This window comes from Podarcis vaucheri, assembly GCF_965113315.1.
Source record: "Podarcis vaucheri genome assembly, chromosome: 6".
Taxonomy (NCBI): domain Eukaryota; kingdom Metazoa; phylum Chordata; class Lepidosauria; order Squamata; family Lacertidae; genus Podarcis; species Podarcis vaucheri.
Window position 1 is genome coordinate 68422719 of NC_138764.1, and position 144179 is coordinate 68566897.

Consider the following 144179-nt stretch of genomic DNA (forward strand, 5'->3'; position numbering starts at 1 on the left):
TATCAGTCCACAGTAAAAACTTTTAGTTGCTACCAACGTAAGCTGCATTTGAGCAGGTGATTACAAGTTAATGGTTCTAAAACCACTTATGATCTGGTGAGCTATACTCCTTGCTGAGTTGTTATCCTATACATCAGAAATAAGCCCCATTCAGTTCGATAGCCCTCACTTGTATGTGAGAGTAGGGTTGCCTCCTTTATTTCCTATGAAACATGATATCTTGACATTTTTATTTTGAGGAAAGGCTGCATTCTGCCCCCTCCAAAATAAAACCTTTTAAGTGACTCACCTTAAACTAGGTAGAAAATCAGCCAAAAAAATCTCTTATCCTTGAAAAAGTTAAAGACAATTTTGACAAAAAAGAGGCACTTCATTATTAGAAGACTTCCCTTCCAATTGCATTTCAGTGAGGACATTGTGCAGCACAACTGTATTTTATTTTATTTTCTTTTTAAAAAATCCTAGCCAAATTTTCTCCCAGTTTGTGTATCACTTTTCTACAGGGTCATCCACCAAAACTGATTTCCAATAGGTTAACCACAAACAAAAGGAAGTATCTCTTCCCTCTCAGCACATAATTAACTTACAGAATTCATTACCACAACACGGTCCTAGTCATTAGTTTAGTTGGCTTTTTAGAGAGATTAGACAAATTAATGGAGGATAAGTCTATCAATGGAGGATAAGTCTGGATGAATTTTGGGTCTGCTCCAACAAGGCATTTCTCAAGGTTCTTAAGTGGTGCTATCAGGTATGGCGTACAAAGGTATAACTGTTCGGTTTAAGCACTCTAGTGACACCTTAAACATCATCAGATTTATTATGGCATAAGATTTCATGGACTAGGATTGAGTTTTATCCACACATGTACACACTTACCAGTGGTGTCAAATGGCTATGAAATGCAAATACAGCAAATACACTTGGTTTCACTGTTTTACATTTTCCTCTATAGCTGTATGCGTACCCAGCATAGTATAGAGGCAATAATGTTGTACTGTGTCTGGGAGAGACCAGGTTCTAATCTCTACTCAGCCAGGAAGCCCACTGGTGACCTTGAGACTGTCACCATCTCTTACCTTTTTGCTACAACAGACTAACAGTTACCCCTCTGGAAGTTGTTCAGTGTGGTAGTGCAGAGACATTGCAATACAGTGGATGCTTGGGTTGCAAACGTGATCCGGGCAGGATGAACGTTTGCAACCCGCAGTGTTTGCAACCTGCAGCTGTGTGTCTGCGCACACACAGGTTGCGATTCAGCGCTTCTGCACATGCGCAAAGTGCGATTTAGCGCTTCTGTGCATGTGCGACTGCCGAAACCTGGAAGTAACTTCTGGGTTTTGGCAGTCCATAACCCGAAAAAACACAACCTGAAGTGTCTGTAACTCGAGGTATGACTGTACCACGAAATTGGGAAAGGTCTTCCTCCTCCTCTCCATTGGACATCCAAGACTCACCACTCGCAGGACAGTTAGGCTGTGCAGACATTCTGACAGTCTGTATGCTCACTAGTGCCGATGGTAGGGCTTTCAAGTCTATGAATCTGCTGCTTCCCTGGGCCAAGACAGTCACCATTCACGACATTTTCACAAGTGACAGTCAAAGCACCTTTTAGGCTTTCTTATGCAGTTTGTGCACACATTTGTGAAGCTTTGCAACCCATGCACAAGTTTTCAGAGTGTGCGAAGGTTCAGGGGTGGACTTTGGTCTTTCAAATTTCAGTGGCATCCTGTGTGAGCCCAAAATTCGGTGTCTTCCCTCCTCTTTCCTTCTGTCCTGCTCAGTTCACTATGTTTTAGTTGGCAATGCCCTGCAGCACCCCTGGCTTGGTGCCCAGTGTGGTGGAACCAGTCACGCTACCCTACATCAAGTTACATTCCCATTTCAACCTTCATGAGCTTTTGGTATCACCTCTGAACAGATGCCCTCTGCCTTAAGTGCAATATTGGTTTCCCATCCACCATGAATACCACTATATTTCTAAAACTAGGCCAAGTGTGGAAAATTCCTCAGCATGACTAGCTATGAGGCACTAAAGGAGATGTCTCCCTTGTGAAGAAAGGCAATGTGAATCAGATAGGACAGTGCTGATATCATTATCAAAGGTTTGGCAGTGATAAGCAAAGTGATTTTTAAGGCACTCCCTCGAATACCAATATGCTACTGTGGCTACTTGGTGCACGCCTATAACTGATACTACCGACTGCTTGGAGACTTGAATTTCCCCATCACAATTTTATTGAATTTAGTTCTTCAAGGAGTCTCCCTCCTGATGATAATATTATTTTATCATCATCACCACCACCTATTTATATAGCACATTTGGAATGTGCTAAGAACTTTCCTTCCTATATATTGGGGGGGGGGGGATAATGTTGAAGTTTGAGGCCAACATTCTATTCTGTGAAGCTGCTCAGGAGCCACAGGCCAGTGGTGGGGGAGGCCAGAGGCAGAAGTGGGTGGAGCAAGGGATATAAATTTTACCTTTTTTTCAGTACAGTCATACCTTGGGTTGTCAATGTGATCCATGCGGGAGGCACATTCACAACCCGCAGCATTTGCAGCCTGAAGCACCATGTCTATGCATGCGCGTGATGCAATTTGGCATTTCTGCGCATGCGCATGGCACCATTTTGCGCTTCTGCGCATGCGCGAGCACCGAAACCCAGAAGTAACCTATTCTGGTACTTCCTGGTCCAGTGCGGTCCGCAACCTGAAAATGCACAACTCGCAGCATTCGTAACCCGAGGTATGACTGTAGTTCCTTCACAACCACACCCTTCCCTATCCTCTGCCTAGGCAAGCAAGAAACATTATCAGAGTTCAAGGACATATTCCAGCCAGGCAAAAACAGTCCAAGCAGAGCTGGTAAGGAGTGTGGCTTGGGAGGTTGTGTGGTCTGTGGAGAATCCCAAGGGACAGGTGGAGAGGCCTGGAAGGAGGGCTGCACTTGGTCTGCAGGCCTGAGGGTCCCCAACTCTGCTATACATTACTGCAGTCATTCTAACAAAGGCTATATGTCAGGCCACCATCATTATCATTATCCCCATATGGAGTCTGACAGAATTAGTGGCTTGCCTACGGCTATCCAATGAGTTTGTAACTTAAGCAATATGGTACTCCAGTGCTGTAAACACTGGTGTATACTGGCTACATCGTGTCAAATGTTAGCTGGCCTTCAGGTGATAGCTAAAGCAGCAAATGTTAGTCAGTCGCCTGAAGTGGAACATGTATTTATGTTCTATTCAGAAATGTATAAGGGCAATATTTTCTTATATAGATGTTATTTGGTGGCGAAGTCCTCTTACCTGTGTGCAACTTGCTCTGTACTCTTCTAAGGGGAAGAGTGGGATGAGATAAGGTGCAGCAGCAGCAAGGAAGAAAGGAGATCTTCACCGGATAGAAAACAGTGTCTGTGAGGAAGAAGGAAGGCAGGGCAAATTATGTACACATGCATGCACACATATAGGCTGATGGAATGAGACATGGGCAGCACTAGAGTTCAACAGGGTCAGGCAAGTGCTGGGTCCTGCTTCTGGCTTCATCAGACACCCAGAGCAAATTGAAGGGCTCGATTTTCCCAGAGTCCTCTGGGGGAGGACAACGATGGAGGAACCCACCCAGATCACTCTGAGCTTCCCTTAAGGGAAATTAATGATTGACATCTTGCCCAAGGATTGGTCTATTGCCCAAGGAATTCCAAAGTCCTGGAGCCCAGTCCTGGGAAGAAGCCATTTTAAGGGGGTTTAAGCAATTGTCCTTGTGGAGTCAACACTTTGGGCTTTCCTTACATACTCATGTCACACTCCTGCTTTTAATCTAAAACCCTGGGACTCTATACAGTTGCATTCCAAAATCTGGGGTTTTTTGGAGGGGGCAGAGTTTTTTTCTCTACGTGTCAAATCACAGCCAAATCACACCCAAAGAAGACAATAAAAATAAAAAGGTTGCTTTGTTCCATTAAGCTTAAACTGGAGAGCCAGTGTGGTGTAGTGGTTAAGAGCTGTAGTCTCGTAATCTGGGGAACCGGGTTCGCGTCTCCACTCCTCCACATGCAGCTGCTGGGTGACCTTGGGCCAGTCACACTTCTTTGAAGTCTCTCAGCCCCACTCACCTCACAGAGTGTTTGTTGTGGGGGAGGAAGGGAAAGGAGAATGTTAGCCGCTTTGAGACTCCTTAAAGGGAGTGAAAGGCGGGATATCAAATCCAAACTCTTCTTCTTCTTCTTAATGTAAGGTGAGAGACAACAGGTTCAGACAGCAGACGTACATTTCGGAAATGCAGCAAGCCTTCTCCCCCTCCAAAGTGGGTCAGATGACCACTCTAGAGCCAGCCTGTGCCCTGTGGAGTGGCCTTTTCTAAATGAGATTAGGTTAATGTAATGTGCTTGTACAGGGGTTACTACTTTAGGCCCTGAAGAAGTTCAAGCTGGTGGGGCATTCAGCAGCTTGCTGAGTAAGCAGCATGTCTCTCTGACAGCGTGCTACATTCTCCACACTTGCAACCTGCTTATTGTTTCCAGGCAGAGTTATAGGGTGCATTCACACTTACTGTAGGTGGCAAGGCAGCAGGTCAGACTGAAATAATCCCATGCAATCTCTGCTGATGGAGCCGACCTGCATCCCTTCCAGCCAGACCAAAGGGAACGTGGCAGCATTGACAGAGAGACCCTGTGCAACAGGAAGGGTTTCTGAAGCCGCCAGTGACCTTGTGGGGCACTTAAGTGCCAGAGGAGAGCTGAGCACTTGTGAATGTCGGTCCTTGTAATGATCATAGTAATTTCAAGTGATTGGGAGTAGACGGTGCTGCCTCATTGCAAATGTCAAAAGTGATATTAATACGGCACTAAACAAAGGCCAGCTAACTTTGCAGGAACCTGATTCCAGATGCATCGCCAAGCCGAGGAAGCAAACAAAAAATGCCTCCCAGAACTCGAGAGATTTGACTGATGTAAATAAATCTCTCATCTCGGAAAGCACAAAGAACACAAATTATGACAAAAGGCGAGCCATATGTGCAGGAGCAGCTGAGGTTTTTAGCCAACCAAGCCCGAGGGAAAGCGCAATAGGCAGTTCTCTCTTTGATGGCCTCCTCCTAACAGCCCACAATTCTTGAATATGTTTGTAGCAGAGAGCAGGTGCCAACGGCTGCAGTTTTGACATTCAGGTCAACTCTTGCCGCTAACTACGTGGGAAGTGTCCTGCCCAGGTGATTCTGCGCTACTCAGATCCGTTCTGTTATTTTGGTGGATATGGAATAAGCCATGGCATAAACATGAATAAAGAAGCTGCTTTTATTTTTGCCACGACAATGAACACAGAGCCTCTAGTTTTCTTGACACAGTCTTGGGGAAGATGCGAGTTCTGCTGTAAAGGTGCATTAGACTCCCTCTAGTGGTAGGTTGCATGCCTGCAGCAATAAAAAGGAGCACTATCCATACACTGAATGGGATCTAAAGTGGTGTTAAGAGTCTCACTCTCCCAAGTAAGCCCCTGTCTCTTCTTCTAAGAGAAGGGAAAGCCTGGATCCATCAGCAACATCAGGGTTCAGCAAACCTTTTCAGCAGGGGGCCGGTCCACTGTCCCTCAGAACTTGTGGGGGGCTGGACTATATTTTTTGGGGGGAGAAATGAACGAATTCCTATGCCCCACAAATAACTCAGAGATGCATTTTAAATAAAAGGACACATTCTACTCGTGTAAAAACATGCTGATTCCCAGACCGTCCGCGGGCCGGATTTAGAAGGCAATTGGGCCGGATCCAGCCCCTGGGCCTTAGTTTGCCTACCCATGATCAACATCTTCATACTTGTCCCATTTTTTAAAGGAGCAGGTTTCTGTTTCTTCCTGTTAGGCTCAAAATTGCAGGGTGGTCAAATTGCCTGTTAGCCACTTGAAAGCTTACTACTGGTATGTGTGTGTGGCAGTTACCTGAAATATTTGAGCATCTGGTCATGTTGCTAGCAAACTACTCACCCCGCCACTTCTGAATAGACCCAAGACTGGTGGTAGTTTGGTGATTGTGGTAACATTGAGCTTTCCATATGTTAAGCTAAACTTTTAAGCAGCTATTGCATGGATCCCATTCATTAATTTCCAGCCTCATTTCCTGGCCATGAAAGGCTGCTTGGAAGAGAAGAGGGTGAAAAATGAAGTAAAACAGCCAGACTCTTTTTCTAATTTTGCTCCTCAGAAGAGCTTAAGTATATAGATGCAAATGCAGTCCTTTTGTTTGCAAATTGAATCTTTTATGCTATACAAAGCCCCCATGCTTATTTGAATGGTGCACAAATTTCCCATCCTTTCACTGTATTTGTTGTATAGATCATAAACATTACCCTAAATGTAAAAACTGTGCTATTAAGTCTAAATTGTGTTTAATATTTGTCTTGTTTGTCTCTGTTTGCTTTGCTGTTCTGTTGCCAATATGTTCAGGATGCAAATTGAAGTGACTTCAATGAAATAGGAGGAAGTGCATAAAACAGCAGAAGAAGTGTATAAATATCTGCTCTCTCTTGGTGCTAAAAATGTGGGGAAATAGCATGAAATAATTATGATTCCTTTGGAAAGCCATGCTTTTAAAAACAGACCAACGATTCTCTAACATGTAGATATGAAGTCTCCATTGCTATGTTTTTAGGGCCAAAGTCAAGGGCTATAGAAGTGTCACCAACAAAGACCATGCAAAAGAGATGCAAAAGAACTGAAGAAATCCTCTGACATATGTTCTGGCTCCGTGTTATGAGAGACAGTGCACATGTGTTCACCTGTCCCTTGTAGCTAAGAGTTCTGTAAAGACCTAGAGAGAAGCAGAAGCCACCAGGTGGTACTGCACATGTATGCAAATCCATTTATCTGATGTTGCTGTTAACCTTCTTCGTTTTAAGTGCTAATGAATTTTTTACATTGTTCTGAGGCATGTGTGTGGAAGGCAATTAACAAATAATAAATGCACACATGTGAACAATAAGGCATTGCACTTGCATGTAAATGTATGAACATGAACACTAAGGCATACAGCCTGCCATTCCAAACACACTGTAACACAATGAGGTGTTGTTTAGAATAGCCAAAGGGGCCTCAGGCAGTTTTATTCCCATCACCTATAAACCAAAACTGGGTTGAGGACCATTTATGAGGAGCATGTTTGAGGTGCAGCAAAACTAAGCAGGTCTGGAGGACCAAAACCCAGTGTCGAATTTACGTATAAGCTAAACAAGCTATAGCTTAGGGCCCCACTCTCTTGGGGGCCTCCCAAAAAATAAAGGAAAGTTTTTCAACAATTACTTTGATAAAATACATATATTGTTATGTGCAAATAGCTTTAGATACCTATTAGGTCCATAAATTGCCATATAGTATATATCCAAAACAAAAAACAGCGACAATTTGTTGTTGACCAAGGAAAGCTGGACATATAAAGGGTGCCATTACCTTCAGTAGCTGAGGGCCTCATCAAACCTAAATCTGGCCCTGCCGAAACCAGAACCCAAGAAAAAGAGCTCTGAGCCAAGCAGGATAAAGGTGTCTCCAAAATGCTCCCTGCAGCGAAAGAACATCTCCATCTTTTACTGACATGTACTCTATTCTAGACCTCCACTGAAAAACCTTCTATAGTTAAGTACGATCTATATCTATATACCACTAATGCATGTTTTTCTTCTGCAGTAAAATAGAGCATCTCCAATATTTCCCTTTTTGCATGATTGTCTGCATCCTACATCCTGTCTGTTATATATTGATTGCAAATGGTTCCTTCCACCTCTTCCTTGGGCTCACAGAAATGTGGTTGATCTAGCCTGGGCTTCCGAGAAGGCAGCTTGGCAGCCTATTTCACAGCCTGCTGGATGTTATGAGCTAGAATGCAGGCAGGAAGAAAACAGCTCAGGTGGGCTGCAATATTAAACCGGGATTGCTTGTATGCAAAGCAATGAATACTGCAGCTTGCCTAATCAGGTTTCAAGGCTATTTGGCACTCGTCTTCAATCTGAACATGAACATGCTTTTACCCCAAACAGAGAAGATTTATATAATTTGAGGTGACCATCACCCACCCCCAGAGAAAGCATTAGTACTCAAAACACTTTTCGGTACAAATTGGTACTCATTCGGTGCCAATATTTATTGCTTGTTGTTCATGCACGTACAGTTGGGAAATAAAGAGGGAGAGTGGTTAGGCTTCTGCAGTTCTGATACAAATGTGCATGCAGGTCTCTCTGTGTATAGCTCTGTCAAGTATGAGCAATTGTGCCGATCAGCTGTTTGGTGGGAAGGAGGTGTGGGAGGGTGTTATAGAGTGCTTTTTTATTTTAGCTGATATTGATTGGATTTTTGAAATCTCCAGGAGAGCTTTTGGTTTCTTCCAACATAGCTTTTGATGTTGTGTGAGCCACCTTGAGGGCTCAATAGTGGAAAGGCAGGATGCAAATGTTTAAAATAAATAAAACAAGACGCAAATGAGTGAGCGAGAAAAGCAAAATACTTTTGGCTCTCTTTCACACACTCCTCTGCCTGCTGTGTACTGGAAGGGGCGATTGTTAGCTTGCCTGAGGCGATTTCTCATCTCTGGAGAGAATAAGGTTAAACATTTGTTTATTGAGAGGCCTGATCCTGGGCTGCAATCCCCCTCCTCATCCCATCACCAGTGACAGAAAAAGAAGTATCTCTGTTGCAGATCCAGTAAAATACATATGCATGAGAAATTCAAAATCCCAGATCTGAACACTTTGCAGTGACATCTGGGGTCAAACAAGCCTAATGGCCCAGAGCTATTTTCTCTACACCCCATAGACAGCTTTTTAAAAAATGGCAGCAGCACAGACAAATTGCGTAATTCGCATGGTGTACTGTTGCCTGCTTTTTGGAGCAATTGAATGCAATCTCCAAATTGTGCCTGTAAGATCTAAACTTTGCACCTGTTGTCTTCCCTTATATTCCCAGTTCTCTTTCTCTCTCACACGTGGATACCGCTTTATCACCAAGTAGTTTGGAGGTTTGGAGTTACATCTGTATTGTGGTATACACAGAATCAGTAAAAGCATTTACTGAAAAGAACCAGGGTAGCACATCCTCAAACAGATCTCTCTTGTTTCAATGCTCAAATTTTGTCAAGCCGTCCAGTTGATTCAAACAAATAAAAAGCAGGTGAATCCAGCTCCATCATTCTGAAATGGAACCATTGTAATTATGTGTCCAAGGCTTTACTGGCTCCATAAAAAAATAAATGCCACTCACAAGAACAGTATGGAGCAAATAAGAGGGAAAATGCTGCAGGGTATGAGGATATAGTTACGCTATATACACCTTACACATTGGTTCTGCTTGTAAAAGCAAGTGTTAAAAAGGAACACTTGGGCATCTGGACATATAATTTCCCCTGTGATCTTTGTGATAGGAATTGCAAGGTTCGAAGGGACAGATGTCATATTTTTGACTAATACTGAGTAGTGGACAATGTGGTGGGGTAACAGTGTCCACCTGACCTCCTGACAACTGAGCTGCTGCTGTTCACTGAGAGGGAGAGGGGGAGTGTTGTGGAAGTGGGGAGGTTGGTGTGGTGCAAATGCACTAGCAGAAGTGCCAGTTTGACTCTGCTGGTGCATTTACACTGTGCCAAGTTCCCCCCATTCACTCCCTTGTCTCTTTGGTAAGCTGCAGTGACTTTGCTGTTGGGAGGTCAGGTGAACACCACCACAGCACCATCTGCTGCTGCTAATGCTCCTGCCACAGCTTAACTCTGGGCATAGAAGAGAAACTGTGGAGTGGAACCACAGCAGGTCCTTTCCTGAAGCTTTACCAACCATTTCATTTCCTCTAGTGTCCTTATGCCCAGGTGTTTATTGGACGTGTCCCAGAATATCATTTCTCACAAGATTTCTAGTCTGCTATGTATGACAATGGCCAAGAAAGCAAGGTTCTCCTAGGGCAGGGATGGGAATCCTGTGGCCCTCTGGAATCCAACTCCCATTGACTCCAAGTAGCCTCTGTAGGGCACCCCATTGGCTATCCCTGGTATAGAGGTTTATTTTCACACAAAGGGATACAGATTGGGAAGCCAAAATACGTAACTTATTGGGATAAAGCAAAGGAAAGCAAACATTCAAGTTCCACTTCACAAGTAGGAATAAACACACATTTTCTCTCTATAAAAATGTATATCCATATTTTGGGGTGGGCATCCTTTGTGAAGCAGCCTCAGGTGCAAATGCCAATACATTTTGCTCTGTCAAAAGCTTGCCTGTACATAGCTAGGATAGCACAAGGGGGCAGGGTGGGAGCGATAAACCATGTTATCACAGTGTGTGTGTGTGTTTGAAGAAGAGGAAATGGTACATCAGAAGGATCTGCAGGCCTGGAGAGGCAAATGGCTAAACAAGATGCATATTCCCTGTGTTCTTAAGTGGCATTGTTGATCAAAGAAAGAGTTCACAAGCACACAGGCCAGAATGGGAAAGAACCACCTCTCCTTCTCCTCTGACTCCCAACTCCATGGTCTGTACATGATAAAGCAATCTAGCCACAGGAGTGCAAGGTGAAGTGATCAAACTGCAGAATAAAGGAAACTCTATCTGGCAGGTGAGTTGCATTAAAAGTTCTGATGATAGCATGACATATTAGGGATATAACCAAAAAAATTATTTGTGCTCTAGACAATAATGTTCCCAGATTAATTCCATGACATAAAAAGGACATTTAAGATTGGAGAGAAGTCCTGCAAGCCATGGTGGCCATTCACAAGCTAATTAAATTATGGGAAACGTATGAGTCAATTCACCTGCTATATTCAATTACATCTTCCCCCCACTTTTTTCAGCTTATGAAAGAGTGATAAGATGATAGTGTCGTATGTGAACTGACAATCTTCAGAGATCTTCTAAGAAGCTTTCATGATCTCAAAAGTGGTGTGTGGAGATTAAACAATGAAGTCGTAGCAGCTGGACATTCTGATTTGCCAGCAGGACTGCAGCTAGGGGGTGGTGTGGGCTCCCACCAGAAGCGCAGGTGATCCCCCCCCTGCAAAATCAGCTGAAAATATGTCCATAAATATAAATATTGATTATCGCCTCATAAGATATCATTTTAAATAGAGGGTGAATTGAAGGGGTGGGTGGGATGTTGGAGGGGAGGTGGAAAGAACAGCTAATTTGTCCATGGCTAGGGGGTACAATCTGGACCGTTCTGCCGGGGTGCAAGATCACCTAGTTATGGCTCTGTTTGCCAGTGCACCCATTCCCCTGTTTGTCTTTAAGCTCATTTTGTGAGCTGAATCAGGAGAAAGGTTGTGTGATAATCCCTTATACATACACATCATGCCCATCTGTGTTTGTATCTGGTTTTTATTAAGCATGGGTGTCCCCTTAGTTCCAATACTTCTCCCTGTGTTACTATGCCTCTATGTACATGCATTTTTATGTGTAGGCAAATATACAACTGCATGAATTTGAGAATTTCTGACTGCTTGACCATGCTGATACATGTGTATATAAAATACACACAATGCCCGTTGTTAAGGCAGCTCAGCCAGATGTTGTACTGGCTGGGGTCCTTGGGTAGTGGGCGATGGCGGATGATTACTCTGGGTAGCCTGCCCAGGTGCCACTGATGAGGAACTTGCCTACATCACTCTCAATAATCAGGAGGTCTATTCCATTTAATGAAGTCCAAGATGAGCCTGTCCCTCTGGAGTGGCGACTTGTGGCTACACTTGGTGTAGAGGCTGACCAGAAGCCCAGCAGGGTCTCCATACTACACTGCAGTTTACCCACCAGTAGCTGCTTTTTCAGCTGCATCTTGGCCAACATGGTGGCAGAGGAGGTGGTGGCCACTGAGCAGAGCATAAATTACATCATTGTTGTCTCTCTTCATGAACTCTTATAAGCATCTCTTGTAGTGCACCTACTCCCATACCCACCAACATCCCGCTGAACAAAATCAGGATGCTCATTTTTGGTCCTGAGTCCTTGCTGAAGTAAGGTGACTTGTGTGAGAGTGAGAGACCCAAAAACTGAGTGTCTTTTGGTCTGGCACTCTGGCATCATCCAGGTGACTTGCCAGAGTGCTGGAGCAAAAAAAAGGGATATTCCAGGAACCACTCAGAAGTCGTGATGGTTTCTGTAATTCCAGGATGTCCCACTCAAATTGAGAATTTTGAGTGGTAAGTACTCCCTCTGATTATATTTGCTGTTCCAGAGCTCAGCCCCTGCCATTTTTTGGAACACTGCCTCACTATCTGGAGCTTGACAGTTGCTGAGATGCGACAGCCAGCAATGTGGGAACTTTGTGCATGATCTTAAACATCAACTTCATTGAACTGGTCATGTTGTTTGGATGCCTGATTATTGTCTCCCAAAGCAACTACTCTACTTCCAAAAAGCAACAACAAAAGAGGTTTAAAGACGCTCTCAAAGCAAATCTGAAAAAATGTAGTATAAGCACTGATAACTGGGAAACACTGGCCTGAGAGTGCTCCAACTGGAGAACAGCCTTTACCAAAGGTGTCATGGACTTTGAAGAAGCACAAATTCAGGGCAAAAAGGAGAAACAAGCTAAGAGGAAGGCATGTTTGGAAAACCCTCACTGTGATCAACTCCCTCCCAGAAACCTATGTCCCCACTGTGGAAGGATGGGTGGATTCAAAATTGGCCTCCACAGTCACTTACGGACTCACTGTTAAGACCATTTTCATGGAAGACAATCTTACTCAGCTACAAGTGATGGCCAAAGAAGGAGAAGGAGAAGGAGAAGGAGAAGGAGAAGGAGAAGGAGAAGGAGAAGAACATGTCAAAATCAAAGCTCACAACTATCTGGATCACCTCTCACTTTGAACATTTTTCTACTTCCTGGCAAATCACAACCTGCATGCACATCAATGCTGTGACAGAGTTCAGTGGTGTCACCATTATCACCACAATAGTTAGGCAATAAGGCAAATGTTTGTACTGTACTTCACAAGGGAAAACATAATATTTCCCTATCTTGATATATTTTCCAGTGAATCAAGTGACCCTTCTCTCTTACACAAAGCCATTTTGGATATTGTCCAAGAAACCAGCTGGGTGCCTGGTTAGGATTTCTTGAAGGCTTCGCTGGAAATCACAGGAAAAGAAAACAGCACCATCTATAGCTTCCTTGGTGTACCAGGCAGGCCTACAATGGAAAACTGTGCTCGCAGGCATTGTGCCACTTTGAAGCAACATTCAAGGGAGCTAATAATAATTTAACCTTAATCACTGCTATAGGAGAATCACAGGCAATTATATCAAAATTATTAGTTCTACTCAGTTATTACCTTCAATAGTGAATTGAAACATCAAACAGGAAAATCTGTGCATGCAAAACAGAGAAAAAAAATGAGGGGAGCCTTTACTTTATAATTCTTCTGCCCCTTCTTTTGCAAAAATGGCTTTAAGCTATTTCACATTCATTTTGCTCTTTCTAGATTAATCCTTGGAAGATGGAAGATGATCTTTCTTTGCCTCACCAGTTTGTTGTCATTCCCCTCTAAGATCCTGGCAAATGTGATATTTTCTTCTCTTCCCCCGCACCCTGCCATTTGAATGAAGGAAAAAATTAACAGGGATCCCACCCACCCCCATTTAAATATGTTTTCATTCAGTTCAGTGACAGAAGAACAGAATGCCTGAGACTCTTGAGTTACAGGATGTCTTGTTACTGTCAAAAACACAATTGCCAACAGTTTCTGCTCAGATACCAAAAATTGAAGGCTCAGATAATATGCTGTTTTGAACCTGCTTTCATAAGCTACTTGAGAATGGCTCCAAAGGACTAAGGCAGAATACACTGGAAAAGGATAGAATTATCCTAGAATTATCCTAGAATTCTGCAATATTCTAAATAGTGTTTTCTGAGACACTGAAAGAATAGGATGAATGTTATGCTAGATTTTTTTTGCAAATGTGAATTCTAATTTGCATTATTTGTTCTCCACAATTAAAAGTGAGGTAACGGTTTAGCAGATGGAACATTTTCATTTGGCATGTTCTCCTTGCTGTGCCAGTAACTCATACCAAGACATTTGTTTGTATCTTTTAATGCATGGGTTTCCATTGTGCAGAAAGGTACTAAAGATACATGTCAGAGATTGTTTTTATTAAAAAAAGTATGCTATAAAGAGAAAACTAAAACATTATACAAAAGAGAATATGCAGTCATATTACAGGACAAATGGTCAGATCTCCTATACATCATCATGCTAATGCAGATCTCTCTCTCTCTCTTTTTCAGGTTCTCTCTTTATCAGAGTTCAAAGATCAATGTCACCTGAGGGGAGCAAAAAGGATACCAGCTATGAATGTGAAATCACCTATGAAAAGATTTCTAGCCTGCCAAATCTTGAGTTCTGGGATGGATAAAACCAGGTGGGGTATTGCTTTTGTTTGTTACAACATTATGCATTTTTGTGTTTTTGTATTTTAAACTTCCCTGTGATCCTCAGATGAAGAGTGATATAGTAATAATAATAATATTGAGGAAGAGCATATCAACTCTGGGGTGTTGGACAGGGCAAGCTTTGGGCAAATTAAGGCAAGTGTCACACTTTGCTGCAGAGGGAATATCAATGGAGGCAGCCCCTTGGTTGCCCCACTGAAGCCCCCCTGACTACTCTCTTCTGTGGGAGGACAGGTCAATGTATGCCACCTGGCCTGGCCTGATGTCTTAGGTGCAATGCAGTGGAGGAGACCATCCCATCGCAAGTCCACTAATCTATATGTGGAATGAGGGAGAAGGTGCCAATATGTATTGAGCTGGCTTCGGTCTTAGATGCTAAGATTTGAGCTATAAGTGAAACAAATTATTTATTGCATTTTGTTACCATTTTGTCACAGAACAACAGCACCCTATACCCCCTTCCACGTTCACATATTCACCATATGTGCAGAAGGGGGAAGCAGGATTCTGCCTTTTATCCATGGCTATGAACTCCGTGGGGATGCGGGTAGCGCTGTGGGTTAAACCACAGAGCCTAGGACTTGCCGATCAGAAGGTTGGCGGTTCGAATCCCCGTGACGGGGTGAGCTCCCGTTGCTCGGTCCCTGTTCCTGCCAACCTAGTAGTTCAAAAGCACGTGAAAGTGCAAGTAGATAAATAGGTACCGCTCCGGTGGGAAGGTAAATGGCCTTTCCGTGCACTGCTCTGGTTCACCAGAAGCGGCTTAGTCATGCTGGCCACATGACCCGGAATCTGTACGCCGGCTCCCTCGGCCAATAAAGCGAGATGAATGCCGCAACCCCAGAATCAGCCACAACTGGACCTAATGGTCAGGGGTCCCTTTACCTTTATTTTTTTATGAACTCCATATGCTCATTCAAAGGAGCAAAAAGAACCTACACATGTACAAGTTGTATATGAGCAGGCAATTTCTATCAGATCATGCACATTGCCAAAGTAAGACACCAGATACAGAGCCTACATGTACCTTTGTGTTGTATGTTGGCTGTGTTCAGCTTTCCACCAAACCCATGGATGCCCGTGGGCAGGGGCAGTGGGCATAACCCCACTTCATCCATGCATTCATGATTGATTGTGGTCTGAACAAGATTTATGTATCATGCAGCTATTCTAATAAATTTGAATACTATCTTTCCCACTTTCCATACAGACCCAAAGACCAAAGACAGATCTTGTCCATTTCCAAAGTCATGTCTCATCCCCTCGGAGCTCCAGGCTGCCAAATCCCAATGGACTGGGGCTACTGATTCATCCATGCCTCTCTCTTGTCCCTTGCCAAGCTTCTCTTCTTGATGCTGGAGTTCGTAGCTACATTTCTCCTCCATCAGCCATTCCTAGTAACAAGCCTCCAAAAGCCAGTTGACAACCACTATTTGTTGATGCCTGAAGCACATTAAGCCTCATGATTGTCATCATGATCAGGATCATTATTGCTGCTTTAGTTCAGTAATACTCATTGACCATCATCATATTGTTAATGCCAGTAAGTCCAATCAGTGCAGCTTCCAGCTTGGCTAGGTACTGAACTTAACGCAGCAAGGAAGCTGCATGCCAGGTTTCACTGCAGTTACACAGACGTCCACTTCATTCCCAGCCTGGAAAATAGTCTAGTAATGTGACCATTATGTGTCACAGGCCCTCATAACTCTTTTCATTAATACCCTTCTGCATCCTTGCTAGTTACACTCCTGGGCCTTGCAAACAATCCTGAGAGGACAATGCCAACACTACAGTGCTCTATATTTCCCCATTGCCATTTGCTGTTCTTAAAGGCAGGTCAGGGCTTTGCATCTACTCTGTTTCCTTGTGGAAATCCCTGTTTGGGAAGGGAGGTAGTAATTTAAATGCATATGCTCACATAAATACATACACACTCACATAGCGTGAGTGAATACTTTATTGTGCTTTGACATGTTTTCTCTGCTAAGGTGCTGCTAGATGGGCAGTCTGCACTGCACATCATGCAAGTCACAGTGGCACAAAAGCTTCATAATACATTTTAGCTTTGACCTAGACTCTAGAGTTTCATTTCTCCATAGAATATTGAGAGTTTTACACCAGTAGCTCATTCAAAATATTTGTGTCTTTTCTAGGTCGACTGTGATTATTGTTATGGACTTAAGAAGAGCATGTTGGTTGATGTCAATGGCCTATCTAGTCCAGCATCCTGTTCTCACAGTGACCAACCAGATGTCTGTGGGACGCCTACAAGCAAGACATGGGCACAACAGCACTCTGTCCACTGTGATTCTCAGGAACTGGCATTCACAGGGATGTGGCTTCTGACAGTGGAAGTAGAACATCTGGGGCTGACATCAGGGATCAGTCTTGTTGGGAACCTGCAAAGTCTCTCTCTCTCTCCCCACTCTCTCCACCAAACAGGGACCCCACAGCCAAGCCCTGGAGCTTTCTGGCCATACTGCTTATTGATCAAGTCTTCCTGAGCACCCAAACTGTTGCAACAATAAGTAGGTGGAACAACAGCCTCCATTTCCCTTCTGCAATCCCTCTGTGTCATTGCATAAACTGAGCCTAGAGGGGAAGGGAAAGTGAATAGGCAGTAGTGACAGTGAAGAAGACCATGCCCCGTCTGAAGTCAGTGTTGTGATTACTGACTGTAGCAAGGATGTGCTATATGTGCTGGAATGTGGACCAATAATACCATGTGATAGCAAACAGGATTGAGTGAAACCACCAGCTGGGTTCCCTCCCTACATCATAGGAAATAAAATAATTTTCTGGTGAGTGAGATGAAATAGGAATTCTGGTACTACACCTCTTCATGGAGTGAGAAGTGGTGGAGAGAGCCATTTGCTGTTTCATAGTCAAAGTCTTGTAATCTTCCACGTTTATGGTGAGCAACAGTTCCTTCTAGGGGAGCTGTTTGGCAGGTGAATGAGTGAAGTCCCTCTGTGTGTTTCATATGTAGACACTTCTTAGGGCCTGTTAACAACTCTGTAGTTAACTAGAAGGCTGGCCTCTGTATTTTAATGTAAATATACACACATTATATTTGTACATTGCTTATCGTGGAAGTTAGGCTAAAACAAATATTGCGCAGGCTGCAAAACAACCACCCAGTTCTACTGGGCCAGGTAACAAACCCAGGAAAAAGCACACACCTTCATTATTAGCAAAAGACTTTCCTGTTTTGCCCCAGCAACCAGTCATTCCCTTTGAGATGTTGCTGCTGTGAAATTGCTAGATGCTTAAAAAATAAAATAAAATACCCCCAGAAGTCTATTCCAGGTAGCTGCAATACTGTTTTGCTTCTTCCTCTCTGCTAATTTGGGCATATTTATTCTTTTTTGTACCCATCTTTTCTATAAAATGCACACCCAACTATAAAATAAGAACTACTTAGAACAATAGATTCTTTCCAACATTAATCATACCTAGAGTAGACCAATTGAAATTAATGGGCATTACCAACAGGTTCATTTAAATTGGTCTTCTGTGAGTTGAATTTAATTGCACAGCCCAATGCAAACATCAAAACCATAAGTTATAAAATTGACAAAGCAAACTGTAAAACAATCTTTAATAAGCAAGTATTAAGCATTAAAATCCTTTTTGAAATGGTGAAATTTCAAAGATCAATCAACCTCACTAGGAAAGTCATTCCAAAACTTTGGTGCCATCACTTAAAAGGCCTTCCTCCTTGTACCCATTCACTGGCGCTCTGCCAAACCCTCTCAGTAGTGAGGCCATTTCAGACTTTGGGGCCATCACTGAAAAGGGCCTCCGCTTTTAACCTGGCAGTTGAATCTCTGACAAAGCAGGGATTCTGAAACTGATCTCAGGGCTTGAGTGGGTACATATAAAAGAAGGGTGATTTTTGAGATATGTCAGGTCTAGACAATGCACATATGCATAAATCTTAATTTTTCTGGCTTCTCTATGGAATCTTGTCTAAAATAAAGCAACTGAATGAAAGTTGTACAGCCGTACATGAATGGAGAACATAAAGGACTGTAATTTGCTGAACATTTGTCCAATGGACTGTATCTGATCAGAATGAGCCATTATGGGCTATTAAGTCAATTATTGATTAACTAACTGAGACGTTTCCACATAGTCCTTGAGGAGAAACAGACAAGCAGAGTTATTCTAGTTCTTTTAAGGCTTCATCATCTTCTAATAGTCAGATCAGGCATTCGGCTTTGAACTTGTACAGCTGTCAGAATATGTATGTGTGCGTGGGCTGGGGTGCTAGTGTCAGAGTTGCCAGATGTCCTTTATTTTAAAGCAACACCCCTTATTTCAGAAAGTGACAGCTTCATTGAGAATAATGGATGTCCCTCCTTTAAAAGCACTATAGCTCTTATAACCCTTATTGGAGCATATTAGGCAGGGACATCTGCGTTTTCTCAATGCATGCATACATACCAAAAAAAAAAAAAAGGAGGAAAAGGGGGGAAAGACCCTTGTCCATAATTCATACATGACAGCATATTGAATATGCTTTTTCCTATAAGGAAGCAGTGTTCAGGTTTTGTCATGGCTCACTTAGCTACTGTTCTTAGACGCCTATATGGGGAGATATTTTGAACACTTCATGAAAAAGATCTCTGTGCAACGCAGCATCTTCATGAGACCCAGCTCCTAAGTTCTAAATAGCTTTCCCAAGCTGGAATACTCCAGATATTTTGGACTGCAGCCCCATCATCCCCAGTTAGCATGCCAATGGGAGCTAAAGTCCCAAACATCTGGAGGGCACCAGGTTGGGGAAGGATGGCCAAAAGAGAGATTTTGAGGCAAACTCAAGAACAAGAGATAAATGGTTGCCTACTTTCTCCCCACAAAGCTGTGAAGATATATCAGCTAGTACATGCATAGGCAAACTTGGCCCTCCAGATGTTTTGGGACTACAACTCCCATCATCCCTGACCACTGGTCCTGTTAGCTAGGGATGATGGGAGTTGTAGTCCCAAAACATCTGGAGGGCTGAGTTTGCCTATGCCTGAGCTAGTAGCTCTCAGTCAGGAGTTTCAGACAGCATTATTCTGAAGGGGCAGGGATAAAAGCTCTTGTAGTGCATACAGTTCCATTGCTTGCAATGATCACGTTCCCTTTTTATGGTGTTGAAGCTGGTTAGAAGTTCTCAATCTTTTATTTGAAAGTTAAAAATGCAGCTCAGTCAGAAAACTTAAAATAGAACTAAAGCATATAGTATGTCCCTAAACCCCAAAGTTGTTGGCATCCGACTGTCTTCAGAGACAATGGAAGAGTATACCTTCGGGGGTAAAGTCAATCCACTGAAGAGTAACAATACCTGCTGTGGCTGTAGAGACCAATACAGGAGAGACACGTTTTACTGCATGTTGGGGAGGTGAAGGTATTCGGTTGTGTTGCTACAGGTGCACTCTAGAGTTTCTTCTCTCTGTGCTCCTCCAAGTGGTCATTCCTTCTGTGGTCACTGCTGTGGATACACAACTTGTCTGTCTGTCTCCAGGCATGGTGGTCTTCCACAAGGGATTCTCACACTGTGGGGTTAATGTTGCCAGCTTTCATGTCACTCTTGCAGACATCTTTGTAACACAGAGCTGGTCTGCTAACAGGCCTAGTGCCAAACCCCGAAGTAAGCTTTGGAATACCCCGTAATATAATACAGTGGTACCTCGGGTTAAGTACTTAATTTGTTCCGGAGGTCCGTACTTAACCTGAAACTTTTCTTAACCTGAAGCACCACTTTAGCTAATGGGGCCTCCTGCTGCCGCTGCACCGCCAGAGCACAATTTATGTTCTCATCCTGAAGCAAAGTTCTTAACCTGAAGCACTATTTCTGGGTTAGCGGAGTCTGTAACCTGAAGCGTATGTAACTTGAAGCGTATGTAACCTGAGGTACCACTGTATATCTTAATGACCAGGCAACTGTCTCCTTCATGAAACACAATAGTTTTTCATGTTTTCACAGTGCTCATGAAAGCATGATGCCCATAACAAATAAGGAATTTGGGGTGTGAACCCCACAGTAAGCTTTGGCCCACCTACATTCAAACATCAAAAAAGGTCCATCTAGCTCAGTATTGTCTACAGTGTGGTGTAGTGGTTAAGAGCGGTAGTCACGTAATCTGGGAAACCGGGTTCGTGTCTCCACTCCTCCACATGCAGCTGCTGGGTGACCTTGGGCCAGTCACACTTCTGTGAAGTCTCTCAGCCCCACTCACCTCACAGAGTGTTTGTTGTGGGGGAGGAAGGGAAAGGAGAATGTTAGCCGCTTTGAGACTCCTGAAGGGGAGTGAAAGGCGGGATATCAAATCCAAACTCTTCTTCTTCTTCTACACTGAGTGGCATCATTTATCTTGGTTTTCTGAACTTTGCTGCTGTTTAAACTTCTGGGGTGGCGGGTGTGTGTGTGTTTTCAAACTGGCTTTCAAACAGTCCCGTTCTGTGCTTTGAAGTCTCAACATTTCGGGCTTCAAAGCATTCTGCCACCTGACATCAGGTGATGGACAAGTAGGAGACCCTGCTCACCTGTCAAATTTGACCATTGGGGTAGGGAGATATGTCCTGCCAGCCAGAAGGCATTGCTCGCCCCTCTAGTAAAAGGTATTTCTTGGCAGACAGTGGGAAGGGAATGATGTTGACTAGAGAGAAAATGTGGGGGAAGAAGAAGAAGAAGAAGAAGAAGAAGAAGAAGAGGAGGAGGAGTAGTAGTTTGGATTTGATATCCCGCCTTTCACTCCCTTTTTAAGGAGTCTCAAAGCGGCTAACATTCTCCTTTCCCTTCCTCCCCCACAACAAACACTCTGTGAGGTGAGTGGGGCTGAGAGACTTCAAAGAAGTGTGACTGGCCCAAGGTCACCCAGCAGCTGCATGTGGAGGAGCGGAGACGCGAACCCGGTTCCCCAGATTACGAGACTACCGCTCTTAACCACTACACCACACTGGCATGCGGTGATTGAAAGGGGAAGGAATATTTACACACACACACACACACACACACAAGGATTGAGATAATAAGGAAATACAGAAAGATATAACAAGTTTGAAATGAAGTGTTGTGAGATCGGTGGAAGTCTTTGTTTTATCAACTTTGGTTATGTAACGATGAATATGGTGTTGGGAAAATGTCTGTTTTTCTTCTTTTTTCTTTGTCTTTTTTCTTGTTTCTTTTCTTTTCTTTTTTCTTTTTCTTTTCTTTCATTCTTAGTTTTGTGTTTTTTAATCTGTAAGATTTGGAATTCTTTCTTTCTTGTTTTGGCATATTGTTAGATTTTGTTGTTAATATTAAAAAATATTTAAAAAAAGAAAAGAAAAATTCAGTTCTCAAATATTAGGTATATCTCCTGTTGGCTTAGCATTCTACAGCCTATTGGGTGGATATTTAATAGCCATAAATACATGCTTTAAAAACCTGAAGGAGAATCTCTCTGTTTTTAACTTTTGCTGCACAAATTCTAATAAAGGGCACAATCCACCTGAGTTTTCTTTCTGATTTAAACGAACAGGAGCTGCATAAGGACACAGCAGAATATTAGGGAAATGTGCAGGTGGGTTGTGTCCAGAAGCTTAAGGGTATGGATTTCTGCTGGAAAAGCACATTATTTCAAATTATAATATAACCTGAAACCATCATTCCTATTAGGCACCTGCTTTCTAAAAGCTGCCCTTTGATTTGGTGTGCATATGTGGTAGCGGGCAGCTGAAGCAGAAAACATCAAAAACAGATACCACATTCCAGCTTATGCGATTGAATTATTATTTCTCACTTTACCCCTGCCACCAAGCTAACATTAAAAAAAGGAGAGAGACGTCCACTAAGACATCCCATATGCAAAAGGGTCTGCTGTGAGTAGAAAAGAAATGATCACTGAAAGAGATTTATTGTGCGAGGTGGTGATTATTGAAGAAAGGTCTGTTGGGTTTAATTGATGTATTGGGTTATTGTACGATAAAGGTACCTAGGGAGTTTGAGCATTGTGGCCAGATGTATTAAGGAGAGCTCACTGCCGATTCCTTTCTTTAGTTGAATACTCAGTGAGGGGCCCCTGGATATTGGGGGGATTAGTTCTGCAGCAAAGGATGGAAAACTCAGCCATTTGAAATATTTTATTTCACCAGGACACCAATTAAACATTGCTCTTTCTGGGAGTCTAGAGGAAAAACGTAATAGCAATGTAGTGCGGGGAAAATGGTCCCTATGGAGCTCTGGCCATACAGCTGGTCTTTTCGCTTTTTTCCCCTTGCAAAGCACCAAGAAAAATTACAATGAAATAAAAGGGCATTTTAAAAGCAGGCTTGGGGATCTGAGCATTTCTCTTTTTGGTCTTCCTTTCTGGTTCAAAATGCTCTTTCCAAAAGTAATGCTCATTGCCACTGCAGGTCTTGAGGTAGAAGTGGTGAATTTGCAGCTTCCATCCCTTTTGTTTCAAAAGACTCTGAATCAGCTCCTGAACAAAGATGGTGTTTATTTGGAGTCATACATTCTTAGAGTGGGGCCATACAAATAATTGTTCACATTAATATTCCACTCCAGCAGTGAAATAAGCACTTCAGAGACAGTACTCATGAAAGAGGACAGCAGCTACTTCTGCTAACAGGGTCAGCTCCAAGACTGGAGGTGAAGGAAGGGTTCAGCAGGAACCCACCAATAACCGTGTCTATAGCAGCACAATGGACTTGGGCTGTCCCTGACCTTTCTAGTTGCCTGGTGGAGAAGGTACAGAGAAACATGGAGTGTGATGATGCTATGAAAAGGAGAGAGTCTTGTGAGATTGTAAAGGTTAATAATTAAATGGTAGCAAAGATTTTCTTGAGTTGGGATTCACTACATTAAAGGCATGAAATGTTATCCACAGCTGGAAATCTATCCATCTATCTGTCCACAAGCCCACAGCCACACCACATGTGGAATACTTTAGGAATAGCCAACATGGTGCCCTACACATGCTGTGGACTACATCTCCCATCTGCCCTAGCCACCATGGTTAATGGTAAGGGATGGTTGGATTTGCAGTCCAAAAGATCTGGAGGGCAAGATATGGTTGCCCTGCTCTACTTGATCACCTAAGATGTTCAAAAGACTTTAAACTTGACAGCACTCTAAAAATCTGACTGAAACACCTTTCCTGAGCCAGTGTGGTGTAGTGGTTAAGAGCGGTATACTCGTAATCTGGTGAACTGGGTTCGTGTCTCCGCTCCTCCACATGCAGCTGCTGGGTGACCTTGGGCCAGTCACACTTCTCTGAAGTCTCTCAGCCTCACTCACCTCACAGAGTGTTTGTTGTGGGGGATGAAGGGAAAGGAGAATGTTAGCCGCTTTGAGACTCCTTCAGGTAGTGATAAAGCGGGATATCAAATCCAAACTCCACCTCCTTCTATTTATTCATGTTTATTTATTTGTACATTTATATATTGCCTTTCCATAAAAAACAGCCAAAGTAGCAAACAGACAAAATATCTACAATAAGATAACCAAGATCTATCCATCTGTCTGTCTCTTCCCAATGAGCTATATCACCTATACAAAAATTAGGTAAGTAAGAAAAGACTAAGGAGAAGTGAACAATAGCCTACAAACAAATCTTTTAAAATGTCACAAGCATCTTGTTTAGTTTTTGTTGCAAAAGACTAATACTTGATTAGTTATTTCTCTGGAAACTGATGCCATCATGTCTCATAGTGTCATACTGCAGAAGGAATGGAGGCAGAGGATATATGGGACTGCTGTTTGCCGTGTAATTTACAATCTCCTCTTCTGCCCTAAGACCTAACATACTTGTTTCTGAAAAGTCAAACATTTTGGCATTTGGTAACAAAAGCAAATCACAATAAATGTCTGGGTTTTCAAATGTTTCCAAGCAAAAAAACAGACACGACACAATTCTTTTAGCCAAACATTTTCATAAATAAATCAATTCTCTAAAGTTTAGAGAACACTTACAAATCATTTTGGTGATGCTATCTGGGGATAATCAACCGTCTTAAGGAAACTGACTGACCACCTTCTGCAGCTTTCTGTTTAGGTATATTCCTGTTCATTAGAAAACAGGATGTGCAATTGCAATCTCTGTCATAGAAACTACTGAAAACAAATGACTTCGTGCTTATCTGCACTGGTTATTTACCATGTCAGTTTAAGGCATCTGTGATGTTGATCTGAACTGAAAGAGTAAATCTAGATGTTACATGCAGATGCATGTAATATTGCCCCAGTGGCCCCTTTTAAACAGGAAAGACAACCACAACTGGAAGAGTGCTTGGTATCAGAAAAGAGGGGAGGAGGGGATAAAAGCAGGTTAGCTTTTCCCTAACTTCGTATCTACTTCAATGTTTCTGCCTTCCACAGGGTTTCAATGCATATTTGCCCAAATAGAACACAGGAGTCTGGAAGGGGAAGGGAAATCCTCTGGAGGTAATTTGGAGTGGGAAAATAATGGATGACGAAAGGGTTAGGTGTCCCCTACTTCTCCCAATTTCAATTGTTCCCCTGGAAGCAGATTTTCTTCTTCTTTACCCTACTCTGTCTGAAGATGCACAAAGCAGCTTAGAAGAAAGCATTATGGTACAAATATTGAGAGCTGCCTTATACTGAATCAGACCTTTGGTCTAATCTAGCTCCATACACTGACTGACAGGAGCTCTCTAAAACAGGGATTTCTCTACCAGCTCTACTTGGAGATGATAGGGATTTAATCTGGGACCTTAGGCAAGCTACAGCCCTTGTCCTCTATGGCCTTCCCTTGCTCATTCTTGGTGAGTCGGTGATGAAGGACACAGATCAGCCATTTGGCTGGTCTATCCCTAAATGTCTTGTGTCTTCAGTCTGGTGGGAGGTGGGTGAGCAAGAGAACTTCATATGTTTTACAGTCTTAGTTATGAGAAATAATAAAAAGGCGTCTATCATAAATGGACTAGGCAGGGTTTCTTCAAAGTGGGAAGCACTTGTGAGCATAACAGAAATCAAGCCTGCATCCATATATCCTGAAGGATAATCTAGATGTTCCAGGCTTAGTAAATGTGTGAAAATGTAAGATGTTTCTCTAATGGGGAGCAATTGAACTGGTACACTAAGTCATGCAATCAAAATCACAGGAGAAATTTAATCTGCAATGGAGATATGTTCTTAGGGTAAATGCACAGCAGATTTATCAGGAGCATAGTATATTTTGGAATGAAATTTTGGACCAGGATCTGGAGCTCCTGGAATGATAATATTTAAACAAATTCTAGGTTTACTTTTAGCACAAAGAGAAAAAACCCCCAGAGGAATGCAGCAGAAAGGAAACTAAAACATCAAAAGCAGCAAAACAATTTAAAGCAAAAGATCTAGAAGTAGGAAAGGATGATGAGAGAGAAAGACTGGGCAGGCAGCTTCCACAATTTAAATGAACAAAGCACAAGGTTCAAATTCAGAGACAGAGTTAAGGAAAACAGAGGAGGGGGTGTCAGGTTAAGCGTTGACTGAATTAAAACAGCTGCATTTGGCCAAGTCTCCTGGACAGAGTTCCAAACACGATCAGAGAACTTGTTTGGAATTCAAGCAAAAATCATTGGGTTGTATCCAATGATGGCTTTGTACTAGTGGAAAATGCTGCTTCTTGCATATTGTGATCCACCCATGTCAGGGAACTGCCATCGGCTCAGGGGCAAGAGGGTAAAAGCCGGATGGATTACAGAGAGCCCCCAAAGATCGTTGGATGCAGCACCTCCTCAGCAGAGGAGAGTAACCATGCCTCCAGTGGAGAGGAGTTCCAAGCTTGGAGGAGGCGAGGCGGTGCCAGGGCACCTTGCCTGAGCAAAGAGGGGAGGAGAGAGGTCCTCCGTTACCCACGCCCTCCTTGCACAGTAGAAGAAGAAGAAGAAGAGTTTGGATTTGATATCCCGCTTTATCACTCCCCTTCAGGAGTCTCAAAGCGGCTAACATTCTCCTTTCCCTTCCTCCCCCACAACAAACACTCTGTGAGGTGAGTGGAGCTGAGAGACTTCACAGAAGTGTGACTGGCCCAAGGTCACCCAGCAGCTGCATGTGGAGGAGCGGAGACGCGAACCCGGTTCCCCAGATTACGAGACTACCGTTCTTAACCACTACACCACACTGGCTCTCCATTAGGCTTCCATGCAGAGAGGGGAAGCGCAGACTGGGCGTCAAGAAACTACTCTGCTGGAGAAGGTTTAATGACCGCCCACTCTCAGATTCTGCCAGTGAATGAGCGAGCCACGGAACAGTGGCGCTCTGCATGGTGAAGGTTTTTTTTGGCACCAATAGCAAGGCTTTACAACAGACCAGGGAGGCATTTGCCTGATTGCTCTCGAGCAACCCTCTGACACCCTGACACCCCATTTGCACCATATCCTATATTCCTTCAGAGTCTCAGAAGCAGATATTGTGTGTGTGTGTGTGCGCGCGCGTGTGCATGCATGCGTGCAATACTAAGGGTTGGCAAAACTGGGTGACCTGCCGTGTATGAGCAGAATGATTTCCACTAGTGCAAAGCCACCACTGGCTAAAACCCATTAATTTTGTCTTTGCTCCAACAAAATTAGCTTGTCTGAGCTAAAACAAACCACATATACTTTCCCCCATAGAAAGAGAATTATTCTTACATTAAAAGCTTGTGCAATAATTGCATTAAATGTTGTGAGAAACTCACATGGCAGCAAAGGCAGTTACATTAATTAAAAGAAATATGTAGATCTTTTATCTTTGCTGGTTGAAATGTTTAGACTGAGTGTGAAATATTAGACAGTACTGAAAGTTTTTATTGCACCTCTTCCATTTACAGTCAGATGACTGGCAGCATTAAGAAGTTTCAAAAGGCCTCTGGCTGAGTATGTATTTTCCCACAGCCTCAGTTATGGCTGCTTAGGGCTATAGCTGAGATTTTTAGCTTCAGGCTTTCCAGGTCATAGCTCATCACTGCTGCCTTGCTCTTTCCATTCTGTAATGATCATGATCTTCATGGCAGTGGGGCAATTCTTGGTGCAAAGTGATGCTTGATATAATAAACACTAATCAAACCTGTCGGTAGGGATAGGTGAATCTGTCAGTTTCAGTTTCTCTCATTTTTCCAATTTGCAGTTCAGTTCTCCACCTATCCACATCAGGTTACAATTTATTTTATTTTATTTAAAGAAACCCTTGCAAAAATTCATTAGCCCCCAAATACATATTTTTGCAAGCAATTTTACCTAAAATAATGCATTTTGTATGCTTTTTCTTTACTAATATGTTGATTTTTGCCCACATTGCTTGGTTGGAGAACTGTAGTGGAAATTCAGAAAAGGAGGACAAGGAGACATGAATTAGGTAGAGTCACCTGTCAGTAATTTGGCGCCCAGTGTACAGATTGGTAAAAGAGCACACAGGTTTAAAAATAAAGGAAGAGAAAAGTGTGTTTACTGTGTTACAGTGATTGGCACTGTGCAACATTCCATGTGCCTCTCAAGCTGTGTGACCTGCAGGGCATTTGGCTAAGCAGCCTACCCACCTATTTCAATCATTTTTTTTAAAAAAAACAACTGGATCAAAGTTAGGCATTTACCCCCCCCCACCGCTGCCATGCACACATGATTAAATCCTATGAGTAAAATTTGTGGGTTTCTGCCAAGTTCCATTTCCAGACCATCTCAGTATTTAGATAAGGAATAAGGTTTTAGCAAGAATATTTTCCTTGGCAAATATTAGCTGGCTCTGGCACCCAATGAGCTAGCAACACTGGCCCTGATGAAGAGAGAGGACTGCTTTTAATTACAAATATTTGGAGATTTTCTGTTGTTGTTGCATGCCTTTTGATGTTATCTGGACCGGGAAGAACAAATTTGGACTGGCAACAGGGGAAACCAAAGAGTTGCCTGCCAATACTTTCAAATCTCTGAACAATTTTAGCGCAGGAAATTCTTGGGTTACCAGCTCCTCAAATTCCAAGGTGTATAAATAATGCTATGTTGTGGCTAAAATTGCTTCATAAGAAGAAAAGCAAGTGCAGTGTATTGGTGTAAGCTAACCTCCATTAATTCCCCTTAATTTAAGTTTCCCTTAATTTGTGGGAGTTGTAGCTTAGTGGGTTGAAGCTCAATCTCCAGTTCTTGGCCCACACACACACACACACACACACACACACACACACAGGAACAGCAACAGAAGAGATAAAAAACTAGGAAAATATTATATTATTGTTGATTTTATATATTATAAAATCAATAATATACAGGAATATATATACAGCAATAATATACAGTAACAAAAAATTAGAGTATTAGTATATTGTCATTCACCTAGAAATGCTTTAACTTTTTGTCTGAATTGCTGGGCTTTCTACAGTGTCCAAGACATAGCTGTCAACTTTTCCCTTTTCTTGCGAGGAATCCTATTCGGAATAAGAGGATTTCCCTTTAAAAAAGGGAAAAGTTGACAGCTATGGTCCAAGAAAAGTTCCTTTTCTAACTTGATTTTCCTGGTAGTCCACACAATATTAAAATGTTTATTTTGTGCCATTATTTTGCTAGCTCAAAATAATGGGAAGTCTGATACTATTAATTTCAGACTTCATCATTCTAAGATGTCAGATATATCATTTAAGGTATACTCAAGGCATTTTATAAATTCTTCTAGGTCTTTTTCTAAAGAGCTAGTTATATTACAGTGGTACCTCGGGTTACATACGCTTCAGGTTACCGACGCTTCAGGTTACAGACTCCTAACCCAGAAATAGTACCTCAGGTTAAGAACTTTGCTTCAGGATGAGAACAGAAATCGTGCAGCAGCGGCGCGGTGGCAGCGGGAGGCCCCATTAGCTAATGTGGTGCTTCAGGTTAAGAACAGTTAAGAACGGACCTCCAGAACGAATTAAGTTCTTAACCTGAGGTACCACTGTACTTCCCATCCAATCATCACATTGTATCCAACTCCAAAACCATCTAGCATCACTCGTCCAAACCCACCATGAATAACTGCTACACTGCCTAATGTACTACTATAATATGGTTTATGTTCTTGTAGGCTTGATCATTCTTGTAGGTTTGATTAGGAATACATCCACCTCTGCGCTGGACAAGGTACTTCAGGGTAAGTCAGTGGTGATCAAATCCTTGGCCTGATAAACAACTTGGATGCTTATTCATTCTATCATGTTCTAGAAGAGCAGGATGTATGAACTTCCCTTCTCCTGTTTCAAACTTTCTAGCAAGTTTTTTCAGTATTTCTGACTTCTTCATTCAATAGTGGCTTCTGAGCAGCTAAATATCTATTGATAGTATCTTCCAGTTTTGGAATACGCAAACTGCGCAGGCTGGGCTGGAAGTGGTTGGTAGGAATAGTGCTCCAGTGTATAAAAGGACGGTCCATTTCCTGTTCCAACTTGATGCCCTCTGGTTGCCCCATGGTCTTCCAATACGGCCGGCTTCTGGCCACGCTCAGCAGGGCCATGGCACCCCACTGAGGCTTCATTGCTCTGAGTGAGAGGGCAATGGAAGGGGCCAGGTTGGAGGAGGCAAGCAGGCACCAACAGATATTAACTGGCATGTGCTTCTCAGAATAATCTAAGCTGTTCCATTGCTGAAATCACTGCTTTAAGAGTGCCAGGCACTAGTTCAAAGCTTTCCTGAATTGGGGAAATGGGCTGTATGCCTTCAACAGGATCCCTGGTTCATTTCCCACCCCCAATTCACCTTCTCTGATCCTGGCTTGCACTGTGCCTTTGGTACACTCCATCACCACGCATGACTACCCAAGGATGCCACAACTGAACAGCTGAAATTTGAAGGACACAGCTCAATTATGGATTCCAATTTTGAGCATGGTCAAAACTCTGTCGAGTGCTCTACAGTTCCTTCACGGTGGGGCTGGACCCCCTCAAAAACCCCAGTGTACTCATCGTTGGGTGACATCCAACCAGGAAAAAGGGAAAACAAAGTAATTGTGACAACAGTTGCGCAACATTTCAGTTCAACAAGGGTAGTGACACAGCTCAACTGCACTGTAGATAAATGAAGTGTTTGGATGCTGTGGCAAAGTGGCTCTTGTGTTCTTTCTTGGTATACAGAAGAACACTCCGGTAATTGTTATATAAGAGAATCCATTTATCTTTGCACTGGCGAACTTCTGTCTATTTCTGGTCTTTGCAAGCAGAATGAAAGAAATCAGCATTATTATTCTTTGTTTCATCATGATTAATAATCAAGCATGGACCACTTCACTTTCCTTCTGGGGGAAAAAAGGCTAAGAAAAATGTCACAACTCATTAAAAGAAATCTGAATGTGCTTCAGAAACTGCAACCATTTGTTACCTAACAAAGGCACTAGCAAAGGAACTCTTTGATGTTAAGGGAGGACGATTTATCCTCATGGGCCAATGAGCATCCAAATATTTACAAGCTGTTCTTGGCCGACTGATTGCAGCAAAGGCCTGATGCTATTGTGCATGGTGGGGGGAGGGGAGCTGCAGAGCAGAGAGGTACTTCAAACCCAGAGCAGGGGTCTGTTCATTAGCACAGATTATTTCAGAGGCATCTCCCCCTCTCCCCCCTTTAGTCACTTGTTTTCTTTTATGATAATTTTGTGCCAGCTTAAAGTTGAAATCCTTGATCTGCAATATCTTTAGCTTTAATTTCTCTCTCTCTCTCTTAGCAGGGAAATGAATTCAAATCATTTGCATTTATTGCCAAGAATATACCACTTTGTCTGTAGCCCTTTAGTCTGACTGAATTGCTTTTCTGCTTCATGAGACACATAGCACGGGGGCAGAGCATGCCCCTTTGGCTGCCTGCTTTAGTGAGAAATAACACACTTTGCCTTGCAATATATATTTTTTAAGTAGTATTTATCATATTGATCACATACAAAGACAGATCACATAAGCAAAATTATATTACAGAATGCTATGATCTGATGCTCCGAATGGACCAGATCAATCACCTGGCAGGCAGCACAGGGGGGGAAAAGGATTTCTCTCTCTCAATGATTTCCAAAGTTGATTTTCTTTACAGACTCCTCATCAGCTGAAGCACCCTGGAGAGTAAGCTTGCACATTCAGAAATCTCTCTCCCCACCTGCACCATCTGATCTTATAGTAGATAGGGATCTGTGTGTAAAAACTAAAGCCCAGGACCATATTCCTTTACTCCTGATTAACTATATTTCAGATTTGTAAAAGAACAGTGGCCAGAATTTTCTCAAAGCATCAAAGTACTTGGCTGTAAAGATGCTGGTCTCTGAATAGTGTTCAATTCTACACAGTGACAGCACAGCAAATTGCTACTTGTGCCTGAGTTATCTGCTGCTTAGTACAGAGGTAGATGGGACGCGGGTGGCACTGTGGGTTAAACTACAGAGCCTAGGACTTGCCAATCAGAATGTTGGCGGTTCGAATCCCCGCAACGGGGTGAGCTCCCGTTGCTCGGTCCCTGCTCCTGCCCATCTAGCAGTTTGAAAGCACATCAAAGTGCAAGTAGATAAATAGGTACCGCTCTGGAGGGAAGGTAAATGGCGTTTCTGTGTGCTGCTCTGGTTCGCCAGAAGTGGCTTAGTCATGCTGGCCACATGACCCGGAAGCTGTACACTGGCTCCCTCGGCCAATAAAGCGAGATGAGTGCCGCAACCCCAGAGTCGTCCGCGACTGGACCTAATGGTCAGGGGTCCCTTTACCTTTACTAATACAGAGGTAGAGAACCTGCAGCCCTCCAGATGTTGTTGTACTCAAACATGTATTCAGGGATGATGGTAGTTGCAGTCCAGCAACAGTGATGATGGGAATTGTATTCCTGTGACACCTGGAGGGCTGTAGGTTCTCAAACTTGGGTCTCAGCCCAGTATACCTGAAGGAGCGTCTCCACCAACATCATTCAACCCAGGCACTGAGGTATAGCTCTGAGGACCTTCTGGCAGTTCCCTCACTGTGGGAAGTGAAGTTACAGGGAACCAGGCAGAGGGCTTTCTCAGTGGTGGCACGCTCCCTGTGGAATGCCCTCCCATCAGACGTCAAACAGATTAACAACTATATAACTTTCAGAAGACATCTGAAGGCAGCCCTGTAAAGGGAAGTTTTTAATGTTTGATGTCTCACTGTGTTTTTATATTCTGTTGGAACCTGCCCAGAGTGGCTGGGAAAACCCAGTCAGATGGGCAGGGTGTAAAAACAACAACAACTGGACAACTTACACCACATTTACAATTTGCCTCTGGCAGACAGATATGGCCACACAGGCTTTTAATGAGTACTCTGTTGCTTCATTACACCCACACACCCACACCCACAAACCATAAATGATTTACAGAGCAATCTACCCAGAAGTAAGTTCCAATGAGTTCAGTGGGACTTACTCCCAGGGAAGTGTAAATAAGATTGCAGCCTTAGTTTTGCCCTATTAAAAGCATCCCACGATAGTTTGTCTTTTTCCATTTTTAGATGTGAACATATTTAAATAAAGTAATGGAGAGTAAAGTCACAGGTATCTGATGCCTCCAAAACCATCCAGATATTTCAATCTCTATAAAGCTCTGAAAATAGTTTCCAAATTAGATCAAACTTCTTTGGATCATTTTCTCTTTTGTAAGCAACTTTTGCTTAATTGACCGAATCTAGTAGGTCTTTAAGTTATTGATCCACATAAGGAAAGCAGAAAGATTTTCTACCTTCGGCTACCAGAACAGCTGTCAATATTAACCATAGTTACTACTGAGCATTAGGAAAATAATCTAGAATAAGAAATGAGAAACATAAAATAGGATCATGTTAATATCTACATCAGGCATAGGCAGACTCGGCCCACCAGATGTTTTTGGCCTACAACTCCCATCATCCCTAGCTAACAGGACCAGTGGTCAGGGATGATGGGAGTTGTAGGCCAAAAACATCTGGAGGGCCGAGTTTGCCTATGCCTGATCTACATCTTCCCACAAGCAGTGGGCCATTCTATAATGTGTACTAAAATTGCTGGTGACCTCTCACAGTGCTAAAAATTATTTTGTGTTACTAATCCAATTTCAAAAATTAATTAGAACTTGCCATACTTACAAAATAATACTTTCTTGAATGAGTTGTGGATATAAATCTATTGAAGTAGATGTAATAGATTTAATTGCAACTTTTCTTTATGAATGTGTAATAGCCAAGACTCCTGGATCCATTCCACTGAACTGTAGCTGCTCTCAATATAGTCACTTAAGCTATCCAATATGTTTTTACATAATACAATTGCTGGTTTAACAATTTGCCCTGAGAAAACATATTTTGCCAAGGCACTATATAAAACCTTCCCATGTCTTTTGAACATATAGCTAAAAGCAGGTATTCTCTGTATTTCAGCTGCAGACAGTATCCCAGCTAAATTCCCGAGATGACAGAACCCTGTCTACAACCCAGTCTTCTGATAACCCTCCCCCCCTTTAAAAAAGGCAGATTTTGATAAAGTCATGTTGATCTTGTTATGTGCTGTCTGCTTTCCTGGGTTTGTGCAAGTTCCAGAGCTCTGAAGTTTTTTTGGAGGTGGGAGTACTGGAGACTTGTGGTACTTTTGTAATATTTGATTTATTTAAAAATAAATAGAAGGCAAGCAGCATGCTATTTCTAGTCGCTGTCGGTTTTGAATGTATACATGGTTATGCCAGTTTCATCCTGTTTCTGCATTAATTTTTGTTGTTTTCTTTTAAAAAATCTGTATGACATTTTATATTTAGATACACACATATATGTGTGTGTGTATAATCACAAAATATGTACTTCATTGTGCATTTTTTTCTCAATGTAGGAATTTCTAAATGTATTTTCTCCTAAAATATACATTTTAAATAAATTTTGGTGTGTTTTCAGAGCTGAGAACTGTATTGCAAAACTCAGAGAAGCACAAAATCCAAAGGAGAATTACATTCTGGTCTGTCCAGAAGGTGCAGATTAGGTTGGTTCGCTTAAAAATGTGGAAAGAACAACATCCTTCTCCATTCCAAAGACCTAACAAGCAGGCTATATGCTACTTCCCACCATATCCCCAAAGAGAAAGATGTTCACTCTTCAGGTGCTATGCCTTTAAGTTACAGCGCTCTCTTCCTTCTGTGTTTCTCTGTCAAAAAATGGTATTTCCTTCATATATGCAGTATTTCTATCACATGGCAGGACAGTCTCGAACAAATATATGCTCTCCCAAGCCCATATTCCCAGCATGTTCACATTCCTGTCTCAGTGGCATCTACACTGGTTTGGTCATGTCCACATAATGGATAATGGCCAAATCCTCAAGGACATGCTCTATGAGGAGCTGGCTTCTGGCACTAGGCCAATTGACAGCCGAACACTGTGTTACAAAGATGTCTGCAAATGTGACACGAAGGCTGGCAACATTAACTCTGCTGTGCTGTAATCCCTTGCAGAAAACCACAGTGCTTGGAGACAGATAGATTATGCATGCCTAGTGGAGATCAGAGGAGAAATGACTGCAGGGAGGAGTGCAGAGAGAAGAAATACCATGGTGCATCTGCAGCAGCACAAACGGATGTCTTCATCTGCCCCAGCTGCAACAAAACATGTCTCTCCTGTATTGGTTTCAACAGCCACAGCATGCGCTGTAACCTTCCAACAATTTAGACTTCACCCCCAAAGGCACATTCCTGCATTGTCTCCCAAGACAAATGGATGCCAATCAACAGAGTTTACATCATCCATCTCCAGTTAGCTTGAGGGATGTGTGTGTCATCTTCAAGTTCTGATAGCTGGAGATACCTCTGAAGCATTTTAATTGGGAGAGGCTATTTCTTAATCATTAGCTCCCATTAAAGTAACATCTACCAATTATTCTGGGCCGTTCTCAATTTTCCCCAATCACATGCCATGGTTCAGCATTACTTTCAGACAAACTGCAGATGTATGGGACATTACTACCCTGAACTGTCTGTGTATTATATGGGAATGTATGTCTTGCTTGCATGTCTTGTCACAACCTGTAGGGGGAATGTAGAGATAACTTGAAAGTCCTTGCAAGTGCCCTGAGACTCTAAACATCAAGACAAAGGCGTGCACCATTGCTGATATACAGAACTGCACATCTCTCATTTGAAGATGGGAGATTTAAAAGCATCAGATTTCCTGAAACCCAAAGGAGGGGTCTATAATTGACAGGGGGAATCTATACTACCAGTTGTCATTCTGGAAACTGTTAGATCAATAATTTCAACAAGTGTGACAACCAAAGTTTTGAAGATGGTGAGGAGGACTTCAAGGTACAAAGGGTTTACTTGCAGGTAAGGAACCCAGGTAAGTTAGGGTCTGTATAGACCAAGGATAGAGAATTGTGTTTGCCCAATTTTGGTTTGTTTTGCTCCAAAGGAAATATTTTGGGTTTCTCATTTTGGGGCATTTCATTTTTCATTCTTTCTAGCGTTTGCATGTCTTACATTCCATTTTATTTCCATCTCTGTAAACTAATTTATTGTTTCATAAAACAGTATGGTCTTAGCTTAACGTAAGCACTCTCACGCCTCAATGCCCTAACCTGCAGCTACCTAAGGAGGCTTAAGGAACAACCTGGCAAACAATCTCTTATCTGGTGGCAACAAGTACCTCAAATGGGGGACACAGCTGAGGGGACACAGCAGAGGGACACAGTGTGCTGTAGCCAGTCTCCCTTCCCCAGAAGGCACAGGACCCAGAGGGTGGCTGGGACCTGCCCATCACACAAGCCCATAGTGATAATCACAAAAATGATTCAGACAGCAACCTCATGAATCTTACTATCAACAGAGATATGTCTATAGCCTCAGCAGTTTATAGGATTTTTATCCTTTTAAAACCAAATAGAAATATGTGCCTCCTGCATAGAATCAAGCAATTGATTAGTTTTTTCAGATTCGCTCTTAATTTTAAGTAGCAAGATCCAAATTTATTTTTCAGTACTTTGTACCACTCAGATGAAAATCCATTTAGCCCTGGAGCTTTTCCTGATTTCAAATTGTCTATCAAAGTTTCAGATTCAGACCATTTCAAGGGTGATACTAGCAGAGCTATATGATCAATGAGAGAGAGAGAAACATTTGCTGCAATTCTTTTTAAATATATATATATTCAATATTATCAGGAGATGGATTAATGTATGCTTTCTACATACCAGATTTTGTTTTAATTGAACAATGTTCTCTTGAACCTTTTGGGAAAAGTGCCCTCTGTGTCTTTAATTGCTGGGATTTTTGTAGAACCCTATATATATGAAATGCTAGGAGTTTTCTGTCTCAATCTGTAGATTCCCAGTGCTGTCACTAAAAGCTCAGCATGAGATGAGTGTCTCTATGTCATATGATAAAGTCACTGTACCATGTTTCTATGACAGTATACTGCTTAGAATTTAATTAACGTGTCTTGTTTGGCCTCATAGTTTTTTTAAAAAAATTTATTCCCTATGAGAGGCATAAAAATAATACATGTTTTTAAATAACAACTATAGCAACTATCATCATCATCATCTTGAGAAACCTGGCAGTCACTACAACTTTTTTTTTAATGCCCCATTACAACTTAGATAAATGAACACGTAAGAGGAGTGTTTTCAGACATCACCTAGTAAAATGTTGAGAATTCATGACTTTAATTGGGTGTTTGCTCCATATTCAGGTATTCCTTGTGCAATCATAGTTCTCAATCATAGGGACAGTCTATGTGTGCCGAAAATTCTGCCCTTTAAATATGTTCTTCCTAATGCATGGTCAGCAGAGGGCCAGGGCAGGTGGGTGGTGGTGGTGGTGGGGTCAAAGGACTCTCCATTTAAGGATTGTCTTCTTTCTGTTCAGGGCAAAGTCTGAGAGTGGTCTGAGAGTGTAAGAATTCAGTTTAAACAAAGCAGGTGTTGGAAGTTGTCCTCATGACCTGTCCAGGGTCCTGAAAGACCTGTATTTGGCCACTCTTGTTTGCTGGGTACTTAATGTTGGGAATCTGTGAGTTTCCGGATGTTGTTGGATTACAACTCCCATAACCCCCAGACAGCACTGCCAACGGTGAAGAATAATGGGACTTGAAGTCCAACAACATCAGGAGGGCCACAGTTTCCCACTCCTGGATCAGAATCTCCCTATTTGTTCCCTGTTTTCTCTTTCAGACCCAGACTATTTACTAGATCTGTTTCCTTCCAACCCATCTGGAAGCTGGATAACAGCAGGGTTGGGGACCAAGGAAAAGAAGCCCTGAAATGGACTGAGTTGTGCAACATAGTATCAAGGAAAGAAGCTGTGTGTGTCTATGTGTCACAAACTGGGCTTAAATGTTGTCAGCTGCCCTTGAAATCCCATACAGTTGTACCTGTACATGGAAGGATTGGGGAGCTACTGGTTATGTACTTAATTTGTTCCGGAGTTCCGTTCTTAACCTGAAACTGTTCTTAACCTGAAGCACCACTTTAGCTAATGGGGCCTCCTGCTGCTGCCGTGCCACCGCTGCTTGATTTCTGTTCTCATCCTGAAGCAAAGTTCTTAACCCAAGGTACTATTTCTGGGTTAGCGGAGTCTGTAACCTGAAGCATATGTAACCTGAGGTACCACTGTACTTTGTTCTTATGATTTTTTTCTGAGTATCTGGTATTGTGTGTACTGTGTACTGAATGTCAGCTGCATAGGAAATGGAATATATGACATCCCAAGAAACTGTACCCTTGTCATGAATAATAACTTTCATAATGGGGAACTAGACAGTGTTGTGCTCAGTAAAGAGACCACCTTGAAGGAATCTGTTTAGCCCTGCCTTCATTTGCACCTTAATAAGACCAAAGCAAGAGCCTACTGCAGCAGGCCAGTCACCTATCTAGTCCAACACACTGTTCTCACAGTGGCCAACCAGATGCCTCTGGGAAGCCCACCAGCAGGGTCCAAGCTTAACAGTACTCTCCTATCTTGTGCCTTCTAGCAACCAGTATTCTTCTCCAGTTGTCTACTCTGTGTTAAATATTAGATAATATTAGAGTACATCCTGTGTAGTTGTACTCTGTAAGTACAACTTACTTTCTCAGATATCACAACGTGAATCCATAAAGTATATGATACTTGTTTAAGCCTTTGGCAAGCTGTCCCTTAGTCACACTTTGCACCCATTTAACTAATCCTTCATATGTTCATAAAAACCTTACCGCTGGTTCATTTAGTGCTGTTTACACTGAGTACAGTGGCTTTCTGGGGTTTCAGGTAGGAGTCTTCTCTAGTCCTATCTGGATCTACTTGGAATCAAACCTGGGGGTTTTCTGCATGCAGAGCAGCTGCTTTGCCACTGAGTTCCCCTCCTTTGTAAGAACTCTGCTGCCTATTCCCATAGCATATTTTACGGAAGGTTTGAGAACTGCAAATTCTCTCCATGGATTAAAGCATTCTTATAAATACAGTGGAGTTCATCTGTGCCCAGGCTGAAGCACTGTTCATATTCCATAGTATTTTTCTCCATCCCCAAAAATGAAGTTTAGGGGAACTCAACAACAACAACAACAACAACTCAACAGGAAAAAAATGGAGGAGGTGGCACTTGCAAAGCTGTGAAAGATTAAAATGGAAAAGAAGAGTTTGTGTAAAGTTTTTGTTTTTGCAACCCACACATAGTGAGAGCAAGACAGTTGGTTTCTCCCACACATGCTCTGTCATTGTGCTGCCAAAGGAACATGGTGACATATTGCTATCTGCTGCATTTCCACCTAGCAACAGTATCCAAGGTACAACTTAACACATCAGTGTAAGCACCACTAGTGACCAGGTCATAAAACATCCTGAGCATTTTTAAAGCAATTTCACTATGTATGATACAAGTGAGAGGCAGGGAGTGGAAAAAAGAAGAACAAAGGGATTAGAGAAAGTGATTATTTCCTTCTGGGCTATTCAGTTCCATTTGAATGGACACTTCAGTATGTTCTATGAAGGCGCTATGGAAAGCTTCCATGTAGTTCCATCCTATTTAATGGAATTGTTCTGTTCAAATGTTAAGGTTAAATATTCACTAAATGCTTGCAGAAATCTAGGCAAGAGTGTTTTCTGACATTTTTTATCCATTCTAAAAATATCACACAATTACCTGTCTTTATTAATAGATATCGTGCAGCCAAAAGTCGTGTGCTTTAAAAATTTTTAAAATACACAGATTAACAAAAATACATAAAATTTATTAATTTGATAAGTACTTATGTCTGAGAGGAGACATTACAACAGTATAATGGGGGATGAGAAGGAGGGGGTGCAACAGCTGAGTGAGAAGGAACAAGAGTGCAAAGTGAAAGAGAAATCCTCATAATAGAGTTATCTGTATCCTTCTGTCTGTATTCATGTAAACATGTGTATTTGTTATGACAATGTCAGTATATCAGTTAATAATAATAATAATAATAATAATAATAATAATAATAATTTAAGGTCACTTTCCTCAAGAGTTGGCTTACATTGTTTTGCACATTATCACAATGCTGCCTAGACACTGTAGTATTTGGCAAGATAGCACATTTCCTATACCAAATCTTCATACTATGAGTGATCTAGAAGGATTTCAGCACCTTTCTTCCTGCTCTTTGCACAAACAATTTCATGCAGCCAAGGAACCTTCCTAGTAGCAGAAATCAGCAATGAGTATGAGGCAGAATTGATCCATACTCCACCTTGCTGCCCTCAAAATCCCTGGTGAAATATAGTATGTGACACCCCCAAGCCAGCTGATTGCCCAGAAGACAAGGCATTATTCTGTAAATATATTTCCATATTAAAGTGTAATGTCAAGTTCAGCAAATATAAGACAGTTTCCATTAGAGCATCAACTTCAGCAATGAGCAACAGCGTTTGGATGAATGCTGATCATACAGGTATAAAATTGAAATATAGACTGATTTTTAATTATGAATGGAGTAAAACTTTCGGGGGAAGGGAGCGCCATTCACAGTACAATTGAGTGTGGTGAACTTTATTTTTTTTTTAAGGAACAATGAAATATTTCAGTTTTCCACAGGAACACTATCCTGCAAAGTTGTTTTGAACTTTCTACCCCTTCCTAATTCTATAACTGCATAAATGTTCAGTTCTTCTAGGATCTAGTCAGTAATCAGGAGAAACAGAAATTCATTGAGAGATGGGGGAAAGTGATTTTTTGGAATATGCTTCTTAGCCTAAAGGGCATGTCCCAAAACACCAAATGGCTGAGCTCATCAAGAGGGCAATGAACAGATTAAAACTGCCCTTCCACAACTAACTAGCTGCAGTTTTGTCATTGTTGCCAGCTGCTGTTGTGTAGTCAAGTGGAAATAACCCAGGGAACTTCCCACATGGTGTCTAGCCAAAGAGAAAAATGAGTCAGTCGGCTAGAGAAAAACCAGTTGAACCAAAGGGAGGATGGAGAAATTTTTGGAGAGAACTGTATCAGCAGCGCTCAAGTCTTCTGAAGTACCCCAGGATCCTGAAACACATAGCTCCTCTGTGATGAAATAATTCCCCAGATAAATTCTGTACACTAAAGTCAGATCCAGACAGCCGATTTTCTGAACATTCATCCTGATTTATTTGCAGGAAGGCTAGATGACATTGCATCAAGCATTGTCACATGCTTTCCACTGCATTTTCCCATCACTTCTCTGGTCATAAAAGTCTGTGCAAGAGTTCTAAAACAGCCTTAATTGTGCTACCTGAATTTGCTAGTATATGATTGAATCCCACCCCAAAATAGCAACAGTCTGGAAGGGCCATTAATGCCTGTCCTTTCTCCACCAATTCCTCTCTTTCCCTGGATGCTGTGAATATATTGCAAATTCAACTGTCTTCCACAGCACTGTGATTGTTTTTCTGGTCCCAGTAGGTCAGGTACATTTACAAATGAGGTTTTCAGCTACAGTAGGTTGAGAAGCTCTGGCTTCTGCATTCATGATACTTATCATGTTAATGTGAAAGATGTCATTGCCAATCATCATCCTCAAGAAAAATGAACCATCTAAACTTGGAAAGCAGATTAAGATTGAATGCCTACACTTGTGTAAACTAAACAATATTTAGCCATTGGACTATGTGCTCATCTGCCCCAATCTGGACCATTCCCATTTTCCCACCTTTGATGTAAATTGTCTAAATGTGATGAACACCAATAAATCCCTTGAAATGACTGCTGTCATTGTTAGTCCAGGAGTGATGCATATATGTCACTGTTTTAGAGTAAGAATCATGCACATGGGATGCATGTGCAATCTTCAGATGTTACAACTTGAAACAAGAGTGCAAGATGTCACACAACTGTGTCCATCACATGCTAAGTTTGTACAATCTGTTCTGAATAGACCAACAGGAAAGAAGATGCTTTAAATTAGTCTTCAGCAACCTGCTGCCCTCCTGATGTTTTGAGGTAAACTCCCATCAGCCACAGCAAGCATGGCCAATAGCTGAGGGGAATTGTAGTTCAGCAAGATCTAGAGGGTAATATGTGGACATAGGTTGCCCTAAGCATTTGAAACACAGGAATTTTCAATGCACTTATTTAAACAAAAACCTCCAGTGTGGCTGCTGGATTTTCCAAATCAATTCTGTGGCAGTAAGCAAATTCTCTGGAAGTTCTAGGAACAGCACTATACCACAGATTTGAGTCACAGCCAATCTGGAGGTTAATTTCATGCTACATATCATATTATTATTATTACTACTACTGCTACTACTACTACTACAAATATTTATGTACTGTCATTCATCATCATAATCTCTGGGTGGTGTACCAATGGTATCAAGACAACACATTAAGATCCAGAATTACAATTCATTAAAATACAAAATTACAGGAACAACAATCCACTGCAGAAAACAAATCAATAAAAATGATCAGCACTAAAAGCCTTGTATTAAAAGTCAGCAAAGTCAGCTTGATTGAACAAATGAATCTTTAAAAGATGCCAAAGACTGCACTGCCCTACCTGGGGTGAGAGTGAGGAGGGGGGAAGTTTCCAAAGCCTGGGCATCATAGGAGAAATATGACCCATTGTGTTTCAATGGAAGGATGAGAAGATGGGGTTACAAACCCATGAGTATCTAAAGCTATCAGCGCAACACTGTAATTCCAAGAATCAAATGTTGCCCTCCATAAGGATAGTGTTTAAGCACTTCGTTCAAAGCACCATTTAAGTGACAAAATGCAATATATATCTTGTTATGTATTGAAGTTCTCACCCTGGCCACCAGGAGTATCGTGTATATAGTTTTCACTCAGGTCCACGTCAGTTACTTTAGGTGGGAAACCCTGGGTTGTTGTTGCTACAATGTTGACAGCTGGCTGCCTATAAAAGCAGGCCGGCTGAGCTGTTTGCAGTTCAGTTCTGTTCAAGCTTACAAATAAAGAGCTGCTTTGGAGAAATCGCTGCGTTGTCTGCTATGTCTACCCACTATTTAACATATCTATCCCATGGTGAGGACCAGACAGTGCCTGAAGTTTATATTCTTTTATCTGAGACTGGAGTGAGCCCCATGATTTGAGTTGGCTTGGGGCTGTCATGGCAGTTGTTGCCGGATGAGGAAGCAGAGGAAGAAGATGTTGAGGATGCTCTCTGTGGGAAGCAGCCCAAAATGAAGGATGCCCCCCAACTCTCTCACCTTTAGAGGTTGGGGAAAGCAGAAGCAGTTTCACTGGTTCTCTGTCCTGCCCCATCCATGGAATGGATAAATTCCCTGGCAATGGGTTAGGGTGTTGACCAGCCAAGAGGGGAGGCTGGACAGCTGGAGGGGCTGACCTCCATCCCATCACCGTGGAATGGACAGTCAGAGGGGCAGAGCTGTATCCCATCACCAACAACTTTATGCCACCTCCTCAGTCAAACCTCCATTAAGGAAGAGTGTGTCTCCAAGTGCAAATGTCTCAGAGAGAGAGGGGGTCTCACTCATGAACACACCACTTCTCATCTTTAAAAGCTGGCAGGAGGGGCATGGCAATTTCTTGAAATATCTTCACAACTTTTGTCTGGCCTTGGACCCATGATGTCTCGTTTCAGACTCATTGTGTCTGAGGTGATCTGTATCTATACCATAACCTATACTGTTGTGAGCCTTGAATAAAGCTTTCTTTCTTACTCACCTCTGTGGTAGCATTTGGGATGGGATCCCTGACAGAGACCTGAGTGCATCCTTTATGGGTAGAAGTAACTTGCTTCTCTTTTGTGAAAGCTAATTGAGGAAAAATATCAATTTACACTAAATGCTACATTAAAAAAATGAATAAGGAATGCAGCTAGTAATTTTGCTAACACAGTTAAACAGCTGTTTGTAAAACTATTTCAAGTGGCTCAGTTTGTAAACATGTGCATTTTCCACTATGAAGAAATATTCATGTGACACTCCCAAGGCTGATGGATCCATTTCCTTAATGAAATGCACACTGTTGATCTTACAAAGTCTAATTGCTTAAAGAATGAGTGTCAGATTTCTTTATTCTACTTGTGGCGCTGAAAGCATTCCAAGTTGCATGACAAGCAAAGAGGTTAATGGGGCTGTTATTAAAAAGATGTTTGTAGCCAAGTTACATTAACAAACGGAGGCAAGAGCTGGCGCTTCTTTCTTGGGAAAGTGTCTAGAAAAACTGAGAAGGGGTTGCTGTTTGGGGGCAGTCTATATTTGTGGGGCAGGCCTGTTTATTTAAGCATCAGTCTTGATTTGTTTGAGCAACGCTCATACGGAGGTTATACAATATCCACTGTTTTTTGAGTATTCACCCTGATTTGTTTGCACAGAAGTTATACAACTTCTTATTGATTTAGTTTTATGGTACACTTTCTACTATGTTGCCCCACCACTTCCCTTATGGCAAAACGTCCATTTTCTTTACAAATAGGTTTGTTGTGCCAGAGCACTTTAATCCAGTTATAGTTTGGAAAGGACCTGTGCTCCTCTATTCCTTAGACTGCAATACAATCTAGATAAAAGGATATTGGCAGCAAAACTAGGGCCTCCCCAAAAGATCTCAGAGCCCTTTTACTTTATAGTAAGTGAGACTGAGGGACACTGACTGGCTGGCAGTTAAAGAAAAGGAAACCTTAAGGTCTATAGAGGTGGGTGATTGTAAACAAGAAGAGACGTCTGGGTTTGGAAATGGCAGTTAATTCTCTGCTTTCAATTTCTGCAAATTGATTATCAAGGGAATTTGTGCCTCACCCTTCCTTTTTATTGCTCATGTTTCAAGGTTTGGCAAGTTACTTGTCTTAAATGAATGCAAACTGCTTGCAGAGGACTGAGAAAGCAACCGGATGATTATTTTCGTAGAGAGAGGGGGACAACAGCCAATCTCATTAGTGGAACAAGCTCAGTAGCTAGCTTTCAGCCCAATGCTAACTTTGTTTACTCATTGATTTCAAGGAGGCTTACTTCCAAGTCATTATGCTTAGGACTTTATGTAGCCTTGAAGGCTGATCCTATGCAGGGATTTGTGTGTTGTTACATATTAAAAATGCAAACAACAGCAGACCAAATTAAGCTGCAGACTCAGGGAGGTCTCCTTTCCCAATGTTCAGAGACAGAACCAGTATCACAGAAAAGATCTACACCTTACCTTTAAAGCATACCTAGAAATTAACATGGGTGAAATCTCTCTTTACTTTCCATTGTGAATGAGAGGGAGTTCCCATTTTCCCCAAACTTCAGAAGCTGCACACCTTTGTCCTAAAACTTTTTGAAAGCTTCATGTTCTGTGGCAAAGGTCTGCATGTGATGATGTAAAAACACTTGGGGAGGGTTCAAAGTTGGGCTGGTGAGGGATGCAGCAGGTTAGACGGTGTGTGTTGCTTGGGGACAGTCACAAAGGCCAGAAAGAGAGTTCTGAAGGACCACATATAGCCCCTGGACCAGAGGGTCCCCACCCCTAGTGTCGAAGCTGAACTAGATGGACCAATGGCCTAACTTTGTATAAGGCAGCTTCCTATGTTCCAAGTGTTTATATGTAGTTGTACACAAATCTAAGGCAAGAAACAGATATATGGAAATAGAACAAGTGGAGCAGGAAAGAGGAGACAGATCCATGTATCATGCAGCTGAATGTTCTCTTAGCAAGTGAGGAGGAGGTTTCACAAATGATGATGGGGGTTGGCAAGAGCAAATGTCTCAGACATGGATTTAGTGAGAAACAAAAACCAAAAGGGCAGGACCGGGCAGGATCACAGAAAGACTTGAATGTAAAGACAAGATTTTTTTCTGGATGTGAAAGGTCAAGGATAGCCTGTGGAGATAACTGAGGAAAGGTTTGGTAGCTTCTACAAAGCAGAAAATGTGAGTAATCCTAGCAGGAGAACTTTGAGCAAAGGTAAAGACAGCCAAAGCATAATAAAGAAGGTTAAATTGTAATATATCAATGTTAGGAATTTGATGGCACTGAAGAACCATTAATAGGCATGATATTTCACTCCTGAAATAAATCCCACATATTCATTGCTATGGATAACAGATAGGAAGTCTGCAAAGATTTTCATCATACCTGGGGAGAAGAGCATGGAATCAGGTTTACAACTGAACTGCTCAAGCCTTGTTTAACATCAGGAGTCAGGTGTGGAGACACAAAGAAGGGCCTTTTCCATGGTAGGGCCCTGAATCTGGAATGATCGCCCCTTAGAGGTGCATCTGGCAGCAAAGAACCTGACAGCATTCCACCTGCATGTTCAGCTAGTGGAAGGGGGAAGTTGGTGCCAATGGAGGCATGCAAGTGTCAGCAGGAGGGCTCAGCCAGCAGTGCTGAATGGAGGTGTTGCCCAATCCAGCCCCCTCCCCTGACAGCCTGGCATAAGGGTGATTTGGATTGCTGTTATTTACAGCCTATACCAGATGTGTGGATATTGGCCCATTATCATTGTATGGGTGAATGTGCATGTACATGCATATGTATAAGTGACTGTAGAAACGATCATGTTCATATCCAAAGCACACATGTATAGGAGAATATGAATAAATATAGGATGAAGTTGTCTTGCAAACCATAAAGTTGCAAAGTAGTGCCATTTATCTTTTTGTCTGATCATTAGCAGAAAAGCAATTCCTTCGAAACAGAGGAAATTGACATTCGCTCTTTGAAGTGAATGAAATGTCTCTCTGCCCACTTTTAGAGCCCCCAAAACATGACAGGAACAAGCTTGAAGATGGAGAAAACATGCAGGTAAGATACAGGTGACAGTTGTGCAAACCATGGGCACACCACGGAAAAGCAGATGGGGAAGGGAAATGCTGGCTCCTGAAGTAGCTTGCATCGACATGCTTCGTTCCTTGCAGAGACTCTGCAATAAAAATGCTAACATGTACACTGACTAGTGAAGTACCATTCACTCATTCTGAAAGTGTATCCATTGGATGACTTTGCCCATGACCTCTGCAATTCAGTGGAAGGTGTTGAAGGGTGCTGCATAAGTAAAAATGTTGATATGGGAACAACTGAGCCTGCTCCAGATGCTAATACTTGATTAATACTGAGACTTAATCAATCAAGTACATTTGCACAAATTTGCATATGCTAATAGTTTTTTTTAAGGAAGAGGGCATACAACCTGAATTATCTGAAAGTGGTACTGAGATCCCACAGGAGAGATGCGATGGAACGTGAACCAAGTGAGCCAATTGAATTCCATAAGCAGGGATATAGGGATCTGTGCTGACCTTTTGTACATTGCTGTTACTTGACCTCAGTGAATCAGTGTATATTGTACATTGCACAAGTGCATATCTATAACATCTTATCATCTGTGGAGTGGAGGGGATGTGGAAACGGATGGTACAAGTGTCCCTCAGTTCAGACATACTGGATACTGGTCAAAGATATAATGAAGAATTTGATTGAGATGCACCCAATCACTGAACTTTTTTCTATATCTGATCTGCAGATAAAAATCCTTCACAAGAGTTTCTTATTTATGATGCTGACATAGAGTTTGTATGAAAATAGCCAAACACTGGAAATGGCACTTGCTAGATTCCCATAATACGTATGGCAAATTTGGTTCCCCTTTTTAGCTTATGCAACTGATAGAATGGGTTACATAGTTCTGGAGGGTTTTTTTCCCCACCATGACGTTAGCACTACAAAATCTTAGAAATGAATAGGTGCATGCAACATGAACACAATGACTTGTACTTGAGTTTTCTGTTAAATATGCTTTTTGTTATGAAAAAAATGCAATACAATTTATGGTGGGTGGGTTTTTTTTAAAGGAGAGCAAGCACAGGCTTGTTTTAGATGATGTATGTCTCAGCAGACATAATCTTAGAAAACACAGTCCCTCCTGAGCGATATAAATTAATTATGGACAGCTCTTTAATCAAAATCATAATGTTTTTAATCAATTAATTGAACCAATTTATCAACTAAAAGGTCCAGCCCTCACTAATATGTATGTGCCATGCAATAATGTTTCATTTTGCAAAAATCACATATCATTCTTAAAATGTACAGTGAGGGAATACAAAAAGTGTATACACATCCCCAATGAAACTGTTTTTAGCCCAAACCGGTGGTTTATGAAACCTGGACGCAATTAGTGCAATCCTATATGTACTTGTCTATTCAACTCCATTGAGTTCAAATAGACTGCCAGGTATGTGTATAGGGTTGTATCGTAAGACTATAAAGTTAAGCACACATACTAAGAGGTAAGCCCCACTGAGCTTAATCTGACTTACTTTTGAGTAAACAAGCTTAGGTTTGCCCTGCATCTCTCTATTGTGTGAAATACCATATATTCTGATAACATATATTACTTGTTACTGAGGGGCAGATGCACTGCAAATGTTGAATTTGCATACATGAATTCATAACTGAAAATGTGTTCAGTTTATAAAATTGACTAACAGATTTCAAATTTATGCCACAGTTTAATGCCACTGTAACCTGAAATAAGATTTGCAGAAGTGATCCTCTGGAGCTAGACAGTGAAAATTCATAGTACAAGTAGTCTTGTTTGGAAAATCCAGTCTTATATCTGCTGCATACTGAAAGCTTTTGAAAGTGTGCCTTTTATTAAGGTGTCTTGATGCTGACCTCTGTTCTTTGATATAATTTGGTTTTACAGATCCAAGTGGAGAAAATACGAATTTGATGGAGAGTTCTTTCCTGACTTTCAGTGTTGAACTTTTTTCCTGTTTCCTTTTTAAGCATCCCTCACCTCCAGAGACTTTGTGTGGGAAATGTCAAACCTTTGAAAAGTGTAAAAATTATTAGAAGGACCTCAGTATGGTGTGTATCATCAGGGAGAGATCATGTTGCAAGTTGAAAACTGCTCATTTCTCTAGTCTTTTCATGTCAAAGATGTGAGAATCTGGTCAGAATGCTCATAAAACATATGATATCCCACACACAAGGCATGCTACAGCATCAAATAAGAGATTTAGCAGGTGAGGCCCACACAAGAAATGCATATTGCAAAGTTGTTATTCTTTCATATTTTCCACTGGGCTAATAGGATCCAAAATGCTCAGTCTGTAGCACTTCCTAATAAGCATTCGTTAAATGACATTCAGATGCTGTTAAGGGCTTAAGAAAATCTGAAAAATGTCCCATTACTGGATGAAAAAAAATTATTTAGAACAATGCATAGCGGTTCCCTCATTGCGAGAAGCAAAGCTACAGGGAACCAGGCAGAGGGCCTTCTCGGTAGTGGCGCCCGCCCTGTGGAACGCCCTCCCATCAGATGTCAAAGCGATAAATAACTACCTGACATTTAAAAGACATCTTAAGGCAGCCCTGTTCAGGGAAGTTTTTAATCTGTGATATTTTACTGTATTTTTGGAAGCCGCCCAGAGTGGCTGGGGAAACCCAGCCAGATGGGCGGGGTACAAATAAATTATTATTATTATTATTATTATTATTATTATTATTATTATTATTATGCATAGGTCATTAAAAGAAATGGTTCCATAGCAGCAATTATACATGGAAGCAGAGTCCAGGTTGTTCCCACCATGATATACTTTACTTAAAATGAGCTGCAGTGTGTAGGGTCCGAATCTGATTAGAGAAGTGGTGTTTGGGGCTTTGGCATCTGAAGGGGTTAACCCTCCTGTGACAACTTCCTAATCTACATCCCTTTCACTCCTGCTGCTATTAGTCCTGCAGAGAGAGAAAATAGGAGTCTTTATTTAAAAACCACTTTTGTGGAGGAATATACTTACAATGGAATTGTCCCTAGGAAACTCAACAAACCTGTTGCACCTGGAACTGGGTGTGGAGAGTGCAGCTGAATGGGACACAGCTGTGGGCAGCCTGAGGAAGTACCATCGGCCTTGGGCCTGCTCATAAAAAGTACAGTAAGTCTAGAGTAAGAGACTAGGGAGATGTCCACTAATCCCACGAACTCTTCTCAGGGTGAGTCTTTTGTGGATGAGCTGAGAGTTTGTTTGAACCCTGGGTGAGAATCCAGAGGCTGGGAGGGAAGGTATGTCAGAAGGAAAATGAATTGAAAATTATATATTTGTGTGTGTGTAACTTTGTATTAATGTAGCATTTTTATATGTAGCTGTGCATTTTTGTAATATTTTGTTTAAGTTGAATGTTGTTGCTTCAGTTTTTTTGTACCACAAATGGAAAGCCATCAAAGCGTTGATAGATTAGATAATTTCTATACTGCTTAATATATTAAATACATATATCAAAGCTTTGATCACTTTCCATTTGTGATGCATTCTTGTGGGATGCTGGCCTAGTGGAGCATCATGTGACAGTCACATGGTCACAGATTTAAATGTCCCTCACATTACTCAGCCGTAAGATAAGCTGATGCATAGGAGCAGAAGGGCCAAGTGCCGTCCGATATTGGGAGGGGGGTTGCTCATTACATACATGTGGGGTCACACATGTGTGACATCACATGCTTGGGGAGGAGGCCATGAGGTCCTCCATTGATGTGGGGAGGCCCAGAGGGGCCTGCTGCTGTCACAGTGAGGTTCGGCCTCTCAAGGTTGTGGGTGCTCAGCCCCATCTCCACATACTTGGGGGTCAGCTGAAGTGACCTCAGCTCCACAGGGTTGGCGCCTATGCATAGAAGCATTTTGTGAATGTTTAAGGCCAGATGTAAACAATCCTGAGCCAGGGAATCTTCTTCTGCTTGCTGGCTTTGATTCTGAAGTGGGTACAGGTATCTTTGTTCAGCATGAGGGCCACATTCCTTTTGTGGGGAACTAGTGATGGCTTGGGTCAAAGAGAAAAGTGGATGGAGAAATTGATGTAACTCCTACCACTCTAGAGTGGGCTACATTCCAGCCTTGCCAAAATAAGAGGCTTCAATTTAAAAATATGCATTTGGTTTACCTCTGTAGCAGCCCAGGTATTCCTACCCTGAATGTGTTTCTGAGGATTTGTTTAGCTTCTCATTTGGATAAGTTGGACATGGTAGCACTGATGAGAAAACACTGATGAATGGGTTGTAGGCTCACAGGACGTGGGGAATCAACTTGATATGCATTCTAGGAAAGGTTTGAAAGTGGCACTGAACAATCAGTTGAACTGTTGCAGAGAAATTTCTGAGATTAAGTTAAATGCAAAGCTCCTTTACTCTTCCTGATAATATCTTGGGCATTGCTGCACCAGTGACAACAGCACCGGCAAATGCCATTGTGCTAACGCCGATTCTTTTTGATTTCTGACACACGAGCTGATGAGTGGCTGCTTCTTTCAAGCACTGTGCAGATCATGTCAGAGTTTCATTGTGCTGCGGTGTTGAGGGTGGACAGGACCCTGCCGCCTCCTCTAGCTGTTCAGTGTCATCTCTGTACATGCAAGTCCTGGCCTCTGTACAAAAACTGGCAGCTCATTAATGAGCATCAAAGTGCAGCAAGCCCCCGAGGTTCCCTGGGGAACTTTTTTTATTATGGACATTTTCACACAATTCCACCCTGCCCCTCCCCCCCAGCAAAGTTGTAAGGATCCTAACAGACACTTTCCTGAAGGTAGCATTGCAGTTGAGGGCATATTACATTAGTTTTTTAGATAAGCAAACTGTGATATTTCGGTGCTGTGGAAAGTGTGATCGCCCCATTAGCCTGCCCATTGTGACTGCTGTAGAAGGTGATTGCTTGCATTTTAAAAGATTGTTTCCCCATCTTTCCTTAAATAAACTCAAACAAGTGTTTGAGGTACATTAGGATGAAAGCTAGTAATTGTCCCAAGGTGAGATTCATGACTGAGTGGGATTTGAACCTGGATCTCCCTGGTCTTTCTCCCAACTTTCTAACCCATACACAACACAGGAGAGTGCCTGTGACTTCAGCAACTTGTAGTGGCTAGTGGCTAGGAACACATGCACGATTTTGTAAGTTTTAAATGTGAGCTAATCTCATGTAAATTTTTAAAAGGCTCCTTGTTAGAGTCCCCATAGTGGAAGCTAAGTAAACACAAGTAGTATTCAAAATCTGGCTAAGTTTTCTTTTGATAACAGGATTGATTTCACATATTTGTGTATATCCAATTCTAGAGTCAATTTTTGCAGCTGGGGTGTTGGTCACCATAGTCTCTATTTCAGCCTGATGCCAACACAGGCTATGAAGATATCTGTTTTGCAGGATCTGCATGGGCAAAGCCTGATATGATTGTTCTGCAAATATGTTTGCATTTAGGGCAGGGAAATCTCCAGACGGATGTTTACAAGTGGGAAACAAAAGGTTGATTGGAAGTGGCCTTTAAGGTAGATATTATTATTTCTGTGCAACAAAAAAGGAGCAACTATAGAGGAACTAGTGCTAAATCAGGTCTGCTTCAGGAGTCTTTAGATGGCCATTCTAGTGCTGGTTGAGGATGGTGTACACAGTGCAGAGAAAAGTGGATTTAAAAAAAATAAGACTGCAATCCTAGTCTCACTTTCTTGGGAGTAAGCTTGTGAGTAAACATGCATTCTATCATGCTGTACATGCAGTGGTGCATTCTAGCTCTGAGACATTTTTCAGAATAAGACTGCCAGGATGCCAAGATGCCAGGGTAACTGATGGAACATATTAGCAGAGAGGAAGTCACATTCTGTGACCACCAGCTGACTAAGGGCTTATCCACACTTCCTCTTGTCATGCTCTTTTCTCCTAGGGAAAACCACTGTTTAGCAAGCAATCAGAGCATATGGCAATTTTGGTTTTCAACAGATTGCCATTTGTTCTGATTTAGAGCGAAAGAGCAGGTTTTCCCTGGGAAAGAAGGGCTTGGGAAGTGTGGGTAGCGCCGCAGAGTGGAAAACCATGTGGACCCATGCTTTCTATGCAGCGTTGGAAACTCCCATTGTGCTAGGCACGTTTTGCGACAGAGAATTTCATTAATGTGAGCAGTTTCTGAGCTCTGGGCGCAGTACTGCACCTAAGATTTCAGATTAAAACTGTCACTGCTTCCTCACTTCCAGGCACTCTCTGAAGACTGGGGAAGGGACCTTCAGAAGAATATTAGGGGTGGGTGGGGAAGGGGAAGTATGACTTTGTTTTTTGCAGTCTTCAGATGAGGACTAGACCATGCAGAAAATGAACATAAGATTTTAGCTGCAGTTCATGTTCGGCTTTGTATTCTTGTTATAAAAAAGCGCGCCTAGACACTCTGTTGCGGCACCCATAACCTAGGTTTAAGGTGCCATTTAGCTCCTAGCTTTCATATCTCAGTTTCTAACACTGTTTCTAGGCACAGGACAAGCAGAAATGTGGATGAGCCCTAAATTGGGTGTTATGACACGCTCTGCTGCTCTCCGAGTGTATGCATTTATATATTCTGTAGGTAGGGATTGGTGAATCTGTCATTTTTTATTTCTTTCATTTCCCCATTTTTCCACATTTCCACACCAGTTTGCTTAAAAAACAACAACATCCTTGTAAAAATTAAACATTGGTGTTAGTGGGAATTTCTGCCAATGTACATATATCTGTATGCTGTTTTGCCTAAAACATACTTTTTTGCAAACCCATTTCCCCATATATGATACATTTTTGTTGGTTAAATTCACTATTGTTTGCAGTTTATGTACAATTTATCACAGTGTATGCATTTTTGTAAACATTACTTGGGTATAGAACCGCATTGCAAAATTTCAGAACAGTGTGAATTTCAAATTATAGCTGTGTTTCAGTTTGCATGTTGTCTAAGGTGTGGTTCTTTTGATATACCACAGCTGTTCATTCTTTTCCTTCAACAGCACATATCTATTCAGTTACTATTCAAGCTGTATCAGATTGTTTAGATTTATGCTTGCATTTTGGCATTTGTTAAATAAAAATAAAAACCAAACTCTACAGAAATTCTAGGAGAAGGAAGAGCTTCCTAATGGGAATTGCACAAAGTTGAATGCCAATATAACTAAGGCCAAAAGCGAAATAAAATGAAATATGCCACAAGCACTGGCCTAGACACCCTCTCAAAGTACTTTCATGAGAGGGGAAGACACAGATTGTAAAGCACTTTTAACATTACAGCAGCTACATAGATGATAAATGAAATGAAAGAGAAAAGAAATTAGAATTAGATGTTTAAAAACAACATGCTCCAGAGGCTATTTGGCTCAGACATGAGGATAACTGTCAAATTCTTAATGCTGGGACAGATGCTAGTTGCTCTGGCCCATTGGAATGGCTTATATAAACAGGCATGCTATTCTTGGCTTGCCTATTTGGCTATCCGCCACACCCAGACTGAGCTCCTGGGCATGAAGTCTGGTTAAAGTCACAGATTTAGGGACCAGCTTGATTGAGAGGAGCAGGCAGGAGGGGAGTTTTGGGCCTGCCATCCCAGCAGTCCATCTGCACTCTTCTTTCTGCGCAGATTGAAGCTCATTGCTGTGTTTGACTTTCATGGCAACTGAGTTCTCTTTTGAAATCTCCTGAAATTTGGGTTGGAACCTTAAACAGAACCCCCCCCCTGACTTTTGCATGGCTTGACAAGTGTCAATGACATGTTTGGAAAGAGCAAGGCATGCCATATTGATATCTGCAGCTCCACAATCTTGGTAGGTCTTGAAGATGGCATATAAAGGAGTCTGCTCCTCATGCTGTTTTACAGAATGGCAGTCATTTGCTCATTGACTTCTGCAGTGCTATTTTTCCAGCGCCTGCCTGAATGGTGCTGGAACTGAATTCCTGTGAGTTACCACTAAAAAAAAGTCTTGGACTTCTGAGTATAAACTTAATACCTAACCATCTCATTCACCTCCTCACTCTGACTATATCCCAGAGGACAATGGCTGTGGAGGGTGGCGTGGGGGGTAGGATATAGATCACCCATGTGGGGCAATTAGTAAGAGACTTGACTGGATCCCTGGATCCAAAGCGTGGAAGAGAGAGTCCCCAGCAGAGTATTAAAATAACAGAATCATGCAGCATGGTGAAGCGTGGGAATGAAAGGCTATTACACTTGTTCTATAGGCTATAAATAACTTGTTCTAGCCACTTACAGTGCTGCCCTCCTCTACCCCTCTGTTTAGTAAGTTTAAATGCTTTACAGTGGTACCTCGGGTTACATACGCTTCAGGTTACACACTCCGCTAACCCAGAAATAGTGCTTCAGGTTAAGAACTTTGCTTCAGGATAAGAACAGAAATCGTGCTATGGCGGCACGGCGGCAGCAGGAGGCCCCATTAGCTAAAGTAGTGCTTCAGGTTAAGAACAGTTTCAGGTTAAGAACGGACCTCCGGAACGAATTAAGTACTTAACCCGAGGTACCACTGTACTTACAAACTCTGCAGTTCTGTGGCCTCAATCTCTCCATGCATTAACTGGTCCATAAGCTTGCTTGTTATATTTGACTGAAGTTTCCCACAAAGGCATCGTGCCTTATCCTGTCATGGTACCTTTAAATATCTGCAGAAAATCTATATATGCCACCAGGTTTATGTAAGCAATTAAGAAAATATCTTTACATAATAGTCAGTATCTGATTTAGTGTTTGCTCCAGATGGAGAAAGGGGTGATCTGGAGATGGAAGTGGGGGTGGGTGTTATGTCGTTGTCACGGTCAGATCACTTCCTGGCAGAAGTTTGGATTTATAGTTCTAATCCTCCCCTGCAGGATCTGTGGTGGGCAGATTAAGATGGTCTGCCCCTGAAGATATCTGTGTATCTGAAGAAGTGTGCATGCATACAAGAGTATCTGTGTATCTGAAGAAGTGTGCATGCACACGAAAGCTCATACCAAGAACTAACTTAGTTGGTCTTTAAGGTGCTACTGGAAGGAATTTTTTTATTTTGACTATGGCAGACCAACACGGCTACCTATCTGTAACTGCCCCTGGAGAGTAATGGAATCCTGAATGCCATGAGGGGGTTTCCAGTAGATAGAACTGGTGAACCTGTTGAAGTGCTTATCACACTTGTTGTTGAGGTGGTTGTCCCTGAGCATCATCTCTGGTATCGTGAAACCTGTTCTGCACCTTGTTACACCGGTGCACTAAGCACAATGAAACAGGCCAGACAGCGAGAGCACAAGTGGCAAAACACAGGCTGTGAAGCCAACTGGGCATGAGTAAAACAACATAACCATGCCTCCTGTGTGGTGGTGTGCTGAAAAAATTTAAGCACTGATGTAGAAATATTATATAACTACCACAGGGTGCTTCTATGCATTTTTATATATTTCTAATAAAAATAGGATTTCAAAAGGAAACCAGTTGACTATATGCCTGGAAAATCCTGTAATTATTGCTCCAAGGTAAATGAATATAGATAAAATCCTGAATATTTACATAAACTGCATCTTATGTTTTGATATTATGAATCTGGCAATTCTGGTCCATCTGATGACCAGCAAGGAATTTCTACTGATGTCAAACTACCAATGGGATATCCTAAAAATCTCATTTTAAGTGTTTTATTAAACAATATTATTCATTTTTAATGTAAAAAAATGTAAGTACCATCACAAAAAAATACATTTAATTTTCTTGCACTCCGAGTCTTCTCTGTTTGATTTCAATATATTTTCCCTTTAGACTGCTCATTTTGGTGCTTCAAAAGTTATCTGAAAATTACCTAATTTGCATATTTTTTTATTTTGCTCATTGAGCTTTGATCTGCTGACTTGACCTCAGTGGGCTCTTGGAGAGAAGAAGCTCTCAATGCAATTTGAAGGGAAGGAACTTATTTATTTATCACAGAAGAATCCTGGGCAGCAAACAACAAGAGATAAAACAATAAAAATATATTTAAAATGTTTTTAAAATATTTCCAGTACTGATGCAGACTGGGAAAGATCTCAGCTTAAACTGCTTGCTGTAGGTTCTGAAAGTATATATTCAAAGGGGAGGAACTTCAAAAGGGTAGGTTTCCACAACACCAAAAGCCTGATTCCTACATTGTGTAGAACAAACCTCCTGATAAGATGGTATCTGCAGGAGGTGCTCCCCTAAAAAGCACCGAGACTGATTGCATATATAAGAGGTGACATAATGTTCCAAGTGAGATGATCATTTGATTTTATAAGCATATAAGGGGTGAGACAATCATTCAGCTATAGCTTAAATGATAGCATTTCCTAATGGGAACATCTCACAAACTCCAAAGGAGCCCAGAAGGAGAAAATGTCAATACTAAAATACAATTAGAACTTCTAAAAACCCAGTAAAAGCAACCACCAAAAAACTGGTAAATCAAACTTCAGCACCAGTTATGGAACAGTGTTCTCCACTGTACCTAAGGAGACCAGCTAGCTGAGGTGGCTCAGGGCAGGTCACATGGCACACACAGTTCTGTCCTCCAACACTGTTGCCATTCCTTTCACAGCATTAGCTGCCTGAGGCAGTTGCTGACCTTTGCCTAATGGTAGGGCTGCCCTGTCAGTGAGCAGGTGCAGAGATAAACTTCTGTATTCAGCCAAGTTCCTTCCTTTAGCCCTTGCTAATTCTGCCTATGGGATGCGGGTGGCGCTGTGGTCTAAACCACTGAGCCTAGGGCTTGCTGATTGGAAGGTTGGCGGTTCGAATCCCCGCGACAGGGTGAGCTCCCATTGTTTGGTCCCTGCTCCTGCCCACCCAGCAGTTCGAAAGCACCTCAAGTGCAAGTAGATAAATGGGTACCACTCTGGCAGGAAGGTAAACGGCGTTTCTGTGCGCTGCTCTGGTTTTCCAGAAGCAGCTTAGTCATGCTGGCCACATGACCTGGAAGCTGTCTGCGGACAAACACTGGCTCCCTCGGCCAGTAAAGCAAGATGAGCGCCGCAACCCCAGAGTTGTCCACAGCTGGACTTAATGGTCAGGGGTCCCTTTACCTTTAATTCTGCCTATGCCCAACATTAAAAGCATCCCATTTTTACATCCCACAAGCTTCTGTGCTTCAGAATCCTTCTCACGGATGATGCGGGGTGGAAAAGATTTCTGGTGCTATATTTTTTCACAAAACATATTCTGCTTATAAAAGTCCATTGTTTCTTCAATTTATTAGTAACATAAATGAATGGTTATAACATTAGTTAAATCTGGCAGTTTCAAAGTTGTATTGTTTTCCAAACACCTATCCATGGGAGGTTATAATATAATCACCTCTCTCAAAAACATACAGACTCCATTTATTTGTAAAGAGGAGAGGAGTAAATTAAAAGAAAAAGTAGACATAAAACAAACCAAAAATGAAGTTAAAATTTATCCAGACTGGCTGCAAGTTATATCAAAACTGAAGCTCAATCATGTTTTATTCAAACTGATATATTTGTAGGTAAAAAACAAAATCAATATTCCTGTGATTGCACAAATTAAACAAGATTAAGTGAGATTTATTGATTCCCCCCCCCCAAATATTTCAGTTCAACTACTTTCGACAATTGGGAGAAATGTGAGATGTTTATGCAGTATGTTCAGATAAAATGGTGTACTTTTAATAATGTGCTTATTTTATATAAGGGAATTAAACATGCTTTCTCAGATCCCTGTTGCTCGTTGTTGTTAAGGTTTGCAAATTTTTTTTGGCTCATGAGTACAAACCTCAGACTACGGGCAGCCAACAGTGCTGCCCTACCCTCAGGGCAGGTTGCTTTCGAAACTTTGGTGCAAGGTTCCATTCTGCCCCTGCTGCCCTTTCCCTCCTGTCTTTCTTTGGCCTTGAAGAGGAAGGAACCTTTAGCCCAGCTGACCAGAAATCCCACCTTCTCCCCACCTTCTCCTCTGGTCCTCCTAGATGCTTCTCCCACCCCACAGCATGCTCTGTGTTTTGTATACATTGCAGAATGGTGCAACTGCTCTATCATCGGGGGGTAGGAGCTGGTGCACAGCACAACATATTGGGTGAGCAGCTACCAGACCACACAGTGTTAGGGTTTGGCAATGGGGCAGTACTGGCTGGCACCTGCCTTTGTTGAGAATGTTGCAGCACAGATCAGTGAAACTTGCTAGATATTAATGATCTTGACTGGATATGCCCTATTCCAAGGTCACAGCCAACAAGTGTGTAAGAAAAACGTTCTGGGGAAGGCATTAGTTTTATATGCACAGATGCAAATATATGACTAGAATCTCCATTTGATCAAACCAAATTTATGAGTAAAGAGGCCGATCATGGTCATCTTGACAAACTATAATTATGGAAGCCATTTGCCTTCCCCGTTAATCTCAAGCAGACATTCAGTGGTGTATCATGCATCACTATTTTTGTAACTCACATTTCTAGCCGATAACAAGATACTTTATCATAAAGTGGTGAAAGAGGAAGTGAGCGAGAGAATACATTTTTCACTCATGTAATGAGTTAGATTAATCTATTATCTTTTCAGTTCAGGGACTTCAGCTGAAACCTACTCCAGTTCAGCTTGATCAGGAAAGTTTTCAACCTGGCCATTACTGCAGAAATTAATCTAAGTCCTTGACAACATGGTTAATTATTAATTTTATTTAATGGTCCACAAAGCCAAAGAGGATGTATGGAGGTAAGGGACATTGAATCTCTGTATTGCAAATGAATATGACTCATCTAAAGAAAAACAACAACAGTACTGCTAATGGAGATGTTATAGTCTTCTCTGCTGCTAATCCGTGTTCAAAATGCTGTTCAGTTTGTCTTCCTGTTCCCTACCCAGATAATGAATTGTCATTTGCCCCCAGTAATATTTGCCACATATTTTGCAGTCAGAATTTGCAAATGTGCATTGTAATGTGAAGGCTTTTAGTCTGGACATAGTGCTAGCTTCTGGAGATTCAGGTTGCAATCCTAAATAGCGGAGGGAGAATTGAGGATTATTGAACCACCATATCCAGTGCCCTGGCAGGCTTCTTCCAGAAGAATAGAAGGGTGCATCAAAGGTAACCAACATGGTGCTCTTCAGGTATTGCTGGACTGCTACTACCATCAGCACTAGACAGCTTGGACTTTGGTCAGGGATGATGGGAACACCAGCTCCAAAACCAAAACTGCTGCAGTCTCAGCATGACTTGGGAAATGCTGGGGGACTCGGAAGGCTATTGATTCTTCAGGTCCATGCCTTCTTCCAATTCTCTTCTGCATTTCCTCTGCTACTTTTTCTTCCTGACATGTTACCAATGTGCCAAAAAGGGAAGGAGCAATCATATATTCCTGTGGCCCCCCGAACCACAGCTGCTGCTGCTTCAGCCAATTAAGAGTCTCTCTCTCTCCCCCCTCCATCTCTCTGAGAAGAATTCAAGGCCTTGCAGTGTTGGCTCCAGATTTTGGAGGACCCTTCAGCAAAACACCCTCTGTGAGTTCCCTGCTCCCTGCCTCACCATCTACTTGCTATCCAGGCAGACAGCCGATGAGTAAGCTATTGCTGCTGTTCCTCATCACCATACATCTTAAGGAGGTTAGTGAGCGAACCACTGCTGCCCAGCTAATGAATAGACCTTGAGGCAGAGGCCACACCCACACTGTACATCAAAAGAACTATCATTCTGCTCTAAACAATCATGGTTTCCCCAGAGAAGTGTAATTTGCTGAGACTTGTTAGGAGACTCCTATTCCCCTCACAGAGCTCCCAATTCCCATTGTTTCTTGGGAAGCGGGATTCTGATAATTGCAGCTCTATGAGGGGAATGGGGTGTATGACTCCTAACAACTCTCGGCACCAAACAACAAACTACAGTTCCCAAGATGCTTTAAATGTTTCATAATGCTTTAAATGCAAATGTGGAAGTTGCCAGAGACACCATCCTCTTTAACCCTATGAATGCTACATGATGGTACAATTCTCTGGCCCAACAGGACACAGTGACAGTTGTTGTTGTTTTAATTGAAATTCTGATCAATAATTCATCCTAAAATGCTTTCCCTTCATGGTGTACACACTTTTACTGATCTTTTCGAGAACACTGTGGTATGTATATTTAATTGGTTAAGTGTGGAAGAGCTTCCCTCTTTCAAGGTGAAAAAGCTTAAAAGCACAGAGGTCAAAGCGCTGGAAACACGGTGAGAACTCAGTCCCACACGCCAAAATAAAAGAAGCAAATGTCATGGCGAAATGCGTGGTGAAATCAATTTAGCCTGTCTAAAATAACAACTGTGTTTTGAAAGAGGAAAAGGTTAAATAGATAAAGCAGGACTGGTATAAGCTTTTGTAAATGGCAGCTTTTTTTTTTGGTAGGAGTTCACGGCCATTCTCCTGGTGTGCTAGTCTCTACCGTCATCCTTGTTTCAAACATGACCTTCTGGGTTGGGAGTCTTCTTTCTGCAGAAAGCATTCTAGGTAGCAAAGCAAAAAAGCATAAAATCGATGCTTTCACTGCTGGCACTTGTTACAGGGGAGGTTATGTATGTGGGTGTGTTTATCAGGACAAATAGCTGAATCATACAGAGTTGCCAAATAGGTTAACATGGACTGTATTACTCACTCAGGGATGTGAAAGATCAAATGGCTGCACTGTGATTACTTAAATGTGATGTCAGTATAAGTGGGATGTGCCAGCTAACTGGGCAAACAACTTCTCAGACTTTGTCAGTATGGGCTACTTGTGACTGTTTACCTATGTAAGGCTAGGGCAGCAATCCTAACCCAAATTACCTTGAGTAGGCCCACTGAATACAGGGAGACTTAGTCCTGAGTAGGCATGGTTAGGCTTGCACTGTAAAAAAGGAAGCAACATAGTTTGGCAAAATTGGGGTGTTCTATTCTTGATTTCAGTGTGATGTGAGTTAATATACAGAGGTGGGATCTGGTGACACTTACCTGTTAAGTGTATGAGCTATCAGCTGGAATTTCCCATTTTACATCACTGTTGCCATTCTCTGGCAAGACAATTTTTCAAACTCAACCTCCACATCACCAATATATTGGACTACCTTAGAAGGGTGTTGCAAGGTGAACTGAGAATAAAGTGTTTGAGATGTTTTTAGCACTGAAAGTGCCATATAGCTGTTTATTATATTGTATACCCATGCCAACTATGAACCCTGACTCTAGTAGCCCCATATTAGAGGTCCAGTTAAAAAGTACTGAAGCTCTATATTGTAAACTCCAGGGCCAGACAATGTAGTTGCTGGACTCCAGCTTCTATCCCCCATTCCCAGTGTAGCTAATGGTGAAGGATGATGGGAGTTGATCCCAACAACCCTGGCATGTAATAGACAGAGGAGGAGCCTGAGAGGCCTTTTAATTGGAGACTTTTTCCCAGTAGGTATCTATATTGGACTGAAATGATTAAAAAAAACAAAAACTGCTGGTTTTATATATGCAATTATATTTGTGTGTGTGTGATTTTATTGTGAAATCATTTCAAGGTACTGCACAGGAAGCAATTCATTAAATGAATAAATAATAATTATAATAACAACACATTGGAGAGACCAAAATATTAAAAGATCATAAGCAAGTCACTCTGGAGTGTTGCATAGTTTAACAGGCCTGAGTAAAACAACAACTCCATATAAAATTTAAAATGATTTGAATTTCACACGTACGCTAAACATATTTAGTCTGGTTGGCAAAGAACTGTAATCTTTTTCGAGTGTTTGATTCAATTTAGAGTGGGAAGAAAATAATCTTCTAATGTTTTTTTCTATTCCTTTATTGGATGAATATTTTTTTAAAAGCCTCTTCAGTGAGATGTTTCATGGTGAGACATACCCTGAGCTTTCACTTTCCCCAGGAATTCACTGTATCTGTTGTACAGTTGAACATTCACACACCAGGTTAATCTAATTTTACTGAGGATGAGCAGCAGAAATCTGGGACTGGAATAAGAAATGATACTGAGAAAAATAGCTTCAGCTGAGAATTTGAACCTTTCCTTGGCACATCTTAATATAGAAAGGAAGCCATAGGCAACATAAGTTACTTGAGGTAAGGTGAGGCAGGTCTCTTGGGGTAGGTGTGGCCATCACCAGGGTATCACACAGATCTGACACATTGATGAGAATCCATGAAGAATCTCTCCCACATAAATCCAGCATTGAAAACAACAGGAGCAGAGCAGTGCAAGAACTCAGTAGTGTTCTCATATTAGTGTCCTTACCCTGCTCAGTTCAGTGAAGCTGTTGTCAGAGGAATCTCCAGTTTGTGCTATTTGGATTTTCTGCCTCAGTCACCATAATGCCTTGTCTGGCATGACACATGTCTACTAGTAGATCTAAGTGGAGCAGTCTGTTTCAATAATATTGTTAGATGCTTAACAAATCTCTGCACAGTTGGAAGTCTAGGGGTTCCACATTAGGCTTTCTTTGGATGGGAAAAGGCTGGAAACCTCTGTCATCTTTGTGCTTTTTGCTTTACTAACAAACAGCAGACACCCTTTCAAAGCAGTGGCTCTACTGTTTTTATTTACCGGTATTTACTATATTTTATCCCACTTTTCAGACAATTAATGCCTCCCAAAGCAGCTCACAAACTAATATTTCCGCTCTTCAGCTGAGAGGTTTGCAAAACCACATGGCAAAGTAGCCCTAGCTAATATCTTTAGATGGGGAAATTATCAAGACTCAATTAGACCTGTTGACAGTAATGCTTCAGCGCTATTTCCCGTCAGGCTTCCCTCAAACTGACAGTCACCCTCTTCGATTCAGAAGTTATTACTCATTACAAGCATCACCGTCAAATGGGTCAGTATGATAATGGGCTAAAATGAATGGAAGGGAATTAGACTCCTTGGCTCTCACTGCTTGTTGATCTTGTATTCAGTTTCTTGGAAGAGAAACCAGTTTTGGTTTTTTTTTATGTGTGTGTGTGTGTGTGTGTGTGTCTGTTTGCTTTGGTGCTTATTTTGTTCTGTAAGCAATTACAAAGGCAGCTGCAGCCTGTAAAACATTTCAAAAACCAGCTGCCTTTTAAAAACTTCCTTGTCTAGGGACACTATGCTCCTTCCCAGCTCACAATATAGTGAAGCCACATGGAACAACAGGGTTCATTTATCTGAGACTAGAATCTGATACTCAACTTTTCTTCACTTGAGAAGTCTCAAAGGGAGAAGGAATTGGTGGTCGTGATGTTATGTTTATTTTTTTGCTAACAGAATTAGAATATTGTGCATGCATGTACTAAAAAGTAAAGATGCTGATCTGCACAATTGTTTCCAGACAGCGCGGCATCTATCTTTAGACCGACACTTTCCCTTATGCACAGGGTAACAGTTTTCTTCTGGAAAATAGCTTGTGGTGTCACACTTGCATTCCTAGTAACATGCTGGTATGTGCAGGTTGGTAACATTTGTTGCAGCCTTACAAATGTTATGTGTTTACAGTATTTGTAAAACAGATCTAAGCCCTTCAAATTTTGAAGTAAGATTCATGGGGAAGTAAGTTGAAACTCAGTGGTAGAGAACATGCAAAAGTCCCAGATTCAATCTCAGGGTAAGGGTAGGAAATGTTCCTGATTGAAACTCTGGGAGCCTCTGCCAGTCAGTGTCACCAACACTGAACTAGATAGACAAAGGGTCTGATTCAGTATAAGGCAGCTTCCTGTGTACAATGTCTGGATCACACCAGATCTCATGGAAGCCAAATCTCTCCATAGCAAATGCAATGGGCTTATGCCTGAGCAATTCTGATCTTGAGCAACACTCTCATATTTTGTTTCCAGCAAATTGGCACTTACAGCTGAGTGCCATTGAACATATGCAGAATTCCTTTTCAAGGTGAAATAAGTCTTTTAAAAAGAATATTAGTTATATTGAACATACCACCCCATGAATTTTCTGTCAGTGTAAGGATTTCTGTTTGTGCAATGGAATGATCTTCCCTCTCCCCAATATGTTCTGTGGATTCTCCCAAGCCTCTAGAACATATCCAAGGAGGGTGCAGGGTACACATGGAATCTCCCACATAATCTGAGGAGGGTGTAGGATATGCATGGAAGGAGGAAAAGGTGAAAGTCTCATTGTACAAGTAAAAATCCTTGTGTTGACAAGGCTAATAGGTTGAATGGTTAAAGTGTCCATGAGCATGTGCAAAATACTTTTTTAAAAAAAGAACTCCATCTCTGCTGTCCAAAGATTGGGAAATTATTTTATGTATCTAGGTAGAACCTGAAGACTTTTTGGGGTGTGTGTGTGTTTCATGTGAGTTTTCTCAGTTGTGATAACTCCCCCTTTATAGCCATTTCCTTTCTACCTCCATGCTATTTCCTTGCACCACAAACTGATCTCTTAAGATTCCTTGCCATCTCTTATGGAAGCAGACCAGTCTGCAAAAGTCCCTAACAGTATGTCATAGAATTAATAGTGAAGGAAGTAATTCAAAAGTCTTTGGAGCATTTCTCCCTTACAGTATTCTGTGATACTTGATCCTCACTCATCAACAGAGTTGAACATAATCCCAAACCATGTAGTATAAGTGTGTGCAAAATCTCAATGCACTAATAATTCATAGATCTCAAGCCAAAAGCATTTTGAAAAATATAGAGAGAGGATTTGCAAATGCCTGTCAATTCTGCTGAGGTTTTTCTCTGGGATAATCCAGTTTCAGGATCATGTAGGTTGGGTGAGGAGGGACCATCTTAACTGGCTGCCGGAAAAACCCAAAGCCAATTTTGAGGGGTGCACAGGAGGAAGAAAAGGGCAGAAAGCCCCATTGTGCAAACAGAAGACATTGCACAGGGTTTCTGTTTATAGCCAGGGTAAACAGCATCTTCAGCATATAATGAAGGCTATACAATGAAGGTGCCAGAGGCCCCTTTGTGGGGAGGGAATTCCACAGCTTAGGGGCTACCACAGAGAATGCCATCTCCCCGGCCAATTCTGAGGATGCTGGAACTATCAAGAAGACCTCCTTTGCTGATCAACACCTGAAAGGATCTGTAGAAAAGGAGGTGGTATTCCAGATACTTAGATGCTGTGCATTTATATTTCAAACATTTCTTTGTATTTTAAATATTAACCTAAACAACAAAATATTCTCATGCTGATTTTAGGAACTGATGGTACTAGCTCCCAGGGCTGGACTTTTCCTCTTCTGCTTTCCCTCAGGACACACATGTCTTAAATAGCCCCAGGAAAGGTCATGGTTGGACTGTTCTCTGTTGATGGTCCTTTCAGGAGCTGGTGGTTATGTGCTCCTTGACCTGAGCTGAGGTGTGGATTTTGTCCAATGCCCTTTTTACTGGAATATATACAGATGTGTGTGTGTATATAAAGTATTCAAAAAAATGAATGAATATATATATATCCCCCTCTTCCCCTCATTCTCTCTTGCTTTGTCTATATGCCACATTCAGTTGTTTTATTGCATTGTGGCTTCCTGAACATTCATTTATTGCTAAAGGCTCTGCACAGACAAGTTGAGTTCTTGCTCCCACCTGTTTCTAGGCAAGTTAGACATGAAGGTACATTGTGCAACCCAACAATATTCTTTCTAAATATCAAGTGAATTGTGCTAACATAGCATAGCCTGTTTTCTTACCAAGACCTTTCTATTTTATGACTATTGAAGAAAATTCAATAAGCAGATTATTATAACAACAAAAGAAGCTGTGTAGGAAGAAACCTTGGGTTTTGTTACAGATGTCTGTAGATGCATAAATTGAATGCCAGATTAAATTACTAATGCAGAAGAGAAGCACGAAGTAGTGGCTGGTGTAGCAGAACTGCTTTATTGTTCTTTAGAAATGTTCCAATGTGATGAGAGAGATGAAAAAAAAATCAAGTGCATTTCTTCCCCATTTCAGTTCAAAGAGGACAGCAGGGAAGTATTTTTTCTGGTAAATTCTGAAATCCTGAACATTTTCTAATTTCATAAATACAACCAACCAAAACATTCACAACCTAGGAAAACCATTTTCTAGCCAGTCCCTGGAGGAAATAATGCACCTGTGTTTTGTTGTTTATTAATTTATTTTCTTTATTTCCTGCCTTTCTGCCAATAGGCAGAACAGAGGGCTCCTCCAGACAACCATTTTATTGAGCATTCATCTGAATTTTTTGCATAAATCTTATATGGAGGTCAGGTTGTAGCTGGTCTTTGTGGGCATCAGTTCTGATGTGTTTGCATACCCAGGCACATGATGCCCACAGCCTGGTGAGGGGCCAACCACAGAAATAAGATACAGGGCATTGGTACTGGGTTGAAAGAGGCCACAACAAGTATGTTTTGGCCAAGGCATTTGATATGTGTCTGGTATAAAGCAGCTTGTCTGTTGGTTGATAAATAGGATGAGGTTCACCCTAACTCTCTCTCTGTGTGTGTGTGTGTGGGGGGGGTCATCCCCTGACATGACCAGGCGGTATGATCATGCCAGGGCCACAATTGGGAAAGGTGCTCATTGCCCTCTTGTCATGTGGACTCCCGGACAAAGATACCCCTTCCTGACCCCTCTTTAATGATCATCTAAGGACCCAACTCAATGCCTTATCTGCCCAAAGTTGTGATATTTGCTATGAGGTAGACAAAAACCAGTAGGCCAGCCAATTTGTTTGCAAGAAATATTCCTCCCTAGTGCCGAATACACTGACCAAATAATACCATTGTAAGGTCCTCACACTGCCCTGCCTAATCACCTTTGGGCAGAAAACATATAAACTGGGTGGGTAGTATATCCTATGAAAAGATATGGTTCCGGGTTAGGGTTAGAGTCAGAGGAAGGAAGGAAGGAAAAGAAATATGGATCCCTTAGCATCATGTATTGGTTCCTCTCTTTTGATGCACTGGGAAAATATAAGTGGAATTAGGAGGTTAGAAGTATAAGAGAAATTGTTTAGATTTAATTAGCGTAAGGTGCATTATTTTGTTATATGTACAATTTTGTGTATAAAATATAGCTGTTGTTCAGTTATATGTCTTGCTTGGAGTGATATGATATTTTTAAGATTGGCATGGTATATAGTCTTTATTGGGATTTATATTTTGCTGTTGCACATTTATTGCTAATTTAGGTATGATATCAAATGTGGGATAATATATGTGCATATTAACAATTCACTTGTTATGTATAACAAAGAACCGTCCCATTTTATTTACTTTATCTCATTGAATATGTGTTATACTTTTATTTTCTATTTGCATTAATATAATTAAAATGTAGTGTTGCAGTGTTATCTGCAATGGCAAATAGTAAATATATACTCTTAACATGGAGAGGTTTTTCTGAATTATTTAGCACATTTATTTTTCATCCTAGCATTACTGTACTCTATTTTCTATAAAAGACTCACTCACTTGTCTTAAATATATTGCTTGGTTTTTTTTGTTTTAATATTGCACAGGCACATCCATTCACACTGAGAGCCAGTGTGGTGTAGTGGTTAAGACTCGTAATCTGGTGAACCGGGTTTAATTCCCCGCTCCTCCACATGCAGCTGCTGGGTGACCTTGGGCTAGTCACACTTCTCTGAAGTCTCTCAGCCCCACTCACCTCACAGAGTGTTTGTTGTGGGGGAGGAAGGGAAAGGAGATTGTTAGCCACTTTGAGACTCCTTAGGGCAGTGATAAAGCAGGATATAAAATTGAAACTCTTCTTTACTCAGATATATATTTGTATCAGGCTATTTTTTTAAAGCATCATACCTAATTGAAACTTCTCATGGTTTGGCTAACAATTGAATACAGTGCCTGAGTATTTCTTATCACTGTTCCTTATTCAAACCACTAAATGACCAGCTTATTATTATTATTATTATTATTATTATTATTATTATTATTATTAAATTAATTCCGCCCATCTGACTGGGTTGCCCCAACCACTCTGTGCAGCTTCCAATGATTATAAAAGAACACTAAAACATCAAACATTAAAAACTTCCCTCTGCAGGGCTGCCTTCAGATGTCTTCTAAAAGTCAGATAGTTTAGTGCAAGGTTGCTGGGAATTCTCCATTCTGCAAAATACCAATGGGCCCCATCTGTACTATACATTTAAAGCAATATTATATCACTCTAAACGGCCATAGCTTTCCCCCAAAGAATCCTGGGAACTGTAGTTTAAGGCTGCTGAGAGTTGTCAGGAGACCCCTATTCCCCTCATAGAGCTTCAATTCATAGCATTCCCAGGAAAGATGGATGGATTGATAAACTTCTTTGGGTACATTCTGGAAGAAATGTCTACACCAGTGACCTCCATGCTGACCTCCTTGATGCCTTCACCCTCTTCCTCACAGGAGGCAACAGTGCCCTGTCTGCTGTGAAAATAGCATTGCAGCTTCCACCCACCCCACAACCTACTTATGAGATGCTGTGTGTTTTGTAAATAAGGTATAAAAAAATAAAAAAATAAAAATCCTAGTAACAACTGGCCCTTTTGCAGTTTTGGCAGCTAAAACTACACAGCTATGGATCCCTCCTTCCCTCGAGTTTTGCTAATCACATTATATGGAAGTAGTATAATGCCACATACATGAGATTATGTTCTTCTACTTAGTGTTCATTAAAACAGAATTCATGAGCATTGCTTTTTCACTTAGTGCTTATCATGTGGGTTAGAACCTGCATTTTCCTTAATCACACACTAAAAAGCTGGAAATCTTATCCGTTCTTCAATCACTCTTTCAGCTACTCTGTGATTATAAGAGAAAAATGGACACAGCAGTTCTATGGATCTTTTGGATAGGGTTTGGATAGGGCAGACAAACTACCTTTGCCCCCACTTTTTGCTTTAGGATCTTAACCAAAGGGATGCGGAATCCATTTTAAGTGGACCTCAGGCTACATTTATTTGTTCCCAGCAGCTGGGAGCTTGTGAGTCTTTTTCATTTCATCATACTCAGTTGGAGATCACTTTAACTGCTTTGAGGCATTTGAGATAAGCATAATATAAATTTTAAACCTTACATGCTTTGAACCTTTAAGATAAAGTTAATGTTAATGTAAGTACAGTAAAAGCAGTACAATCCTATACTCAACTTTGAAGCAAGCCACATTGAATTCAATGGAGCTTATTTCCAGATACAGTGGTACCTCAGGTTATAGACGCTTCAGGTTACAGACTCTGCTAACCCAGAAATAATACCTGGGGTTAAGAACTTTGCTTCAGGATGAGAAAAGAAATCGTGCAGCAGCGGCGTGGCGGCAGCAGGAGGCCCCATTAGCTAAAGTGGTGCTTCAGGTTAAGAACAGTTTCAGGTTAAGAACAGACCTCCAGAACGAATTAAGTTCTTAACCCAAGGTACCACTGTACTGTATATGCACGTAAGATTGCAGTCTAAATAAATGAAGATATTACTGTGCAAGACAGAGATAGAAAACAAGTTTCTTTTTATAGCAAGTATGTTACAGCAGCAAATGCATTTAGTAACTTTGATTAAGTGTTCAGTTTTAATTATTTACAGTAATGCTTGGTAGAATGTTGGTAAATGTCCTGCTGTATTTTATATAAAAGCGATGATATCTGAGCTACAGCTGGATACACTTTCATTCTAGTGAATTGTGGAAAGAGACATTACTTTGTTGTATTTCTGGGTACTGAAAAAAGTGTGAACATGTGATATTTTTACCGCACACCAAGGAAGAGTCTCACCTCTGCTGAACTTGTATAATTTACACTCAGCTTAACTGTTTCATACTCATAGCATCCAGTAATGGATGCATCTGCAAATGTGCCCAGATCTTTAATAAGGAAGTCTTATTTACATTATGTTCTATATCTCATCCATCTTCCAAGCCGATCAAAGTGGCACACATGTTGTCCCCTACTATCCACAAAATTACCCTGAGAAGAAGGTTGGGCCAAGAGTCTGATGATTTCATGGTGAGTAATGTTTTTAAAGAAATGTTTCAAGGTACCACCCCCTCCATATTTTCTTGCTGTCCCATGATAGCCTAAACAAAAAGTGCATGTCTTCCAGCTGCCATACAATGCATCTGTTGTGGCTGCCGCATGAAAGCTGCTTTAAATTGTTTGACATGACAACTGTCACCATGTGGCAGTCCTTTGCATTTGGGCAATCTATCTCTGTGGTGCCCACCACACAAATAGGACTGTTTTCTTCATGCTGCTACAAATGGGAAACGGCAAGTAGGAAGAGTGTCATGGTGGGAGAGTCGCCTGAGTGGTGCTGTGAACCACTGCATGATAACTTGAGGGAGATCCACATATTCAATATACTTGGCCATAGTCAAGTGCTCTTGTCCTAAGACATGTTTCAAGATGATGTGTTATCTTTAGCTTTCACCTCCATGCTTCAGTACCTACTTGAGCACTGTCTGAAAAGTCAGATGAGCAAAGGACTTCATGAACACCAGCAGGTGCATATCTATATAATATCAGCAGTGTATTATTGAGAGAGGAAGAGAGAAAAGGAAGGAGGGACTGAATCAGGCAGAAGGCAAGGGTGCTTCTTTTGCTGGATGACTGAGCACTAGTTGAAATCAAACTGAGCTGACAAACCCAGCTTTTTTCTTTTGAGAAGAATCCAACCCTGTGAACCTCATCCAACGCAACACATTCAGGCAGTGAGACCCTTCTTCTGTTCTCGCTCCCCCCTTTCCAAACTATCTCCATTTAATTTGCAAGCTGATTTCATGATGGAGCAGAAATGCCAATCAATTGTACAGCCATCAGCAGGAGAGCATCACCAATCTGCATTAGCCAGCTGGGCTGCTTTCCAGAGCATCATCTACAACACATGAATTATTACCGAAACATTACTGCTGTCAGCACATTCCTCTCCATACAACTTCCTATTATTATTTTTTTTGGCGGACAACCCTGAAATTTTAAACAGCTCAATCTTGCTAAACTAATGCAACTGCCATGTGCCTTCAGGATGAACTTTCCATAAAACCAACAATAATCCTACTTGAGGAGTATAAAGCAACATACACAATCTTGTGATTTCCCTCCCTTTGTTTTTTACTTTTGGTCTTTGTGTGATTCCAGCTTCCATAATTTGTCATTGCAGCCCTTTATTTGCCTTTTTCTTTTAAGAGGATTCTTTACTTTCCAGCAACAGCAGTGTATAAATTAGACTCATATATAACATAGCTGATAAAAAAGTGTGCTGGTTGCTTTCATGTAAAACCAGCTCCTGCTTTAGTTCATTCAAAGCACTGCAAACATCTTAGATGAAAAGATAATGTAGACAAAGGATTTGTTTAAACACTATTTCAGATTTCTTCAATATATTGCAAAATGCTACCTTGATAGTTTCAGCCTCCAAAGCAAGACAGTATGGACTAAGTAAAGGAGCCTTAGAACTCAAGGAGACACACACTTGCATAGCTCAGTCACATATACATGTTACTTTAGGCTTAAAGCTCCAAGTCCATGTATGTTTTCTTGGGAATAAGTATCATGGGATCCAGTGAGATTTTCTAAGTAAACATGCACTGGTGCTTTTGACCATTTTAGAGCTGTTTGAAATCTCTTCCTTCATCTATAATGAGGGAAGTTTGAGGAAAGGCAAAATAGATAAGTGATAGGGGGAGGGAATTTAAATTGGATTCTTTTTTAAAAAAAAAAATCAACCCGCTTAAAAATATACATAATAATTGTGGTAAACTTAAATAACCTGGTTTTAAATGAAACCTGGATTTAATACAAACATAATCTTGCAAAAGTGAATCTGTGATCACCTATTTAATACATTATATTAAAAGCTGTTTTTCTAGGAAAGGAAAGCAGCATGGGAAAAACACCTGCCTTTTGAGGTCAAACATTGTGAATACAGTATATAGACACTGGAGTTGTATTCATCCCTACTCTCTGTGGTAGGCGGATATCATTTGTCATTTTGATCATAATGGTAGACAAATATGTGGCAAGTCATCGGGGCACTAGGATGCAGCTCCTGTCTTCAGGAGATGGCATTCTGTCTTTCACCAGGATCATCTGGTGGTCATTCCTGTATGATCTCATTCAATGGTGGCAGATGAAGTGGGCTTCTGCTGCTGCTGCTCTGCTCCCCAGCTGTAGTGGCGAGCCATTGGTAGTGGTATGGGGTGCAGCAAGGGCAGGGGTGACGTACCCTCTTAGCCAGATGGGCAGCACAGCCAGGAAACCACATTATTATTATTATTAATACCCCACCTATCTGGTTGAGTTTCCCCAACCACTCTGGGCAGCTTCCAACAAAATATTAAAAATACAATAAAACATCAAAATTAAGAACTTCCCTAAACAGGTCTGCCTTCAGATGTCTTCTAAAAGTCATCTTTTAGATTTATTTCCTTGACATCTGATGAAAGGGCATTCCACAGGTCAGGCGCCACTCACGAGACGGCCCTCTGCCCTTATGCTGCAACTGGTCTCACTTTATTTTGTGCCTTCCAGCTATTTGGGTTCGGCAAATTATCTGGTTCCAAATTATATTTACCATCCAAACATTTTAGTCTCAAGATGGCCACTGTAACCATCCTTCCTCCTAGAACTACCCATGCTTTTTTTTGAAAACTGTGGGAAGTTGGAACTGATTGTTCAGATAAAGAATACTATGCATCTTGGTTCCCCTTTCCCTAAATTCATTATGTTTTGTGAATGCACTAAGGAGAGAGGTATTTTTCTATAGTCTGTTTTACAAGACTGAAACATATTTCTCAGGTTCTTTGACAAATGCTAGTGAATATTTAAGAACATGATCTATAGGAGCAGCTGCTTAAATGCCAGGTTGCAACGTGTGTGTTGCACCCCGTGGAGGAGTGCTCCTGGCCCCCAAGAGGCTTTTGGATCAAATTCTTGACATTTCAGCAATTGGCTGGCTTGAAAAAGTTTTCTTTGTAAGAGGGAAATGGTATTAGCAACACATGCTCTATTGTTTTATGATGCTGTGCCAAAAGGATTTTCAGTTACCCATTCAGTTACAAATCACATTTGCACAGAATAAAAAAGAATCTGCTACTGAAAGTTGTATGTGTTCTTACAGAGAGATCAGTGACAAATGAAAAAGGTGGTGGTGGGGGGGACGACCAAGTGAAATGATAGCAGAATCAATACATTTAGAAACTGGACATGGCTGGTTTGAAAATATGTTGCATTATGAAGTGAAATGCATCTATCTAAGCAGCAAAATGAGATATGCAACACACAGCTGACCAGAATGAAGCCTCTCTCCCATGTGGCTCAGAGCCTAAGGGGAAATGTTGCCATTGATGCCACTGGGAGCTTTCCTCCAAAGGTTCCTAGGTGTGCCAGGGTAGTGTTGGGGACATTCAAATTGTTTTGGGAACCAGCAAATGGCAAGACTGACCCCAACACACTCCCTTATATTTATGTGCTTTCTCCTTGCTGTGTGTCTCACACAATGTTCTTGACTGCATAAAACCAGGGGTGGATCTGCATACAGGGGAAAAACCCCCGTAAGTCTGAAATCAAATTGTTATAACAAAAGAAAAACAAACACTAAGGAAAATCGCTTAGAATTTCTTTTGCTCTCTGGTGCCACCTGGTGTTGCATGTTTATAACCCATTCAAAACACTGTTTCTTGACTAATGTAGCTGAATCCCAGGTCTTGACTGGAGCTGCAGCCATTCAATGCAGTGGAAAATGAGCATGTATGTAAGTTGAAAGGTATATTGGGAAATGTAGTCTCTTTTGATAGCTGACACATTTTTCCTCCATGAAGATTTATCTGTTATGTACTATGGAACTCTGTGACTCCATGGATTGATAATATCACAGTTTCAGAATGGGTGAACCAAAAATAAAACTAGAGCTTGCTGACATTCTTGTTGAATAATAGTCAAACACAAGGAGAAGAATGTTATGTTATATTATCTGTCATAAACTGTTCGCAGATGGTATCCTTCCTATAATTAAATGTTACAAAGGAATGAGTAGTTGAATTGGCATGTTTTGAGATGTATAAGGAGCTCTCTGCATTGACGTTTAATGTATTGTAAGAATTGGTACACTGGGTAAGACCACCGGTCCCTCTGGTGAAGAGGTGTAGTACTTGTGGCTCTCCAGATGTTGGGATTCCTCAATCCAAGACAGCCTATTCAATGGTCAGGGCTGATGGGAGTTGTAGTCCAACAACATCTGGAGGGCCACAGATTCATCATTCCACATCTAGTGCAACATTGTCTTGTAATTGTGGCTAGGTAGACACTTCTCAGCTGCAGGCCATGACAATGACAACCATACCCTGTTGATTGTTCCCGTCACATGGCAATCAAAGGCAAGTTTCCAGAGGATTTGTAAAGTAGAGGTTGCTTTTTTGATCTAACAACTAGAGTTTTTAACCCAATTACTTTTTAAAAATCCACCGCATAACAAAGCAATGAATTCCGTAAGGTATTTTGTTCCATGTGAGAATTTTGTTGGTTGGTTAGGCCTGAAACCACTATCAATAAGTTCAATTGGTTCTAGTGTTGCGAGGGAGTGGGGAAAATAATTTCTTTCTAGTCAAGCAGTGGGGAAACTCTGGCCCACTGGCTTCTGTATTTGTCCTGTGACGCCATTTTGGAGAAGCCCATACCCAACTGCCCTACACCTAATGTCATATATGATTTCAAGTGTGGAGCAAGTAAAGGCCACAAGGGCCTGATCAGTTGCATAGGACTGACAATCAGCACATTGACTTTGCCCACACAGTTTGATTTCAAACCATGAAGGCAAAAATACATCATCTGACATTGTGGCACCAAATGTGGCCTTCAGGGGGCAATAAACATTTAGCCATTTTATCCACGTTTCCATTCAGATGAACAATGTCTCATTTGAGTCTGTTTCTCAGCTCTTGTGAAGTTATACCCTCTTCTAAACTTTCTGCCTCTTGACCTAAGCCAGACACTTTGTTCTATTTGACACCATTTTGATGGAGCTGTCCAACACTGAAGAAGACATATCCTACTTGGAGCGTAGATCTTAACTTAAGCAGATAAAGTTAGATCTCACAGCCATATGTGTTTTCAGTTTTGTAAGCTTAAGGCAATGTGGGATAGTAGCTAGATGGCTGGGGATGGCTGTGGGAACCCCAGGTTGCTGCTCACGCCCAAACTAAATGTGGCAGCAGTTTTGTCTTTTTAAATGTGGGTCTGCCTCAAGCAACAAATGGGAAAATATAATTTTAAGAGCCATCCCTTCACCTTGTCAGTAATTTCATTTCCTTACCTGTGTCACTTCTTCCCTTGGTGTCACTTTTCTTTGAGTCTAATTTTAATATCCACACAATGAACCTCTTTTGCTCCTAAAATTGGATCCTGACCTGCCATTGACTCATATGCTTTGGTCTGCACCTATTAAGCTTGCAGAATAGCTTAGGGCAAATCAGTCTTTCAGCTTAACCCACCTCACAGGGTTGTTGTGTAAGCCAAACATGGTGCCTGTTTGAGAAGAGTTGAGTACAAAAGGAACAAATAAATAAATAAATAAATAAATTTATCTGGGAATACTACCTATTGAACCCCATGATACAATAGTGATACAATAGTGAATATGTGGAGGATTAGGGTATGGCAGGGACCTAAGTATCCGAGAGACATCTGGGGGGGAAAACTCTTGCTGCCATATACTGTGACTGCTCTCTTGTGTACAACCATCCCTGGGACTCAATATTTTATTAATGCAATGGAAAGAAATGCCTGCAGCTAAAAAACAAACAGGGAGGTTTTGCTGAGTTTGGAAGACATAATAAAGGTCATACTTCTAAATTACATGAAACCAATAAAGACTGCACTTAGAGCTAAGAAGACAATTATGCTGATTACACATCTTCCAGCCATTAAATACAGATTTGTTTAGCTTTCATAAAATTATAGTGGAGAATTGTCTATTTAATTTATTGCTAGAATATGATAAATGTATACCTTTTTAATGAGGATTTAATTGTACACCTAAATGACCAGTGTAGTTTTATTATTTATTAAACAGAAATTATTCTTTAAAGCTTTCCAAACTTTGTATCATAGGAATACTTCCATTAATATAAAATATTTAATTTCCTTCCTACTAAGGCCTTGATAAATGTTCTTTCAATTAATTTGAAATTAAAAATATATGAAGCAGAGAAGACATATTTTTTCCTAAAGGTACAAAGTTCTTTACTGTTTTAGTGGATACACATTAGCCTTACTGCTCTTACTTGAAGCATTGGAGCAACATAAAAACATTTTTTGGCACATTTCACAACAGGTTTTTAAAATATATATTATATTATATTATTATATTATATTATATTATATTATATTATATTATATTATATTATATTATATTATATTATATTATATTATAATTAAAATTAATATAATTAATATAATATAATATAATATAATATAATATAATAGCAAATGTGATATATATTGGTTAGAGTGTTGAACTTCGCTGTGAAAAATCCAGCACCTTTATAGTTTTCTCATCTTATATAAGCCTTGGGCAAGTTAGCATTTCTCAACCCAACCAGCCTTACTGGGCTGCAGAGATATTTGATTGGCTACTTTGGGTGATGGGATGCTGGACTGTATCTGATCCAGCAGAGCTGCTCTTATAGGCATGGGTGTCTGCAGGATTTCTTCCAGCAGGGGTGGGAAAGTAAAAAGACTGAGAACGGGCTAGTTTCTCACCAAAAAAAGCTAAGAACAGTGGCTGTACACTTTTCCTATCTCATGTTCTACAAATGCGAGGAACCTTCTCCCTCTCTTAAAAAATCTGGGAAAGCCGGAAATTATGGTTCATCCTGGGGATGGAGGCAATGGGCCCCTTGTTTCCCTCTGGAGACTTAGCTAAGGCTGAGTTATCTGACTTGTATTCTGCCATTATAAGAAGAAACCTGGGAGGTAGATGGCATTTGTTGTCAGCTGGGCACTTGTAATGTGGAACAGATGGGGGAGTGAAATATGCTTAGCCTGGAGAAAAGAAGACTTAGAGTGAAATGATAGCTGTCTTCAAATTTCTAAAGGGCTGTCACATGGAAGATTGGGCAAGCTTGTTTTCTGCTGCTCCAGAGGGTAGAACCCAAACCAATGAGTTAAAAGAAAGGAGATTCCAATTAAACATAGGAACAACTTTCTGGTGGTAAGAGTTGGCCTATGGAATGCATTACCACAAAAAGTGATCATCTCTCCTTCATTGGAAGTTTTTAAACAGAGGTTGGATGACCATCTGTCAGGGATTACTTAGCTGTGATTCCTGCATTGCAGGGGTTTGGATTAGATGACCCTAGGAGTCCCTTTCAACTCTACACTTCTAGGATTCTATAACTTCACTATCATAGATTCCATGTGTCTATTCCAGCGAACAGACATTTCTGAGACTTAGGTTCACCCATCTGCCATCTAACTCCAAGGCAGTGATGGAGCTGGAACTAGACTCTATCAAAAGTACATGCAAAGATCAGGATGAACAAGCAGGGATGAGACTGAAGCCTATTATCAAGATGCTGACATGAACTGTAATAGCATCTCTAGCATGCCTGGTTGGAGAAAATAACTTGTAGATGACTTTTGGGTGGCTGGACTGCAGTCTGCTGTACTAAGATGAGAGCCACATTCATTACCTGACCCACCACTGGCATGCAGTCCCTGCAAAGCCTGTTTGTCTGTTCCATCTATACCTATCTGCTCATAAAAGTATTTATTTAACACCAGCTCATGAAATATCAGGTTGGGGTGCAGCAATATGAATACATTAGAAGCAGCATAAAATATTGTCCATGGAGGAAAGTGGCCCTGAAAAAGTGTTCCCTACCCCTGATAAAAAGTACCTTATCACACAGAGCATAGTTGAACTATGGAACTTGGTTCCACAGAAGGCAGAAGTGGCCATCAAATTGAATGACTTTAAAAGAGCATTAGACAAATTCATAGTGATTAAAGCTATCAACAGCTTACTAGTCATGGTGGCTATGCTCTGCCTCCACTAGTTGCTGGAAACTGCAGGAGGAGAAAATACTCTTGTGCAGGGCTCTTGTTTGTGGGTTTCCCACAGACATCTGGTTGGCCACTGTGAGATGTTGGACTAGATGGGCCATTGGCCTGATCTAGCTGTTCTGATATGTACTGGGAACACCAGAGCACATTCATCCTCTTCCCACTCTTTCTATGATCAGCATGAAGATGGGCTCTAAGCTAGCCTACTTTTCTTCTAGCTTCTCCATGCATGTTCTGATATGAGGTGGCAACCCAAGTGAATCACAGTTGAATTTCAGAGTTGAGTCCACAGATCCCTAATCCAATGAGGAAAAACTGAAGTTGGTGGGTGTGAAGATGATGTTTAAGAGGTTATATCTGAAGGGTTTCCACAAATATGATGGAGCAAATTTGTTTCCTGTTGCTCCAGAGGGTTGAGCCTGAATGACATGAAAAACCAGTTAGACTAAGCATCAGGATGGTCTTCCTGATGGCATGAGCTGCTCAGTAGTGGTTCCTTCACATGGTGGTGACCCCACCTTAATTAAAGGTTTTTAAGAAGAAGTTGGATAGAAACACAGAAAACCATCTTAAACTTAGTCAGACCATTGGTCCATCTAGCTCAGTGTCATCTTCTACACTGACAGGCAGGGTCTCTCCAGAATTTCAGACAGGATTCTCTCTCAGTCCTACCTGGAGATCTTAGAGATTGAACCTGGGACCTTCCACATGCAAAGTAGATGCTCTACCACTGAACTAAGACAAGTAGTTGATTTCCTGTATTGGCACAGTTGGACTAAATGGGCTCCTCCAACTCTTTGATTCTGTAACTCTATTATTTGTGGGGTGGGGGTGACTCTGCAAAAGAACATCATTTTTGTCTTTGGTTCCCACCCCTGAGCTCAGTAGGATACCCAGAGGCACAGTTTTCACTACTGTCCAATTTAGAGATGACAAGAAGCCCACACTGTCAATGTCTTCTTGATCACACTGCAAAATATCACATCATTTTAGCTATTCTTGGAGTCAGCAATAGCTATTACAGTATATGAACCATCAGACTTAGAACATGCTTGTACTTAATGTTTCCAGAATGTCATTATCAATTTGAGACAACAAATTGGAAGTACTGCTGTGTTGAAAATTTCTCCCACATTATTTTGACCATTCTCAATCAATAAGTGAAAAAAGAAATTGCATTTGAAATTATCAAAGGGAAAAGAAAATGCTGATGAAATTCTCATGGGTGGGGTGCACTTATCTTACTTTTGAGATGGTTGAGGGAGTTTCTCCTTCCTTCCATTCTCCAAATCATCTCATCCATGATCTGCAATCTGCAGACCCTTCTGGTGCCCATATACCACTCAGGGCAGTTAAAAACCATTTAAATTCACAATGAAATAATAATATAGCTCTAGAACAATTCATCATTTGAAGCTGAATTGTGGGAGGCTCAGGACAGGCAAAAGCAATTACTCCTTCACATAGTGCATAGTTAACTTGTGGAATTCCTGCCACAAGATGTGATGATAGCCACTAGGTCAGATGGCTTTTTAAACAGAATTAGAAACATTAATGAACAATATTGCTATCAATGGCTAATAGTGATGACTTTATGTTAGCTGTAGGATCAGTGTCAGGATGCTTGTGAATACCAGTTGCTCTGGATAAAAGAACAGGAGGGAGCTATGCCCTCATAACAACATAATAAGACCAGGCTGGATTAGAGCAAAATCATGTTCTCACAGTATCCAACCTGATAACTAAAGGAAGACCTTAGTCACCTTCATATCCTGTTTATGGGCTTGCTATGGGCATGCGGTTGGCCACTGTAGGACTAGATAGGACTGGAAAACCTAAGAACATATAAAGGGCAAAAGGCATATATTTAATATAGTCTTCTTATTTTAATAGTAACAACCCTGTTTCGGCTGTTTGGATGTGTGCTAAAATGCTTGCAAAACTGCTAATGGCAGCATGCTGAAATATTGACTATCCTAGACCAAATAACTACTGTAGTAGTTTCAGCTTTCTTCCCTTTACTATAAAGAGGTATTACCAACACATGCAGTAGCTATACTCAGGCTGATGAGAAACTGATTTTTTGTTGGGCCAACTGTGTGGGCAGCTGAGAATCCCACCCCCACCCCAATAAAGGGATTTGTTTAGAGTTTGTTGGAAGAAGCTTTCTCTCCCCCCTTCCCCCACAATCCCTACTGCCCAGCTGGCATAACTTTGATGGTTGAGCGGGTTTTTGTTTGATAATGAAAGGGACCAACTGGTAAGTGAAGTCCAAGTCGTCAGAAGCTGGCTTTGTCTACAGCCATTAGCAGTTTCACAGAAGCTTTACAGAGAGAAATTTCCGTGACTCCCAGTGCTCAGAATGGAAGAGGCAATGGCATTCCTGGGATGGCTTTGCTGCTAGACAGCCGGACCAGGTGGAGCCACAGCCCTGCCTGCCAATCAAATCATTGAGCAGCTTCACACATCACATTGTCCCACTCTCACTGCCAGATGGACTCCTCTGTTCTTGTAGCACCACCTTCTGACCTTCACACCCACCCAGCTCTCCAGTCTCTGAAATTAGTGCAAACTGCAAGAAATCTCTATGTGGGACAAGAAGCTACAGTTAGAACTGGATATGGAACAACTGATTGGTTCCAAATTGGGAAAGGAGTACGGCAAGGCTGTATATTGTCTCCCTGCTTATTTAACTTATATGCAGAATTCATCATGCGAAAGGCTGGGCTGGATGAATCCCAAGCCGGAATTAAGATTGCCGGAAGAAATATCAACAACCTCAGATATGCAGATGACACAACCTTGATGGCAGAAAGTGAAGAGGAATTAAAGAACCTTTTAATGAGGGTGAAAGAGGAGAGTGCAAAATATGGTCTGAAGCTCAACATCAAAAAAACGAAGATCATGGCCACTGGGCCCATCACCTCCTGGCAAATAGATGGGGAAGAAATGGAGGCAGTGAGAGATTTTACTTTCTTGGGCTCCATGATCAGTGCAGATGGTGACAGCAGTCACGAAATTAAAAGACGCCTGCTCCTTGGGAGAAAGGCGATGGCAAACCTAGACAACATCTTAAAAAGCAGAGACATCACCTTGCCAACAAAGGTCCGTATAGTAAAAGCCATGGTTTTCCCAGTAGTGATGTATGGAAGTGAGAGCTGGACCATAAAGAAGGCTGATCGCCGAAGAATTGATGCTTTTGAATTATGGTGCTGGAGGAGACTCTTGAGAGTCCCATGGACTGCAAGAAGATCAAACCTCTCCATTCTGAAGGAAATCAGCCCTGAGTGCTCACTGGAAGGACAGATCGTGAAGCTGAGGCTCCAATACTTTGGCCACCTCATGAGAAGAGAGGACTCCCTGGAAAAGACCCTGATGTTGGGAAAGATGGAGGGCACAAGGAGAAGGGGACGACAGAGAATGAGATGGTTGGATGGTGTTCTTGAAGCTACTAGCATGAGTTTGATCAAACTGCGGGAGGCAGTGGAGGACAGAAGTGCCTGGCGTGCTCTGGTCCATGGGGTCACGAAGAGTCGGACACGACTAAACGACTAAACAACAACAAGCAAGCCATTACAAGTAGATGTCAAATGTAAGCATTTTTCCTCTATAGAAGAGTAAGGCAAGTGTTGTTTGATATTACCATCAAACCGTACACATGTCGTTGGACCGATAAATCCTGCCATGAACTGCTCCTTGGGTATGAAATCTGGGGAGATGAAATAATGTTTTGTAGTATTGGGGTTGGGGTGGGGATTGCCATTATCTCCTATGCAGTCTTGCCACTTCATTACCTTTCCCCTAGGATTTATGTCCACCTGTCAGGGATGCTGTGGTTGCAACTTGAAATGCAGACCCTGCACTGGGCAGGGCAGTTGGATTATGTGACCTGCAAGGTCCCTCCAGCTCTATGGTTCTATGATTCTAAATAATGTAGAAATCTGTGTGCCAGTGTCCTCGTTATCCTCAACACAATAGTTCCCCCCCCCCACATTGCATGGCAGTTTCTGCTAAAACCAGTTTTGCTGGTTTCTGTTATTCTCCAGGCTGAACCTGGGAAGATCCAATCCATCTTCCCAAAAGGGAGCTGAAGAGTGGCATAACTCAACAATGGTGTGTATGGCTGTTGGTGACACCTATTGGTTAGTGTCCATGTCAACATTTGGAACCAAGGAATGAACACACACAAACCAGGTCTACATCAGTTTTACAACTGCTTGTAAAAAAATCATTTTTTAAAAGAGGAATTAATGCATGCAATATGTATACATAAATGTATTTTTAAAAAACTTTACACAGGCATACCACAACCCATAACTACATTCTACACTACATGCCTATCTTGGAGGTGAAGGGAAAAACACATTTGTACCCAGGCTCAGCATCTCATTCTGCCCATTTATCTCCTCCTTCTTTGTGCACCTACTTCTTTTCAATACATGAACAGGATACTAACTGTACAGTACTGTGCCTATCTGGATGTTGTCTTCTCTTTTAACACTGATTTTCTGCTATGCTACTGAACATCTCATCCAATAGCCATTATTTTACTGTCAGGCAAACAACTTGGATGATCCATCTTTCTTCTCAGACAATATTATATCCCCCTCCCCAACAAGTGACTCTGAATTATAATATCCCTTATTTATCACCATGCTTTTTAAAGCAATGATGTTAAGGCTCTTATCCTTTATCTTTCTTTTCTTTTGGTGTGTTATGAATGTCACATTTTATTTATCAAGATCGGCCTGTGATTCCTCTGTAGACACTGCAAAGAATGGCTTTATGATTTCCAATCTGCCAAGACAGAATCTCTGTAGAACACTACTCTCCGTACTTATTCAAGAGACAGAACATACCAACTTTCTGTTTTGTTTTGTACTTTAAAAAACCAGGCAAAATAAGCTGCTGAAAGTGGACTGATTCCACACCTCCACTAGCGAAATTACCACAGGGCCTATCCACTATACTTACAAAATATATAACCATTGAATTTTCTTTAAAGAATACACAATATGATGATGAGGATGTTTCTTACCCACCACAAGGTCCCAGAACAGTTTAAGTACACTTAGGCAACAATGATTGAAGGTCACAACTTTTGGATCTAGCAGTTCCCTGCAGTTTGCCACTAAATGTGATCCATGATGCTTTTAAATACGCTTTGCAACCCAATTCTAAGTTTAAGGTTACTTTAGTAGCTTTAAATATTTAACTAAATTCAAAAGAGAATTTTTAGATATGGTAAGACAGGCAATCTCGTAGGCCCCTTTGCCCAGAATGCCTTCCTCTGGAATACCTTCAGCCTCTCCTCTCCTGGAGTTCAGGATGTGGCCAGCACTCAGCAGCAAAGCAACGAACAAGGGATGGGAGGTGAGAAAACCAGAGGCTATGACAGTGGCAGAGAGTGGAAGGCTCAAGGGAGTCATATACCATCCAGATAGCTGACACTTGGATAACTGCTTGGGCTGGTGTTGCAATTTCCTCATTTTGTCTCACAACAGAGTCACCCCTGGCTCCTCCCCTATGCAGACAGGAATACCAGAAGATGGTCATTGTAGATTTTTAATGGGATATTTAATGAAACCTTTCACAAGCAGCATAGGAGGTAATGTTTCCATGCTAGAGACCCCTATCCTAGATTATATACCATAAAGAACAAGGGTGAAAGCTTCTGAATGTGTGAATTGAGTTTAGAGGAGAGCAACTTGTGCAAGACAGTTTGTAATGGTATCTGCTTTGGTTTTGCCATGCATTATTTTAAGCCACATAAGCAAAAAGATTGGATAGATCTTCATAAGATGGTATTTTCCTTTCTTGACATTTAAAGGGCTCAATTAGCCACTTGAGGCTGCAATACACAGTTCATTTAGTCCTAATGAGACATTAGGTGGCTTTTGAGGAACCAGTGATATAGTTTACCACTCTCCATGGTTATTATTTCAGGACCAAAGTCAATGTAGCAATACAGCCATATTTATTGCTCATGTACCTTCTGTGTTGACATATAAAGCAAGGAGAGGGCTTTATTTTAACATGAAAATTGGCCCACAGGCAAAGGGAGAGACCACTCCTACTTTTGCTTCATTGCCCCAGGCACCCGGGGCTGTATCCAAAGTATTACTACGTAATCCTCATATCAGTGGAAGGATTTCTGCTTGCATAATAGGACTCCTTAAACCTGGGATTCCCTCAGTGCACTGGAGCAGATTTGGGGAGGATGCTGGGAAGGCACAGTGGGGTGGAGAAGAGGGAGGAAGTCTCATTGCATAAGTGGAAATCCTTGGGAAACAGAACAGGTTAGCTTCCTATCACCTATTGTTCTTAACCCAGCTGAGAAACCAAAGGAAGCCGAGCTCGGCAGCAAAATACTTGAAGCAACAGAACATGGAACAATAATTCTGGGAAGGCTCACTTGTGAAGCCTTTTTCATCCCCCCCCATCTTGCTTTATACATGGAGGAAGCCCCACAATACATGTGGATGGATCTTTCCTGTCCAGTTTGACCCTCAAGTTCCCAGCAAATTCAAGCAAATGATTCCACCAAATGTATTCATTTTAGAGATTGGAGTTTAGTGGGGGGTTGTTGCAAGAATGGCATGCACAGATCAAACGTTTCTCAATTGAAAGCCTCCCTTTGTATGAGCTTTGTCCAAGGCATCATGTTTCATTGTTACAGCTATGTAGTGCCGGGCAAGAATGGGTGGACAGCGGACAATAATAGTGTTTGTATGATATAAAACTAATTTGAAAAACAGCCCATTAACATTAATACAAATTTGGTATTCTAATCTATTTCTGAATCCATTACAGATGATTCTGTAGTCATAGATATCGGAAACAGAATATATGCAATAGGATTACCATTGATACTGAACATATAATGCTGTTTCTAAAAATGGGAATTATTTAATTCAAAAAATTTGTCTCCAATTAGGGTCAAAGGAGAGGCTAGTCATGTAGTAGTGGGCTAGAAGGAAGAAGAGGAGGAGAGACAGTGGGTGAGGTAGGGCTGGCAGACAAGCTACTTAATACTTTTCCTACTGGACAAGGTCCACTCAACATCACACCACCTTGCCACACCTTTTCTTCATACATAGGAAAAGATTAATAATCCATATTTTCATCTCTTGCCCATGGATAGGAAATTAGCTGAGGTATGATTTTGAGCGGATGAGTTTTAAGTGGCTGGCAAGGAAAGGGTAGAGGAATACAGGCAACTTTCTTATATCAAGTCTAACATGGCCAGTTTGTATTCATGAGAGAAAAGGGCCTTTTCAGTGGTGGCCCCCTGGCTATGAAATGTTCTTTTTCGGGAGGCCTGTATGGTGCCCACATTGCTGTCTTTGCAACATCAGGTTAAGATTTTTATGTTTTACCAGGCCTTTTAAGTCCCTGTGGTATCCATTGATGAATTTAATATTTATGTATTTGGTAGTTGTTTTAGTTTTACATTTGGTTTTTGGGTTTTCTGATGACATTCTCTTAGGTTTATTGTGGTTTTATTGTTTTTGTTCTCCTTTTATTTGTACAATGCCTAGAGAATTGATTTTATGAGGCATCTCATAAATATACTAAATGAATAAGTAAAATAAAATAAAATAATTCAAAGCATGTGCTCTACCGCTGAGCTATAGTCATTTCCTGAAGTGGATTATGCAGCACATTTTCTCCCTTTCTGGAGATCCCCTATCCAGTCCTCTGCTTAAGGTTTCAGCCTCCCAGAGCCAGTGGGGATGGGCAAAGAGCCACAGAACCACATGTAGTGTGTAATTCTGTTGCAGCTTAATCAAATAGATGAATTTTAATTTGGGGACAAAAAGAAGCCAGTGAAAATATAGTGTGATTCTCTTGGGTTACGTATCCCTTCAACATTTCACAGATAAAAGTGGGCACATTTGTGCCATTATTACATCCCTCCTCTCACACCCAGGACTGCTGTACTTGTGCCCTCTTTATTCTTATACAGAAGGCTCTTCTCTGCTTGCTATACACTGTATCCCTTTATTCCATAATAGTTTGTTATATACAGTCAGTACCCTGGTCAATGGGCAGCTAGTGCAGAATGCAGCAGCACGATTGTTGTCTGGCATGGGCCATAGATTGCATATAACACTTCTGCTGAAAGACCTAAACTGACTGCCAGTATGCTACTCAGCCAAATTTGAGGGGCAATAACTAAATAATTGCACAACTAGAACAACTCCCCCCCCCCTTTCTTAATTATTTGATTTACTGAATTTTCATTTTTTTTTACACATATTTCTATATACATTACATTGAACTCCCCTTGTGACATCCCATCCATTCTTCCATGATGTTCTGTAGAACAACTTTCCCTTGCGCAACAGAACCACCCCCTTCTCCTCTGCTCAATGTGTGCACTACACCACCCCAAAAGCTGTTCCAGATTTGCTCAGGCCTCTTCATTTATTTGTTTGTTCAGCTTAAAACATTTTTAACTGCAAGGTGGGGTTTTAGGCAGCAGCTATATTTTTATCTTGTATTTTCTATGTTGTACTATTGGCATGCTGCATTTTGTATTTCAAACAGGACACTAATAATCAGATACACTGAGAATCCTGTTGAAGGGTAGGATCTAAATATTCAAAACATATTAAAATAAATCTTATTTTGGAGACAGGATGGGAATAAATTTTCTTACTCAGCACTCATTGGGGGACTATGCATTGCTGAGGTAAATGGAACCCATGTTCTTCCAAACTGAACAAACACAACATTTGTTTGACTCGCTGGCATGAACAAGGAACACCCAGAATGAAGTCTTGCATGGTGAACTGGAAAGATCAATAGAGCATCAGTTTTGTCTTTTGCACAGGAATAACTTTCACCCTCTTTGTCCTTCATCGTCATTCTAATAAGCATACAAGATATTTTGAAAAGCATCTAATTGCAAGCTAGATCAATTGCCTTTTGCTGTATTGCACAGCGTGGTGATTAGAGAAACCCCTGCCGTGTGTGTAAGTGTTCACTAAGTCTTGGAAAGGTTGCTTCCACCCACCTTCCCCCTGGTTAGACAGACAGAAAAAAATGCTTGGAAACAGAATCCATCTGGCTAAGTTTAAGAGCCCACCCCCTGCCTAAGTTTAAGAGCCCCCTTACTCAGAGAAGAAGTGAAATTAGGATTTCTTTCCTGGGGTCATGTGCATGTGCAAGTAGGGATACCATGCTGGTTCTGTTTACATTTAGAAACATCCTAAGTCATGCAAATGCCCATCAAAGCTCCTTCTGAGACTCCATTAAACATTTGGGCTGTCAGCCAGAACATGGCTGCATCAAAAGACGGCATGAATGATTACAGACACGTTTAGGGAGCATTAACAGAATCATTTTGTCTGCCGTAGTGTTTGGGTGCATTTGAAATACAAAGGAGGAATAAAATGAAGAATTTTCTGCCTGTAAGTCATGGTGATGTATTAACGGCAGAGCGAGCTCTTTTACATTCACCAGAGCCCATTTGGCACAAAGTGGTAGTCTATGTCCAGTTCTGGCAATGGAGACAAACTCATTTATCACTGTATATCTCATATGTTCTTCTGTATAATATATCTTTTAAAAACAGCATGGGAGGATAGGCTCCAATCAAGAGATGGGCTCCAACCACAAGCCTCTGGGCAGTATATTCTTCACTGAATGACCCATTCAGGATACTTTAAATCAGTCTATGAACTCATCATCATGACAGCCTAACCAGAATTACATAGGTAGCAAAGACAGGTGGAATCTAAAGTGTTTCAGTGCAGATACTGAGTAATGGTGGTAGCTTATTTGCGCTGTCCAGTGAAAGCGACTTTTGCCCCATGGTGCCCCCAACCTTTCAGGGGCTTGGTTGAAAAAAGTGCAGGATCTGCCACTGCAGCAGAGAACGGAAAAGCTTCTGCATGCAAAATACATGGCGTTTTGGAACCTAGTCAATGATTCTTTCCATCATAACGTTTGAATGATCACAATTCAAATAACAGGGGCCCTGTCATATCCTCTCTACAGAGGTATAGATTGAAAGGCTGTAGCCTACTTGCAGAAGCTGAAATTACAAAGCTGAAATTTAAAACTTTAACTGGTGTCTTAGCATCCCTCCTCTTTATTTAAACAGTAACCCACAACCTTCTATTTACAGACAGATTCTTACACCATATGGGAGCTTAATAAAATATGCCAACATTTCTTGGCTGCTGGAGGACCCATAATTATTCTTGACTTTCTGTAATTTCTTTTCTAGTTTTGCCTGAATAAAGCATTCCCTCTGTCAAAGTCTATCCCACAGCCTTGTATTTGTTGCGAGGAGCATATGCACCTTAGACCCTTCTAATCCTGGACACATTTTATGGGCCAAAAAATTGCTAGAGTTGCTGTTGCCTTTCAATCCTATTCAGTTGGTGCCCCTTCTGTATCTTTACACTGCGCAGAGGAGAAAATGAGACCACACTTGCTGGTCTTGCCCGCCAACATCCACACATTTTATGGACTATTATAAAAAGAAGTGTGACGTGCACTTATATGCACATAGGTTCTTTACATATGTTTTCTGAAACAGAGATATCACAGTGCTAGTGTCCAGCAGGGAATGTGATATCAGAAGCAGGGCCAGTTGGCATGGTCTTACTCCCTCCTCCCACTATACAAGTGGTTAACAGGTGTAGCACAACACTGGGATAGTTAGTGAGCTCGTGAATGGGGAGGGATGGGGATTGTCTCTGTTCTTCCAGGGTCTTGATGCCTGCACAGCCATCTGATTGTCTGTATGGAGCTTGCACATTAATGCATGAAGTTAGGACCAGGAGCAGATGCTTCAGTTCTAAATTCCTTCCCACTCTCCATGCACTCACCTACTGCCAATGATTTTTTTTATTAGCTGAAGAGATTTCTAAGAACGATCGCCAACATTAATTTATTAGATGGAAACATTAATCCTTGTGCATGTAGCCACTCAGGATAGAGGGACAAAGGAACATTTGTGTTTGAGAACACATGCATGCTTATCGCTCACATGATTGCACTCACACAGACACACTATTCTATCATAACAAGAAACCAAACTGGATGTCATCAACAGATGGTCAAATGCTTTGAAATGTATAGCATCAGTCTCGGTCATCCTAGCATCTTTTTTCCTGGCAGAAACTCTGTGCCTTCACAGCAGGCAGAAATTTTACAGATGCAGCATTCTCTATCACTGTATCACAGTGCCAGAGAATATTGTACGTACTGTCTTTTTGCTTCCACCTACTGTATTCTTGAAATGTAAAAGGTGCAGTGCCCCGTTTGAGGGGCGGGGAAGGTGGTATTTTGTATAACATATCAAATTGCTGGTATAGCCTCCATAACTGTAACAGTATGGCAACTTGGTTTTATTTTGTCCTCTGTTCACACACGACTCAGCCTGGCATCCATCTCAGAAAACAGCTTGAGCCCTGAAGTATGCTCTGTCTTAAACTTTTCAGAATAAACAAATCTGCCCTTTGGCTACTAGGTGGCAACAACATGAATATATCTTATAGTTTCCCACCACCAGCTTCAACCCAAACAAGAAAATACAGATTTTCCAGAAAACAATTGCACTTGGTGAGTATTCAGAGAAAGAGAATCCCTCAATTACCTGCAACAGGACCTTCCTATGTAATCTCATTATGCAGGCTTGACACGAAGATGAAATCATCATTATGAAGATTTTCTTGGCCTAATTATAACAGAAGACAGCAAAAGAGTCAAGGAGATGGGCTCCAACATATGCAGAGCCAAAGCTTTTACCATTACATTTGTTGCATGTTCTCCAAGAAGCTCAAGGTGATATGAACACCTCTCTCCCATTTCTGCCTCACAACAGTCCTGTGAAGTAAGTTATGCTGAGAAATAGTGACTGGCTTAAGGTTACTCAGTATACTTCATGGATGAATGAGGATTTGAACCCTGGTTTCCCTGGTCCTTCTCCAGCACTCTAACCAGTACAGCACACTGGCTCTCAAAAGTTGCACTTGGTGTCAGAAACACAGATTCATATGAACATAGGAAGCTGCCTTATACTGAGTCAGACTACTGGTCAATATAGCTCAGTATGTCTGCACTGACTGCCAGGGGATTTCCAGAGTTCCAAGCAGGAAATTTTTCCCAGCCCGGCTTGTAGATGCCAAGGATTGAACCTGGGACCTTCTGAATGCAAAGCAGATGCGCTACCACTGACCTGGTTTCATATTATAAAACCAGCATCTTGAACTGATCTTAGCAGAAAGCAATCCTGGTGCAGAAGTTAACTAGAAACATCTAAATCTTCAACAGTATATTACACCTTTGCAATCTTCTGGCAAGTGCTCAAAATAAATGCAGTTTGAGGAGGTATTTTTCCTTGTTAGGGATTCCCCAAAGGAACAACTGGCATTTTGTTTTGTTTTTCCTGGGGGTAAGACACACAAAAGATTTTTCAGAATTTGCCACAAAGCTTCTGTAATTAGTTGTCTTGATGGCCTTCCAGGTCCATGGCTAACCACAAAAGAAGGCTGAGAGGGATCCTAATAAGGGCTCTGAAAAATCCTGCTCTTTGCGGGCTGAAGATATCCCTTTTCTGCTGTAATGAAAAAGGCCTCTTGTCCAGCGCTCTCCAACAATCTGCCTTTAATGGGGTTACGATTGCAGAGGAAAAGCATTTTATATGGAACCAGGTTTACATTATCCTTGCTATTGGAGATCTAGCTTGCAAGGCTGTTCAAATCCTTTAATCCATAAATAGGATTGGAGCCAGAGCTGGGCTGCCTTCCAAAACTGTAATCTCCAGTATATGAATTATTACAAAAAGATTAGGGTGTTTCTCAAGTAATAACATTTCAAATAAATCAGCTTTCATGGAGAAACAGCAAACTAATATTAGAAATAACAATATAAAGACATATAAAGCTACTTGCTAGTGTATCTCACGTAACTGCGCAAGATTCCTTTTTTCATCCATAGTTTTCTCTATTGCGCCTCTTGCCACCTCCTATTTTCTTGAGGCAAATAAAAATGAATGTTTCCCTTTCCTTTTTCCCCTATTCATAAACAACAGAATTGATGGTTGTTGCTTTTTTAAAACAAGCACCACCATGGACCGAAGGGGGTGTTCTTTGAGAAGCTATGCTGATCTGCGTTCATCTACAGTTTACTCACCCCAGAGTAGACAGGCATCTCCAGCAAGAGCAATCCTAACAGTGTACTGCTGCTGGCACTCAAGGGTGTGCCAGACCCACCACATTGGCAGCCCAGACGTTCATGATGGATGGGGGGGGGCAGGCAGATTGAGCCCAATGCAGGCCAGCCTCAGGTGTGAGAGCAGTCTGGGATCCAAGGAATCCTGGGCTTTCTGCAAGCAGGGGTACCACTAGTGGGCCTTCTGTCCACATGTATATTCAGCAGATGTCAGCAGGCTGGCTTAGTGGCCTTGGTGTGTTTCTTTATGGCAGCCCATAAAAATAGCTCAAAAATGGCAATTTGCGATTTTGCCAAAAAAGCGCTACAACGTTGGCTGCCTGAGGTGACCACCTTACTTGGCCTAACAGTCTGGCTAGTCCTGTCAGGTTCTTATTCACGTTTCTTAGTTATTTGTGGGAACTGTGCCATACCTGAGAGGTACAGTGTGGGTAGCAAAATTCTCCCTACTACAACAGGAAGTAAATTAAATGCCATAGAACACACATTAAATCACCTTGAGCTTGTTGGAGGAAAGGTGGAATAAAATAATAACAAACTCAGTCCCTTGTTCAGATGTGTATGGCCACTGATGCCTCTTCCAATTTTCTGTGGAGTAACTCAGATGAGCCTGTTGTGAGTCAAACTATATAAGGAAGAAGATGTGGCTTTATAAAGTACTGCACAACCCAAGTGCTTAGAAGTAATACTCATATTTCTGCTGCAGGAAGCAATTCCTCTCAACCCGAAGAGACATCTAATTCAGGAATGGCTGTTAACTTTTGACTGTTGCTTAGAGCAGGAATAAAGGTTCGTGTTGTGATACTCTTTTGACTAGAATGCAAGCAAATGCTGGCACACAATGGCTGTTTTCATGTTATTTGTACCTTATGTAATCTTTTGCCGTGTACTTTAATAAACTCAAGAATAATGTTTACCTCAGAAAGTAAAGCCTATGGGTCCGAGACCTCAAGCGGCCCACATTTAGTGTTCTTTTGTGCATTAGTGTTTGAAAAATAAACAAAGGCCTAAGTGGCACAATCCAATTCCTTATTTATCTTGTGGTGTTTAGTGGGCAGCTGTGGAGATCTATATTGAATTTTTGTGGAGAAGTATGCTGACCTCTTCCTTTAAACATGTGTTTGTTTAAAACAACACAGTTTTAAAGCAGGAAGGTTTTGGTTTTTTTGCATAATTCAAGCTTGAATAAATAACAGTAAAAGTTAAAATGGAGCCTGTGTTATTCCTGCAACTACTTCATTTCCCTATCATATTCCAGTCAGTTTTCTCCCTGTGCCCCCCCCAACTGAATAACCAGGCCTGGCATCATCAATGGCATGTTTGGCAGCTGCCTTCAACCCAGCACTGCTGCTGTAGCTGCGTTGCACCTCACCTTTCCTGGTGTTCTGATGAGGGCTGAGAAGCAAACCTTGTGCTGTGCAAAAAATAAAATAAAAAAATCCACATTTCCCCCGCAAACCATTCCCTATCAATTAATAAGAGAATAATCCGAATTCAAAAATTATTAAAGAGGAGAGAAAAATTAAGAGAAATTATCACATGTCAGGTGCAGGGCTTTGTGTTGGTCTTAGCTTACCTTTCAAGTTGGTTGATGGCTTTTTTGTGACTGTTCTTTCATTTCACAAATAATCTTCTTCACAGTCTTCACAGATGTCCCTCTCTCTGGCACCCAGTACAGCCTCCCTCCCGGTCATGCTTGCTCCTCAGCCACACCCCTGACTGGTCCTGAATGCTTTCACAAGGCTGTAATGTGTCCTGGAATACTAATAATGCTTCTTGCTTGCCTGGATGGAGGACAAAGAGGTGTGGGGCGTGTGTAGAAACTTACCTACTATACAAGGGCAAAATCGCAGTTGCTCTGCTAATTTTTGCCTCTGACCCAAAACAGCACAAGCATGTAACCCCCACACCCCATCCCGAGGGTTGCTCTAAAGAGAATGCAACCCTCAGGCTTGTCTGCCCCTCCCCCACTCTTGTGCCTGAAAACTTTAATAAATACCTGTGATTTTTCTAAGTGTACTGCTAGTGCTACAAGTCACCACCACCACCCTTCTGGTATCCACACACACACCTCATATACATTTCCAAAAATGGAAAAACTTCATTCTCACAAAATTGTTTTCTCACAGAATTGACCCCCCCCCCCCGACATAGAATAGACGTTTAAACTCCCATATGCCCTGTACTTCCTCTCTCTCTCTTTCTGTTTTCTAGCCAGGAGAAATGCAAACAGGTTCTAATCACATGAAATACATCTCTCCTTCCTGACCTATAATTACAATTGCTGCTTGCTAAGGTGGAGAACAACATCCTAGTTAAAGGCTCTGTCAGCATGTCCATTACGCAGCTGGGGTTATTTTGCCTTGGAATCTATGTCTCAGCCATTTCAAATCAAGCTGAAACTTCAAGTTGCCCAGCTGTCAGCCCACAGAGGAATAATTGTGATAGCTACAGAATTTAATAAAACAAGCGGATGCTTACAACTACTCTTTTGAAAATAGAATACATGGATGTCCCCCTCCCTCAAATTATATGTTATATTTTAACAATTATGTGCTTTTAAATTTTAATTACCCTGCCATACACATAGTAACTTAACAATACTGTGGGAGATATCCAATATTAGTCATACTTAAAGGGTCTTCAAAGGATCTGCTCTGAGTTGACTTCGCTTGCTACCACCCAGTAACTTCACAGTAAATTCTTCTAATTAAAGCTAGCCCCTAACATGAGGCAGCCACAACATTGTTTGGAACAGTAGGTATCGTACTAAACTTTGAGGGCATATACACTGGTCAGCTAGACATAGGGTGGTGGTGGTGGTGATGCACACAGAACTGAGCCTGTTGTCTCTACCTCTGACAAAGTCCAAAACATTTTGCTGCCTGAGGTGTTCCCCACTCCATGTTGGGGAAAATGTTAACAATCTCTTACATATTTTTGTGCAGAACACTGAGTTAGATTATATCCCAGACACAGGACTGCAGCCTAAATGGTTTAGTAATTTGTAGCCATTTCATGACACCCAGTATTAGCTGTGTCAGACAGGTGCATCATTCTGTCTAATGGTAGGGCCAGCTCTTCAAGCCCTGATCTCTTAAGCGTGTATTGCTGTTCTGTTTATGGTCTACTTGTATACAAGCTGTATGTAAGCTGTAAATGCACTGGCACCGTACATGTGTTCTCTACCCTGAAAAAATAATGCAGGAAACAGAACTTAGGGGGGAAACCTAAGTGTACAGCTTGTTCACACAAAGTTTCCACACAGGGCAATGGATCACTCTCAGGTTCCTGTTCACTCCTCCATTTGTTGAATATCCTCACATTCAGCCAAAAATAGATGATTCTGTGGTGAGCCAGTGTTCTCCTTACATTTTGATAAACAGCAGGTGCATGGCGGGGGTGGCAGGATTCAAAGCAGGACAATTAAAAAGACAATTTAATCATCGCGTTTGATATTTACGTTAATTACAGCAACAAATTAGCTAACTTATTGTACAACATTGGAAGTAACTTTTTAAGAATTATAATGAGTTTTTATTATATCTTTTAGCAATATTTGGCAAGTGTTTCTATACATGTGAATGATTCACTAGACAAGTCCCCCACTTTGGCGTTTATCCTGGAACATTAAGTTCAGCCTACATATTTATTTATTTATTATGTCATTTTGAAAAGTCAGGTGTGATGAATGAGGTAGCAGGCCACCTAGTCAGCACTGTGGCTTTGTGGGAAATTCAAGAATATTTCACTGTAGTCAAATAATAGGTGTTCAATAAACCAGTCGATTGACAACATTTGACCATTCAATTGACCTGTGTGCCAACCTTAACCCCAATTAAAGCCCGCCAGCAAATTTCTCCCAACTACCATGGAACTAATTCGCTTTCTCATTCCTAAGCAATTGGCCTTCTAGTATCCTTTGGATAGTGTGGGAGCTCTGCCTCCCCCACTGCCTGAGCTTATTACAGCCCATTGCTGCATAACAGTGGCTGAAGAAGGCTTCATTTTAAAAGATGAAAACTCAGGGAAGAATGAGAGTGTCTGCATGTCCTGAATGTAAAGAGATGTAAGCTAAGAAGTGATGCAAGCTTTAAAGGTCTAGTGAACTTGGGAGGCAAGCGTTTGGGATTCACTATATGACCTTGTGCAAGTATTGCTGCTGGACTGTCAGCCTAGTGAAATGTTTTGTTTTTAACTTTAGAGTAAGGATTCTGAGCCATGGAGTGGGCAGTAGTCTTCAGTTACCACTGCTGAGTACTGTCCAAGGGAGAGGGATAACATGCCCTTAGTGGAGAGAGGCATATGCTGGCAACCCAACTGGCAGCAAGTTGTCAGCACTGTGTCTGCAGATGGCTATTAAATGCCTAGCAATGCTCTTCATATCCTCATGATGTCACCACCCTGCGCCCACATAGGCACTGCATTCACTAGCTCCTGTGCAATGCAAACAGAGTCTTTCTGTCTTGGTTACTGCCTCATTCACTTTTACAGCAGAGGCATTGTGGGAGGTGGCTTCGCCTTGGTTGCTTTTCAGTGGGGGAAGCTTCATATTCCATGTCCCTGACTCTGGGCTTATATTTAAAAATGGTTGTCTATGTTGCCACTTACCATTTCTGGATGGTGCTCCAGTAATTACCATTCCGGGATAGGTTGGCAACTGTGATCCATACTCTGGTAACATGTGCCCACTACTCCCCTCCCCCTAAAAAAATAGGTGCTGGTACTCACCATGAAGTTGTTACAGTAAGTGCCACACTTTTTAACAACAACAACAACAACAAAAGAGGTGCCATTACTGTGTACCCTTGAGTACCCCCTGAAAAAACATCAAAACACTGCATGTACCATTGCAATAATAATAATAATAATAATAATAATAATAATAATAATAATATGCTCTTCGTGAGACTGATTTTAAAGTAGGTCTGGAAGCTGCAGTTTGTGCAGATTGCTATGACTCAGTTGCTTACTGGGGCTTCCAATAATAATAATAATAACAACAACAACAACAACAACAACAATAATTTATTATTTGTACCCCGCCCATCTGGCTGGGTTTCTCCAGCCACTCTGGGCAGCTTCCACAGAGACCAAAAATACACTAAAATGTCACACATTAAAAACTTCCCTGAACAGGGCTGCCTTAAGAATGTCTTCTGAATGTCAGGTAGTTGTTTATCGCTTTGACATCTGATGGGAGGGCGTTCCACAGGGCGGGCACCACTACCGAGAAGGCCTTCTGCCTGGTTCCCTGTAGCTTTGCTTCTCGCAATGAGGGAACCGCCAAAAGGCCCTCGGCGCTGGACCTCAGCATCGGGGCAGAACAATGGGGTGGAGACGCTCCTTCAGGTATACTGGGCCGAGGCCGTTTAGGGCTTTAAAGGTCAACACCAACACTTTGAATTGTGCTCGGAAACGTACTGGGAGCCAATGTAGGTCTTTCAAGACCAGTGTTATGTGGTCTCGGCGGCCGCCCCAGTCACCAGCCTAGCTGCCGCATTCTGGATTAGTTGTAGTTTCCGGGTCACCTTCCAAGGTAGTCCCACGTAGAGCGCATTGCAGTAGTCCAAGCGGGAGATAACTAGAGCATGCACCACTCTGGCGAGGCAGTCCGCAGGCAGATAGGGTCTCAGATAGAGCTGGTAAACAGCTGCCCTGGATACAGAATTGACCTGCACCTCCATGGACAGCTGTGAGTCCAAAATGACTCCCAGGCTGCGCACCTGGTCCTTCAGGGGCACAGTTACCCCATTCAGGACCAGGGAGTCCTCCACACCAGCCCGCCCCCTGTCCCCCAAAAACAGTACTTCTGTCTTGTCAGGATTCAACCTCAATCCATTAGCCGCCATCCATCCTCCAACCCCCTCCAGGCACTCACACAGGACCTTCACCACCTTCACTGGTTCTGATTTGAAAGAGAGGTAGAGCTGGGTATCATCTGCAACACACATAACACCTATGCTAAAAAAAACTGCACTGGCTGCCAATGTACTACCAAGCCAATCTTAAGGTTATTTTGTTTGTTTATAAAGCCATAAAGAAAAGGGGACCAAGATATGTAAGATAATGCCTTTTTCCCGTACAACTCTGCCAGGGCACTAAGATATGCAGAGGAGCCTCTGTTAACCACAATACACAGCCTACAGAGGTTTGCCTTATGATGGTATGGAAAAGAGTCTTCACTGTGGTGGCACCTATATGATGGAATGACCTCACTGGAGATGAAGCAAGTTCTAACTAGGGGGTACTTATCTATTTGTCCAGACTGTAAATGCTAGTTTTTAGCACCTTGAATTAGTATTTTATTAGTTTGTTTTATTGGATATGTTGTATTCCTTCCTTGCTTCAGGAGGAAGGGCAGGAAAAAATAGAACTGGAAATGTAAAAAGGTATAGTACATTGGTGTTGGATGTAAATTGTCTTGGTTGTCTGGAGTGAAATCGTTTTAGAAATTAAAGTCTTATTTTAAAAATATACCACCACTTCATACGATATAACATGGCAGTGTACATAAAACACCATAAAAACAAGAGCCTTCTCACTTTGTAGTGCCTACCTAGACCCATTGTGCTTTACCAATTGCCATTATTTCAGGGGCAACTATGGCTTATTCTTTGTTCAAGTGTAGCAGCTGAACACTGCAGGTGGCATTTCATCCATTGTCTACTGTACATAAAGTCAAAAGCAGCTGCTCTTGTGTGGAGCTATCAGTCAAAACAGGACAGGGCCTGCATGTTAACAGCATTCTAATGGAAGCCTTTCTTCAGTTCAAGTATAAAGCACATGTCTTCTCCTCAGCCCTTGCTCACATGACATGGTGTCCTTGTCAGTGAGTAATGGGAAAAGAACCATTAAAACACCCATCCACCCCTATCCCTGAACAGTTGGGAGTCTATCACACTCAGTGTAGTTAGGAGCCTTCTCATTTGTTATTCTGCTTTTAAGAGAGGACAGTATGCTATACAGGGGTGCCTCGCAAGATGAAATTAATTCATTCCACGAGTTTTTTCGTCTAGCGAATTTTTCTTTTTTAAAAAAATAGTTTTTATTGCATTTTTTCAGACATAGACAAACGAAAGAAGAGAAAAAGAAGAAAAAAACAAAAAGAAGATAAAAAGAATCATGACCTTTCAACAGCTTATTTCAACTTTCTATCGAACTTCCCCGCATCTCCCGCACAATGCATTCTTAACAATAAATTTATCAGCAAATTATAACCTTGTTTCATGTGATTCTTTTGTACTTTCAATTGCAGTTTAAGTTTAAATCCCTTATTGTCCATTTACTCTGAAAACAAAGCATATTATCATTTTTAACATTTAAACTTTGATTCTTTCAATAATGTTATCCAATTTCATAGATATTGCACTCTCATTGCTGGGGCTAACATTTCAAATTTTGCGTCATTTTATAGTTCATATAACTTATAAAGTTTTTTCAAATAGTTCTTAAATTTTTTCCAGTCCTCCTCCATTGCTTCCTCTCCCAGATCTCGGATCGTCTAGCGAATTTTTCATCTTGCGAAGCACGAAATCCCATAGGAATGCATTGAAATTCAATTAATGCGTTCCTATGGTCAAAAAAAGTCCAAACAAAGCCAAATTTGGTACAACAAGAGTTTATTAAGTGCTTTAAAGTCACACATACTGTAAAGAGCATTTCAAAAACTGAAGGAACAATAAATTCAAAAATTGAAGGAACAATAAAAATCATAAAAATTCAGGAAAAAACCACACAAGCTTCCAGACTTGCAAACCCCTCCTCAACTGTTCCCCCAGGCACCCACCACACAGAAATTCAAATCCAGATTTTTTTTAAAAAAAAACCAGCAGAGTGGCCCAATGGTCACAGAAAATCATAAAAATGCAGGAAAAAACACACACAAGCTTCCAGATTCTTGCAAACCCCTCCCCAACTGTTCCCCCAGCCACCCACGACACAGAAATTCAAATCCAGATTTTTTTTTAAAAAAACAGCAGAGTGGCCTAATGGTCACAGAAAATCATAAAAATGCAGAAAAAACACACGCAAGCTTCCAGATTCTTGCAAACCCCTCCCCAACACCAAGTCCTTGAATTCCAAACACCCCAACCCAAAATCCAAAAACCCCCAAAAAAGTTTTAAAAGTTTAACTTACCAAATGGCTGCAAAAGAAGTTTTGGAAAAGCTTCAAAAATCACCAAAGTCTTCAAAAACCTCAAAAAGGCTACCACACTGCGTGCTATGAGTTGCTCCTCGAAGTCAAGTCACAACTGCACCTCTTCAAGCAATGCACCCTGTAGTACTGTAACGGTTTTAAGAAAAAGGAAACAAACTTGCAAGACGTTTTCGTCTTGCGAAGCAAGCCCATAGGGAAATTCGTCTTGCGAAGCAGCTCAAAAAATGCAAAACCCTTTCGTCTAGCGAGTTTTTCGTTTTGTGAGGCATTCGTCTTGCGGGGCACCACTGTAGTGGCTTTTTCAAAATGAGCAAGGGACATTGGCAACTCTTCTTCAGTATTATTGTTCTTCTTCCCTAAGCTTGTATTGACTTCATGGTCATTATGCATCACATATACATTATCTTATCAAAGGTTCTTTATGACTGGTAGTACCATGTGTCAAGGACTAGTAACAAGTGGACTTGTTGTGCTGCTACACCCCTTCTCCAGTTGGAAGTAAATACACCTGGATCAGAGGTGGAGTTGGGTGATGATGGGTGGGACCAGTGGTGCCTATGCTTCTTCAACCAGCATATAATGAAGCCAACAGGCTGGGAGGACAAAAGTGGCAGCAGCATTTGTTCTGGTTAAAGGCTTCATATTGTCCTTTGCTTCAGCGTCATAGGTAATAATGCAGTTTGACAGTGTAGGAGACAACTGGATAGTAGGGGGAAACTTCGACTCTCTCTCTCTTGTGTGTGTATGTCCCCTATATCTATATCAACTGCTTGTGTGTGTTGTTGACCAATATTGGATCACAGGGGATGGGAAAGGAAAGTTTAAACCTTTTCCCTTGACATGGTCCTGACACAAATCAGGCCTCTGAAGCGGATATTGTTTTTTTATTGGGTGGGAAGCCTTCATTGTCACAATGGATTGTGTCATTGATTCCCAGCAAGGGAAACCAATCCAGAAGAGATCTGGTAGTTCTGGCTTATTTGAACTGGAACCACGAGATTCATTCTCCCCCCCCCCAATGAATTGGGTCTGAGAAGGGCATCCTGGACAGAAGTATCTATACTGAGTTCTCATCGCCACTCTGCTCTTCCAAAGGACTATAGTGACATCTATTAATCCCCTAGGGGGGTTACAATATTTTGATGTTTTCTATGTGGTTTACTTTTTAGAATATCTGCTGTGCAGGATTGTTTTGCTGTCTGTATGATTTCAGAAGCAGCATGAGTGCATTATGTTATTTTCCCCCCATAGGTTTCCCAGACATTTGCATCAATTTGCTACAGCCTAACTGTGATAATCCATAATGTGCTGCAGATAATGTGCTTTTGTTGGATATTCCTTTAACCTTGTTGAAAAGTGAAATCTGTACCTCTGAGTAAAAATGTTACCAGGTTCTGAATCAAAACAGTTTGATCCATCTCTAAAACCTTCAGCTGCAGTACAAGGATGGAAGTGGTGGGGGCAATTGACCGTCATTGCACTTGGTTTACACTGTCAATGCAAATAACAATTTCCTGCTGAATTTTACTGACATTTTAAACATCTATTATTACATGCTGTTCTACCTAAATTAAATAAAAGCCACCTTGCCAGATTCCCTTTTTAAAACTCTGCTTTGTTTCTATCCTATTTAAAATTCTCACCAAGTCAGAGGGGAATTTTATGCAAATTGTTACACTCTGGGTAGTGCTCAGAGCAAATAATAATAATAACAACATCTGACAAAGTTTATTGTACTAAGTAGAAGGTTGAGAAATCACTTAACCTACTGTACTTGGAAGATTGGGCAACCCTGCTGAAAGGAAGAAAATAGCACCACTCAATGATAACTTGCAACTATTCATTGGGATGTCGGCATACTTTTCAAAAACAACCAAAAATATTCCCACATCTACTGCAGTTCAGTTTTAATAAGTAAATGCTTTCCATAATGTAACCATCTCATTACATTCAATATAAAAACTATGCTTTATAAACTGGAAGAAATTAACTCAGCAGGCTGCATTTTACAATTTAGACTTTTTGTCCAGTAACCTAGACTATCATTTTAAGTTAAAGGTGGATATAAAGCAATAAGTTCCAGCTTTAAATATTGTGCGCCAGAATTTTGGGTAGGTTGTAATTAGGCAAGACTTTTAAAAAGCTTATTGCTGAATTCTAGAAACCTGAGCGCTTACACAGTCCCTTAAAAAAACCAAAACAAATCAGAGCTTGTGACTTTGTGAAGAAATACCATTGAAAGAAAGAGATGTGAAGCTTTGAGGACCTCAACCAAATCCTGTATTTCATTTGGCAGGGCCCAGCTTGAGCCAAGGCTCTTTCACATACACAACTGACCTGATTTAGTTCTATTTACAGTATGCTGGTGCTGAACAATAATGATGCCTACATCACGGTAGAATCCTTACAAATTTCTTTGAGTTTTTGAGAGACAAGAATACTAGTATTTCATTTTATAACTGAAAAACAAATTTAGAATCAGTAAACTTTCTTGGTTAATTGTGTCTGTGTCTGCTTCTAGACAATTATGTGTAATGTGATTCTATATTTTACTCAGTCATAAATCCTACAGAATGGAATAAAATGTACACAACTGTGCCAAGGATTGTAGCCATGCAGTTTGATTCTATCCTCATTTGCTTTACCTTTATTTAGGGGATGGGCTAATATGTCAATTTTGATTTCTCTGAGTTTCTATTTTTTCCAGTCATAAATTCAGTTCTCCATATTTCTGCAGCAGTTTGCATTTTTTATCTATCTCTATCTCTATCTCTGTCTCTGTCTCTGTCTCTGTCTCTATCTCTATCTCTATCTCTATCTCTATCTCTATCATCTCTATCTCTATCTCTATCTCTATCTCTATCTCTATCCTCTCCTCATGAAAATTCATTCTCCCGCCCATAATCTCCTGGCATACACATTTTCTATGCAGTTTTGCTTAAAACACATATCTTTGCAAAGCAGTTTCCCATAATACAATATATTTTCTATATTGTTTTCACTAATATATGCTTTTACGGTTTCATCTATAATTTTTTTGTAAACATTACTGAGTTGCAGAACTGCATTTCAAAATTCAGAAATGTACAAGTTGAAAAGGAAGGCTACGTTTCTCTGTCTTCTTTCATAAAGTGTGAATTGGGTGTTTGCCTTTAAATGTGAACGGAATTTAATTTATCTCCCCCCCTGCCCCCCCTGCCCACAAGTATGTCCCATTGAATTCAGGTATTCAGTATGGATTGCAGCCAGAGTCTTTTAAAAACATTTTGTTGGTGCAAGTCCCACAATTTTCCTTAGATTCCCTCCTTCCAATGCCCAATGCTTTCCTCCTGAAATATTAATAAGCTCAACCTTGAACTTGTTTAGTACAACTCATTCTATATATCTGAATTGCTTTCATGCCCCTTCTCCATTCAGTTTTTGAAGACTGGACTTGCTAAATTCTATCAGTCACTCTTGATAAATGTCAAAATGCTATTACTGATTTCACATGAATACTTTTCTCCATACTTCAAATTGATTCCAGCTTTGGCTCCATCTTTCCTAAATATTTCCATCCAAGCTTGGCCACTGGCAAATAGAGATAAACAACCATTTTTTTATTGACAAGACTTCTGTTATGGAATCCCACAAAACATTTCCTGTTTTCCCCCAAATACCATTGTGGTGTTGATGTGTGTTACCCCAAAAGCATGTCTAACCTTCCTTTTTTCTTGAATTAATGCCGTAACAGGATATAAGATGCAACACAGAAAGATAAACAGTGGCTTCTAGTTCATTTCAGAACACAATTTAAAGTTCAGATTTTTACATATAAAGCCCAGGGATTAAGATTAGGCTCAGGTTTGGATTCCTTGTGAAATGGGATGAATACTGACTAGCAACAAGGCCTTTTCAGTTGTGGCACCTTAGCTTTGAAATGCCTTCTTTAGAGAAGCTGCACTGTCTTGTTTCTGTTTTCTTTTCAGTGCCAAGTAGAAACTTATTTGTACTTGACCAGGCCTTGTAGTGTTCAGCTATGCTAATGTACAGAAAGTCTGTGGCTCGATCCATCCTGCAAAATACTGAGAGTCTGGAGGCAATCATTGTAGAGCACAGTACTCATATAAACAAAGTCATTTATAAAATATTTATGTATTGCTATTCATAGAAACAGAATCAGAGGAGTTTACAACAGTTAAGACTATAAAGCCATACAACAAAAATCGTATACAGTATATATATATATATTAAAAGCAGAGATCAGCTAACTATTGTGGAATTAAAAAGCGTTCAGCAGCAGCAATAAAAAATAGAAACACAGCGCAACTTCAGATAAAAGCAAGTCAAAATAAGCACCTTAGATAAATAAATGATTTTTAATAAATACAAGGGTTACAGGGTTTTGATGATCTCTCTGTCTCTTAGTGAACTCTGCCACCCACACTGCCTGCAATTCTGCTGGTAGGGGATCAGATCTGGGCCAGCTCAGTAGCATCGTGTATCTCAGATTAGTATATCTGAGGCCTGGCAAAGCCTCAAAAAAGACATACCTTAGCAATGAATCCACTAAACTCCTTCTTCTTTGTCATGCACTTGGGTTCCTTATAAACTATCCTTACTCAAAGGTTTCACAGGTGGAGTTTAGGGCAAAGTTACTTTCGAATCTATTTCACTGTAGCATAAGAGTGCTTAGCACAAAATATGTTGAGCTGCAAAATATTGTCCATTACAGCAACATCTGTTGTTTGTGCCATATTCACAGCCAAACTTCTGAATTCCTCTGTCGGAAAGAGCTGCTCTGTTAAACTAACATCTGTGAATGTTGCATTGACGGCAAGTTTAGTATGATTTTTCACACTTTTTTCAGAGTGCAGGTGATCTTGCTGTGATGTGTACTTAGGTACTTATGCAAAAATTGGATGCAGCAGCAACTGTTTCATTTTCTAAACAGAGTTAATTCGTGTTGGAAATTTGCTTCTTTGTGCATGTTTCAGGAGAACTAAAACATCAGCTCAAATTGTCCCTGAAAAAGTAACCATTGCATCCCTTTGGAGATTCTACTGGTTTCCAGCTAGTTAACCAGTATTATCAAACTAGCTGAAGAGAAGTGATAGTAATATATGATGGTTGTGAGCTCAGCAGTTTGTTGTTTTTGTGGTTAGCGATTTAATTCTAATGGTAGGTGGAGATGAATGCCAAAAGGAGGGAGCAGTCGTTTATTGGGGAAGAGAGCCTGGAAGAAAACAGCATAAAAAGGTAAAGGGACCCCTGACCATTAGGTCCAGTTGTGACTGACTCTGGGGTTGCGGTGCTCATCTCACTTTATTGGCCGAGGGTACCGGTGTACAGCTTCCGGGTCATGTGGCCAGCATGACTAAGCCACTTCTGGTGAACCAGAGCAGCACACGGACACGCCCTTTACCTTCCCGCCAGAGCAGTACCTATTTATCTACTTGCACTTTGATGTGCTTTCGAATTGCTAGGTTGGCAGGAGCAGGGATCGAGCAATGGGAGCTTACCCCGTCACGGGGATTCGAACTGCCGACCTTCTGATAGGCAAGCCCTAGGCTCTGTGGTTTAACCCACAGCGCCACCCGCGTCCCTAAAACAGCATAGCAGTGTTTATAAAAACCAAGAGTATCCCAGTCTTGTCTAAAGATACCAATGTCTGTTCTCCAAAAGCAATATGGATTCACATAAATGTATTAAAGTGGGGACTACCCTTAAAAAAGTCTAGAATAACATATTGGTTTTCATCAGCTCTTCCTGGAAAGAGGGGTGGGGGGAGATAACACACAGAGAGAGGGAGAGAGAGAATAAAGCTGCTACAGCTACATTGACATTTGTTGGTTATTTTTACACCAGGCTTAATGGAGCTAGTGTGGACATTTTTATGGATGAAACCATAAAATCGTGTATACATTGAGGTTAGAATCATACGAACGCATTGCAAAATATACTTATAAGGAATACATACATAACAGAGTTTACTTCATCTGTTCATATAAATGAGAAGTCACACAACCTTGTGGTTAGATGAAATGCAGGATTAAATGTGGAATGTCTCCCATTAACATCAGTGCTCGAGTTCCATATTTACTTGAAAGGATTCTGGAAAAGGAGCATGGCTAACCAGTAACGTGCTCCCCCCCTCCCTGCGGTCATAAAATCCCATTCATTTCATTGCTAATTCTTCCAACACTTTCCTTTTTCCTTTCACTGTATTTCCTCACTGCCCACAGGCAGTGAGAATGTCCAGGAGAGAGAGAAAAGGTCTTTTACTATATATGGCAACAAAACAAAGGCCAGAATCTTTTTTTAAAAAACCAAAACAAACAGGGGAAGAGGATTTTGATCTCTTCCTCTCTCCAGATGTAGGAAGAAAGAAACAAAGCCAGATTCAGCTGCTGCTGTTTTATCCCCCTCTACTGGTGATCAGAAGCACCAAGCCTTAAGTTTCAAGCTGCCTAGGCACTTATGTGTATGGTCTCTGTCCCGCTGCTTCAGCTATTGTATATCTGCATCCCAATAGGAGAAATACCATCTTTAATGTCCCTAAATTTTGTTTAAAAGGTACTCAAGGCACAGAGGGGCTAAGCAATTGCATCAGGTTTTACATAATGCCTATGCAAAGCAACACCAGGGTCCCAGGAGACCAATTTTTCACTGGGATTTAGATGAATATAAACATCCAGCAAGGTCAGTCAGCTGTCATAGGCTCATGTATGTTTGATGGTCCACCAAGCTAAGACCCAGACCCAGAAGAGTCTGTAATTTGCCTTTCCTCTTGCTCTCTCCAGGCACAGGGGAGATTGACAGAGAAGGTGGATTGAAGACCCCAGCGGATCTCATCAAAGCACCCTACTTTAGTCACTTCCATTCCTGTGGGCACACTCTGTGTTCAAGAGACCAGAGGGGATGTTGGCTGATGTTTGAAAGGAATTTCCAAAGGGCATCTAGTCAGAGCCTTTACTGATGTAGGAAATCCCCTTCTACAGCATTCCTGTGGAATCTTTTCCTCCCTGGGTGGATATTGAACCCAAAGGGTTGCATGCATTCTTTGCAGGAGTCCTACTCAGGGATCTATGTGAGTGCCATGAAATATGTCAGGGGATACCAACATTGCATAGGGTGGTCAGATGGAAAAGGCGATAAGACCTTTTAAAGGCTTTGCAGAAGAAGGTGTAGCTTGCATGACACCTGCTGAAATTCCCTCTTCATCACCACAATTCCAGGTGCTGTGGTCTTGCCATCATTTGCATCTTGTCACTCTGCTTCTAAAGAAATAGGAGCATTCTCGAGTTTGCAGCCTGGCAATCCAGCCACAAATCCACTCTGTATGAAGTTCTCTTATAGTAATGAGGCCATCTGTAGACAGGCTTGACACTGACTGCTTTGTTTGGCAGAGGCTGTCTAGAATTTCAGGTGGAGATTTTCTCAGCTGCTTTCCAAGAGCCTTCATATGGAGGTGTTGGGGACTGAACCTCTAAGCTGTGAATCCCCAGCCCCAAGATATTAGACAAGGGCTTAGAAAAGGGACTTCAGCAGGGCCAGTTTCTCTTCCCGTTGCAGCATTGTGATAGGATGAAGCTGGCAATCTTGCTCTGGAAAATGACCATCTTTAGGAATAAAAGAGTCAGCAATCTTGCAGCCTTATAGCCAAAGTAGTAAAATAAAACACAGCCAAATGCTTTGCTTGACAGGGAACCAGACATGGGATAATAGAAATGACAATGAAAATAAAACAGCACAATTAGCGGAATATTATCCAAACAGGAGGTAATCTTGGTGGATTCCTTTGTTAGATGCAGGCAATTCCCAGGAGCTGTTTAAAGAACCGGATGTTCGAGAGTCCTTGCCTTGTAGCTGTGCTATAATAATTCAGATGCATCTGTGTGTGCAAAGAAAAACTCACACATCCAGACATCAAAGCAGCCTAAGGAGTGCTGCTATAAAAAGCATGCCAGTGGCAAATGAAACATAAATGCCCATTTCGTGCCTAAAATGCCTGCAAGCATCTAATACCATTTTATGACCATTTTCGATGGAACAGCTCTTGATGGTTATAGCAGAGAAGTTTATTCAGAAGTACTTCACTGGAGTGTCCTTTTTGTTAACAGTATAGCACCCATGAACAACTATTAGAATCATCAGGGGCATTTTATCTACTAATGCCATTGTATATCACGTACCCACAGGAAAATAAAACTAGCTCAGTTCATAGCACTTGGCAGCACATATATCTCAGCCAACATTAGATGTCTTAGGACTGGCCATAAATTAGAACCTGAAGGCTAAATGAAGTGCACTTCCTTTCAGATTTCCACATGGAACTTCAAGTCCTGCTTTGGCCATTGCTCTCCCATATGTTCTGTCCACTGCATGATAACTGTAGAATAATCTGAGACCCTATTTACATAAGGAAGCTTCATTTGACTGACTCAGACGATTGGTCCACCAAGTCCAGAACTGTATTCCAAGATATGGTAGTGGTGTAGTGGATAGAGTGTTAAACTAGGACCTAGAAAACCAGGGTTCAAATCCCCACTGAGCTTACTAGGTGACTTTAGGGCAGTCACACTTTATGTATAAAATGCTTCATGGAATAGTTGTGAAAATAAAGTGGGGGTGGTGGTGAAAGGAAAAACAATGTGCAACATCACTTTAAGCTACTTGAAGGAAAGGTGGAATATAAATGCAATCAATCAATCAATCAATCAATCCATCATCGATAAAACTCCAAGCCTGTCTACCTGATATTCTTTAGTTAGAGATTCGAAGACTGAACCTTGCAGGAAAAAAATGTGCAAATGCACTTTACCACTGTGCAAATACGGAGACCTTTCTCTGAAGGGAATGGAGAGGAAAGAAAGAGAATCTATTGATTCCCCTTCTGCTCCCTGATGGCAGCAGAGTCTATTTGATTTGAGAAAGGAAATAAGCCACCATCCCCAAGAAACATTTTAATCTGACAAGCACCTGCCTGAAAATAATCCTGAACTGCTAATGCTTATAAATGCCAGTGACACTTCATATCAGTCTGCTTCCATGCAACTTTAGAACAGGGGTGTCAGGTGTGCTTGGGTTGTCCTGAGTGTTCTTGGGTACCTGAGAGCACTTGCCCTTCCAGTTGCCTACACGAAACCCCATTTGTTCATGCATCTATGCACTTTTGCCAATATGAGTGTGCAGAGGTCTGAAAGTTGAAAGGGAGGAGGTAACAATCTTAGTCACCACATACTTCTTCCTGCTAGGAACAATGTATTATGTTGCTGTTTAGTCGTTTACTTGTGTCCGACTCTTTGTGACCCCATGGATCATAGCATGCCAGGCACTCCTGTCTTCCACTGCCTCTCGCAGTTTGGTCAAACTCACGTTGGTAGCTTCAAGAACATTGTCCAACCATCTTGTCCTCTGTCGTCCCCTTCTCCTTGTGCCCTCAATCTTTCCCAGCATCAAGGTGTTTTCCAGGGAGTCTTCTCTTCTCATGAGGTTGCCAAAGTATTGGAGCCTCAGCTTCGGGATCTGTCCTTCCAGTGAGCACTCAGGGCTGATTTCCTTAAGAATGGATAGGTTTGAGCTTCTTGCAGTCCATGGGACTCTCAAGAGTCTCCTCCAGCACCATCATTCAAAAGCATTAATTCTTCGACGACCAGCCTTCTTTATGGTTCAGCTCTCACTTCCATACATCACTACTGGGAAAACAATAGCTTTTACTATACGGACCTTTGTTGGCAAGGTGATCTGTCTGCTTTTTAAGATGCTGTCTAGGTTTGTCATCACTTTTCTCCCAAAAAGCAGGTGTCTTTTACTTTCGTGACTGCTATCACCACCTGCAGTTATCATGGAGCCCAAAAAAGTAAAATCTCTCACTGCCTCCATTTCTTCCCCTTTTTATGTGCCGGGAGGTGATGTGTTAAATAAATAAATAAATAAATAAATAAATAAATAAATAAAGGTACAACACGACTGGCATTTGTGACAGTTACAGCCACTGGAGCAATCTTCTCCCTCCACCCCCAGCACATATTTACAGGTTGACAAAGCCCCTAGTTCAGCATTAGCTGAGTGGGAAAAGGAAGATGGCAAGAAAGCATGAAGGATCCAGAGGATCTGTGGTGGCAGAGGAATAAGAAGGAGCAAGGGTGACATGGTCCCAGCCTCAAGCGTGGAGTCAGTCAGTGTAGACGATACTGAGGTTGATGAACCAGTGGCATGTCTTGATAAAAGGCAGCCTCCTGTGTTCTCTACATTCTCAGGACCAGGCTTCTGACACTGAGCCTGAGCCCATCAGGCCAGAGCTCACCCAGGTGTTGAACCAGAGTTAGGAACCTCACATGCACCTTCCCCTGAGCTTGAGGAACCAAGATCCTCTTGCACTCTCACACCTGCTCAATGGTGTAGGGAACATTCCAGGAGGTCACAGAATGCAGAAGTGTCCATCTCCAGACCAGGCATTTCGCTTTCTCCATTTGAGTAAGGGTAGACTGGAGACAGAGTACAATCTTAGTCAAGCTGAAAACCTCTTTCAAAGCAAGTTGCTCCTCTGATGCTATCTGTGGCATTCATGGAGGATACTAGCCATGATGGCTATATTCTACCTCCATTCTACCTCCAACTCTGAATACCAGTTGCTAGGAATCTCAGAGTCATTCGCGACTGGACCTGACTGTCAGGGGTCCCTTTACCTTTAGGAATCACATATGAAGAGTGTGCTGTTGTACTCAGCTTCTGGGGCAAGGAAACCAAGAGACTGATGAGAGGAGGAAGCAGGATCTAAATGAGAGGAAGGTAGGGCAAAGCCTGATGGAAGCTCAAATAGAGAAGACAGTGACTATTCAATTATAGTCACCTTTAGGACAACATTTTCATAGACATTTACAGTATACCATATGGTGGGCATCTTGCTAACCTTAATTGTACCTTAGGGGCAATTTAATTATCACAATGGTCCAATAACTGATGCTCTTACAATCTAGGTATATATAATATGATAACAAAAATATAGAAGTGGAAAATTGGATTCTGGGTTAGCAATTGTGTGAGGCCAAGAAGTGGTCCCAATTAATTAACATGAAACATATACAAGAGTGTGATCTAGCATATTATTATCATCACCATTAGCCACTGACGTCTTGCCAAAAAAGGTTGACACATTTTGAATTCATGAAATTAAGCAATAATTGAAAAATTCCGAGAGTCCTTTGTTCCTATTTTCACTGCAGCTCTGAGTTTATAGAATATCTTGTTTGCTTCCATCTCCTCCTCTATCAGAAATGCTTCAAAGGTGATCTTCTGCAACTTGGCACCCTTGATTGCTCACGGAGGAATATATTTTACAATTTCAAGTTGTGCTCAATGCTAATTGGAATTTTGCACACAGTGCAAATGATGAATGACTCCTTCAATAATGTTTTGTTGACCAACACATGTACTATGTGTCAGGTGTCATAAAAGTAAGAGAAGTGCCATATGCAGCACAAAAATATCTCATTATTAATAACAGCTGCTACAATAATTTTCATCCCCCAAACATAGATGATGAGTCCCATGAATTGCTAATCCACCCACTCAAGTTATTGCTCCATCTGGTCAGTTTCGAATCAGCGACCAGCACATTTTCCAATCTCAAGCTGTCTCATGGTAGAATGATACGAGTTAATGTTTGCAGATATATCCTGAATCCTTTGGCAGTAGAAATGTTTAAAAACCTTTCTCTCGGCTTTTTAAGGAACCAGTGTGTCACATACCTTTCTAAGTATCTGTATTCTAGTTCAGCTTCTCTTCCTGTGGCTGGGACTCTGACAGGCCAGCAAAGGTTACCCATGGGCACTGGGATCCTTGTTACTCACTTACATGATGATGACAGCTTTTGTTGTTATTACCATAATTCCTTGCTTTGTGTGCTTTTGTTTTGTTTTGTTTTTGCTAGCCGTTTTCTGTACAGATCTGCAAAGTACAGCATAAATAAATTAATAAAAATCTGTTATCCATGATTTTTGTTGAATAAGATAAGCATCACACCTGTTGTCTGTGGAGAAAGTGAGAGTATACATCAGATTGATGGCACACTCCCTTGTTTACCAAAGGGCCATCCATGCACAGAAGTGCATGGTTTCCAGCAGGCATTCCAAGCTGAAAGAGGAACGACATGCACAAATGTTGCTGGAAGGGTTCCTCTTTCTGATGAAACTGCTAGGATTGTGTATGGATTCCTCTTCAGAAATCTGTCTGGGTGGGAGTAAGGAATGCCTGAATTTCAGACAGCTCTCTAGCTGAACACCTGATCAGTCCAATCTCTGTATTTTGAAGAAGGCTCCTTGGGCATGCAGTTGGATTGGGGTCTTCCTGTTTGGTTATTGATTCTTTGTGAGTAATCTGGAAATGACTCTGACATTTTCCCCCCTTTGAGACTGAACTCAGACAATGATAAGTTACAGGTTTTGTCAGCATCTTGGCTGTGATTGCTGAAACTCTTTGGAGTTTGATTCCCCTCCCTGAACTCTGTTGAGTGTATCCCAGTTCATCAAGGCCAATGGCAGCCTTGCCCCATACCCATTAATCAGGGCATTCTTTTGCCACTAATGAAAGGCCAGACACCATTGACAGAAACACTTTGATCTCCTCTGCCAACTTCCCTGAGCGAGAAACAACCTAATTTTCATCTATTCTGATATTTTTCTTTCCATTAGTATCTTGGCCAGAGATAATCTGGCCAGGTGTTTGCTGCTTCTCTTTTATATCCTCTCAGTGAATCAAACAAATCAAAGAAATTCAGCCCTTTCATTCTATCCTGTGGGGCTGATGTAAACTCTCTCCCCCTCTCTTTTTTGCAGCATCATTTGGAAAGTTTTATTCCCCCCTTATGAATCACAGATGATTCAGCGAGAAAGTTTATTTACAGATCCAGCTCGTTAGTTTTCATTGTTGGCCAAGTTTCTTTGGTGGGTTTTGAAAAAAGGTTTTTTTGTAGATGTTTTTATACTTTTGCAAACCCCATGCATATAGACAACACCCTCTTGAGCCTGGATAGTGCTGTTTTGGCTTCTTAGGCATCATTTTCACTTTGCTATTAGTGCTGCTATATATGATAAGCTGGGTTTTTCTTCTTCTTCTCCTTTCTGAGGTACCATTCAGCTTTCCAGTAAATGTCCACTTAATCACTTATGACTGAGGGGACATCACTGGTTGTCATGGTATTGCCAGAGAATGAAGGGGAGGAGCAGAGACAGGCAGAGGAAGGGGGGCAGGAAGTGGCGATTGAGGAAAGAGGGGAAAGCCAGGAGGTGGAATGGCTCACAGATGTTGAACCAGAGCCTCAACACTACACAGGAAGTTCTGGCACAGACAGTGAAACAATGCCTATTCCGTCTGCCAAAAAAGGAGAGTGTTAAACAGGAGGGGGCAGAGGTATCACGTGAAACTTTCCCGCCTTTTCTGTTGGAGAAGGGGCTGGCATAAGTCACTCCCAGAAACTGAGCGGGAGGATTCGGATGCATTATTGCAATGCGCTGCTTGTACATATGTAAAATAAAGGCTGTATATATGTATCTCTAAGGGAGCAGAAGCATTTCTTGCGAAGAGCATTCACAAGCCATCACACTGGTGCAGATTTATTTATTTATTTATTTATTTATTTACAGTATTTATTGCCAACTCTCCACTGCATATTTTCAGCCCCAGAGGCAGGGAGCAAAGTAATAAAGATGAAGAGGGAGGGAGGGAGGGAGGGAGGGAGGGATAAAGAGATAGAGAAAAGCAATATACAAAAATTACAAAATCATATCAGCAGGTCCAATAAACAGCAAATTAACGATTCTTTAAGGAAAACAAACAAAATCACAATGAAGATAAAAACTAAAATTTTCCATTTAATCAAATGCCTAGACAAATAATAATAATGGGATATTCAAACAGATTAACCAACAATGGTTTTAGCAACTATTCCTACCCCATTTTTCACTCATGACAACCGATTCACTTGCCTTTGGCCTCTCACACAAAGGAGGAGGTCACTCTTGGCCAATAGATTCTGCCTGTGTGATTTTTGTGCAACTTAACACCTTTCGCCCCTGTTCTCCTGCCCATCCAGGCTCTAACGCCTGAGTCATTGTCCACAAGCATCCACAGCAAGAACCTCTCCCCCTTTGTCTATAGTAGCAACAAAGCAAAACATAAGCTCAAAAGAAAAAGAAGGTGTCTATAAGTCACAGCTGGTGTTGCTCTCCCCTTCGCAGTCCAGACAAAACTTATGGGCTTCCATGAGAGTAAGGCAGATAGGGAAGAATGTGCAGGTGGCTTTGAATCACTGGGTCCCAGTGCATTCTCTAGCCCAGCCTTTTCCAACCTTGGGCTCCCAGATGTTGGTGGACTACCACTCCCATCATTCTTTACTGGATGATGGGAGTTGTAGTCCAGCAATACCTGGGAACCCAAGGTTGAGAAAGGGAGGGGCAGAGGACTGAAAGAAGCAGGGGCCAAAGAAAAGGAGGGTGTGTCAAAAGTCAACGGGAGTAGGAGAGAAGTGGTAGGTCTTGCCCTCAGCAATAGGCCCCTTGCCACCATTTTGTGGGTACCTTGCTTGCTTTGTGTATTGATTCAACAGCAGCTAGCCAAATTGTCTGATTGATTTGAGAACAATCACATTTCAATAAACTTTAAGGAATTTATGACTAAAGTAACAATAGGAACAGACATTTCAGCAATGAAACATTCTTCCAACAGGGAAATGGAATACATTCAGTTGAGTAGATTGATGTTAGCTGAATTAGATGCCAGTGTATTTTAGGCTCCCCCTTTGTGTGTGTGTACAAAGCAATGCTCTTTCCGAACTCACCAACACTGTTCCATTATGTGCCTCCATTTATTAAAGACAGAGAATGGCTGACTTCTGCTTTTTCTTACTTGACAGTCATACATTTAATTTCATCAAATAATTGAGTCTCTCCACCCCCCCCTTTAATACATGTTTCTGTGCTTCATTCCTTTTGGCTTCATAAACCAGCTCAGTTACAGTGCAACTCTGCATGGCAATTCCCTGTTCAAAAGACCCCCAATTCAAAATACTGTGTGGTGCTGTGGGAGTTTATGCATTACATACTCATCAAAGATGGAGTTAAAATGTATAATTTCCCAGAATCACATTTAATCTGTTCCGTTTAATGCATTTGTGGCCATGAAGACATTTGCTAAATTACTTGTAATTAATTGTGCTTACTATTATTAAAAACAAGATCTCTCGATTCAGATTCTAAACTTAGAAGACCAGGCTAGGGACAGGAAAATCCATAAAGGGCTTCCCACCCCCAAAACAGTTGCCTTCCTTGCATGCAGAGATGACTCATTTCCAAGCAGACTTTTCTCCTTCCCCCACAAACACAAAACAACATTCCCATTGACATTACAAATAAATGTGTTTTCCTGTTGATTTATATTTGGGAATGGGATGGAGAAGTGCAAGAACACTGTCCCCCCCCTGCTTCCACCTTGTCAGCACAAGACTCACCTGGTGCCATCATTGCATGTCTTTAGGCACCAAGCAAAAACATTCCTCTTTACCCAGATAAATAAAGAGGCAGACAGTGGACACAGCAGTGTGGGTGGTGAACGCGGTCTCAGTGGTCTCAGTTATGATAGCACTGGTGGTGGTGGCAGCAGCAGGACAGGGCGGCACTTCCTGTTTTGCCTCAAGTGGTAAACGGGACCCACCACCCCTGCCTGCTAGCATTGTTTTTAGAAGCCTATATTTCACCAACTTGATGTTATAGCCAAAAGTATGCAAACTGTCATGGATTTAGAGCTCAAAGAAATGTTTTCTGTCTGATATACAGTAGTGATAAGGCATAATTTTGTGGAATTCATGAGATACCATTTCTAATATCTTTTGTTCTTAGACTTTGCTGTATATGGAGGCTCTGGATATTCTTGTTAAGCCAAGGTTTCTGTATTTGTTTTCATGATCCCTGAGCGTTCTGGCAAACACTAGTCCAGATTGTTGTCCAGACACATCTGAGTGACATTTATTCTGCCTTCTTCTATATCTTAGTTGGGTGAATAAATCCCTGTTATAAGTTCATCAGCACACTGTAAGTCACAGAGACCACAGGCTAAACATTCTACACCTTCTGTTTCCCAGCTTCCTTTTTACCATAAAGATTTCAATCCATCTGAAGGGTCAGTTATGGAAGCCAGAACAAACAAAATAACTTGAACATCTGTGGAAGTAAGATGACTAAGAAAACAGCTGAACGTTGATTTGGAGCACTTGTAGACAGTTTAAGGAGTGAAATGTGCATGTAATCACCTTGATGAACATTTAGAATCCATATGGCAAGAATGGGGAACCTATGACCTTACAGATATCATTAGACTACCATTTTGATCAGCTCTGAGCATTGGACATATTGGCTGGGGCTGATGTGAGCTGGAGTCCAACAACATCTGGAGGGCCACAGCTTCAACGTATATTATTGCCAGTACATTTGGGCCAGTAAAATCTACAGAGCAATCATTGCTCCAAGACACTGGCAGTGACTCATTCCTGTAACTACTTTCCTCTTACTTTCCGGTATACCCTATTGCTCTTGGCAGCAACATCTGTCAGAACACTTAGTCCTCTCCCACCCATTGTGACTCCCATGAGGTCTCCCGGAGGGATCCTTCAGAAAAATCCTGTGATGATATTAAGCATCTGAAAGCGTAATCCATCTATTGCTCATCATCCCCAGGCTGCCTATGTCTTTCTCCAAGCATTTTGCTCACACATTGATTGCAGAAGTGAGATGATAGGCCAAATCATCTGGATCCCAGTCTAGGGCTGGCTCAGTGGGTGGAGGGCTTCCCCTTGGTGTTTTCTTCCAGACTAATTGAAATATGTGTTTTCCTGCATGTGATGGCACACTCGATTAGCAGAAGAACTGCTTAAGAGAGCACAGTTCTCTCCTCAATACCAGGCAAAGCTCTGTCAGTCTAATGACTATCTTATTATCTTTTGCTAAGTTCATTATTGAACTCTAACTGTTCCTTATTATAATTTATTCACTGATAATGTCTTGGAGCCAGAGAACTATATAATTAGTGACACAGATAGGTTCCTGCTGAGTTGATGTCACACAGTGTTGGATTTAGGGACTGTAATGCTTACAGGATTTGTTAACTTCTATTAACAGTGTTTTAGAGATTTTTGTCTCTGATATGTCATTAATAGTTTTTGCATACGTCCCACCTTTGAAAATGGGCACAGATTTTGAGAAAGTGATTGAACATCAAATAAAGAATTTCATAAATGTGTGTGCCAACTTTCATTCAAGTATCTCTATACTCAAGAGAGAGAGAGAGCATTCTGGCACAATCTGTGTTGTTTCTGGACATTTATAAAACAAGTGTAGAGGAATGAGCTTTATTTGAATGTGAAACATAGAATAGTATCCTGAACGTGCACAGCTTCTTCCATGCTGATACTGATTCTATCTACAAGGCATGTCCCACATTGTTGTCTGCTTTGCATCTTTCCAAGGATTTTTGAAAATGGGTGCAGAGGTTCAAAGTAATTGCCTCCACTAAAATGTGGGAAATAGCCCCATATTTCTAGGCAAAATGAGAAATGTCTTCTCTATCTTTGACCACTAGAGTTTGAATTTTGAACACAGAATAGTGTTCTGAATGTGCAGATCAACTTTTAGTCTAATGTTTCAGAGTTTAGACCAATAACTAATGGTCTTGTATTTTACATTTTCCTTTTATGGATGGAGACAGGTGATATGGTAGAGGCCTGAATGGATTGATGGATCAGAGCAAATGGGTTTCCTGGTTTGTAGGGTAGGGTTGATAAAAAAAAATTTAGATTGGTTTTGAAATTAGAAAAGCTGAACTAATTTTGAAACTTTGGGGAAATATTTTCAGCCAGTGCAATATAAGCAAGCAGGGGGTGTGCGAATCTCACTTACCAGTAATGAATGAAAAGATAGAAGAACCACCAGTGCATTAAAAGAACCAATCCAAACAACCACTTACATGTACCTCTGACTAAATGACTGAGCACTACATAGAATACTAATGGCCAAAGAAGGGGAAGACGTTTCCAATTCTGAACAGAATTATGAGACACTTCTCATTTCACTATATGTAATTGCCATCAAGCCAGGAGCCACAGGCACATTAAACTTTACAGTCCATGACCCGCCAAGGTCTTGACTTAAAAATTATTTGTGCTCTGCTCTAATTGTTCACTTATGTTCTCTCAGTTGAGATGTTAGAATGAGTGCTATTTATTGTGCAGGAAGTGATTTTTCCAACTTAAAGACAAAGCTTAAGCCATATAGCATTTTAGAGCAATTAGCAATGGAATAGACGTGAAAAAAGAATACGCTTGTAAAAAAACATTTTGACAAGCATGCACTTATTAGTAAATAAGGATGCTGAAAGACTTGAAGAAAATTTATTTCTTCATCTGAAGAACTATTCTTCTAAAGTCTATTCTTAGAATAAACTATTCTAAAGTCTTCAGGATGAATATTCACATGTATCTTCCAAAGGAACTCTAGTCACTTTGTATAACTCTAGTTATACAATTTAACTCTCACATTCCTTTCTTCATATTTTTGCTTCAGTCACATGGATGTAGTCCACTCAATTCCATGATGTGCAGGAATTTTACACCACTAATTAGTTTGTTTTCACAAAGAAATAATAATTAATTTTAAATATATATCTCACCAGTGGTAAGCTCTATCCCAAAAAATGAATTCTGAAGCTCACGGGTTTTGCTCTGATTCTTAGGCAAAAATCTAATGTGTGAAAACCCATTGTCTGCAAAGATGTAGATGGATTTTACATTCTACATATAGGTAAATAAACAGCTGAACTAACTGTCATTTTAAGAAAAAGTTGGTTATGTTACAATATTTATGCTACAAAACTATCGTACATTGATAGTTTTATTGCTTTAAGTCGATATTCTCATTGATACATTTATTGATGACAGGGATGGATAACTGATTCTGCTGTTTAAGCCACATTATAAATATTTGCAAATGGTGGTGGTGATAATGAATTTATACCCTACTTTTCTGCAAAAACTCACATGCCAGAACAGTAACAAATACGAGACCAAGAGCAGTTAAAAACAAGCAACAGTTTTAAAACAGTCACACAGTAAAATATGGCCAGCTTATTTTTGTAATTATGAGGATGTACACACACCTTCAATCTCTTCATTTATTTGCTAAAGAAAACCAGTATTCTAAAAAAATGTAGCAAAGACCTTTAAAGCTTCAGGTTGTGCCCTCTCTTTTACAAGATGATTCAAGAAATACTGCCCTAATAGAAGGAACCACAGTGAAGGTCCAGGTCAAAATTATTTATAGTAGGGATGGAGACCTGTGTTCTCCAGGTGTTATTGTTCTACAACTCCCATCATCCCATGCTGGCTGGAGCTGGTGTTCAACATATGGACGACATTTGGTTCCTCATTGCTGCTTTGAAGGAAACTGGGTTGTTTTCAGTGGGAGTGGAGTGAGATATTTTGTTGCACATAAGGATGATAGTTTTTGACTGCTGTCATTTACCAATGCTACAGTGTCTGAGCAAACTCTCTTATTTTCAAATGTTCCTTTATAAAGATAAGCACATAAAATGTGCATAATGTATTTCTCACTTTAATAACATGGCACACCGGGGTATTTCTTTTCCCAGAATATCACAATGAATTGTAAAAAGGTCAATCTGTTTTCCTCTAGCCTGAGAGAAAATGAATACATGGAGAAAATTGCCTTAGATGTTGTTTCCTTGACCACCTTCCTACGGATGGGTAGTGTGCATATCTCCAAGCTAAAGTGGCCTGACATCTGATCTAGCTGCAGTATTTTATCAGGAGAGACTGATGCTGGAAAGCTGACCAATAGTGCTAATCTGAGCATTGCTGACTTTCCATTCTCTCCTCTGTCCAATATTTTTACTTGCCTTTTGAAGATATTTATTTATTTTTGAAATCTGGTTGAAGACGGTTCAGTGCTGCATTGGCTCTGTCAGTGACTTTGTCAGTGGCTGCTTCCTAGCATCCTCACAATGTCAGGAAGCGGCAGTAGGATGGTGGGTGGGTGGGATTGCAGTTTAGACAAGGCTTCCGTACAGCAAAAAGTGAGTTGGGAAAAGCTTTGTTGTGTTAGCCTTTTGGTGTGAGCTTCTGTGTTGTAGCCGTCTCTGCTATTTTTCCTTGTTAACGGTTTTTTCTTTTTTAATCATCATCAACAACCTACCCTTCCTTAGCTATCCAGACCTCTCCCACTACATCCCACTCTTCCTTCCCTTCCCTTTTAGCTCCCATGCGGCAACCACTGCAGTTATGCAACCTGCCTTCTCTTCTGTTCCCTTAATTGGCCCTGCCGTCCTGCAAACCCAGGATTGTTATGAGGCACTACAAATTCTCCAATAGGGGGCTGTGTGGTGACAGTCCTAAATTTTCATATAGTTAGGAAGCTAGTCATAAAATATAGGAATGTATTTTTATGCCATCCCTCTTCAGACAACCCAACTGCACGAGAAACAAAGGGACATCAGGGAAAGCAAGGGTGCTTTCTGCTCTGTCACCACTGTCCCCCATGACGGGGCCCCCATGAGTTGGAGGGTCAATTTCCCTTGGAGGTGTCCTGAGTGATTTAGAGCTGTAGAAGATATTACATGTCACTTTTACAAAGGCTGGCCCTACTATAAGGCAAACTGAAACAGCTGCCTCAGGCTGCAGGTGCTAGGGAGTGGGCAGAGCAACAGCCCTCTATCCCCCAGGATCCTAAAGCTAGCCTGCTACCCACAGGTGTAGTGAAGGGCACTGTCCCATTGCCAGTGTTGAGGTATGATTCTGTTGCCAATTGGATTCTGTACATGGAATGGGAGGGATAGATCTTGCCCTTTGCCTCAGGCAGCAAAAAGCCAGCCCCAGCTAGTATGCTTAAAGAGGGCTATTGTTTTTTTAAAAAAACATGAGTTGTTTTTCTTATAACATTGAAAGCCGTTCTGTAGTGAAAAGTAACAGCAATTTTCTAAGCAAATAAATATTATTCACCCTAAGATCCCTGGGTGGGTTACAGCATTAAAACATAATATTAAAAACAATATTACATACAATAAACATACATCACAAGAGTAATGTCATAGCTGTAAATCTTCAATATTGTTTCTTGTGGATTTCTAGTTTGACATTATCCAAGATGGAGAGAGTGAGGGAAGAAGGAAGAAGGAAGGGAGATTTTGCAAGGCCCCCAATATCACTTTTGTCAGGTGAGTGGGAAAGAAATATAGCAGTTTCACTGTCAAAGATGTGATTGTGCCGGTGAACTCATTAAATAACTTATGAGTCAAACCTGAACTCTGGATTTTGAGCTCAGGTCAAAATAAGCTGTGGGAAGGCTACTTATTAATTTACCATTATGGCTCAACCATTTTGACCTTGGTTGTCACAATTCTTGGCTATGCCATCTTCAGCTATGCCATCTTTGGCTCATAGTTGCCATTCCTTGATCTTTCATATGAGGACTATATTAATGGATTTCTGTTCTTAGTAGCTTGCAATGTTGTGCTGCTTTTGCCCAACTGTAGGATTATTATTATTATTATTATTATTATTATTATTATTATTATTATTGCTATGTAACATTAAAATGTTTGTTTTTAAAAATGCAAAGCTTTTGATTTCATTTAGTCTTTGTGTTACAGCATTTTCAGGTGATATTTCTCACTGTGGCTATTACTAGTCACACTGTGTGTGGCACAGTAACTGTGCTTATCTGTAGCATCACAGTGTGAGCTAGGGAGACTGTGAACAGGATTGGTTGGAAAAAGCCATGTCTGTGGCACTATAGTAATGGAGATCAAGAGACTGAGATAAACTCCATGTCTCTTTCCCCCTTTTAAGGCAGAATATGAGAATCATTACTGGATAAATTCCTCCTATTCCCCTTCTCCTGCTGCCAAGCTTCCTTCTGCCCCATGGGTCATTAGATGACATAACACTCACATTGGCAAACTATATTATCCAAAGAGAGGGGCTTAGAAATTGAAATGCTTACATGGTCATGAACCCTGTCTGCTGTTAAAAATAAAATCCCTTTATCTCTGCCGCATTCTCGGGCTTGCATTCTTGTACTTTTCCCCGTGGAAAGTCCTTTAAAGTGCTGTGGACTCCAAGCTGAACAAGATCGAATGTGACTTTTTAAAAATAAAATGCCTGGTCTTATCCGCTCCCCTCTTCGGGACGACAATGGGAGATAAATTCGCTCTGCAGGAACCTTTTGTGGACCGTGCTGCTGAGGCAATTTGCAGTTTGCTATGGAAAAAGGCATCTTACGCTACATTTATCCCCCCCCCCTGCCGCTGGCTACAATTCAACCCACTTCGAGCCACTGAGCAGAGGTGCTGAGCTGAACTCCTGCACCCCCCATAATAATGGGTGTGCAGGGAAGCAAGAGACAAATATGTAGCCTGTTCCAGGAAGACTCAACTTGAGGGTGGAGGGAAAGGCCCACAGGGAGGGCAAGAGGAGAGCAGGGAAGAGCAATTGCAAAACACTTGAATAAAACATTTTTTTAAATGAGGTCATTTCATTTGTCTCTGATGGTTCTAAATAAGCATATGTGGCTTTTGTGCATTCAGAGCTGGGGCAAGGCTGATGGAAGTGGGTGCAGCCAATGCAAATGAAAAGCTGTTACTGAAAGTAATAAGCAGGAACTACTCAGGAGGACCTGTGGAGAAAGGGCCAAGGCCATGCAATCAAGGAGAACCCAGTTTTATACATGAGGGAATGAGACACAAAGACTTGGAGGGATAGGAAACAGGAGAAGGATGAATCCAACACATACCGGAAAATTAATACTTGACAAATTTGGTAGTTTTATACTATGTCCCAAATCAGGGTCATCTGAGAATGAGGCACAGCATTGCAAAATGAGCTGGGACATCAGATGCAATGATTTCTTATGGGTACAGATAGGAGCTCCCCACTTGCTAAGATCTTGTGGCACTGATTTCAGTGCAACCCATGAATCCAAAAGGATTTGCATTCATTAAAATGAAATTACTATAACAGTCCATGGGCATATGAATACTATACCTACATGGGGTTCTAGATAGGTGACAATGCAACTGTAATTTAAAACAATGTCATGGGATAGCATTTCAAACACATCATTCCACAGTTAATCATCCTGTGAGAACATATCACTTCTTCAGGGTACATTATTTCATCAGATGAATGATACAGGTGAAATCCTTCCTCTAGGCTGATGCCTCAAAACACATAGCATAACTGCTAATGCTGTATCCTAATTACACCCCATGGACTCCCCATTTTTAGCAAGCTCAAGCTAAAAGCTGTCTGTTCCTCTGCCTTAGCTGCGTCACATTCACCCAATGACAGAACACTCAACTTAGAATCAACCCTGCAGGTAAATTGCCCATTCAGGAAAGCATCCCTAGTTGGTAGCATCTGTTGAGGAAACATCAATCATCCCTGGTTATTAGCAAGCAATCTGCTTAGCAAAGGATAGTAACCCAGCTACGGTAACAAGAAATATGGAAAGCAGGTATGAGACAAAATATGTATTCTGGGTGTGGGGCATAGGGCTACTAATCTGTGTGTGTGTGTGTGTGTGTGTGTGTGTGTGTGACGGCTCCATGCATGCAACAGAACTCCTGAATTCCTTCTTCCAAAGACAGTGCTGCATGGTTGTCTGCAAAATTCAGGGGGACCTCTAGAAGTGACCTCAAACTGAATGTGAAGAAGAAAGCAGCTGATAAACCTTTGTGCCTGTTTCCAAGCCTTTGCATGCACCTCTAGGGGCTTTCTCAGCTGCACATAAACTCCTATAGCAAACAGCCAAACACCTTTCATTGTTCACCTTAGTGTCAGACCAGCCTAGGGTTATTGTCCCCATGACTGGACAGGCCTTAGCTTTAGAAAAGGGCATATTTTGCTTTGTGTTGCTCAATCTACAACCTGAATTTCAATTGAGAAACACAGCTGTGCCCTCCTGCAAGATAACAAAAAATTGCAGTAAAACTGTCACAAGCTGCTGCAGGGGACTATTCAATAATGCCGTATCTTTTTATAAGAGATACTTAAAAAAATAGAGTAGGAAATGGTTGCCAATATCTCAGATTCAGGAAAAACAAACACACAAACAAACAAAAAACAAAGGAGGAGTGGTGGTGGAGAATGGCTTTCATTAAATACAGCTTGCAGGCAAACACGGCTTTATACTAAAGACCTATCTGCTCATGACTCTGTGCTTTGTTGAAGCTCTTTGGTGCCCGGTTTAGGCTAACAAGCATCTGTTGCAGAGACCTCCTGAGCATGTTAATTGTATGGATTCTTCACACAGAGACAAGAAACACTTTCGTCTTATTTTCCAGCATTTTACATCTCTGTGGATTAAGAAAAGAAAAAACCTAATATTGTGCTCCCAACTGTGGCTGTTTGCTGTGATCGCTGCTTTTGGTCTTTTATGACCATTTTCAATGTCCCTGTTTGACACCTGTCATTATCATTCTGTCACACTATTGGTTATCTTCTCTCATAGCTAGGTTAAAATTATTTTTTTATTGTTATTTCCTGAAGCAGCTGTCCACAGGCTGAATAATAATTTAGGGTGTAACCTGAGGTTAATTATGGTTTTTCTGATTGGATGTGTACTATAGCTTATTGAGAGTTTTTGTCTTGACTGCTGGCAGCTCACGAAGTGGACCTTTGTCTTAACCTTTAAAGGAATAATTTAATTAATTAATTAATTAATTAAAATAATTTCTAGACCACTTTGAATCTTTAAAAATCTTGAAACAGTATACAAAAATAACACAAAAACAGCACAGTCCAAACACAAGATCCAGTGGGATGAGAGAGTTTGGATTCAGTGGATGCCTAGGTTTCTCAGCTGAGCTGGGGCTCCGCCAGGCCTATGCCAACATAAATTTCTTACCCACAGTTGAACTGCAGATGCGACAGCGTAAGTCCCTTACCTGGCTCTGCTAGTATAATTTATGTAGGCATAAATTACACAAAAGGGGCATTCCAGGGGTGGAGTGGGCTTGAGCAAGGATAGACTTACACCTCTTTCAAATTCTGCTTAGCTTGGCCATGTTATCTAGGGCCCAAATCTCAAAACCTAGGCTCATACCCCTAGAGGCTCCTGAACCAAGTTTGGAATATGGGCAACTTATGCCATTGAACTGGTGTCCACAAACACACAGGAAGGTAACTGAATTCCTTTTACTTCTCCCTAGTAAAATGAAACAACAACAACACACACACACACTTTTGAAGTGCCTAGCACCCCCCCTCCCCACATCTACTTGTCTGCAGTTTGGCGGTTTTGTCTATTTTCAGACCAAATGCCCACAGAGCACTAGGGGACATTAAACATTTCCTTAAAAAACACACACAAAAAACACACACCAACCTAACACTGTAAAAATCTATGAAATGATCTGTAGGCTGGGCATTATGTTTTAGGTAAATTCATATGGCAGGCAGCCACTGCAGATGGAAGCTGAGAATTGCTCCCACTGAAAAGCAACATTGCCACTGACCCACTGCTAAAACAGCCTGAGGCAGCAAAGCCAGGTCGTACCAGTGACGGACACTTCTAAGCCCCTTGGGACCTTGCCAAGTGCTCATCCTGGTTGACTGCTGGTGCTAAGCTTATGTATTGAATGTACCCTGTCTACTCTATGTGGTGTTGAAAGGCAAGAATATCACTTAAAAGCAGGGTTTTATTTTTCACAGCCTGCTGTGTGACGGGCTGCAATGTTTCAGCAGACATGAACATATCAGGCTCATGTGCCTTTCACTTGAACAATCTTGATTCCACTAGGGGTTTAACAACTAAAGCTAAAGGAATGGCAGCTCCTCATACTAGCTCCACTCTTTATTTTTGCTGCTGCTCTACTTGCAACCCCTGAGCATTATCTGCTCTTCTAATGTAGGGATTGGGAAACTGCTGGACTACAGAGCCCATCATTCCTGACAACTGTCTGGGGCTGATAGCATGGGGTCCAACAATGTCTGGAAGATCACAGGTTACCCATCTCTGTTTTACTACCTTAGTCTACAGTTAGCATCAAGCCTGTCCAGTTACTCAATAATCCACTTGTCACGTGTGTACTTGAGTTATTTGACAAATACAATATTCATTTATTCCCTTTATCCCAAGGATTCAATTTTTAAAAATTACATATCCAATTTTGCAACTGACTACTACTTTTTTTTAATAGAAAAACTTTTTCGTGAGCGGAGTAGGAAGCAATGGATATAATTATACTTGAATCCACTCTCAGAGTCATTCATTCCAATATATATTCCAAGTTTTCATCTGTCTGGGTTCTGCAAAACAGTTACATAATGTTGTCCTGCCTTTAATCCCTGTAGCACAGGAATATATTTTGAAATGTAAACTGATAATCACAAATATCATGGATTTTACCAGTGTGAAAACAGATATGGACAACATAAAGTGCCAGGAACCTTGTAGAGCCAATGCATAATTGGGTAGCTGCAGCTTCAAAATTGTATCTTATCCAGCCTTAGAAGGATACAAGGGAAGAAGGCCAGAGTGGCGACAGGAATACAGATAAGGAGATTGAGGAAGTTTCCAATAAAGGAGCAGCTCATCTACTTGCAGGTATTGCTATAGGAAAGGTCAGGAAAGGAAGTACCTTAAAGAAGTGAGCTGGGGGAAAAACCCCAAATACATCTTGATGTTTGTAAATGGGGATCACTTTAAGACCTAAGGTAAATCTTCTTTTGCATTGGATTGTACAGCTATATAGCTCTATGAGACTGAACTGTCAGAGAACCAACTGGAGATAGCAAAAATATATAATTGATTTATGTTCAGCCCCTGTGTTGCATTGGAGATGGAATTGCTTGGATTTTTTAGCAATAAAGAACAGCTTTTGCTATTATAACACCATAGATCATGAAACAGCCTGTCATGGCTGGAAGCGACTGTGCTGTCATATGAAGAAAATAGTCCAAACCTCAAGTTCTCAATGGCAAAAGCTGCTTTAAAACTGTGAGAGTATCCTAATTGGGTTTTCATATAAGGAGCTGGGATCCAGTCAAAGGTCATAAAGCTGTTTCAGCTCTTCTTTGATAGAAAGGTCAGTTAAGTGGCTGGTGCACCAGTACAACCTAGAATTGGTGAGGTTTCCATGACTTACACTATTATATTGAAACCACCAAATACTTTTTCCCCAAGGAAAGAAGGCCTAATGGGTTGGGTGGAAAGCAAACTTCATCCTGGGGTTTATCAAGGCTCAGCTGAATCTGGACCATATTTAAAATGAGTCTCAACGATTCCAGTGTAGGAACGGCTCACATTTTTGAGCTCACATTTTTGCCCTGTGTTTACTTACAGACATTTCCAGGGCATAATCACATGATATTACATTGACCGTAGGATTTAAGATGGGAGTAGCCTTAGGCATTGCAGGGAGTACAGCAGGCTGATGTCAGAACTTCAAGAATGTATGGATTTGGTTTTGCATTTATCTGTTTTTCGTTATTTGTTGTGACCTGCACCATTATCATATGTAATGCAGGGTGGGATACATATATACATACGTACAGTCATTAATAAAATTAAAAACTAGGCTGGCTGAGAACTGGAACTTGCTTGTGCGCCTGTTAAGTTTTGAACAAGCAGAGAGTAGCAGGTAAAGCTGTCTGAAGCTTTCAATTACCAGGTGTGGAGAAGGGAAACATAACTTAAGGCTATGAGCTCAGTTACATGGGGCCACTGGAACCCCTGATCCATGTCTAGGAGAAACTCACAGTATTTCAACAGGGGATCAACTTGTAGATGTCTGGACTTATGAAACATCTCTGAAAGCTGAGAGAGGCTTGTCTTTCATCATTAATTGTTCAGGGACTCACTGTCCACCTTATGAGAAACAGTGAAAAAACCTGACCCCGGTAAGCAAAGCCTTGGTGCAAATATACTTGAATTTTGTGATGGCTGCCTCTGTGTAGATATGAAATTCTTTCTTCAGGTACCTCAGCTAAACTTCCATTGCCGAGAAGCCATTCTGCCTGCCAAATCCACTTCAATTACAAGTCTCTTCCTGGGGTCTTGCCTCTTCTAAAAATGTTACTGGTCTCTCAGAATGATTACCTAGATAGATAAGATTACTCAGTACTTGTATGTAAGGCTTTGAGCTGCTCTGCTTGCCAGCCTATTTGACTTACAGTAGGCTTTGAAAGAAAACTTTCTGATGGATATTTGTTTTTCAGTTGCTTTTATGCCTTTTCTAGACAGGCACATGCAGATGTAAAAAGAAAAGCATATGCAGGCTTGAAAGGAGCAGATGCTACACAATCAAGGGTAATTTAAAAGAAAAAGAGAAGGTGGTGGAAGGACAAATAGCAGCCACCGTTAAGATCTGTCTGTCTTATTTTATGCTGTTGTGTTTGCGTCTCCAAGTCCCATAGTGAATACTTTGGCTAGATTCCAAATCAATGCCACCAAATGCCACTTCTTTTTCCAGATGTCATCGTTTCAATACTGTTGCTCCTGGCTCCTTGCCCTGAATGGGATATCACCCTCCCAACCTGCTTGCTCTATGCTACACATTGAATGGGATACGTTGCTTTCAAAAATGGCATATTCAGTTCCATTGGCGTGTTATTCACGTAAAATGCTTATTTTGGACACACGTTCAGGGATGTGTTCTTGAAACCATATGATATACTAAAGAGCCAGTGGTTACCTACAGAAATTCCTTGCAAGGTAATGAGACAGACAGACCCACAGCACAGTGAAGTGTGTTCACTCACCCACAGTAGTGCATACGGGGCAGGTTTTTGGCTTAGGAGACCAGGTGAGCAGGAAGACGCACAAATGAACCAGGGCTAATTTACCACATTTTGAACTCTGTGAGCTGATACACGTTACCATTTCCCAACCCCTTTACTCATGTATGCAGAGATGCATGTGCTCAACTGACACATGCATTTTGGGATCATAGGTCAAATTACCCTTATACACTTTTAGCTGGGGGCATTAGCAATCAGACAACAAAGGCTAGAAACAAAGAATATGTGATTTATTGCAAGATAGAAACAATGGTTAATACACAAGTGGTAACAAAAGTAAAATAATTAAGTGGTGTCTATATATACCTCTAGTATTTACAAACACAATATAGGGTACAATGGGGGGGAAGGGTGCTTATTTGATACATAAGAGAAGTCAGTGCTGGTAGTATGCATTAAAAACTTTTTGATGTTAATTTTGCTTAGGTTTGTCTCTGTTTTGTTTAGGGAATCAGAACAATAAATGGCAGTTGTCTCTCCTAGCCTTGCCCACAGGATGTTCATAGATGTTAAGCACAGCTTGGGTATCTCAAATCATATTTATAAAATTGACAAATCTGCAGTTAAAATGCATGAATCTGATAACTGCTGAAGACTTAAGGTCCAAAAATCATATGATAATAAATCAATGGGTCAGCATCCCAAGTAGATTTGGACTTGTAGATCACCATACTGAAAAGGCTGGGAACCACTGATCTATGGGATACATCAGATTTGAGATACTGTGTCAGACATGCAACAGTGTCAAAGGTTGAGAAACATAGCAAAAGGTGGTGTTGAGCCATAGTGCTTTGAATTGGTTGGCAAATTATTCTGTGTCCACAATATGTAAGTGAGATGTGGGTAATGGTATCCATACTTGATACAGGTGATGTTATTAAGTGGGATATTAGAAGTCTAGTAAGGATTTGTTGGGTGGTTTACACTGGAATCAACAACGTTGCACTTACTGAAGCATCAAATTTCGCCATCTTCCAGTAAAAAGCAAAAAAAGAGAGTAATCTTGCTGTAATTCAGCACAATACTAATCAATTGTGACAGGACTTAGAGAATATTTTCATGGTGCCAATTACTTAAAGGGCATAGATGCCATAGCACGATTAAAGTAATAGCCAAGACAGCTCTCTAGGACATCGTGAAACAGTGTACTAAATGTTGTTCAACTTGTTCAACGAAATAAAAGATTGGATCATTAACCTTACCAATGTCAATGTGTTGTCACTATCAAATTCAGCTAAATGAGTGTCCAAGGTAATAGTTAAGAGCACATTTCACACCAAGGAATGCATTAATATATTACTGGCTACTAATAAAGAGAAAGAAAGAGACTCTTTGATGTAGTGAGAAGAATACAAAATGACTGCTAAAACTATGATATAGGAGAGCGCTCATACTGATCAGAAACAGATACACAAATACAAGTTATAGGAGAAGCTCCAAGGTGCATATACGTATGTCTCCTTGTCCAATTCTCCTTGTCCAGTTGAGGATTGGCAGCGATGACTTCTTGGAAATATTCAGTCTGGCTTGTTGCATTGGTTGTGTTACATTAGATTGGACGCAGAATCAGGTGAACCATTCTCTAATGGCACTGGACTGGATGAATAACAGGGACAAGTGGGAGAAGACATACCCTGGGGTTTTGGGGGTGACACTTCAAAGCCTCATCGTCAGCATCAGCTGATTTATTCTCCAGTTGTATGATGAGATCACAGTATGAGTTTATTCTGTGACTGACCAGAGATTCATTCCACTCCCATTGTTATCCCAGCACTATGGCTGGGATAGAGATATTGGTCAGCAGTCAAGCTGCCCAATGAATTAATCTCTGCCCTGTGCAATGCCAATCCCTGTGAGCTGTAGACATGTAATTCCACTTCAGTCTAGTGTGTAGTTATTTGCTCCTGTTCCTCACTCCACACTGTGGGCACAATACATAAACTCTGTGTTAGAGAGAATGAATATGGAACAGAAAGAAATATATGAATACATGCAGGGACATGACCAAATCTGATACAGTACCTACCACAAATACTTTCAAGCTATTTTAGCTGCTTATGACTTTACTAAACTCTGAAATTGAGGAAAATTCAGAAGTAAGTAATAGAATATTAAGAACACTGGAATGCAAGCTTTCTTATTCAGAAATCTGCTGTATACTTCAAAGTATTCTGTTGGTCTTAGACCCATTTGTTGTAATGTGCCTTGGCCCATGTAGAACTTTGAGGACTGAGCTGTCAGCCTAATTATTTTTTTTCAAAGACAAGGTTAAGATGTTATTTGATCTCCATAGGGAGGAGATTCTTGAATGCAGACGTCTCTTAACTAGAAGATGAAGGAGCAAACCTCATTCCTTTGAAGTCAACGGCAAGGCATTTTGTCTTCAGTGTGAAGAGAATTGCAACTATATGTATAAAAGATGGTTAGAAGCCAAGCTGGAACAATTCTAATTAAAAATGATAGCTGAGTTCACCAGCCTTCACTTTGATTTTTAATTTATTTTGATTTGAATTGTGAGGATCCAGTGATGTCATCAGATAATTATATCACCATGTAATACGGCACTTCACTGTCAGTGTCTTATATCATTCACTGTGTTATTTTATCTCAGATTAGGCAGTGGCACTCAGGAATGCAAGCACTTCATGTGTCAATTTCTCATGTACCATTATATTGATTGACCATTTATGTTTCAGCACAGCCAATAGAATGGCATATAGGAACAGCATGTAATCTTTTTACAGGTGTCATATCTGGACTAAAATCATGCAATTTCTGAACAGCAAGCTAGAGTTAAGGTACCTTGAAAACCTTAGACTAGGCTTCCTCAACCTCAGCCCTCCAGATGTTTTGAGACTACAGTTCCCATCATCTCTGACCACTGGTCCTGCTAGCTAGGGATCATGGGAGTTGTAGGCCAAAAACATCTGGAGGGCCAAGGTTGAGGAAGCCTGCCTTAGATATTTTTCACATTTTCAGACAGAATTTCTGTAAAAAATGTTCATCATGCCATGAGATGTTCCTTAATTGTGCACACATAGCATAATAGGAAGTTCAGTTAAAAACATACATGTGCCAAATATTTTCAAAACAGACTTTGCTCTTCTACAAACCTCCCTCACTAATACTTTAATGAAAAAGTAGTTCCACAAAAGAGATTCCTAACAAGGAAGAACTTTCTGACTGTAAGAGTTATTGGACAGCAGAACAGATTGCCTCACAAGATGGTGGACTCTTCTTCATCTTCTTCATCTGAGATTTTTAAACAGTGGATGGATACCCATCTGTCAGGGATTATTTAGTTGAGATCCATGCATTGCAGGGGGTTTGGACTAGATGAACCTTGGGGGTCCCTTCCAACTCTACAGTATGATTTTTTGTATGGACTTTTTGTGTGCTTGGGCAGTTTTTCCCTGCAGGCTGTAGTCTGGAAGAAGGCAGCTCTCTTCTAGAATTGGTTCAACCAGGATCAGTCAGCATGATATGGCGGTGATGCAGAGCTAGCCTTTCAGCAACAATGTCATTGCCATTTTAGTTTAGGTAAATAACTGGACTTTTCTTGTAATTTGAATCCATTGATTCAGGTCCTACTCTCCAGAGCAGGAGAAAACAAGCTTGCTCCATCTTCCATGTGACAGCTCTTTAGATATTTGAAGATGGCTATCATATCACCTCTCAGTATTCTCTTCTCTGGGTTAAGCATACCCAAATCTCTAAACTACAGTGGTACCTCGGGTTAATAACTTAATTCGTTCTGGAGGTCCATTTTTAACCTGAAACTGTTCTTAACCTGAGGTTCCACTTTAGCTAATGGAGTCTCCTGCTGCCACTGCGCCGCCGCCACACAATTTCTGTTCTCATCCTGAAGCAAATTTCTTAACCCGAGGTATTGTTTCTGGGTTAGCAGAGTCTGTAATGTGACACATCTGCAACTTGAAGCGTCTGCAACCCGAGGTACCACTGTATTCCTCATAAGGCTTGGTTTCCAGATAATTTGCAGGAGATCAGAACCGTGGACAGCTCACTTGTTAGTTGATCAGTTAAGCTGCATGCAAGCTATTGAGAAATACTTGCATGCGAACCACTTGTACAAGTAGTCCAGTATTGAGGTAAAATGAGTTGAATTAAAAAGAAAGGGGTTAAATCAGTGTAGTTTTATGTGGTGTTAGCTGGCCAATATGAACCGAATAGTCCTGATTCATAGATTATACAGGAGTAGGTTGTGTACCTGCTTCTGCTAGGGCAGGAGTCACTCTTCCCTAACTGAGCAGAGATTAACCTCATTCAGGAAGGGAGTTCAGGGATATATTCACCCTTCGAAAGAGTCTCGTCTCTAAAAGCACCATTCCAACAATCAGTCCTGCAAGCACCATGTTTGGAGGCATGTGAACAGTGCAGAAATGTTGCATGTGAATATCTGAGAGTGGAATGTGGTGTTTGCTGCTCCTTGGAGAAAAAAGGGGGAAGGGCTGTAGCTCAGTTCTAGAGCATTTTCTTAGCATGTGGAAGGTCCCAGGTTCAATCCGCAGCATCTCCAGGTAGGACTTGGAAAGACTTCCTTTCTGAAACCTTGGAGAGCCACTGCCAATCAATGCAAGCAATACTGAGCTAGGCGGGTTGTTAGTTTGATGGAAGATGAGGCATCTTTCTGTATCCCTCCTTCCTTTATGGAAGTGAATGCCAATTTGCCTATCTAACCTGAAATGCTTGCAATCCCATTTTCATTATATACTAATGCAGAAAGGAAGTACCTAGATATGAGTGATGCCAAAATACTAAAAACATGAGGACAATATGTGCATGACCTGCTTTATTCTTAATTTCTTGATTAATAGTTTAAATGGCACAATTTAAAACTGATAATTCTTTTCAGAGAGTCTGTGTGAGCTCAGGTGATGCCAGATGTGTCTGTCATAGGGAAGGTTAAATACTTACAGTGCTTGATAATTACCTAATCACCGTTACTATCTCACATTAATTCTACCCCAGGAACTGGTTCATTATGACTGGCCTATATTATTCTAGTATGAGTTGGGATGAAACCCCCTGTTGCTTGCACTGATTTAAAATAATAATAATGCTCCCATTTACTACAATCTGAAATGGAAATGAACAGACCAGATATTCTGTAACTGAACAGGCACAGCAGCCAGTAGATGGGGTTGCCCCCTCCTTTTCTTTCTGGAAGGACTCTCATGCTTTTAATAGCTGAATGATAGGCAGAAATTGAACATGTCACAGTGATGTGAACATTTTCCTGTTGAATCTCTGACTTTTCCACAACTGTTGATGGCTTGTGAATCAGAATAAAGGTGGAACCTTGCTTTTTCTCAAGATAAGAGGTTGATGGTGTTTTCAGTTATTTAGAATAGTTAACAATATTTTTTAGGAATTCAGTGTAGAAAAATGGTGAATAAAGAATTTGACCTGTTGTCAGTTCTGAGCAGACTTTTAAGGGCTGCTTCACATGTGCCCTGGACTGGCTGAATGCAACCCCCAGGGAAGAAGCTCAGAGCCAGAGGTGGTAGGATGACAATGAGTGGTCAGAGGGAGAAGAAGGAGCAGACTGGGCGGGGGGGGGGAGGTGCTGGAAGCTGAAGAGACACCAGGGTTAGTGAGCAGGAAGACACTGGGGCACAGAGCAGTTCTGCTTCAGAGGCTGGAGGGGCAGGGCAGGAGACAGTTCCTGCAAATAAGCAATTTAGATGGTGTGGTTGCAGCTCAATGTCAGAGTGCATTATTTGCATATAGAAGACCCCAGCTTTAGTTCATGCCACCATTTTTTGGTAAGTCACTTTGAGTTTCATTTTGGAAAAAAAGCAACTAATAAATATAGTAAATATCATAATTAATAATAGTATTTAGATAGGTCTGGGAAAGATGTCTGAGATTTTGAAGAGCTGCTCCCTGTGAGTGTAAATATTGCACCAATGGATTGATTTCTGGGCACTCGGGGAAAACATTGTTTCCTTTTCTTTGCAACCCAAACCTTGCTGGAGGAGAAGATGTTTTCTTTGCAACCCAAACCTTCCTGGAGGAGAAGATGTTTAGGTCTGGTTGCATTATTTGAAAACTTAGTGTGGACCTAGCACAAGCAAATGCAATTACTGAACTCATTGTGCTAAGCAGACTGCCATTTATGCCCTGGATGGGATAATGAAGCAAGCCCTGTTTCCTGAGCTCAGGGATCTCTCCACACATTGTATGATAATGGTGTCACATTTTAGCTTCCTTAGCAGAACCAGCCATGCCATGTTGATTGTAAAAGTTTATGAAGAGTTCTATTAGGATGACTTTAAAAGGATGCTGCAAAAAGAAGGAAGGAAGGAAGGAAGGAAGGAAGGAAGGAAAGAAAGAAAGAAAGAAAGAGCAGCAGTGTGTAAGTTCAGGATATTAATCTTGGCATGCTAAATACTATGCAGAGTGTGCTAATGCCTTTTCAGAGCCAAAGCAGCAGAAGGACATCAAAAGAGTAGCACACACAAAAAAGATTTACTCTGCCAACTTTCAAGCACCTGAGATAAGTGACCCACTTCAAAGATCCCATCAAGGCTTTAGATGATTCATGGAGAAGCTTCTCATTTTGGAGCACGACCATCCAATCAGAAGAAATCTGGCAGGTTTGTGTCGGAGGGCAGAAAGCAAGATACAATTTCTGTGGTCTGGAGTCAGTCCATGTTGGATACCTCTATCAAGGAGCATTATTTTCCAATTAAAAGTTAAGTCCTTCACTTGGATTAAACAGCACCAGCCTTTAGGGTATTGTGGAGAGGAGAGAGCTTATGTCACTTCCCTAGCTCTGACTGCCATAACATTTTTTAGCTTGCTATACAGTTGGAGTCTATGGTTATTGCTACGTTCCAGTACATTTAACACCTCCTAAATGTGAGTAAATGAAAAACCACATTTACTACTCTGTTTTGCAAGCAAAATGTACTTATGGCCCCTTTTTTGTATACTGCAGTTTTAAAAGCAGTTTTGTTTTAAAATTCTGTATTTCCATTACTAATTCTGCTTCCTCCCTGTATAGTGGGGACTGGAGGGGGAAAATGCAGCAGTACATTAAAATGAATTATTATTTAGGTTCAAAGCATTGCCTAAAGAAGGAATGTCCTAATCAACATAAGGAAAATAAGAGCAGGGAAATAGAGTTCTCAGAGGATATTTGTATTTGTGCCTGCTTATGGGTGGAAAACAGAAAGATCAATTTCCAGCCTATAGTTGCACTTCTATACATACTTATGTGGGATTAAAATCCTTTAAATTCTATGGAACTTACACCTGTGAGACTTGCTCAGCCTACAGAGATCAGGACACAGGTTACTAAGGTTATAGGTTACTAAGGCTCTTTTTGACACTGCAAATAAAAACCTCTTGGTAAAACCCATCCTACCCCAAATGTTACTTCTAACACTGATTAGCTTCACACACTAACTACCAACAACACAGAAAGCGAGTCAGCAGGACTGAAGCAGTGTCTGTATTGCAGATCCAGGAAGCAAAGACAGTCTACTACGCACCTTATCAAACAAGGCAGTCTTTTGGGATACAAATTTTTTTCTTGTCATCAGTGATGGTGGAAATGAGCGATCTGGATGTGCATGTGAGGGTTGTAGCTAGCAGTGCTTTTGCCCAGCTTAGATTGGTGGGCCAATTGCACACATCACTAGAGAAAGCAAACCTAGCACTACTGAAATATGCTGTAGTTGTGTATGTATTATTTAGAATACTTATATGGCACTTTTTAGCCCCAAGGGGTTCTCAGAGGGGTTCTTACAAAAGATTTTCAAAATAGAATCACACTCAGACCTATTACAGAAATAGAAAGTATATGGTGTAGGGTCTTAGGATATTTTTCTGCTATTCTGTTTGTATTCTGTTTATTTTCCCCCATGACTTTTATTGTATATTTTGTGATATTGCTTTGTGGATTTCTATGTTAGCCAGCTTGGGCATTTCTACATCATCTTAAAGAGAGAGCCATCTGACTACCAGAAAGACCTCATGAATTCAGAGCTAGGTGATTCAGACCAAAAACCTATCTTGTCTGGCATCCTGTTTCCATGGTGGTCAACCAGATGTCTATCAATGTGTACAAGCAGGGCAAAAATGCAATAACATGCTTCCATCCATGTCCACAGCAGCTGGTATTTGGCAATATACTGCCTGTGATACTGAAGACAATATAGTCATCATGACTAGTCACCACTGATACATGTATCCTCGATGAATTCATCTAGTCCTCTTTTAAGGCCATATAAATCAGTGGACACCACTGCATTTTGTGTCAGTGGAATCTATTGTTTAACTGTGTGAAGCGCTTCATTTTGTCTGTCAATCTCTCAACTTTCAGTTTTGCTGGATTATTCTGGATTTTAGAATTATGAGAGAGAGAGAAGAGCTCGGTTTTCTCCATACTATGCATGCTTTTATAAATGTCTGTCATGTTCACTGAGAACTTGTTACAGATGGAGAATTGGCTAAGCAGAATAGAGCCTGCTATTCTGCTGTAGACTACCAGAATAATGCTCCAGTCCTTCTGAGAAGAGATGGAGCTGTTAGGAAAGCTGATAGAAGAATCTTGATTGTAAATTTCCCTAGTTACATTCTCTCTCATTTTTCACTGATTATAATAATCTTCTAGTGTTGACATATAGGACAATTGGATCATGTCCACAACCCTTCTTTAATAAGGTTTATGGTCTGTAAATGTGCAATAAATTAAAACGTTCATTCTTGGGATTTTTGCAGAATCTCCTTAAAATTCATTTGATAGCTTTGTCACACATTTATGGAGCCATTGCTAACTTTTCACCAAATAATTCAAATCAAAATGCAAAAAGAAGTACCTGAACTGCATCTCCACAGCCCCTTTTCTGAAAAATTCATTTGCTCATTCACTTCCTTCATACCAACAACCTAAAGACCTTTCTTCCCTAGACCCTCTGTGTGAAGTTTCCAACCCCATTTTCCTTTATCTTTCCTAAATTTCCTGCTTTTACCTCCTCCACGTATCCATCTTCATTCTCTACTTTCTGTTCTGCCCTTCTTCCTTAATCCATTCTGTCACTTATCTCATTCCAAGACATCATGGTGCCTCCAGTCTCTGGCTAATTGGCTCTTTAATTTCTCTCACAAAAATGCTGTTTTCTCAACAAGCTATTGCTCACATCTTACTCTCTCTGCAGCTCAAATGCTCATTGACATTTGATGACATCACAGCAACTGAGGACTCAGCATTGACAGAAAGAGGGCAGGGGACACCACTTTAAAAGCTTATTTTAACTAATTATACTGCCAAAAACCAAGATGAATACAGCATTGCATCAACATCTAATGAAACCAAACCAAGGTTTTCCATTTCTTTCACTGGATCTGGTCAAATTCATGTGCATCATGCAAAGGGCAGTCTTTGAACACTGAATGAAACAGCTTCAGAAAACCAAAGCAACTATTGATTTTTTTTGTCCACTCCTGATGTGAACTGGGTAATAATAATAATAATAATAATAATAATAATAATAATAATAATTTATTTATACCCTGCCCATCTGGCTGGGTTTCCCCGGCCACTCTGGGTGGCTCCCAACAGAATATTAAAAATAGAATCAAACATTAAAAACTTCTCTAAACAGGGTAAATTGTAGGGTTATGTACTTAGCTTGGGGTAGGGGGTTGAATAATGAGGCACGGTGGGGTGGTTCAGGGATCTTTTACCCCTGTCTGAGTCAAAGCAGGATGTCAATACTCCCCCAAGTCAGATCAGGCCCCCTATGAAGCCCTGTGCCACTCTCTTTTCCTGTGCTTTCCTGTTCTGTTCACTGCTCTGTATTTTCCATATCTCTTATTTTTCTCTAGGCCCATGGGCTTTGCAAGAAGTAAGGCTGTCTAAAATGCTAGCAGAGCATTGTTACTGTCTTTTTGTGTGTCAATGAACACAATCACAGGATTATTTTTAAAGTTAAAAGCTTCATTTAAGGTGTTGTTCTTTTTAAAGGGCTGTTGCTTTGCTTCAACAACAAAAACTCATCAGAACATTAGGATAGCTTCACATTGTAAGACATATTGGAGGAAACAAACAAGCACCAGAAAAGCCAATATGAAGCTGTAAAACTTTAGAAATCTGCAGACAGGAAAACATACCACATAACCACCCCTTAATTTTTTTAAGGTAAGGAACAACAGGAGACAAACCTCTGCTTCCCCTCTGATTATGGAGGAAATCTCTTATATACACCCCTCCCAAGGCCCTGGAATTATTCTTCTGCAAGTTGGTAGCCTTAATACCCTGTGGAGGGACACCCTTAACAAACTACAATTCTCCAAACTGCAAACTGGAGATTGCAGAGCTTTGAAAAACTAAAGGATAAGGTGCAAAATTGGCTGCATTATGCCCAAATTAATGAGGTTTTTAAGCTAGACAAAAAAACAGGTTTCCAGGTGGAAAAATCGAAACTTGAGACAGAGTTGCTTGAACCAAAGACCAAGTTATTATCGAGAATGTATAACTTGCTGCTTAAATGGAACACTCAAGATGAGACAGTTAAACCAGCAATGATAAAATGGGCTCAGGACATTGGTTATAATATTATGTCTGATGACTGGGAAAGGTTATGGACCACCGGTATGAAGTTTACTGCATGTAATGCTTTGAAAGAAAACATTATGAAAATGGTATACAGGTGGTACATGACCCCGGTTAAGCTAGCTAAGATTTACCATTTGTCCGATAACAAATGTTGGAAATGCAAGGAAGCTGAGGGAACATTCTTTCACCTCTGGTGGACCTGCCCAAGACTGAAGGCCTTCTGGGAAATGATCTATAATGAGTTAAAAAAGGTGTTTAAGTACACTTTTCCCAAGAAACCAGAGGCCTTCCTTCTGGGCATTGTCGGCCAGAAGGTGTCTAAAAAGGATAGAACTTTTTTTATGTACGCTACAACAGCAGCAAGAATTCTTATCGCTAAGCATTGGAAGATCCAAGATTTGCCCACACTGGAGGACTGGCACACGCAACTGATGAACTACATGGAATTAGCCGAGATGACTGCAAGGATTCGAGACTTGGGAGAAGAAGCAATGGAGGAGGACTGGAAAAAATTTAAAGACTATTTGCAAAAGTATTATAAGTTATATGAAACATAAGATGTCGTGTGATTGGGAATCTAGCTCCAGTAACAAAACTTAATTATTTATGAAATTTGACAAGATTTATGAAAGAATCAAGGTTTAAATGGGTAAAAACGATATTATGGTATATTGCTCAGAGTATATATTGATCAAGAGATTTAAATTTAAACTGTAATTGAAAATAGAAAGAAACATACGAAATAAGGATATAATTTGCTGATAAATTTATTGTTAAGAAATGCATTCTGCGAGGGATGGGGGAAGTCCAATGGAAATTTGAAATGAGTTATTGAAATGGTCGTGTTTTTCTTTTTCCTTTTTTTCTGGTCTTTTTTTTTTTTTTTTTCTTACTTTTTGATCTCTTTGTTATTTTTGTAAAAAATGTAATAAAAATTATTATAAAAAAAAAAAAAAAAAACAAACTACAATTCTCAGTTCCCATAACTATTAAAGTGGGATAAGAGGCTCGTAAATGAATGATGTGAATATGACCTTTGTAGAGAATGCTCACCAGATGTGGGACAGGATTCTATCTAATGGATGGGGTTGTATTAGAGTTCCCTCTTTCTTTAGTACTGGGGCACATGTAGCTGCTTCCTTACATACCTAAGAGCTGCCACTTTGCAGTTTTGCAGCTGTGACTACCCTGGACTTACTGGTTGCACCCCTATGTTGGGTCGTCTGCTGTTTTCCCCGAATAGGCAAAAGATGAAGGGCAATTGGCTAAGAATAAAAAATGAAGACCAGCTTGTAATTACTATGGAGATGCATTTACTGGCATAATTGAGGCAATCTTCCTCCCTCCTTTCTGCAAAGTGCACTTCAACATCCAAGCACTTAAGAAATGCATCACAACAAAACTGCTTACAAATGAGGATTTGGGGAAAACAATCCCTCTCAATAGGGTTTTCAAGATGGTAACAAGACACTGAAATTCAAAATCCCTGGGCAAATAATTACGTAATCAGTTCTACCCTTTACAGTCTAATGTAGCATTTTTATTCTACAATGACGTTTCAGCACACAGATGGATCTGGGACTTTGGCGTTACTCAAAGACCTCCAGACGAAGGCACAGAAAGGGAAATGATAATAATAATACAAATCATAAGTATAAACTAAATTGCATTTACTCATCAGTGGCATAGAGAGAAGCTCAAAATGAGAGGTGCAAAAATAAATTTTGATCAAAGCTTTTTTCTTTTTGGCAGAAAGTTGTATAAATCTGTAAAGCCCTAAATTCCCTGAGCTCAACTCAGTTGATACAGTATAAACATGTTAGTGGGGTCCCTCATAACTAGAAGTGTGAGCTGAGGACCATTTTGCCACCAAAGGTGAAGGACAAAATAGTGTCCTTTCCTATTTTTCCATGCAGGCAGTTGAGGAGTCTGGAACTTCAATCTTCCTTCAACACTAGTAACAGCACAGCATCTTCCACTGTGCCTGAATGCAGTAGGCTATCTTAGGAGGGGCAAGGCAGATCCTGTGACACACACAGCCCTGTATGCCCAGACTGCATACTAACCCCTCTGCACCTATCACCTGAAGTGGCCACTCTCACTCTCCCTAACAATGGGGCTTGCTCTGCTGATAGACCAAAGCAGACACAATGTAGGGGGAGATCTATCCCTGGATCTCCCAAAATGTTTTTGTTTTAAAACAGGTATGGATGGGTGGTTTTGATTGGAACAGCAATACTGGAGAAGAACATGCTAAATTCTTTCTTCCTATGCTCTCCACTTCCACTTGCTGCTATTAGTCTTGTTTGGTGGTTTTTTAAAAAATAATAATAATAATCTGTGATTTGGGCATATGTATGTATGTATGTATGTATGTATGTTTAGACCTATAAGAAAAATTTTCCCTAAGACAAAATTCCCTCTAAGACTGCATAGAAAAAAGCAATAACAAAAAAGCAGTTAACGCCATTATCAACATGAGTATTAAAAAAGAGAGACAAGGACAATAATAAAAAAGCTGTCATGGAGCAAAAGAGATATTCCAAATTAGACAGCCAGTTTAGCATAAAATATGAGCAGAGCCACGAGAACAACTTAATAAAACCCTACCCTACCTTACCTCAAATACTCTAGTTAACCCTATTTAAAAGCAATCTGAAACAAATGTTTTCAATGCCCAACTACAAGAAAGGAGGGAGCCAAATATAACTCCCAAGTGAGAGAGTTAGAACCACTGTCAAAATACCCCAACCCTTGTGCCAGTTAAAAAAATAAACATTGTCACAAATGTTCTGATGCTCTGAGTAAAATTGTAGACCTTTGCAGTACTACAGTTTTGCAAAAGAAGAAAAATCCTGTGATGATCTCCAGCATCATGCCCTGTTTCCATCTTGAGAGAGGCTTCTTAAGGTTGCCATCTGTGTCCCAATTGTGGCTTCAAGGGAACACAAAGATGTGTTGATTTATTTAAAGCATCTTTATCCTGCTCTTCAGCTGAAAAGGTTCCCAGAACTGTTTACCTCAGATCAATGATACACAAGACAGTCCCTGACTTCAGGCGCACTGTCTAAAAGACATCTCAGAAAATGGGAAAAAATGGGAAACTGGAAAGAGGAAAGCAAATGCAGGTACCAGTTTTTAAATTTCCAAGGGTGGCATCCAGCAGCAGTCTAATTCAGTGTAGATCTATTGAAGTTCATGGACATGACTAACTTACATTGATTTCAATGGGTTTTCTCTGAGTAGAGCTTTGGCCACATTTACATCATACATTTAAAGCACTATGAGCATGGCTTCACCCCAAATCCTGAGAACTATAGGGTTGTTAGGAGGCCCCTGTTCCCCTCACAAATTGTAGGTGTAAGGGGGGAAGCCATGCCACCTTACAGTAATAGCATAGTGCTTTAAATGTATGGCATGAATGTGGCCTCAGCTGAATGCAATCCAAAGTTCTTAGACTCACTACCTTGCCGTGGTTCCAATCTCTCCCTCTCCTTCAGCCAGGTGGAATAGGCTGCTGCTAGATGAAGGAGGGAGCAAGTCCACAGATGGATTCTCAGTAGCTGCACGCCTCACCTGTGGAGATTTATGCTTTTATGTGCAGTGACACACCTATGTTTAACACCAGGATGGAATGCAGTGGGCTAAAAATAAAATCCAATGCATCCAAAAGTATAAAGCAAAATTATGTGATAGAATGTACCCAGGTGGGCATACATAGGCAAGACAGTCCCTGTGGATGTTCTTATCTTGGAGTGGATTGATTCAAGCATAAATTAAAGAGCCAGCCTGTAAAGCAGGTTTCTGACAGGATGGTTCCTGTGGTTTGACTGTCTGTAAGGACTGCAGATCTTCAGTGCTCTCTATGCGGGATTTAAGAGGGACTACTTAATTTCCTTGTGCAGAGAGTAAGCTAGGTCCCAGAGAAGTGAACTGGTCTGCCAAAGGTCAATCTGGCAGGCAGCTTTAACAGTAAATCACGAATGGCTTACTAAATGCTCTAGTGAATTATGCCTTTCTTCTTTTCCAAACTTAACAGCCACTTCCTGTATCCCCCCCATTACACTAAATAAATCTAAGGTTCGTCATCTTCTGTTGTGTCAGCTACAATCTTGCTAATAAATGTTGCCAGGCGAACTCTTTTGGCAACTCATTCATTACAGTACATTAACGATTCTCAAAAGCTGTGAGCCCACAAGGGTGACGAATATACAGCTCAGTATATGAAAAGATACCCTCCCCTGATTGTCAAACAAAAATGTAACTGTCAAAGAAACCTAACACTTTAAAGTTACAGTCTAAACCTACACTTGAGCAAGGTTCACTGGACAAGGAGGAAATGTCTAGTGCTGACTCACTGGCACTAAATGAACACAAAGTTAGTCCTTGTAAACACTCTACTGCAGGTGAAATGGATGCCATCTCTGCAAATAGTGCTTCTTAATAGCACATTTCTATACATGTCTACTCAGAAGTAAGGCTCATTGGGCTCAATATAAGATTTCAGTCTTTGTCAGCTATGTGACTATGAAATATGCAGGAGTCTGGTCCTCTTTTGCCCCTGAAAATTCAACTGTCCCCTTTTTTGTCACAACAAAACCAATTTAAAAAAATAAAATAAAATGGAAGGAAGGAAGGAAGGAAGGAAGGAAGGAAGGAAGGAAGGGCTTTTGAAAGATGGAGGAGTTAAGAAGAGAAGGAGAGAGAGAAGAGGATTTATTTATTTATTTAGGCCTGGGAACAGCAACAAGCCGAAATCTCTTATCCCCTCCCCCTTCCTTGGGAGATTTTCATTTGACTTTCATGCCATCTCCATGCATGCAGCCCTTCCTTCTCAGACAGGCAATGCAGTCAGAGTCCAAAATGGCTGATTCAGCACGGAATCATTTACGCAGGAATGATGAAAACTGTCATTTATTTCCCTGCCTGGTAATTTGCGGCAAAGGGAGCAGGAATTGGGCAAAGGGCCAAC

At 41.1% G+C, this 144179-nt stretch overlaps 1 long non-coding RNA gene across 2 annotated transcripts; it reads right to left on the reverse strand.

Annotated features, from left to right (window-relative positions):
• Positions 1 to 3325: 3325 nt before the first annotated feature.
• On the reverse strand, positions 3326 to 93284 carry LOC309535374. Of its 2 annotated transcripts, none has more exons than XR_014221229.1 (4): positions 93192 to 93284; positions 92112 to 92225; positions 90039 to 90119; positions 3326 to 3413 (listed from the first exon to the last, which is right to left on the reverse strand). It is a non-coding gene; the product is annotated as an uncharacterized lncRNA (long non-coding RNA). The 2 variants fall into 2 exon arrangements; XR_014221230.1 differs by lacking the exon at positions 3326 to 3413 and adding an exon at positions 14110 to 14279.
• Between the last annotated feature and the right edge of the window lie 50895 nt (positions 93285 to 144179).